Source organism: Carassius auratus, chromosome 32 (assembly GCF_003368295.1).
Source record: "Carassius auratus strain Wakin chromosome 32, ASM336829v1, whole genome shotgun sequence".
NCBI classification, from domain to species: domain Eukaryota; kingdom Metazoa; phylum Chordata; class Actinopteri; order Cypriniformes; family Cyprinidae; genus Carassius; species Carassius auratus.
The window spans coordinates 27578463-27702234 of record NC_039274.1 but is presented as its reverse complement, the minus strand read 5'-3'; the positions used below and the strand labels follow the sequence as shown (position 1 = coordinate 27702234).

Here is a 123772-nt window from a genome sequence, read left to right as displayed (position 1 = left end):
TATATCGAAATCTGCACTAACCAGGGCAGACACAAAGCAATAAGCACTCAAGCATGAGAGTTAAACAGAGTCGACGGCGTTTGCGGTGACTGCTGCATAAACCATTTAAACCATAACACAGAGTTAGCAGCCATGGTAACTACTGTATAGCTGGTTATAACAGCTTTAATGAATAAAACTTAACTCACCGAAAAACATGTGACGCTACAGAGGGTACATCCAGCTTGTAAAACCTGGCGATTGTGTTCTGGGAAGACCAGCCAGCAGCAAAACATAAATACTGGACAGACATACCTCTAGACCAGGCCCATCAGGAAGCATTTATAATGTCCTCGCAGAATGAGCTCTGATGTTGAGGGGGTAATCCTTCCCCTGGCATTTGATAGCGTCCACGATCCAGTGAGAAAGTCTCTGTTTAGAAACAGCACGTCCCTTATTACATCCACCAAGCACACGAACAGCTGGTCCGACTGACGAAAGGCGGCCGAGCAATTCATATACATCCGTAAAACCCTAACAGGGTCCCGGCGCTCTGAGTATCAGCGTCGCGCGAGGCTGACGGCTCAACAGATAAGGCGGGCAGGGAAACAAAACGGTGTATTGAGTGACTTCGAAACGAAACCCGGTCTCGGCCGGAGAGTGACATTACAGTCGCCAGGCCCGAAACCAATGCAATATCGTTCACCAAACACTCACGAAATTCTCCAAGGCACTTCGCTGAGTCTTCAGGGAAGCTCCTTAACCGCAATCGAAGCTAATGGCTCGAACGGTAATAAGAGATAGAGCCCTCAAAACTAGAGCGAAATCCCACGGCGGCACGGAGGGCGGCCATGAAGTACACAATCTACTTGCTCCCCTGAGAAAACTGAATACCAGAGCGTGCTTACCGATCGTTTACCCGTAACCGGGGAACGAAAGCGGCAATAGCGGTCACATACACCTTCAGCGTGGATGGTTTCAAACTCCCGCTATCCAACTGTGTTGTAGAAAGCGCAAAACATCCGACACGGAACAGGTCCCCGGGTCAATATAAATGTTCTCGCACCATTTTGTGAAAACTCACCACTTCTGCGCGTAGCAGCGAATGTTTGATGATGCTCGCGTCTCAGTAAGTGTGTTTAGCACTCGTCAGTGCAGAGTGTCCCGCTCATTAGGGTCCCCGCAGCGGCCACACATGAAGGTTCCACAGCTCGGGGCTGGGGTGCTATATTGTGCCATTCGCCTGAAACAGCAGGTCCTGCTTGAGGGGGATTCGCCATGGGGGAGCCATCAGTAACTCTCTCAGGTCCGCGAACCAGGGCTGATTCGGCCAGTTCGGGGCCACGAGTATAACTGATGCTTTCTCCTCCCTGATTTTGCACAACACAGGCAGAATCTTCACAGGAGGGAACGTGTAAGCCTGGCTTCCGGCCAGCGCGATGTCAGAGCATCTCCCAGCAGGGGGGAGTGAGATAGCAAACGTGTTCTCGCTCGTGGCAAACAATCCACTTCCTCCCTCCCAAATCATTAGATCTGATCTTGGGTGAAGCCAACATCTCCTTAAGGAATCCCGTTCCTCAAAAGCATGCTCACTCCACGGTTCAAAGTACCGGGGATGTGCGACGCTCCTATGGAGATTAAGTGTCGGTCCGCCCACAACAGGAAACTCGCTGCCTGTTTGAATAGAGCTCTGGAGCGCACGCCGCCCTGGCGATTTATGTACGAGACCACAGACGTGTTGTCGGTTTGAATCAGTACATGTTTCCGCTCCAATTTCGACCAAAAGGCTTGCAGGGATATTAGGACACCGCTTCCATTATTCCAAACGGTTTTGTGTCACCTTCTCTGTGACTCCGACCACAGGCCCAGACGGACTGCTCCCCGGCCTAGATCGCGTTCGTAGAGAAAAGAACTCCTGGGCTGAACATATCCGGGCTGTTCCACGGTCTCAGAGTGCTGACGCAACTGTGAATGACCGTAAGTGCTTGTGGACCGAAGACCACGCCCTCGGCGGAACTCGAGTTACAGCCAAAACTGTAGCGGCCGCAATGTAGCAGACCCAGATGGCACACTGAAGAAGCCGCCGCCATCAGTCCCAGAAGCCTCTGAAATTCCCTCAGTGCAAACGACCTGCCCAGTCAGAAACAGCGCAGAGTCGATGAAATGCTCTAGAGAGAGATGGGCTCGCATCGCCATCGAGTCCAAACATATTCCCAGATATGTTACAGTCCGACTCGTAAAAACACGCTCTTCTGCATATTCACACGCAGTCCCAGCGTATCCAAACGGCGAAGCATTGTTTCCACGTGACTGATAGCACATCTCTTGAGTGGGCTAAAATCAGCCAATCGTCCAGATAATTCAACATGCGCATTCCGCTCGATCTGAGGGGAAATTTCGCTCTATCGCTCTCTCTCGAGCAGACTGAGAACTTCCTGTCGCAGAACAGGACGGTTTTGGGGCAAAGTCAGTGACGGGACCACGCCATTGAAGCGGGGAGGTCTGCGTTTGAATTGGAGAGAATATCCGTCGATGAAACGCCCGGGATAGCCCTCTTACCGTCCATGAGATGACACGGCCGACGCGTTAGGTCTACAGCCACTGATGGCTTATTTTAATGAGGGCCCCGCCCCCGCGAGGCTGGAAGCACTGGCGGGATGGCGGGAGGGCGGGCGCGTCGCTAAATGGTGTGACACTCTTGCGCCATCATGAGGCCATTATAATCATGGACTGTGCCTCTGCGCTGTTTGAGACAGGGCGAGTGACACAACGTTGGTATATATGCTTCTTTAGTACAATTTTTACTCACAGAAACATCATTTAAACACATATAGCAATCGTCACCCATAGTGATGTGGGGGACATGATGCATGTTTCTTTGTGGTGTTGGCACTCTCGCTCCTTCGCGAGGCCATTATAATAATAGGTTGTGGCTCTGCACTGTTCTGAGACAGGGCGAGTGACACAGAGATGAGTGTAAGAGGAAGTAAAGCTCTTTAGTTGATTGTAACATGCTTTTATTGTGGAACTCATACAAACAGCATTCAAACATAGCAATCGTCGCCCGAAGAAACATGGGGGACATGATGCATCTGAACATTGAGGGTGACACCGTGTTCATGTGGTGTTGGCACTCTCGCGAGGCCAGTATAATCATGGGTTGTGGCTCTGCACTGATCTGAGACAGGGCGAGTGACACAGAGATGAGTGTAAGAGGCAGTAAAGTTCTTTCGCTGATTGTATACCTGTTTTTATTGTGGAACTCACACAAACAGCATTCAAACAGACATAGCAATCGTCGCCCGAAGAAACATGGGGGACATGATGCATTTGAACATTGAGGGTGACACCGTGTTTATGTGGTGTTGGCACTCTCGCGAGGCCAGTAATCATGGGTTGTGGCTCTGCACTGTTCTGAGACAGGGCGAGTGACACAGAGATGAGTGTAAGAGGAAGTAAAGCTCTTTAGTTGATTGTAACATGCTTTTATTGTGGAACTCACACAAACAGCATTCAAACAGACATAGCAATCGTCGCCCGAAGAAACATGGGGGACATGATGCATCTGAACATTGAGGGTGACACCGTGTTTATGTGGTGTTGGCACTCTCGCGAGGCCAGTAATCATGGGTTGTGGCTCTGCACTGTTCTGAGACAGGGCGAGTGACACAGAGATGAGTGTAAGAGGCAGTAAAGCTCTTTCGCTGATTGTATACCTGCTTTTATTGTGGAACTCATACAAACAGCATTCAAACAGACATAGCAATCGTCGCCCGAGGAAATGGGGGACATGATGCATATGAACATGGCGCTTGGGGGCGGGGCCTCCCGCTCACTCACTCTTTCACCGTCAGGGAGACGGCTCGTATGGCGCGCTGGCTCTCTCGGCGCGGGGTCCTCAACTGACCCTGACGTTACCTTCCAGGCTCTTACCACTGTTGGTTTCGGCAGAAACGAGCGTCCGGTTCAGAGCAGGGTGCCACTGCGGGTTATTTTAGCTGGTTTCAGAGCCTGGCCCGGTGCATAAGAATCTCCCAGAAGAAGACTGGGGTGAGCGACGGGGTATCACATGGCTCATACTTTGGCGCGCTTTCTGCGTCTCCGAGAATAGCTCCATGACGTCACCAAAGAGGCCGGAGGGAGCAACTGGAACGTTAGGAGCGGCCTACGGTCCGCGTCTTTCAGGACAGCTAGGGAAGCCATAGGTGCCTGTAAAGATGACCATGAGCTCCGTGAAACAGCTGAGCAGAGCGCTTAATAGCAATCAGCGCGAGATCAGTTGCCGCGATCCTGATGACGTCAGCGCTACTGTGCCGCCGTTTGCCTGAAACACCTTGAGTATTGCCCTGGTAAAGAGCAGAAGCTGCACTTGCTCTTTCTAGACTGTGGTCCGGACCAAAAGCACAGAGAGACGAGCACAGGTGTGTGGTAACAGTCTCCTAGACGAGGGGGGGGGAGGGTTTCCGTCCCGTCCACGTGCGTGATATGGCCTTCGTAGCAGAGTGGGTGCGCGCCGATTGGGGTGCAGCCCACGATTTCACCACGAGCTCTTGCATGCCTAAATGCCATCTGGTAGCAGCTCGACTGGAGGAGCCACGAGTCTAGTTACCCATCACAGGCTCGTCATGTGCGTTGCAAGCGAGACTCAGCTCCGAGACGACCTTTCCGAAGACCCTGACGAGCTTCTCCTGGAGGTCTCAGGGCCCTCTTGGTCGGGGCGGTCCCACTGAGAGGCCCAAACCTTTTTCGACGTCGAAGCGACATGGAGTCGTTTTCCTCGCCAGCTCCGAAGAGGACGAAGTTCGCGGAAGCTATAGTCCACCACGCCGACGTCAAACTCGTCTTCGGGCGGGGGAGGGCCCACCAGCGGCTCGCTGGCGGCAGTGGGCCTCATTCCCGCCGTCCTCCGAGCCACTCCGGCTCTGAGGGCGCGCACTGGCAGCTCGGTACACTGGGCGCAAGTGTTGTCCGTGTGAGAATCCCAAGCAGGTCACACAGAACTGTTGAAGGTCCGAATCTAGCATTAGCAGCCATCGGATGCGGAGAGGAAAAACAGGGTGAGTAGTCCTCTATTGCAACTTCCACGATGACTTAGATAAGACTTCTAGCGTGAAGAAAGAGATTCTGACGTAATTTTCGCGCCCATGCATTTTATACTGCACGCTTACCCGCCAGTATTTGCATGCTTCGCGTCAATTGGCCAGCTGTCCCCAGCTGGCGTTAGCCAATAAGATTTCAGTGAAAGTGGAGAAGGGAAGAGTTCCCATATACGTCTTAGCTGACGTAATGTTGAGTTACCGCCTCGAGAGGGAACTCAACAAGTGATCAGAAAAGCGATTAGCATGATTCATGAGCAAATATTACTGGCCCGGAATATGCCCTTAATTGGTCAGGTAGGCTAGGTCTAAAAACCAAATGTGCTGATTCAACTATCAATTGACTATTTAATCCATATACATTTTTTTCAGTGCAATTCTTTAAGTTGTAAATTTAATGTCTAGATCGCTGTGAAACTCTCACGCGTGCAGCGCTGTCACGTGACACTTGTTACTTTTCTCAGCGCTGTTAAGGATGCACCGTTCACCGTTGTTTGAGATAACCAGCTATATAGGTTTATGAAGATTGACGGGATGCATTTTCATTTGTGAAGCCATAAGTGAAACTGAAAGCTGCCACTGATCTATGATGGGGAGCCACCAGGCGCCCCCTGGAGAAAGACACGCATTGTCCCAAAATAAATAGATTTGTTGCCCAGGGAGTTCGTTCTTTGGCCATTTGAAGATAAGTCTCGAGGAAGAATAATAAGTTCTGGACAAATTATGTTTAGATTGTTTTGGTGCAGTAAGTTATTGTTCTATGTGATGCTGTCATCTAGTGGTTAAAGGATCAAGTGACTGCAAGGTTACAGGTTTAACTACACATTTATATAAATTCTATCACATTTTTTTGTCAGCCCAGGTTGGTCCAGATCTACATCTCTTGAATCAGCTAAATACGTTTTACTGTATTTTCTTTGCAACTTGTGCAATAAAGCACCGAATGAATGTTTAACGTAATTCAAAGCATTATGCAAAGAGTTCCGATCACTCAAAACAATCCCTTTAACTAAACTTTAAACTAGTGAAGGTATGGTTTTAAGTTGAGTAGTGTTCAGTGCAAGACAAATGTGGAAATGGTGGGAACAATGTCATCTATGCATGCTGAGGTGATGAGGAAAAAACTTCAAGCATCATCAAAGAATTCACATCCTGTGATATAGCCTTCCACAAAAGTCAGTGACCTAGTTAATTATTATATGAAACATTTCTAGCTCTAAAGCAGTTAAATCACACAGACAGCGACAGAAGTGAATCATGTGATGTTTATTGCCATTTATTAGAATAACAAACAATAAAGGGGTCAGCTGGATTTGAGAAAAAAACAACTAACAGAGTTCCATAGAATGTATTGGCATCAGTGTAAAATGATTTTATATGTCATGAAGGAAGATTTTGAGGGCATTGGCCTAATGAACATATTGTGTCAGGAAAGAGGAAAGCTGTCAAATAAAACCTGGTATTAGCAGCAAAATGCCTAAACGTCTCATCAGAAACCTCACAAAACAACTAGAAATTGGCTATAAACTCGACTGTACCTTTACAGCATCCCCGTCACATTCAGCAGAATCAGAATAAAGGATAAAAACACCATAAAAGACATTTAAATACTTTTCATATGTTTTTTAAATGCTTGTGTAATCAGGCAGACAGTATTTACATTGTGTATATTAAACATCTAATTCACAGATGTTTAGATATTTGATTATGAATATGACATGTTTATTATGTGTTCTCTTATAGAAGGATTGTAGTTTTAAGAAAAAAAAAAAATAATTCAAATTATGATTAGATCATTTTATCACCCACAAAGGCGTTGCTAGGTGGTTATATTAATAAATCTAATTAATTAATGATTTTTGGGCCATTTTATCATCTATCCACCAAAAATCTTGAAAGAACTGAAAGTGTTATTTGGCTGCCAGTTGATGATTGAAATGCAGATACCTGAGGTTCATCTAAAACTCGACAGACAAGTCGGTAGCACTTTATTTTACAGTCCTGTTCCTCATGTACATACTATGTACTTATTATAGTAATTACAATAACTATCTAATAACTAGGTACTAACCCTGAACCTACCCCTAAACCTAACCCTACCCCATGTAGTTACCTTGTATTACCAGAACTTTCTTAGATAAATACACTGTAAGTTCACTATAAGTACATGTTAGTACACATACTGTAAAATAAAGTGCAACCGACAAGTCAACACTCCACAGAAGATTAAGTTTGCCATTTCAAAGAGGGTTTTTTTTTCTTTCTTTTTTTTTTCTATAGCACAAAAATGAAACAAAATGAAATGTCTTTTAAAATTTTTAATTGCACTAAATGACAGCAAATAGTAAATCCCTATCAATATTTATATGGCTTTGAACGAGGATTCAGATAAACATACAAAAGGTAAAATAACACATTTGGCTCGCAAAAAATAATATACTGCAAATAATGCAGCAAAGCTAACCCTCTATGGAGAAAAACAAAGAGTCAGACACTTCGTAACTTTGTTAATCCTAAAACAATACAAACAACAGAACACACCCATTCACAATAACTGTCTTTGTGTTTTTACCTTTCAGAGACTCTTTTAAAGCAGCACTTTATGTTTGTTGCACTACAGCAGCAGTCTGCATATCTGAAATGTTATTTAAAAAAGCCATCCTAAGTTACCCAGCTCTCTGTGCGCATGCGTTTGACTGAGGGATCTTCCTGGTACTCGGCCTCTGGTGATGATCGACTACTTTGTCCTGATGATGCGGCAACTGTGTGAGAGTCCAGCCGCTGGTCCTCACGGTCACTGCCCTCATATGAACTACCAGAAGAGCTGAAGCTCTCAGCAGGAGAGCGGCCCACTTCTTGTCTGGAGTTGGGCCGAGGCCTGGGGTGGATGGTGTGGTACAGCGAGGGGCCGGCATGCTCTCTTGGAGGGGAGATGGGCTCTGATTTGATGCTGATGGAGTTGCTGGAAGAGTCCGAGGCCTGAACTTGAGGTTGTATGTTTCTGGAAAGAAACAAGACAACTAAGATGGTTATTAGTACTATGTTATTTACACTACTGTTTAAAGGTCTGGAGTCACTAAGACAACGTTTTGAAAGAAATAAATATAATTTTGTTTAAAAAAAAATAATTTATCAAAGGTGACAGTAATGTGTAACACTGTTCTTTTAAACTTTCTATTTATCAAAGAACTCATCCCAAACTTTATTTATCAATTCCTATTTATCAGTTTCTTTATAATGTTATTATAATAACTTTATATTTATCAGTTTCTATGATAATTATTATTATAACTTTATATTTATATAAGAACTCATCAAAACAATATATATAATTATCATAATTTACACAAAAATGTTAAGCAGCTCAACTAGTTTCAGCATTGAAAATAATAATTGTTGAGCAGGAAATCAGCGTATCAGAATGATTTCTGGAGGATCATGTGACACGGAGGAAGTAGGCTGAAAAGAAAATACAGTTTTACTTCACAGGAATAAATTACATTTGAAAATAAATTCAAATAGAAATCAGGTTTTTTTTTTAATTGTAACAATATTTCACATTTTTTTTTTTTTTATATGTTTTTGATTTAATAAATGCAGCATTGGCAGGCATACTGTAAGAGACATGAGAGAAAACATACAAAAAATACCAATACCAAACTCAACAACCGAAGTGATTGTCTTGAAGTCAACATGAAAACAAAATTTGCATAGTTAAAGACATTATGTTTTACATTTAGTATTATTGGTCTTATTGTGCATGATTCATAAAATGCAGGTTATTCGAAATAATTAAATGTTAGCAAAAATAATAAATGTAACTGTCTCTGAAACAAAACAAAAATTTTGTAAAAATAAAATAATAAATAAATAAAAGTAAAATGGTTTATGAATGCTGGTTTAGGTAGTTGACGAGCTGTGCTAGGTGGGACTTCCCTGAGCTATTTGAACCAACAAAAAAGAGCCTGATCCACTAACCTATTATAGAAAACTGGTATGGATTAGGTAAAGATTACCTTTTACCTTACTTCATCGTAGTTTCGTAAATGTGCTTTTCCAGCTAGTCAAACTTACTCTGACCTAATAAATTGTTTCACTTTTTTTCAAATCAGGTATAAAATCCGTCTGCAGTTTAACACTCTAACACATGGGTGAATGATGGAAATGCATGCCATATTGTGGCATCAGACCTCAATCCCACAGTCTAACCTCTGAGCACTGAAGCCTGGCTGACCATGTTGACTGTGTTTCCATGAAGACCCTGATGCTGATGTGACAGCATCTGGGGAACTGAAGCTGTGTGAAGAACTGGGCTCTGTACTGCTCAGGGCAAAATCTATAAAAAACGAAAGAGTTAAAAAGTACAATAGTCATTCAGTAGTGTCATGAGGTCCAGAATCTATTATTATTAGATGATTTATTATGTATAGGTCAATTATATATACCTGTACTGAATGACGAGGTCATGGCTGAGTATACAAGGCCCTGAGGATGCAGACTGGGGGTTGCCATGGATACCACAGGCGTAGTCAGTGATTGGCTGGACTGAGAGTTCTCTATTTGCTGATGTTTAAATAAACAAAGGACACAGTGGAAACAATAGGGGTTGATTTGTGTGAAGGAATAAGCTGCTTACAGACAACAATAACACTGTATTATTAATTAATTTTTATGTTTTCTCTTCAAAATGATCAGTTTTGACAGTGTAATCAGACTACCATACATCACTTACAAAAGTTGGAGCTGATATTATGGATACGTGCAGCTAATTAGCTAACATAAAAAACACCAAAAAATCTGGGCACTTTAGCCAAACTTAAGATGACTAAATCTCACTATATTAAATGAAAAAAAACAAAACAACACAGAACAGAACAGAACAGAACAGAACAAACAGAGCAAAACAAAATAACACAATAAAATAAACAAAATGAACAGAAAAAGCAGACAAATTAAAACAAACACAACAAAAATAAAACAAAAATAAATGAATGAATGCAAAAAAACAAACAAAAAACAACAACAACAACAAGAGGAATCGAAACAGAACAAAACAAAGCAAATCAAAAACAAGTTTAAAAAAGAACAAACAACAAAACAAAGAAGAACAAAGCAAAAATATAATAATTTATGTACACAGATTTGTCTTAAATGTCTTAATCATATTTGGGACTAGATTTTCTGTTAAATATTGTTTTAACTAAAAACTGAGCAGTGTATAAAGGTTTCAGTGATTTTAATGTTTCCCTGAACCACTAGATGGCCTGTAATTAGCATGTAACTGTTAAACAAAAGGCAGCTGTAACAATACTGATTTTCTTACATTTCTTATGACCTAGTTAATGAGTCATTTTTAAAAAGCTTTTCTGAATTAAATATAATCAAATTCCCCTTACCAAATGTTTCTTTCCTTCCTCTTGCGGCTTGCAAGAAATAGATTTAAGGACAGTTTCAGACATCAATACTTTCTTATTGTCAGGATGTTTCTCTGGCACACTGTAGATATGTTGTTGATGGCACACAAAACAAACTCTCACCAGTGAAGAGACAGTGCGCTTGCACACAGGAGGAATGAGCACTCTGAGATCAGGTTTATGGCCCCCTGTTGATGACGCTTGAGATTTTGCCAAAACAACTCTTCCCATACGGTTTCCTTCTGAACTGCCAACAAATCCATTGGCTGAATGAGGCACAACAAAAGGGATATTATTACAATTTGGGTGAGGTATAGGTTAAAAGTGTGTGCTTACATCAAACGTACAACTTGGTGGGGAGGATCAGTTAAAAAATTTGGGGGCAGTAAGATTTTTTAATGTTCTTTGAAGAAGTCTCTTGTGTTGCATCAAGGCTGCATTTATTTGATCAAAACTACAATAAAAATAATAATAAATAAAATAATATTTTGAAATATTTTTACTATAATATACTAGTAATATATAATATATATTATATAATATTATATAAAAAAAACATTATTTATAACCTGGAGCATTTCATTAACTGACAAATAAGGAACGCAGAAAGGACAAGTGGTGGATAAGGAAATCAATTTTTCATGCATGAGGTCATGACTTCGCGTCCTGACCACATCAATCAACATCCGTGATTAACACGTACTGTAATATACACATACAGGATCTGCCACATTCTCAGCTACTTTCATTTATATGCTCCATATAAGTGCAGTACAGTATAGTTTCAAGTTGATGGCTTCATACCCGTAATACAGTAAATTACAGTAAACTATGTACACATCCAACCTTTTAAAAACATTCGCATGATTTGTGAATGGTTTGTAATTTTATCTTTCATTTAAACAGAATTGCACAGCATGCAGGGAAGTAAATCACATGTTTAATGTGTGTTCTTTAAATAGACTGGCACCTTAATTGAACTTTATCATTACTTTCGGACACATTGTATAAGTTAACCAAAAAAGGAAGTACCTACCCACATAACTGGAGTGCACACCATTTGGAAGAGTGGCGTCTTGCATCCCATCTAAACATATGGATATTAATTAAACAAACAAAACCGTTGTATGACTGTTTAAAGTGATAGTTCACCCCAAAATGAAACTTTGTTATCATTTACTCACCCTTAAATTGTTCCTAACCTGTATGAATTTATTTTTTCTTTTGGATCATTAAACAGGTGAGATGTTGTTCCTGCTTTGGCTTTGCCACCTGAAGTGTCCCTGGATCAATGCCACTTTGCACCCTGATAAGATATGCTGGATGCTTGTCTTTATGTTGCCACACAGCGGGCAGCCTACCTTGTCTCCAAACCACTGGGTGAGGTTCCAGGGGCATGGGATGGTGTCAAAGGTCGCCTTTAACAGAAGCTGAGCCTTGACTGCCGCGTACTCCAGTTAACTGCCCAGGTAATGCGCCTGTTCACAGTCACGTCCCATTGCGTCCAGGCTCCTTGACTGCCATTGGATATGGCCTTTACTCCTGCTCCAGCCTGGTAATTTCATCCACCACCATGGTCTCCTGCTGCCTCTTGGTGGCTTTAGACCAGAGCTGCTGTGGTGCTCCCCACCCTAGGCTAGACTGACCGGTCTGGACTAACCCCATCACCTCTTGATTTCCTAGTCCTTTAGCTCCAGAACAATCTAGCTCTTACTTGTACCCTAGGCTGATGGATTTGATGGGGAGCTCCAGCATATTCCGGCCAAAGAGACTTTCAATCCCAACCAATTTTGAATGTAGCTATTGGCAAGGCTGTCCTTCCTGCTAACCTCCGGAATAGTAATAATTTTACAGACCTTTAGAGGCCACAGCACACGTTGGTTTAATGCATGCTGGTATCACCACACTTTGTGCTTCCCAGGCAGATGGCTTTGCTCAATTCTTGACAAGCCCACTGCAAGTTGTTGCCTGGCTAGCTTCCCCATCTGCATGTCAGATAAATCTGTGGTGTACTGCATTACCAAGCTTCTCAATGGTTCCAACAACGAAGATGGTCCTGACATACAGCACGCCTTTCCTTATCGAGAGACTTCTTGATTTTTCAGCCTTGCTCTTCATTCTTGTCCATTTAAGCAGCTCGTCAAAGCGCTTGAGGAGCCTGGTCATGCACGGAGCCGTCCGAAGGGTGCCTGTTACATCATCCATGTAGCTCCTCAATGGTGGAAGCCTCCCGCCTGATGGTAGCTTGATGCCCCTGACTACTTGCCTGGCTCCTCTGAGGATTACCTCGAAGGCTAAAAAAAATAGGATGGGGGATATGGCACACCCCATGGCAATCCCGCATTCCAGCCATTGCAATCCTGTTGATTAGCCTTCCAGAGTAAAGCACATGTACAGGTTGCTGAAGTATAATGTGATAATGTTCTGCACACAACCTGGGACATAAAATAATTCCATGGCAAATTATAGCAGCTTGTGCAGCACTGAGCCATATGCACTGGCAAGATCTAGCCACACCACATGCAGGTCGCTCTTCTCCCTCTTTGCATGCTGAATTTAATCCCAAATCACAGAAGAATGCTTGATACATAAAGACAAGCCTGGGATTCCGACCTTCTGGTAGCTTGCGTCAATGCATCCATTCCCCATGATAAAGTTGCTCATCCTCCACGTTCAACAAGGCAATGTTTCAGAACTGGTTGATTGTATTGGAGTTCTACTCTTTGGAAATGAACACACCAACAGCTTGTTGCCACTCTGCTGGGACTTTTCATGAGCTACCACAGTATCTTAACCACCTGGGGGCAGCTCTTGTACAGCTTATATGGAAGCCCATTAGTCCCGGGGCTGATGCTGACCATGCCTTCTTGATAACCTCCTCCACCTCTCGTAACTTAGGTGGGCATGTATCAAATGGCTCTGTCGGTAGGGCTAGATGTTGTACATACTCTGGGGAGCCGAGCAGTGTAGCCACTCTTTGCAGCTTGGCAGAGATTTGTTTAAGTTCGTCCCACAGCTCCTTCAGGCCAACTTTTTCCTTGGGTGCCACTTTCCTTTAGTTCCGGCAGAGCTGATTCTCAATCTCCCTTTCTCTCCTTGCTTTCCTTGGGGCTGTGGGCTCCTTCCTACTGACCTCGCCAAACCTCCCTGTGCATTCTTCAAAGGTGATCTTTCCAAGGCTGTTAAGGTTTTTCTTGACACTGCTTTGCAACTCAAGCTCTAACAGTTGACTCCTCTAACAAGCAATCCAATCATTTGCCTTAGGCCACTTGATCTTGTTGAACTAACCTGGTTGCTTCCTCATTGGCTTTGTGGGATGTACTTCTAGTGGACTGATATCCTTGTTTTCACTGGGTACCTTCTCCATCATGCAGTTTCCTTTAACTTCTACAGACATCTCAGTTACACTGGGTCCTGCGGCACTGTGGTTGCAATCCTGGCTTTGGGTCCCAAGTATCTGACCTGCTTGAGCAGAGCAAGTTCGCTGGTCTGTCTGACTTCTACACTTCTACACTTATTGAACACGAAAGAAGATATTTTGAAGAAGACTGTTAACCAAGCAATTGACAGTACCATTGACTTACATAGTATGTAAACATTACACTATAGAAGTCAATGGCTACCAAACAGTTGACACTAGCCATTGACTTTCATAGTATGGGAAACAATACCATGGAAGTCAATGGTTACTGTTAACTTTTTGGTTACCAACATTCTTCTAAATATCTTCTTTTGTGTCCAACAGCTGAAAGAAATTCATACAGGTTTGGAATAAATGGAGTTATGACTGAACCAAAGCAATGGCAATCCCATGATATTTAGATATTTACCATGGAAATAAATGATTAGCATATCAACCACTGTATTTACATGGTATTCCAAGCATCCTCAAAATACAACATGGAATTACTATTGTACACCACAGCATTATTATGTATGTTGTGCAGGAAACCACATCATGATGGTATTGCATTCAAAAGCACATGGTAATGATGAACAATAGATACTGACCCATGACAGCAGTGCTGTTGTTGCTCTGGGGAGTGTTGGAGGATACAGACAGTACATTCGTCCCGCTGAGGGATACTGGGGTGTCCAGAGAGTAGGACAGGATGGTGGGGTTTGTGATGGGCAAAGTCAGCGGTATCGAGTAACTCTGCTGACCCAAAGCAGCCGGCTGATAGAGACAGAGAAGATGATGTGAGAGAGATGTCAAGGGATAAGTTAGATTAAATAGCAGAGGTTGCCTGTTTTGGATGCTTTTAGAGTGTTGCTGCCTACTGTGTGCAGGCGCTAGAGTGTTTGGAGTGGTTGTAATGATGTTGCTATGTAATTTTTAAGGTGGTGTGGTGAGCATTTGAAGAGTCAAAAAGTCAAAAAGTCCTAAACTTTTGAAAAGTAGTGTAGTGTAACAGGGATGCCAAGATGAAAAACATACATTACACTTTTCTTACAATTTTGTGATTTCTCATCATGTTGTCAAACTCTTCATTAATCTTCTGATATTTCTCCTCCGCGTGAGTCGTGAGGACATATGAAGCTTCTGGATCTGGGCTGTCACAACCTCTTTGTTCCTTCTTGTTCAGCACCTGTAGGGAACAGCACAGACGTACAATATGATGGCATTAAAACTCTAACATTCACTATAATATTCAATGTCTATATGCAAAAAAATACAAATATAAGGCTTAGTCTGCTTGAAATGTTGATTATTTTTCTTTGAAAATACATTTTACTTTTATTAATTATAAACCAAAAGCAAAATACAGTATTCAGCTACACTAAATACTACCTTCTATTTTTTTTATAGCATGTAAATAAAGTGGGCATTATTATGTTTCATGTGACCTCATCATATTGCATGTATAATAATTTTTTTTTTAATTCTTTTGGATATTTTCCTACCTATTACTGAACATTACAGTCCTAAAGCAAAAGTGTTAGTGCAGGACAGTAGACTGAGGACCTTCTTGCAGCAGTTTAAGAGCCCTTATGAGAGTGAATGGAAATCAGAAGCTTATCTCATCCTCAGGCGTCTGTAATGCTGTAACTCTGTGCTTTAAAGTTATAACTGGGCCTTACATTACACGTGACTCAGATAGAGGTTGAAAAGTTCAGATAAGAGGTTCTGAATCTCAATTAATCTGATAAACAAATTTAGGTGTTGATATTATGGAAATCAAAACCAAAATGTGATATGCAGTGAAGATTTTTGACTAGATCTATCACACTCAAATCATTATCATTGGCTACAGGAAGTCCAGGTTGAAGAAGTTAATGCACTTTATGACCAATTTCCTGGTCATTCAGTAATCAATGCAGAATGGATTTGCTATGGTCAAACTCCAATAAAAATAAATAAATACAAAAATACAAAATTACACAAAATTCACTTAGAAATTTCAACTAAATCTATTCAGAAATTGTAGAGGAGACGCATACTGTACGAGAAAGCAAAAATAACAAATCCATCATTAATTAAGGGATTTCAAACCAATGCTGTTTCTGGCTAAAAAAAACATGATCCATAATAACGCTTCCACCAGCAAAAAAATCCACTTGTGAGCGAGTGATGTAATGCGCAAGTTCTCCAAAATCTGCTCTGATGAAGAAACAAACTCATCTATATCTTGGAAGGCCTGAGGGTGAGAACATTTTCAGTAAACTGTCATATTTGGGTAAACTTTTCCTATAACGCCGAGGTACAATTAATTGTAACTTAGAGGCAGGTCTAATACTTTTCTCTCTCCTTAGATGACCCTCCTTTTCGATCTTTAAAATAATTTCTATTTGGATACATATTATAAATTATTATCAAATTAAAGTGGCAACTGGGCTCAAAATTCCTGTAGGCAAATCACAACCTCAGTAGTAAGTGTGTAGCACACATAATTTGTTTTTTATTCAGAATGCATTTCTGGTACACATAAGTGATTTGTGATTCATGGAGGCCAATGAGAGCAGCTCTCGCCAAGAGTTCCACGTCCTTGACTGATAGTATCTCAGGTTTCCTCAGTATGAATGTTGGATAAGACTGGATCCTTATTTTTAGCTACAACCAATTAGCACCACTCAAAAACAATCTGTTCACATGACTTCGGCACCAGCATTTAGCTACAGATAGCTGGACATTGAACACACATTCACTATTTCCTTTAAATCTGGCATCTGTACAGAAACTTGCATCACAGGACTGAATTACATTTCAAAATATATTCAAATAGAAAACTATGGAAGCCCTTTTTCTGGCAGGAAATGGAAAAAAAAATTGCAACTCTATAGCTCAAAATTCTGATTCAATTTCTAGTTTAAATTTCGCTTACATTTTTTTTTTCCAGAATTCTGAGTTTAAATCTCGTAATTGTTTTTTTTTTTCACCATGGAATAAATAATAATAAAGGTAATAGAATAACCTTGGCCACTATCACATGTTAATTATAAATAGAGCAAATGTATGTGAAAATGAATATGTAATTTGAGCACATGCCTCACTGAAGACAGTGATCTATAATTACTTCAGCCTGCATGCTTGAAATGTGGCCCAAATGTTTGCTAACTGTATTACAGCATCAGTAAATGCACCCCGCATCTCCAGATGCTACGACATGCATTAGTGTAATCTGTTCAAGGGCGTTCTGTGAGAGATTCAATCAGATATGGGTCATAAGATTCAGAATGGATCAAGATCACTACTGTGGAATGTCACAAGCACATAGCAATTAAGATTTTATTCTGCTTTTGAAATTCCCACGTTGTCAAAAATGTGTAGCCACTTACTTCTACAATGTCTGAGTTGGTTCTGCTCTCGTGAGGCTCGTTGTATTCGGTGTACTTGAGCAAGACCTTGTCCATGTCTGTGCTGGCGTACTGGAAGAGCTTATTGGAGCGGTTAAAGATAATCAGGGCTATTTCACAGTCACACAGAACACTGAGCTCATACGCCTTCTTCATCAGACCAAACTTCCTCTTTGTGAATGTCACCTGGGAAAACGACAGGAGAAATATCAGAAAGCTGTATATGTTATCCTTATGGTCAACGATATCAACTACGGAGTTTCAGTAATATGTTTAACATCTGTTGACTGATGTGGATTTTGTTACAACTGGTTTTGCCTAGATTGAAAAACTATAACTTACGTATAACCTACATTTACTTATTATAAGTGTTAATCTTTATATTATCAATTAAAATGTTGGGGTCAGTAAGTCTTTTTTTTTTTTTTTTTGAAAGAAATTAGTAATTTCATTCTACAAAGACATTTTAAATTGGTCAAAATTGGTTTTCAACATTGATAGTAATAAGAAATGTTTCTTGAGCAGCAAATCAGCACATTAGATTGATTTCTGAAGGATCGTGAGACACTGAAGACTGGAGGAATAAATTACATTTTAAAATTTAATAAAAAATAGAACACAGTTATTTTCAATTGTAATAATACTTTATAGTGTAACCGTTTTTGCTGTATATTTTATCAGATAATACAACTTTGGTGGGCATAAGAAATTTGGGTAGCACTTTATTTTACAGTCCTGTTCCTCATGTACATACTATGTACTACTTATAGTAATTACAATAACTATGTAATAATAACTAGGTACTAACCCTGAACCTACCCCTAAACCTAACCCTACCCCATGTAGTTACCCTGTGTTACCAGAACTTTCGTAGATAAATACACTGTAAGTTCACTATAAGTACATGTTAGTACACATACTGTAAAATAAAGTGCTACCGAAATTTCTTCAAAAACGTAAAGAATTTTTACCAACCCACAAACGTTAAAAGGGTAGTTTATAAAATTACATACAACTCTTTTTTTAATACTCTATCAAGAATGACTATGGTACTATATTGTTTTTATTATTATTATTATTTGTATTTTTTCTGAGTGTATGTTTCTGATGGGACCCAGCTGTTAGGGTTGCCAGATCATCTCATGTTTCCTGCCAATTATCACCCTCCCTGAGGAATCTCAAGCTTGCTGCCACTTCACAGCTGAGAACCACATTCTTACAGCAAACACTGAGAACAAACTCGTTCGATGTTTGTTGTCAATGTCACGGTGTAAAATCACATCTGAGATGCTCAAACACAGCGTTCTATTTAGAGTGTGAGGGGATTATTGATTTTGGATAAGAAAATAATGGTTCATTCAACCAAACTATAATCACGTTATTTACATGTGGATAAAGAGTAATCAGGGTCAAAAAGAATGAAAGCAACAAAAATATAAAAATGTATTTACTATTCTATAGAATTGAAAGACAACAGTATCAAAATGACCATGGTTTTACCATTTTTTTAGGGCATGGTACCATAATAAGACCATTATTCTTTTGACAAACTGCTACCATTTGTTTTTTGAAAACTGAAAAAAAGAAATGTTCATTGATGGTATCCTATGAAAATACCATGGTACTTACTTAAAAATATGGCACATATTTTTAAATAAGTGAAGAATGACAATACCATGTTTTTCTTGATATGTTACTATGGAGGTAATATGTTTTTTACACTTTGGAGTACAATATAAATACCACACTACTGTATATGAATACAGTACTCGCATAGAATTTATAAAATACAATGCAATTACCATCTGATGTACTATATTGTGTACTAAGTAAATTCAAATCAGCATATTAGAATGATTTCTATTATTTTTCAGGATCATGTGACTTTGAAGACGAGTAATGATGCTAAAACTCCAGCTTTGCATCACAGGAATAAATTACATTTTAAAATACATATTTTTTTAATATATATTGTTTTGTGCAGCCTTGGTAAACATAAGAGACTTCTTTCAGAAACATCAAAAACTATGGTAACAGCTAACGTTTTTTTATAAATAAATAAATAAATATATATATATATATATATATATATATATATATATATATATATATATATATATATATATATATATATATATATATATATATATATATATATGTATGTATGTATGTATCATGCTATCACTTAGAATATATCAAGGCTTTCTATAAAATGGCTAATAGTGAATTATTGCACTAAGACTATATAGTAAACTAACCCCATACAGTACAGAGGGATTATTCATGTATATAGGAATCTACAGTATTTCGACATATGCATGTCACGGACTAAAAACCTTCAGTGTAAATCACTGATCAAAAACACTGTGTGTACCAAAAATACTCTCCTGAACAAGAGCGCCCAGACTAGATAGGGTTTGTGGTGCGGGTTGGTATTTTAAATTTAGATCACAGTACAGACTGGACAAATTCAGGCCTGTCCCTGTGGTTTTGCTGTGAGTGATGGCCGTCAGGGGCAGAGAGAGACACTGTACAAGGCCTCAGTCTGACCGGTCTCCTAATGAGAGATGTGGAGCCCAGACCTGCTCTAATTACTGCGACCACAGCACAGGGACTGCAGCGCACTGAGGAACCCAGACAAGAGCTCCTGTGTGCAGACGCACGGAGGAGGGTCAGCCCGGTCCCACCACGACACACCCAGAGTCTGACCGGTACATTCATTAAACACGCTTAAGAGACACGGGGCGCTCCTGAGCGAACATTTGGATATATAAATCATTTGTTAACAGATTTAAATCATGATTGCTAGGAATGAAGGTGTGCGAGGTTCCCTCTGCTCCAATGGTCAAATTAGAGTTTAAGATATCTTTAAAAAAAGCCTCTAAACAGGTACAAGTCATCGTTTTCTGACATAAAACTAATGGTAATGCAACTGGCTGTATCCAGTGATAACAGATGCCATTGATTATGAATCAAAATCATAGGGATTTGAATTTTTCTGAATGCTTTACAATTCCATTTATGTATTTCTTTACTTTTTAAAGGATGCACTATAAATCTAATTGTGGTTCAGTGAAGAAACACTCCAGCGTATTCATTCTCTCTTGTAACATTATAAATGCTTTTACTTTATCATAATTGGTCAATTGAATGCATTCCTGCTGAATAAGAGTTTTAAATTCTTTATAACACACTTTCAAACTGTAGTGTATATATTTAATATATAAATTTTTTCACAAATGACAGATTAAATGCACATGTATCTTTAACCGAAAGCACCGATAGATTTTCCTATTGCAGTTTTAGTTTTGATTCATGTTGCAGACATCTTCATCTCACCTGTCTGTTTCTCTCGTCCATTATGCGGGTAATCTGGATCTTCTTCCGCCCCATTCTCACTTTGCTTCTCTTTGCTAATCAGAATCCTCTTTTCTTTCCAGTGATTATGGTACAGTAGACTATTTTTTGGTTTTACTGCATCGTAAGAAAACACCTCTCTGCATTCTTCACCACACCAGAACCTGCGAGAGATGCAAGGAGACAAACAAAGCTTTTATAGAAATCTCAATTTACACGAATACCACAAACAGCACAGGTGGAAGTCAAAAGTGAGTGAAGACTAAACAAATCGCAAGCAACGTTTCAGTGTCACCTGCAGCATAATCAAACACACATGTAGTCTGATTTGCTGGCTGGTGTAAACAGCATCAGTATTACGCTAAACCCACCGGATTATGGGGGCAGGAAAAGTACTGTAACAGCATTTCTTATTAACATGGATTCAAGCCATCTTGTTTCCAATTAAAACCACATCATACAGCTACTGTTGCACATAATCTACCACAATCCCATGTAAATCTGATATTACGACATGTAATCTGGGCAATCCTGATAGAAAACCATCCATCATCACATCACAGGCTGACATTGCCTTCCAGAGCGGTAATATACATCAAAGACAGAAATAAAATAATTCCATGAAGGTTTTATTTTTGCTTGCATTTACTCCTCACTCAGTAAGCCTCCCAAAAAAATATAAGAACATATCAAAAACATTTCAAAAGATCTAAAAAGTGGCTACAAGTGCCGTTTTTAATAGCAAATCCACCCAAACCTGTTTTTAGAGAATTCCTGCCTGATGTTCCCAGTGAAGGAGCAGATCTTGAGATCTGATGGATGAAGACAAAGGAACAACACCCGTATTCCTGCACTTTCACACCTTCCCGCTCTTCTCCACAGTTACCAGGGCAACCAACAGATGCCTTACTTATGATCTATCAACTCTTGTCTAAGTGAAAAAAGAAGGAGCCAGTGCGAGAAAATAACACTGTGTATTTTAGCAATAATTTTACACTGAGTCTCTTGTATATTTAGGACTGTGCATTAAAATGTACGTTTTGTCTCTCACTTACTTACACTTATGCTTTTGGCAGACACTTTTATCAAAAGCAATATGCAATCTGCAGTCAAGGTATACAATTATTTATAACAGATGTATTCATTCCCTGGAAACCAAACCCATGAGCTTGCCATTCCTTGCACCATACTGTTTGAGCTACGCGAATACTTATATGTTATATATTTACCAGGACTGCATGTTTAAAATTACTTAAAATAATAATAATAATACATTATGTTTGTACAAATTACTTTTTATTTCATTGATGATACTAATGCCATTTTATTGTTAATACCTGTACGTTCCCTAGTGTAAAAGAGAGAGAATGCATGTAGGAATGAAAGAGGGTTTGCATCAGTGGTTAATAAAACACCACTTTTCCTAAAATGCAAACAGCTGCATGTTCAGTTCATTCAGTGCATTCTGTTTCCATATACATCTTGAAAAAAAAAGAAAACATAAAAAAAGTATATGTATATCATCACTGCAATTCAAATCATCACTAATTTGAGGTCCATCCTCACAGAGTCTGTTTAATTAATTTACATTCCCATAAAAGGAGCTGAAAGATGCCCTGCTCCACAGATAAAAACATCACTTACAATGAGTTACTTAAAAACGGAATGAATGTTTCCAGCAGACCAATGCAATTCCATCAGAAACACAACTGGCATTGTCATACAGCACACAGACATGACATAATATTCCCATAGTGCTCTGGAGCTGAGTAAATGTCTGGCCTCTTTACATAAATCATTTTTACAATAATTCACTACACAAAACATGGACACAGCATTAAACCCTGTGGTCTTATATGAAGACAACTGCATCCAACCTACAAGGCCTCGTCTAGTAATTAAGGGTTGTGTGATTGTTTCCATAATAAATGCAGACTGACACAGCTACATCTGGCTTCAGGGGCCTGTTGCATCTTATTTCTTTATTGTTGAACATTTTATTACATATCCATGTTTTTGCTATTCAAAAAAGATCTGCATAAGTTATTATTTCTATTATGATGTAATTTAACTAGACTGTTTTAGGACATTACTGCCAGAAACATTCATTTTTGTAGATATATTCAGACAGATTGCTTTATAAAGCACTGAGCTTCTTGAGTTTTTGGAAATGCAATCAGAGTTTAATTGTAGCCTACTTGTTCTGGACTGGTTTAGTTATAACTCACGACTGCCTGATGAACTCCTGTAAATTTGGAGTCAAATGTTTATAGTAAATTTCATCATTCATCATGCAAATATTTGGGGTTGATTTTTGTTATGCTCAACAAGAAGTCCCGGACGTAAGATCTATACTGACAGACTCCATCCTGCTGTGCTTCTTCATGATATCATAAAGCTCACACTGAGGACTAATGTATGCTAATCTCATGTTGACTCTGAATTAGTTAGACTCAGGAATGTCTAGACCTGAAACCAATTTTTTTTTTTTTTTTTTTTCATTTGATTGCTCAAATCAAAAACAGCATATTTTGTGAGCAGTGGCAAAATGATCAGTTTTCTATCCTCTTTCCACATATTGATAACAACTCTGATCTGTTCCAGAAGAAAGTCTTTAGTCATTGCAATAGCAACTGGAGTAGATATACCAAATATTGACTACATTGTTTGAACAAACAGATAAGATTTCATACAGTCACTCCTAAACATTAGATACAAAAAGAAAAAGTGAACAAAAGCCCAGATAATGGAAAATTCCCCCTGGATGGAAAGAATTCCTAACAAACCTCTAACATTTTACAACAGCAAAAGACGACAGACCCTCAACTCTATGAAGAAGCGACTTCTACGAGAACAGTTCCTTCATAAAAATACTGGCACAAAATTCAGTTTAAGGTCACACGAAAGATCCTTAACAGATCTAGAGAGGATTGCTTTGAGGAATAGGATTAAAAAAGGACTAAGCCAATTCCAATTAGATCAGGAAACCTCATGTGATTCTCCATACCGACAAGGACAAAAATGTCAAAAGACACAACAATATGAGTGGAGTGAACGTGTGAATGGAACTGCGCTTAAAAGAGTCAGATGCAGAACAAATTCCAAATTCTAATTGGATTCTAAATCTCAGTTAACTGGTCATTATCACAAAATAAAGCCCGTTTATCACCTTAAAGACAGTTGCTTTGTGATTGTGATCAGCTGACTGTACATTATCATGCTTATTAGATGGTCATTTATCAAATAGACATAAAATACTGTTTTGGATATAAATTATTTTATAACATGAGAAGAAATACACCACCAAAAACTAAGAAATAGGTATCAACGGTCATTATGGAGAAAGATTTAACTGCAGAATGGCATGACTGACCAATCAAAGTCAAGTAGGCTACTGCAAAAAGCCATGTAATAATAGAGGAAAATCCCACTGTCGCTCTGCAAATTTTGCAGGCAAATTTCAACAGAATTGATTTCAATAGAAATCTGTCCAACTGAAAGTTTATCATCTTTGATAATCAAAATGAATGAAACGACTAATGAAAATAATTTCTTCATGCCTGGCTTGAATATAAATCTACACCCTTATCTCATTTAGTTTACAGTGTATCATGAATATGCAAATTAGTCCCCACCTCCACTCAGTCACACCAGCTCTGAATACGGCTCCACTTTCACAAAGTAAAGCCTACACAGTGGCAAGTGATATACATGGCTGAAACAGAAACTGAATCCACAGAGGAAGAGTCACAAGTCCTACAAGTCCATGTATCAGAATGCTAATGCATTTTATGTATCACTCTCTACAGCGCTGGACACGTAACGGTAACTGATATCATTAGCCTCTGACTTGACTACATTATCAAACAGCTAACAATGTGTTACTAATGTTACACTAACCATGCTCACGTTCTCCATCTCAGACAGCTACCTTCTAAAAATCAACATCCTTAGATGGAAACGCTTAGCTAATGATATGAATAGCCCTGGCCCACAAGTTAATGAGATTGATTTACATTCTTCTGACAACAGGGAACCGGAGTTGTTTCAAACTGGATTTATGAGCATTTCTTTGTCAGTTTTTAGTTGAAAATGCTCAGCATTGTTGTTGTTGACTGATGAATTATTACATGGGTTGTCTTTAAGCATATTACAAACATCAGCTAGGCGTGCAAACAATGTTAAAACTTGATTTTCACCACTTACAGAATTTTTATTAGAAGATGCTACTACAAATATAATGCATAAACTGTTCCCTAAAGTTCTAAAACTTAGCGAGATATAATTGAACAATAACACAGTATGCCATGTGGCTCACAACATAAATGTATCCTGTATTATACTGTATTTTAAGCACTGGACACCAGCTCACGAGTAATAGAGCCTGGAGTAGCTGGCAGGCCAATCCCAGAAGCACAGCGCCAAGCCTCAAGTCCTCTGGTTTGGCCACGATCACTGAATCCTAACAGTCAGTTTAATAAAGCGCACTCATGCTCCTTCCTCAAATCTAATGTAACAGTTTGATTTGGCAAAGCGCAGACGTTTCTATTTACACTTCACAAAAGCAAGCTTCACGGGACTGCAGGAAGCCAGATTGGGGAGCTAATATTTAGAGACAATTATATTTGATTTCTGTATTTAAGGAGTATAATTTCTGAAAGATGGTCAATCTTTTTAGTTTCAAACATGTGGAGCGGCGGTCAGGCAGAAGGCAGCCAGAGGTTTATGGCTCTGTTGTTGAATCTGACCCCATGTGAGCATGCAGTGATTTATTCTCAAGTAAAGGCAATTAAAAAATTGTAACACATGCATATGTTACAGTAGGTCAGACATGCCGCTGATTAAATGTAATGCATTAAGTATAAAAGTTTAAAAGGGCCAGTATAACTATAAAGTCTAACTAGATTACAAATTCTGTGTCAATCTAGGTAAACTGACAATGTGAAGTAGTTGAATGCATCCTTCAAAGTGCACTTGAAAGAGAATCAATGACATTGTCAAAACTGACTTGATGCATAGACTTTTAACATTTGGAAGCAGAACACAGCTTTATAGTCTAAATGTTTGAATAAAATTTGCTTGTGATACATTTGTGTACTAAATAAACAATGTTAACACATTTGTTTAATAAACAGTTAAATTCCTAAAGTTAAGATTTATTACAGCATGCAGTACAGTGCTCCCCGAAAAGGATCTACATTTAATTCGCACCTGAAATCAATCTATAACAATATATAAAGTGGAATCAGTCAGTGGTATTTTGCAAAAATATTCAATTGATGTGATTTTTAGTGTTCAGACAGGTGTATTTGATTACTCTTTATGCCTTCAAAAATATTAAATAATAAATGCACATAAATGCCATTTGATATTTTCTTATCTAATGCAATGACATCATACATTAAGTTTTACTTAAGAGTCAATTTTGGGGCAATTAGTGCAAAGCATAAAATGCTGCAAAATGACAACATAGCCCATACACTCTTTGTATAATGTCGCTTGCTTAATGTCGACTCAGCCTGGCACGGCACGGCTCGACTCGACTCGACTTGGTTTGGTCTCTGTCAATTCTTTGTTATCAGTTAGGAACCTAGGTGTGCTATTTGATCACAATCTTTCCTTAGAAAGCCACGTTTCTAGCATTTGTAAAACTGCATTTTTCCATCTCAAAAATATATCTAAATTACGGCCTATGCTCTCAATGTCAAATGCCAAAATGTTAATCCATGCATTTATGACCTCATGGTTAGATTATTGTAATGCTTTATTGGGTGGTTGTTCTGCACGCTTGGTAAACAAACTACAGCTAGTCCAAAATGCAGCAGCAAGAGTTCTTACTAGAACCAGGAAGTATGACCATATTAGCCCGGTCCTGTCCACACTGCACTGGCTGCCTATCAAACAACGTTTAGATTTTAAAATATTGCTTATTACCGTATTTTCCGGACTATAAGTCACACTTTTTTTCATAGTTTGGCTGGTCCTGCGACTTATAGTCTGGTGCAACTAATTAATCAAAATTAATTTGACATGAACCTAGAGAAATGAACCAAGAGAAAACATTACCGTCTACAACCGCGAGAGGGCGCTCTATGCTGCTCAGTTCTCCTGTAGTCTGCACTGAAAACACAGAGCGCCCTGTAGGCTGTAGACGGTAATGTTTTCTCTTGGTTCTTGGTTCTAAATAAATGCGACTTATAGTTCGGTGCGACTTCTATGTTTTTTTCCTCATCATGACGTATTTTTGGACTGATGCGACTTATACTCAGGTGCGACTTAGAGTCCGAAAAATACGGTACTTATAAAGACCTGAATGGTTTAGCACCTCAGTATTTGAATGAGCTCCTTTTACATTATAATCCTCTACGTCCACTACGTTCTCAAAACTCAGACAATTTGATAATACCTAGAATATCAAAATCAACTGCGGGCGGCAGATCCTTTTCCTATATGGCGCCTAAACTCTGGAATAAACTACCTAACATTGTTCGGGAGGCAGACACGCTCTTGCAGTTTAAATCTAGATTAAAGACCCATCTTTTTAACCTGGCTTACACATAGTTTACACATAGCATAGAACACTTCCCATACCACCCGATGTACTTTCTACATCATTAGATGAATGGCATCTACGCTAATATTAGTCTGTTTCTCTCTTATTCCGAGGTCACCGTGGCCACCAGATCCAGTCTGTGTCCAGATCAGAGGGTCACTGCAGTCACCTGGATCCAGTACGTATCCAGACCAGATGGTGGATCAGCACCTAGAAAGGACCTCTACTGCCCTGAAAGACAGCGGAGACCAGGACAACTAGAGCCCCAGATACAGATCCCCTGTAAAGACCTTGTCTCAGATGACCACCAGGACAAGACCACAGGAAACAGATGATTCTTCTGCACAATCTGACTTTGCTGCAGCCTGGAATTGAACTACTGGTTCCGTCTGGTCAGAGGAGAACTGGCCCCCCGACTGAGCCTGGTTTCTCCCAAGGTTTTTTTCTCCATTCTGTCACCGATGGAGTTTCGGTTCCTTGCCGCTGTCACCTCTGGCTTGCTTCGTTGGGGTCACTTCATCTACAGCGATATCGTTGACTTGATTGCAAATAAATGCACAGACACTATTTAAACTGAACAGAGATGACATCACTGAATTCAAAGATGAACTGCCTTTAACTATCATTTTGCATTATTGACACACTGTTTTCCTAATGAATGTTGTTCAGTTGCTTTGACGCAATGTATTTTGTTTAAAGCACTATATAAATAAAGGTGACTTGACTTGACTTTAGAGTGGGCGGGATTATTCATCTTTCGTTATTTTTCATTCGATGCCGATCCATCAAGCTCTCGCTGGATCCGCTCCTCTGCTATTGATGAGAGGAACCTCTGCACCTCCTCAACAGACAACAAAACAGCCATTTTTTTTGGCTGTGCTGACTTAAATATAGGTGTTCTGATGTGTTTGTGTCGCAAGTTCAGTGACGCAAGTAGTGACGATTCTCTCCGGCCAATCAGTGATAAGCAGAGTTTACATGTCATGTTTTGTTAACGGTACGGTTCACCTGGAACCCCAACATTTTTGGTTATTTTGCAAGATCTTTGTTGTGTATATATATATATATATATATATATATATATATATATATATATATATATATATATATATATATATATATATAAGCTATAGTTTGGTTGTTCTAATCTGATTTGAAAAAAAAATTTAAAAAACTTGGAACCTCAACTGAACTGGTACTAAAAAAGTGAACCATACCGAACAGTACCACGCAGTGGAAAAGCGCCATAGTGAGTTACATATTCCTTGTGATTGTACAATGTAATTTGTTTTATTTTTGTACTCTATTATATCACAAGCCGATAAATAGCTATTGCAAATAACATATTTAAGCAAATGTAAAGAAAAATTCTATATATATATATATATATATAGGCCTATATATATGTATGTATATATATATATATATATATATATATATATATATATATATATATATATATATATATATACACACACACACACACACAAACGTGTTGAAGATATAGATAATGTCAAGAATAAAGCTCCAACACAAGATTAAACAGCAACTGAATAAACCAATTTCATGAACCAAAGTGGCAGCAACTTTCTACTTTCATCACGCCTAACATCACTTACAGATGCGTTCAATAACAAAAGCGCGTGAACGCCGGGCGTCACACAATTGCGCGTAACTTCATTTAAATGGGAATAAATCAGCGACTTAAATTGTTGTGAAATTACGTTACTGAATGTGACTGATCGGTGGTTTTAACCCACATTGCTGTATCAGAGAGCAGCTGAGCTCTTACCTTCAGCCGGGCGCGTTCAGAGTTGGAGAAAGACAAAAGGAGCGCAAACCGAGCGGATGGATTCAAGCATTAGGATTGATGTGTTATCCCGAGTCATTCTTGCTCTCGTGCACGCGCTGCTGGATGATCCAGAGCTCCCAGCTCCTCCCTCCTACATCAGTGTCCTTCAGAGACCTTCCAGCCCACCTCACAAACAGACATACACTGATTGATTCGGGCTCCTGTGTCACCAAATAACATGCCACTTTACACGCCTGATGCACTACAGCATCTATCTGAGCAGAAACAAATAATTAAATTAATAATTAAAAAATCAATTAATAAAATTCGCACACACCCATTTAAATAATAATAATACATAAAAATAAACCATATACAGTATGTGTGTGTGTGTGTGTGTGTTAAAGGTTTTGAGCTTTTGAATAGTAAAATTATTAAAGGAAATGACCTCACAGTAATCTATGAATCTACTCTACTGTAGATAAACTAAATGTCATCTTTAGAAATGTTAGTGAGAAGATGAAGAGCGGGCAGGAGATACAGTACATCTGTTGGCCTGTCACGGGGAATATATAGTGTCAGAGACAGGAAAATATATGAATATGTTTCATTCAGGGTGATTTATGAAATAAATGAATGTTATAGTTTCAGTGAAGTCGGTGACGGTGCTGTATGGGATCTTTTTTGTAGGCTGAAGAACAAAAATCTAATTAATTGACTGGGAATCAAACAAGCCACACACACCCATACATTTCCGAATTACTAAGGAAATATGTACTACAGCCTGCCTTGACATTAGATTTTTGGCATGCTTTGTCAAATTTGTTTTTTTTTTATATTTCAAAACTGTCTTATTTCTTCTCGCAGTTGAGAAATAACATAAAAATACATAGAAAACAAATTACATTTAAATTTTCACTGGCACAACCAATTAGACGTGACTATATTTGCAGATCATTAGAGTGACTAATTAAACAACGTCCAAATTAAATGCATATAGACAGAAAATTATTTTGAAATAAATTATCACATAAAGTCGAAGCAAAGGTTGTTTGAACATTTTCAGCAAGCACAGCATGAATTGATTGCAAGCGCAAAATACAGTCAATAAACTGTTAAAAGATCTTATTTCAATTCTCAGATACAGCGAACAGACATTTAATTAAACTCTCTGTTGTCTGAGTATTTCCAGATGAAATACATAAAAATATCACAAGTAATATTGTTCCAAAGAGTCTTAAAGTAGTTAAAGTGTCTCCAAATTCTGTCAAATGAAAGCCATACTACAGTATGCCAGCTCTGACCTGCTTCATCTAGTATTATTTTATTACTATTATTATTTTGTGATTAGCATGTCAATCAGCTCACTAAAATAAAAAATAAAAACAACTAAAAAACGCAAAACGATGTTGTGATTCTGTGTATTTTATGATGCATTAGATGCAGCTTCACATTGTAAAAAAGTTACATTTAATTCAAAATGACTCCATATGAATTAAATTTCACGTAAGCACACATTTGTAATAACAACAAAATATGTTTTAAACATCATTATTGCCAAACATTCAGCTCAGTTATCCAGTTGTAAGTGCTAATGAAACTATAAGAACATTGTAACGTGTAAAGAGTTGAGCTGAACTTGTTCTAGAAGACCTGGCTGTAACAGTAACATCAACACATTAACCCGAAGTTGTTCTCTTGCTCACGTCTGATTGAAGTGAGAGAATAGTCTAAATACTGAAAGCTGAACAATGATGGTTTGCTGTAGTTATGGCACACTGACTGACAGATGTAGTGTGGCATCAGTCAATCTCCACAATGTGACTCGGTCTCACACAAAAAATTAAAAACAATCCCTTGAAGCTGCCTTCGATGAGAACCATCAGCTGCATGTTTTTCACATTTACTGAATACGAAAGTCATAACATACGATCAACACAAGTGATTTTCTTTTAGCTAATGAGTGCTGGTCAATTCCAACAGCACACACACTTGTTAATGAGCCTCAGATCCAATATACACACATTTATCTTTAAAAAGCCACTTTTAACGTAATGTATCATGGTTAAAAACAACAGAGGGCTACAAACTCGTAAATAGTCCTTTTTAGTTTTTCATTTCATTTTCATTAAAGGGATCTCAAAAAAACAATTCCATTTTCCTTTCAAATGGAAACAAAAATATTAATCTCTCTCCTAAAACTCTTCAGTTTAAGTTGGCAATCATTGAAGCACAGAACAAATGTTTTTGAATAACGACCTGAACCTTTTAGGTTACAGTAAACCGTAATAAACCCAACTCAAACAATATTATTTATTGTTTGTACAGGCTATAGACTGAAAAACATTGTTTCATTTCTTTTGTCACATTCTTTTGCTAAATGTAAAGTCTTTTCCTTAAAAGATGCTACACACAGAAGAAGGACAAACTTTAATGGCTGTCGTGAAGAGAGGTATCAGTTCTTCAGGAAGTCTCTTGCGATGTTCTCCAGGTCTTTCGTGAAGATGAAAGCACCAGGAGCTGTGATGTGAGGTTAGCGTATGGGAGACGTCAGCCCTGCAGGTTAAACGTCCTCAGACAATGGCTAGAACAGCAGTACGCTACAAAACTCACAGTGGTTCTGTGCAAAAAAATACAAAGAGCAAAGAAAATCAGCTTATAATAATATGTCCTGAAATCTTGTGCAGAAAACATGCAAACCTTTCTCCTTGTTACAGTAGGACGGTTCTATATTTGGTCCAGGTTTTGTGTTACAAGTTTACGTCCAACCATTTTTATGCAAATTTTGAGGTTGAGCTTAATATCTACAGGAAAATACTTGATATGACCATACATTTTCAAAATACATTTGCATAAAAGATAATGCAATAAATTGATGTGTATTGACTGAAGTTTAACATCACTCAGAATGTGTTAAGATGATGGCAGCCTCTTTAAAAAAAGAAGAAAAAAAAAAAAAGAAATTATACATATATACACACATGTCCGCCTTACCAAAACCAAATAACGGAGCATCGAAAAGACAGTGGTCAAAGAAACCTAAAGTACATTTTTGGTATGGTTAGCTGAAAGGAAACTATCGCACAAGGAAAAAGCTTTCATACCGGAGAACAAAATATATGTGCAGATGAATGTGTGCGTATATAAGGGAGGTCATGGTACTCCCACAACATGCAAGCTTTCACAAGGCTGGTCGATGAAGTGCTATTGAAACAGTGAGGGCTTCCTGTTATACCTTCACAAAACACACACACATACACAAACACACACACACACGGCCCGAGATTGAAAATGAAGAGCTTTACGGGAGTAAAAGAGAAAAATGGAAAAGAATTCCCTTAAACAGATCGCCTCCCTCTCTTTCTGTCGCTCACACCGCTCTTCTCCAAACATCAGCCGAACACTCGGGGTAAGAGGTAATTGGCGAGTGGATTAGATCTCTTAATGCACGTGAAGTAGCTGAGAGCAGCAGTGGAGCAGGATGATTGGGTTATGCTGCTGGATGCTGATACCAAAACCACAGCGTTGCATTACAGATGGAACATGACGGGCAACGGAGCAAGCACTGATCATTTCAACCAATCAAATGAACAGGAAGATGAGGAGATAGAGGAAGTGACAGGGGTCAGAAAAACCAGTGTGAGAGAGAAAGAGAGAGAATGAGAAGAGGAAGAAAGGAAGGAGTTTTTCAGAATGTAGGAAAACTGAGATGTGTGGAAGTGAGGATGCTTTTTGTACATGAATATGCACATAACGGTCAATCCCAGAATGCACATGCATTTAAAGGGGACATGTAGTACACTACCGCAGTAAGATGCTTATAATGTTTTAAAAGAAGTCTCTTATTGCTCACCTAGGGTGCATTTATTTGATTAAAAATACAGTAAAAATAGCAATATGAAATATTATTACAATTTTAAATAAGCCGTTTTCTCTGAGTATATTTTAATACAATTTATTCCTGTGATGCAAAGCTGAATTTTCATCATCACTACTCCAGTCTCCAGTGTCACATGATCCGTAAGAGCTGAAAACAGCTGTGCTGCTTAATATTTTTGTAGAATCTATAATTTATTTTTTTCAGAATTCTTCTAATAGAGAGTTCAAAGGAACTACATTTATTTGATTTTTTTTAAATTTTAAATAAAGATATATTATTCATTAAACATCATAAATGTCAGTACTGTCATTTTTTATAAATTGAATGGATCCTTGCTACATAAAGGTATTAATTTAATTTAATTTTATTTCATTTATGCATTTAGCAGATGCTTTTATCCAAAGCGAGTGCGTTCAGGCTATCAAATTCACATATCTTGTGTTCCCAGGGAATCGAACCCCCAACCTTGCTCTAGCTTGCTTGCTAGCGCAGTGCTCTACCAGTTGAGCTACAGGAACACTAATTAGAAAACTAAAAATCTTACTGAGATCTAACTTTTGAATGGTAGTGTATGATATAAATATGGTTTTCTTTGATCTCTGCTTGAGATGGATAATTGGATTGAAAAGGTTGTTCACAAAGCACGCATATTTGTGTCTAAAAATCCGAGACGCAGCACTCAGGAATGGTTTTAACAAAGCACAGTGCAGGATGCCTCCTCTGCCATGTTACCGTGCAATAAAACAGTTTTCATGCTAACTTGCTACTGTAAACAAAAACACACAATGCTTGCCCCGCCTCCAGGATCTTCTGATTGGTCCACTGCTTTGAAACAGATTGATAAAGTGGTGCTGCGTGTAAAAGTTGGAGTTCTTTTAACTTGACATGGTAAAAAAAACACAGCGAGATGGTGCAAAAGATCCGTCTAGCGTGTTAGAGAAACAATAGAAAAGTAGCGCATTGAAATTGAAAACAGTGTTCTGTGTGAACGGCCCCCAAGGTTGGAAGAAGATGGAAAATGGTCAATTAAAAAAACAGCTGTTTATTTATTAATTTTTTGTTGAATAATATAAGTCGATAAAAAATAAATAAAATGAGGTGTCTGATATAAACATTTTAAATACAGAGTGACCAAGAGGTAACAAAAGGGAATTTAGTTTCCGTACCTCTTGTGCACTCCTGCGAGTGCGGTCTCTCTGAGAGGAAACGGTTTAGGGTAGACGACGGTGAACATGGGCTGACTGCAGCGGTGACAATGACCCAGAGGCCACTGGACTACATCTAGCAGACTCTTGGGCAACAGGAATGGTGTCAGGAACTTCACATCTGCACACAAGACGGGAGAACGTGAGAAGATTTAGGCTGGTGAAGGTGAAGGAACCTGATGCTTTGTCGGTTTGTTTGCGACTCTTACCCTTACTGGTCCTGTTGTAGGCTGCATGTAGTACTCTGCACGCCAGCTCTTCCAGAGGCAACACATGGTCAGTGTCAGAGCCGATGGCCTTCACTTCAGAGGGCAGAGGAACAGTCACATCTCCCAGAGTCAGACTGAGCTGCTTCACGTCAGAGATCTGCACAGCTAGACCACATCTGTGCATGCAGACACATTAATAACATCACGTGAACAGGTTGAAAAAGCCAGGAAACAACCACATCAACCACCATGAAAAGCTATATATACACACTGGCAAATCAGCAACTGTCATACTTTTTGTAATTGATTTATAATGCCGGATAGTCTTGCATTTTATCCACCCAGAATCTGTTTGGGATCGGAGAATTGCTCTCAGGAAAATATGCAGGCAAAGCAGCAGAACATTTTAAAAGTTAACAAGTCCAGTTGAAAAAAAAAAAATCAATGTTGTTTACTTTGAGAAATGGATGGAAAGTCTGACCAAAGACTCACTCTACACACATTTTCCATGAGTTTGTGTGGCACCGTTTGTCCAGACGCTCACAGGAATCTCAATGATTGCTGCATGCTGATTCATTATTATGTTAAATCAACTATTTCAGATTGAAATGCCCATACTGACACATTATGTATTTGTGTGTGTATAAATATATATATATATAATTTAATTAGATCAACTCTAATTGTCTTTTATTGAATCAATTTGATTCTTTATTTCTGGGCTATATATGATCTGAGAAAAATAACAATAACATTTTAAATTTTGCAATTTAAACTTTGAAATGGGGGAAAAGGAACTGACATTTTTCATTAGAAAAAACATATGAAAACATCACCAAACACTATATAAAAGGCACAGATTTATTTTGACTGGTTTATGTGAATATTGTTTAAGGTTCACTTAAATAATATTCTGTAATTGTTACTAAATGACAAATAAAAACAATGTTAAATTGATCATTTGCTTGTGTTGTTTCAACATTAACTTTCAACCATTAGCATTTCCACATAAAGATTCAAAAGAAAATAAATGTATGATCACACATCTTAAAATGCTAGATGTGATTTATCATGATGAATTAGAGAAATATTTTTAAAACAAAAGTGTGGAGAAAACTCACTCACCCACTGCAGCCGATGACTTTGTTATAAAGATACGACGGGAGCCCCTTCAGATGAGCGTTGTTGTCCACAAAGACAAACTGCAGCTCCATGGAGCGCCCCAGATCTGACAAAAACGTACAACCTCAGTATATTGGCAACAACATCAAATAATTCACCTGGTCCTCGTGCAATATATTCCAAGTCATCTAAAGTGATATAATAGATGTGCACAAGGAACAGAATACTTCCCTCAACTGTAGCTCTCAATATTAATAACTTCTGGTTTGTTCCTCACAAAAAAAAACATCATATGGTTTCACAGAACTCGTATGGACTACATTTGGGCTGAGCATAACTAGACAACTGATTAATTATGATGCTTACATTCCCTTTCAAAAGTCTGGGATCAGTAGCATTTTTATGCTCTCCAAGGCTGCATTTATTTAATGAAAAATACACTAAAAACGGTAATGTAGTTAAATATTATTAGATTTTAAAATATCTTTTTTTATAATCAATATATTTAAAAAATTTAATTTATTACTGCGATGCAAAGCTGTATTTTCAGCATCATTCCTCCAGTCTTCAGTGTCACATGATCCTTCAGAAGTCAGTCTAATACGCTGATTTGCTCAAGAAACATTTCTTATTATTACCAGTTTTGAATGTTTTTTTCAGGATTCTTTGACGAATAGAAAGAACATATTTATTTATAACATAATAGATGTCTTTCAACAATGAATTTGTGTAGAATAAAAATATTAATTTATATCAAAACAAACAAAAATCTTACTGACCCCCAAATGTCGTCCTTCTGTATAATTGTGAATGTAATGTAATCTTGATCGTATCTTCTCACCCAGGGGCAGTGATGTCAGGCAGTTGGCAGCCATGGAGAGCTCGTTGAGGTCGGGCAGCAGACAGAGCTGGCGAGGAAGGCAGTGCAGCTGGTTGCGGTCTGCCGTCAGGCACTGCAGGGACAGACACCGGTGCAGACGCTCCGGAAGAGTCCTCAGGAGGTTCATGGACACGTCCAGAGTCTCCAGCTCTCCGAGATCTCCCAGCTCTACCAATACAAGCACATATACATCTCTGTTAAAGTTTCAATCAGGTGAAAGCAGGATATTATAACACTAGAGACTCTTGTTATGCCCTCTGCTGGCAAAAACAGGAGCATATACACCATAAGACATTAAAAAGAAACCATATTTGTATTAATGCATTGCAATGCATTTCACTAGTTAAAATACTCTTGAAACTGTTGGAACAATTGGAATAATTCACATATGATAAAGTTAAGCCGCGAACAGTCTCGGCTTCAGATGAAACACTGCCTAATTAAATTGGGAAAAAGCAATAAAAAGACTGATGTAAAACAATGTGTGTGTTTTGAAGCGAAGCATTTAAAGAGAGGGTCAAAGAAGCTTAATCATTTTCCCACAGTCTCTTTATAAAGTTTTACTCCTTAGAAGCATTTAAGTGTCACATTGAACACAAAAATCAAAGTTTCTCTGCTAAATGAAGTTAATTACTGCAGTGTGTACCAAGGTTTAGAAGTCTCCTTATACTATTTGAAATTGTTTGATGCGGTTAAAGCTGCTTAATTACACATGGATGAAAAAAAAAAGTTACAGAAGGCAGGAAGGCAGCACTGTATTTATACTCCGCTCTCAATTTTCACAATCTACTGCAAATAATTCAGTTCGAATCACACCGAGTTCCTTCAACGTTTGGAATATTTCAGGTTAAATAAGTTCATAAATGCATGTACATCTAAATCATGTTCTATTTTAATTGATGCATGCAGCATGCATTTATTTGCAGTGAACTATTATTTTTATTGATCTTAAGCATGTAAAAGCAATAAAACCAAATATAACAGCAATTCATTCTTTATTATCAGACTTTCCTGTGCACATCAGAATTGAGAATCACTATTTTGAGTAGCAGCAATGCAACCATTCTCAGTTTTTTTAGAGTCATGCTGATAAATGTTCGCGCATAACCTTGCGGGAGAAATTTCAGTTGATTGTTGGCCAATCGAAGATGTCGTAATGAGCGCAGCTGACCAATCTCCGGACAGATGACTTGAAGAGCGTTGTCACTCAGGTCCAGTGACTGCAGCTTCACAAGGTTGCCAATTGCTGGAAAAACACCATAATGCATCATGTAATGCATAAAGTACCTGGCATCCAAATATTGCTATATACAATGTGATCATGAGATAAAATTACCTTGAGGAATTATCGCAATATTGTTTGAGTGCAGATATCTACATGAAACGAAAGAAAGATGGCAGGAGTATGTGTCATAACCTTGTTTTTCATCAGATGTCATACAAATGTAGCACAAATTAATAGATTTTACAAAACTCAGATTTGGCCCATTTACATCACACAGCTATTAATTATGGGTGGGTAAGAAAACGTCCCAAAGATTGATGGACCTCTACTGGACAACAGTAATATTACAGTAGAACAGAACCGATAACTAACACAACACTGTTAGAAGACCAAAAATTCAGTATAACAATGACTAATACTCACAGTTCGATCAGGTTGGGAAGTTTCTGAGCCAGACTGTCTGGCTGACAGGAGGAAAACAGTATGAGGATGCAAAATATTTTCATAATATTTCAATACAGGGCTAAGTCAGATATGAAAACCAGCATCACTGGGACTAAGATCTTACAAGTGCAGTGAGGGAGTTTCTCTTCATGAAGAGACGCTCCAGGAACTGCATCCCTTCATCTCTGAGGAGCTCCACGGGGAAACTGTTGAGGTTTCTGTAGTTCAGGAAAAGATTCTTGTGTCGCTCTTGCTTGGCCATAAAAATGGCTTCATGGAGTTCAGACGCCATGTGCTGCGAGAACCGTCTTTGGCTGAGAGAGTTTGCCCTCTTTCAGCTTCTACTTTTCCATCCTGAAAGAATTTTTTTTAGACATTTTTTTTTTTCATTGATATATAAATACATGTATTTATTAAGAATTACGACAAAATATACAGAGTAACTGATATAAAAATATAAAGGACAAAATGAAAAAATAATATAATAAAAACAATAAAAAACAAAGGCGAGATGTATTGTACAGAATGACAGCAACACTTGAACTTAACGTTACTCATGAACTCATGTTTACTACCAGCATTAAAGAATTATTTAATGTCAGATGCTAAATAAAGATGATGCTGTAATGTCATTCAGTCTGATAAACAAATGACGAGCGTACATGTAAATTAAGTCTCTAACGTTACACACATCTAATCATCGACTAACATCAGCTCCTCGGCAGCTCAAAGTGTTCCTTTTTAGAATGAGCGAGCAATAAAGCAGACTTACGCAATAAAAAAAACACGATGATGGATGTCATGAATGAATGGGCAGCTTACACAGCATCCCTGTCGTGGATGAAATGTGAATAATTCCCTGTTGAAAACCACTGCGGTTATTTATGAGTTGTTTGTGTACCGAACTGCTCTTCCGTCTGCAAACAAACGCGTCACTGGATACAGACAGAGAGCATCATGGGTAATGTAGTTTTTTTTTATTTCAACAAAAGAAAAAAAAAATCGGAACCGTCTCATTTCACTGTTCTATAACTAATAAATAATCTAATCTAACGTTAATATGATATAATATAATTTCAATTTACGTTTTATTTATCTTTTTAAAAATAAATAAAAATATGCTTTTGAACACATTTGATGCTTTCAGAAGTCCACTGAAAAAATACTTGAAACAACACATTAAATGACTCATAATTCATTGTGTTTATCTGTTAAAAGCTACTGCTGCTATATTGAAAAATGAACTAATAATGCATGATTTAATTTTGCTCATGCATGACGTCACTTACAATACCGCACATATAGCAGTCCTTCCTGATATGCATAAACACCGTACAAAATGCCTTGAACCATGTTCATTTTATGAATTTATTATGAAGGTGAAAATATGCATTTAATTCAAATGTAATTATAATATGTATTAACATGCTCTCTTATGCATTAACTATAAAGCTAAAATTGAGTTTACAGTACTGCTTCACGATTAATAATCCGAACCTACTACTTAATATGCAAATCGAATCACAAAATGATTTATCTGTACTTATTATCAATAATATCTTATTTATATTTATTTTCTCTTCACAATATGCCATCATAATTCCATTATGATAATCCCTCCATCTTCCTTTCGTTTTTATTTTTTTCCTTTTTCAAATGTACACAAAAGAAAACCACACAAATAAAGTTAATAAGTGCCTTTTTTAATCAGAACAGCCAGGTTTGAACAGACTTGGACCACAAAACGTTCTCCATTCTCCCCTCCCATTTTGGATCTGCAACCCTCTTTAGACACGAACACATACATATCGAACACGTCTCAACTGAACAACCAAACATTGCGCTCCCCAGCATCAAGGAGTGAAAGGAAATAGCTTGAGACATGACACAATCCTTCTTCACGTTCTAGATGGCGCCATCAGATCTCTAAACACCCCCAATGCTCCCCTCTCAACCCTCAAGTAACTCTCAGAGCAACACCACGCGTCTGGACTTCAGAACGAGCATCTGGTGAGATGATGGAGAGCAGCAGTTTTCAGCAGCAGGGTACAGTGAGCGCAGAGGAACAGGTCACTTCCTGTCCTTCTGACGGCCACTCAAAACCTTCAGCCCTGAGAAGATCTAGCCCATAGTCAACAGATCTGTAATCGAGAAATCAGCCATTGGTCGCGTGTTGCGGCTCTGTAAGCGGAGACAGTCAGAGGAGAGCATTAGGATGGTGTCTCGCACAATCACTGATTAACAAAAACTACGAAAAACGCAGAAAAAAAAGACCAACATAACATTGGTGGCACTGTATGATCATTGCTTGATATTTTTTCCCCCTAAAAACTCACATTTCCCTTATAAAGTCATTCGAAAAAATTCAGGATATTTACAAGAATATCTTGCATCTGGATACTATTTCAGTTTAATCGGCTCAATATCTGCATGAACAATATTTCATCAAACTGCTGTGAATGAAATATGTAAATACCAGCTAACATTTCTTCAACTATATATCACATCTGCTTAGTTTTATTTAAATTGCACTGAAATGGTTCCTTCCACATGGTGTTTTTTTAATAATTAAAAAAATATATATTGATATAAACCAGGAAAAAAACTTATGATTATGTAAATTGGATGCACCTGACAACAGCCGAAACTCAAGTAAATTGATTCATATCCAAAGTGTTTTTGATTCGATTAACATTTGGTTTTTCTGATGCAAGTTTAACACACCAATGAATGTGTAATGAAAAGATAAAACAGAACAATGCCAACCGTGAAATTCAGAAACATGAAAGGGAGAGGAGAGCAGAACCAGTATATACTGGAAAAAATTAAAAAATAATCCATTCTAACTAATCCATCTTTGCCCACGAGTTAAAAGATGGGTAAATTAAACATCAACAACATTCCAGCACATTTGAAGTCAACTGTCAGACCTTTTTGATCTCAGAAAATAAATAATAAACAAAATCTAGGCAAGATCCGATAGGAAGGAAAGCAGCTAGTCATACAAAAATGTCTGTAACTCGGTAATTTCTCCACTCCGAGATTGTGGTTTGTAGCATTTATGTGAGGTTTCACCCAGATACAGAGAGCAGTAATATTGTCCTTTTCATGAAAAAAGGTCAGATGTACTTTATATATAGGTACATAAAAAAAGAGTGAGGTAGATAAAATGTCTGAAAAAAAAGTCCCCATGGAAAAAAGCATATAAAAATATCTAAAATGTAATCAGGGGTTGGGTGTGGTGGTGGGGGATATAGACAAAAAAGGATATAGACAAAATAAATAATAAGTAATAACTTAAATAATAAGGCCAGGGTGAAAAAAAAAAAAAAGTCCCAAAAACTGGCACTCATAGTCAAACCTTTATCTCAAATCCATATAAGTGTTCTATGTTACAAACACAGCTTCTGCATAGAGATATGCCCAATCGTATCTGTAGAATCGTTTATAAGGCTCTGCTCGGAAGGAAGGAAACGCAGAGTTTTGAAGATCAGGGCCTTCGAAGGGCGGCAGGATCTGTCACAAATAAGGCTGAACGATCAATCCAAAGTATGAGACGAGTCGATCTTTAAGCACTGAAATCAATTCAAAGTTTGCCACATTTTCAGTCTTTGTTTTGTTGATTAAAGAGGAATGAACAGCGAGACAAGAACACATCGGGGTCTGAGATCGAATCCTTTAGGAGGCTGACCTGAGAGTATTTGTTGCGCATTAATGTGAAGAGAGACACAGTGGGTGCCGCCGTTAATGGCATGAAGACACAAGGTAGTGTGTTCATCTGCCATTCTTTAGCTTTTAAAGAGAGATATGCTATCAAAACAGAAGGAATTAAACATCTTTTTAACTCTTAGAATGAACATTTTTTGTCTCGTTTTGCAGAACTATAAGCATCATAAAATGGACTCTAGTGGAAAGGCAAAGGATTACACCTGAAAAACTTTTTACATATATATATATATATATATATATATATATATATATATATTACAACCACAAAAGAAAAACAATAATAAAATAGCAGCTTTTTTTTAGCACAGACATGTAGATGATCAATCTGAACTGTCAAAAAGGTACAAAAGTGACCGACGAACGATGCACATGCTCTGTGGTCCGACGTACGACTGAACCACCAAGAGAAAGAATTGCTCAAAAAAAAAAAAGCCACTACTTAAAACCTCTTGAGCTTCTTTTTTTATCCAAAGTTTCTTTGCAATGTAATATCTGCTGCATCTGTTGCTCGACTCGTGCCTTATTTCGTCATAAATACGTCAAACCCTAAGCAAGACGAAAGAAAAGTGGGACTCTTGATGAATTTAAATGAATCTTGGTGATTTTAAATGAATAATTCCATCCAAAAATGAAAATCTGCATTATTCCTTTAAGTTAGTTTGGATCACCAGGGAAATAAAAAACTGGTCACATGTATTTAGAGGAATATGGATGCACGGAGAACTAAATGACAATTTGGCAACATTAATAAAAAGAAAAGAAAAGACAGACAGACATCTGGCAGATTAAAGAATTTCTTCTTCACTACGTTGCACGGCCTGATGATTTGCAGAAAACGCAAGGATTTCCATCCCCAGGTCAGGGGAACAAACTTCTAAGAAAAGCAAAAGAAAAACCTTACACATCTTTCTCTAATTTAAACGCACGTCTTTGGAAACAAAGACAAGAGCAAGTGCTTCGCTGTTGGATTGGCTTCGAGATATGCAGAGCGTGTCGTAATAATGCCACCGTACCACTACTGGCTCTGATAGACCTTCAAACCAGTTTTGGAAGTTTAGAAAAGTAACAAAACGTAACAAAAAACAGTCAGCCTATCGAGTGCGAGAGTGAAGGTCATGGTTTTTCAGTCAGTCATCCAGTCTAAGGAAATAACAAATGAGTTCATGTCAATCAATTCAACGATCCAATCGAAATGCACAAAAAACAAAGAAATCCAAACTTTGTTCGTTGAGGTATGACTGAAAAGATTGATTGCCTGGACTCTCAGTTTGTACCATTTCATCTCTCCTTGTCTCTTTATTTTAATATTTCTTCTCAGGAGACCACACAGTGGCTTGACAGACAGGGACATGTCCTGAAACGGGACTGGGCCGCCGATCAGCAAGCCGACGACTGGGGCAGAGGCAAGGCACGCTCGTTCTTACGTCCCCCGTTCATGTGAGCGTAAGGCTGGGTCTCGTCAAATGGGCTCTGGAGAACCATTGAGGGCCCGTTTGCCGCAGACGTGGGGAGCGGGTGCTTGTCCGTGGAGCTGGGGGAGGAAGGCGGTGAGGACGGGCCGGCTGGGGTGGAGGAGCCTTGGGACGCAGGGGCGCACTGTTGAGGGGAGGCCAGAGAGGGCGCGAGGGGCTGCAGGCTGGAGGACGGCTCCAGAGGAACGTTCTCCATGGTTCCCACATTCTCCATGTCCAGCTCTTCGGTGTCCGGGGGTTTGTTCTCCTCGCTGTAGAAGAAGCTTGTCTCCTTGAAACCCTCTTCCAGGTCGTCCTTGATGCTGCTGATGATCTCCAGGAAGGACGGCCGCATTTTGGGGTTGTATTGCCAGCACATGCGCATCAGTTCAAACCTGAAAGAGCACAAGAGCACACAAAGAGAAGTTCAGCGACACGACCCTTGAGAAACATCAAATCTAGTTGTTGTCCAGTCCACATGAATGAATGATATTTGGCCATTTTAAGATTATGTGTGTCTGATAAAACGAAGAGTTAAAAGTCAGTTACAAAGTTTCTGACAACAGATAAATATGACAAAAAAGACACACACACACACACACACACACACACGTATTAATAGTATTGTATTAATAGTGTTAAATTATTATATTCTGTATATATATATATTTATTAAATTTGTTCAATTTATTATAAAATACATTTCTAATATGTAATTATCATAATCAACATAACATACATAATGCAATAATTAAAGTATTTATTACATACAACAAATTAATAATCTTAATTCTGGATTGCATCAGTTAAATTTGTAAATCTTTATTTAATTATTATTATTATTTTTTAAATATATATGTCCTTTTATTATGAATTTTATGTATTTATTAAAATATTAATAACAAAATATATTACTTCATAAAAAAAATTATACTGTGCACTCTTTATAATACACATTATCAATAATTTAACTTTTTGGTTGGTGTCATTAAAAAAAAAAGTCCTTTTCATTTTAAATAATTTAAGTCACTCCACACACACACACACACACACACACACTCACAATTAACCATTTTGTTTATTAATTTTAAAGTTATAAATAGTACTGTATATATCTATACTTTATCAAAATAGCATTACAATCTTCATGTGTAGACTACTTGATATAAAAAACTATCAATAAATCTATCTTATTGATTTGCATTGTTAAAAGACGAAGTCTTGAAATGAAAAATGTACAAATTATTTATAAATACTTCATCATTTAATCATAGTCACTCTATATATTGAATATTGTGCTATTTAACATTATAGTCACATATACTGAAACTATAAGATCTAATTTCTCCTAAGATCTTGTTCAAACCTCCTACGCCTACTTGCCGTAGCTCTGAACAACAGGTGGCAGTGTGACCAATCCGTAACACAAACATGCATGCTATCAGGGGTTACGTCCCAAACACAGCTGCAGTGAGCTCATGGTGAATGCTGTGACCTCTTTACTGCACAGCAAACACACAACTGTGATGAAATCAAACTGCAGAGCTGGAGAGAGTTGTAAAGGAGGCCAGAGAGCGCCAGTGAGGGGGAAAATAAATAAATAAATAAATAAATAAAAGCGTATGATCTAACTGACACTAGAGCATTCCAGTTCACCGTTTTAATTATACACAAACACGCTAAGAATACCAGAGGAGTCTGCTGAAATAAATACTGGGATGCCTGTGCCAGCTCACACACTAGTCGAGTAACACACACCATTAGTCTTACAAACACCAGCGCCGGCTACACACCCACACACAGCTAGCGCAAACATCAGCTGACAGTCACAAAAACCCGAGCACCACATACATAAACATTCACACCAGCAAATCCAAGTGTGGTATTTTCACCGTGTCTCTCTCTCTCTCTCTCACACACACACACACACACACACACACACACACACTGAGGCTTTTGGCTCTCCAGCTGTGAGACAGAGAGACTGGACTCACTGCCCTCTGAGCCTCCAGCTTGTTTTTCCTGCATGGCACTAGATGACGTTTCCATTGATGGGGAGGTTCAGGCTGATTTTAGCACCTCCAGTGTTAAAAGTGCGATATGAACTTGACTTAACCTTTGGAAGAACAAAATATGGATTTTTGGAAAAATATGGATCACGATGTTGAAAAATTTAGTTCAATATGCAAGTGAGAAGTTCTAAGTAATTTTATTCATGTTAATTATAAACATTTTGATTTTTTATTTATTTAGGTATTTTAGAAATTGTAATATGATTATATTACAGCTATAACTAAAAATATACTCAAGAAAAGTTGAGTAATTATTATTAAGTATTACCTTTTTATCTTTATTTTTCAAAGAAACATTTCATATAAATAAATATTTCTGAATAATGAACATTATTGATGAATATCATCAAGCTTTCTTAAGGTATGCAAACTTTCTTTTTAACCTTGATCCTTTCCATGTGTTAATTTCTTTTTTGATTCTCATCATGAAAACAAAAAATTTAAATCATAGATGACAGACTTTGATTTGGCGTGCAAAACAATTTCATTAACAATCTCTGGACAGTTAAATATTAACTCAAAATAGCATTAATACTAGCAACAGTCCTGTGCAACAAAGCAGGTTCTTTAATTTTTATAAAAAGTTATAAAGTATTTCAAGATCCACTTTAATTTGCCACTTCTAATTGGTAAGCTACGGAAGTTCTAAGTTATGTTTTTCCCCCTTCTTGTTGTCTCTGTCACAACTTTTTTCTCGTTATAATGACTTCATTATCTCATGATCTCAACATAACGAGTGCAGGTTTCTGTTTTTAATGACTTCATTATCTCGTGATCTCGACATAACAAGAGTAGTTTTCTTGTTATAATGACTTCATTATCTCGTGATCTCGACATAACAAGAGTAGTTTTCTGGTTATAATGACTTCATTATCTCGTAATCTCGACATAACGAGAGTAGTTTTCTCGTTATAATGACTTCATTATCTCGTAATCTCGACATAACGAGAGTAGTTTTCTAGTTATAATGACTTCATTATCTCGTAATCTTGACATAACGAGAGTAGTTTTCTAGTTATAATGACTTCATTATCTCGTGATCTCGACATAACGAGAGTAGTTTTCTAGTTATAATGACTTCATTATCTCATAATCTCGACATAAAGAGAGTAGTTTTCTAGTTATAATGACTTCATTATCTCGTAATCTCGACATAACGAGAGTAGTTTTCTAGTTATAATGACTTCATTATCTCGTAATCTTGACATAACGAGAGTAGTTTTCTCATTATAATGACTTCATTATCTCGTGATCTTGACATAACGAGAGTAGTTTTTCTCGTTATAATGACTTCATTATCTCGTAATCTTGACATAACAAGAGTAGTTTTCTCGTTATAATGACTTCATTATCTCGTGATCTTGACATAACGAGAGTAGTTTTTCTCGTTATAATGACTTCATTATCTCGTAATCTTGACATAACAAGAGTAGTTTTCTCGTTATAATGACTTCATTATCTCGTGATCTTGACATAACGAGAGTAGTTTTTCTCGTTATAATGACATCATTATCTCGTAATCTTGACATAACAACAGTAGTTTTCTCATTATAATGACTTCATTATCTCGTGATCTCGACATAACAAGAGTAGTTTTCTCGTTATAATGACTTCATTATCTTGTGATCTCGACATAACGAGAGTAGTTTTCTCGTTATAATGACTTCATTATCTCGTAATCTCGACATAACGAGAGTAGTTTTCTCGTTATAATGACTTCATTATCTCGTGATCTCGACATAACAAGAGTAGTTTTCTGGTTATAATGACTTCATTATCTCGTAATCTTGACATAACGAGAGTAGTTTTCTAGTTATAATGACTTCATTATCTCGTGATCTCGACATAACAAGAGTAGTTTTTCTCGTTATAATGACTTCATTATCTCGTAATCTTGACATAACGAGAGTAGTTTTCTCATTATAATGACTTCATTATCTCGTGATCTCGACATAACAAGAGTAGTTTTTTGTTATATTGACTTCATTATCTCGTAATCTCGACATAACGAGTAGTTTTCTAGTTATAATGACTTCATTATCTCATAATCTCGACATAAAGAGAGTAGTTTTCTAGTTATAATGACTTCATTATCTCATAATCTCGACATAAAGAGAGTAGTTTTCTCGTTATAATGACTTCATTATCTCGTGATCTCGACATAACGAGAGTAGTTTTCTAGTTATAATGACTTCATTATCTCATAATCTCGACATAAAGAGAGTAGTTTTCTCGTTATAATGACTTCATTATCTCGTAATCTCGACATAACGAGAGTAGTTTTCTCGTTATAATGACTTCATTATCTCGTGATCTTGACATAACGAGAGTAGTTTTCTCGTTATAATGACTTCATTATCTCGTAATCTTGACATAACAAGAGTAGTTTTCTCGTTATAATGACTTCATTATCTCGTGATCTCGACATAACAAGAGTAGTTTTTCGTTATATTGACTTCATTATCTCGTAATCTCGACATAACGAGTAGTTTTCTCGTTATAATGACTTCATTATCTCGTGATCTCGACATAACGAGAGTAGTTTTCTCGTTATATTGACTGCATTACCTTTTGATCTCGACATAACGAGAGTTGTTTTCGCTTTATAACAACATAATTTTCTCGTGATCTGGACATAACTAAAGTTGTTTTCTCGTGATCTCGACATAACAAAAGTAGTTCTACAAAACAACTCTGGTTATGTCGATATCACGAGAAAATTAAGTCGTTATAACAAGAAAACAACTCTGGTTATGTCGAGATCACGAGAAAATTAAGTTGTGATGAGAAAACAACTGTTTGTGTCAATATCACGAGAAAATTAAAGTCGTGATAATGAGAAAACAAGAAGGGGAAAAAATAATAATGCATGGCTTCCTTGGTAAGTTGCACATAATTTCCGGTTTTAATCAAACAGCTGGACTTCCGTTAGAGGTTGAATTTGGGTGACCGTTGGCACTGTTAAGCCCCTTTCACACTGCACATCAGACCCGCAATATTCCCGTAACATTGCCTGGTCGCCTTCTGTGTGAAAGCAACCACGTCCCGGAATTGATTACCGAATTGAACCCGGGTCGGGGACCTAGTAACATTGCGGTAATCGATCCGGAACGAGCGCTGTGTGAACAAAAGCCAGATCTAATTCCGTATCGAAGTGATGACGTGTATTATTGCGCGACTCTTTTACCAGCCGGAAAGGTAAAAAATCTTGAAGGAAGGTCAACATTCGCGACGAAAACATATGTGCAAACTGTAATGAAGCAGAGATCAGTTAGTTCTTCACTTTCCGCGCTGATGCCGAGATCGTTTGCTTGCTTCAGTTAAAGTATAACGTGCCAAGCGTTGTCGACTCGTACATTACACGTCACGCGCTGATGTCATGTGTCGTTACGGGATCTTCAAGGGTTGTGCGAGAAAGCACGCACATATACCGGGTCATCACTGGCAGTGTGAAAGTGCCAAATCTAGCGACCAGGGAACAATTACAGGAACACTTTACCCCTGTATTTGCCGGAATGGCAGTATGAAAGGGGCTATAGTCTCTGCAGTCATGCACTGGCTCATTAAAACACAAGACAGAAGCAGCCGCAGTAATAAAGCAGCAAGTACCAGCCCAAATCCCTCCCACATGCCCTCCTCCACTCCTGTTCTGGCTGCCTTAAAGACCACTTCATCCTTCCCAGCACTTCTCTAAAAAAGAAGTGGTAAAAGGTGCCAAATGGTGACTAACCACAACAAAGACCCTGAACCAGACATCCTTGCAATGAAAAAAAGGCACAGGCCAATGCAAACCATTGTGCAATTCCCGTCAATGGACAGTGGACTAAGAAAACACAAACTACCATTTGTCCTGAAACAAAACATCATTGTTCATTTGTTTCACCAATAAGTTAAGAAAAAAAATGGCTTCCTTTTTTTATTGATTTTGTAAAAAAAATCTAATTATTATATAATTAAAAATGTTTTTTGTAAATAAATTATATAATTAAAAAAATCTATATTTTATTTATTTATTTTCTATATGGAACTAATTTTCTGTTTCATCCAACTAAGCTGAAAAGTGATAAACAGTCATTTAATAGATGAAAAACAAGCTGTGGCTGAAAAAATTATTAAAATAAAAATAAAATATGGTTTACACATACAGCCATTAAAGGTGCTGTAGGGAACTTTTGTAAAAAAAATATTTTTTACATATTTATTAAACCTGTCATTATGTCCTGACAGTAGAATATGAGACAGATAATCTGTGAAAAACAAAATCAAGCTCCTCTAGCTCCTCCCAGTGCTCCTATTGCCATTTGCAGAAACTCCATCGCTCCTGGTAAGAAATCAACCAATCAGAGCTGCGGTCCGTAACTTTGTTTGTGTTCAAAATGTAGAAAAATGTATATAATAAGCAAGTACACCATGAATCCATTTTCCAAACCATGTTTTTGGCTTGTCCTGAATCACTAGGGTGCACCTATAATAAGTGTTTATATTCGGACTATTTTAGATTGCTTCGGGGGCACCGCGGCGGAGTAACCCAGTACCTTTGTGATTCTTCATAGACATAAACAGAGAGAATTAATTCCGGCTACGATGTTCTTCCGCAATATATATAGCACTTTATACAATACAGATAGTGTCAAAACAGCTTTACATTGTTAAACTGAAAAAAAAAGTTTGCTGATAACGCAAAAAGGACAATAGAAAATAGTCAGTTTTTCTGTTAAAGTCGGTTCACTGTTGTTTCAGTGATGTCATCATCCAGCACAGTCTTTGTACCCCTTTCATCTCAAGACGCACACACCCACCTCTCTCCCTCCTGGTATAATGATATTATTAAAAATGTGGAATACCTGTAGTGCATTGAGTGCTTGGATGTCACTGCCAGCTCTCACACTTCAGATAAAACACAGACCTGAAGTCAGACACAACCTAACTCAAACCGCGCCAAAGAAAACCCATAGCTTGGAGACTCTAACAAATAAACAAATTATACTTAAATTTAGACCCAGCCCGCAGAGGTAGAGGGTTAGACTCGGTAGATTTAAAATCCAAAACAAATAATGGCCAAAGTCAAAAACGTTTTGGGTAAATACCATTAATTCTCAAGCGAATCCAGATTTTTAATGTCTATCCTTGTTTTCAGCTTTTTGATATTACCACCTGAATTATACAGTAGGTGGCAGACTTTCTACTTTTTAAAAGGCAAAGTCCACCCAAAAATGTAAATTCTGTCATCATTTATTCACCATCATGTCCTTCCAAACATAACATGAATATTCATATAAAGAACTTTCAAAATATCCACATCAAGATGTTGCACCAGGTTTGTTTGTGAACCAATGAAACCAATCCTGCACAGATGGCACGCAAAAGTAACATTGAATTTTGGTATGTAACACACTAAAGTATCATAAAGCTTCACAAGACTTTTCTATGGACCATTTTAATGTTTTTTTTTGTGTCATTTTCGGAGCCTGACAGCTCTGGACACGATTTACTTTCACTGGATGGAAAACAACAGTTTGGAAATTTTTCTAAACACTGCACTTGGAACAACAAAGTGAGTGAAAGGTGTGAATAAGATGACTTACAGCATGTCAGGGCAGTTGTCAGGTTTGTCTAGCAGTCCTCCCTCCATAACAAATCGCAGTACCTGCTCATTGGACATGCCCTGATAGGGTTGCTCGGCCAGGGTGGCGATTTCCCACAACACCACCCCAAAAGACCTGTAAGACAACAGATGAGAAACGCTTGAATAAATCGACATTGATAGCGACCAAAGTGTCTACAAGATGACGATCTTCTGTTTCAATTCTGAGTGAGTTCAGTTGAAAGCTCCCCACTCGCAAAAGAACTGCTCCCTGAAGAGTTTTTTTCAAGATATATCAATATTTTCACTGACAATGAGTGATGTGTGTACCTAAAACTTTCAAATGGGAGCAAGTTGTCATAATGAGTCAGCAGCTCAGACAAATTATACAATATAACGTGCCGTGGTCTTTTGATAATAAAGCTATTAAGCACATAACAGAAATACCTTCAAGTAATGCTTTTTCTTTCGGGTCTTACTTGTATTATTTTCCTGCGGATACAGTAAGTGTTGTACATCTAAATAAGATACAAAAGAGCTTCAAAGCCGGCATAAAAATAATCAAAGGCTCTGTTCCAAAACCTAATGAGCTGCTTTGTGTTTTATTACTGCCTACATAGATTTAAAAACGCTTTACATTAGACAGCAGCTCAGTGCTACACACTGGACATTAATCAACGGAATTTATAAAGTATTTGATAAAATTATACATTTAATTGTACTGAACTTGCGCAATTCACTTTCTCACTGAGCGTCACTATATATTCTGGGGTCACCTTTTACACGAAGCATAAATGTGATGTGCTAAAAAAGAACAAGATTTCACACCAGGCTTATTAAACATTCACAACTAATTGCAATATAACATTAACATGTCGCTAGCTAACGACTATATTTTTGTCCACTCAAATATTGAGTAAGGTTATTTGGATTTTTTTGTTATCCATACTATTAATATTTAATATGCATTTACAGCAATATAATTTCCTTTAAAAAAAATCATCAATGCATAGTCCAAACCGCTTATCCTACATAGCGTTAAGGGGATGTTGGAGCTCCAAAACGAAGTAAAACGAAATAAAATCACAAAATAAAAGGCAAAGCAAAATTGCAATGCATGTGCACAAAAGAAACATGACGCTGCTAAATAAATATAAATATTTTAAATATATAAAAAGGTATATAATTTTGAGTCAATATGTGCAGTACTTACATCCTCTGCACTTTAACCAGTGACATGAATTTGGATGGTCTGTTTGTCTGACAAATAGAAGAACGTTCAAGAAATGTGTCTGAAATTATTCATTTACATCCGTTTGGTGCCACAAATTGCACACTTAGACTTTAATAAACAGACATGATATTCTGATTCTGATCTAAACAGCCTTTGAATTTTTTATTTGTAAATTTGTAATTATTGGCAAAACACTAATTCTATATCTGATCCTTTTGTAAAGTTAACCAGACATTCCATATAATCGAGGCCTGACGGTGACCCTGGACAGAAAGATGAACTGTTAGGGCAGACTCTCCGGACACCTGGAAGGAAACTTGAGCGCATTGTAATTAAGTTCAATCCTCTTCCTGAACAGGGAGTACTTGATTCTGATCCTTAACAAAAGATTTAAGCGCAAACCTCCCAGCGAGCTCAAAAAGCTACTTATTACGACACGGGAGGACGAATGGACTAAAGATTCCTTGAGACTCTGGAATGCCGCTCATATCAGCCGCAGCTGTTGCCGTTTCCGGAAAAGTGCGGTCTAGACTCCCCAAGGCTTTCATTGAAATGAGACTAGCATGAGGGCCGATGAGGCTTGATTGCCAGCTTCTTCTGAAATATATGGAAAGATGTTTCTCCTCATTGCTTACCGCATTAACGTATGCACCATGTAATGGAAAATGTGTGTTGAGCTGTGGGAGTGTGTTTTTCATTTCTCATTCAGCTAGTGGAGAAACTGAAGTGATCACTAAAGTGGCGGTCTTTGCTCAAATGCAGATGTCGTTCTACAGCTACAAAGTCTAGACTGATGTACCCTGATACACGGTTCACTATACATCTCCGTTAATATCTCTATGACTGTAACTGATTCTCTATTGAACACATGAAAGCTTACCAGACATCAGACATGGTGGTGAAAACTCCATCTTTGAGAGACTCTGGAGACATCCAGCGCACAGGCAGCAGTCCCTTGCCTCCTTTTCTGTAGTAATCAGTCTCATAAATGTCCCGTGTCATGCCAAAGTCTACAGATTTGAGGATAAATGAGGTGAAGTTACTAAATGTCTACAGCTTTACTTAAGATTTAGCCAAACAAAATAAAGAACATATACTAGCAATTCATTACTTGTTAATTATGGAATTAAAATTGGGGATGCACAGACACTAAACACTAAAAAGTCAAAGTGAATATAAGCACAATTAATGGAATATAATGCAAAATAAATATTATTGAAAGTATGAAAGATGCATAATGTTTGCCATAATTTACTACAAACCCTTTAATTTATTGCTACAGTAACACAATGGTTAAATTAACCCAAATCTTAAAGTCGCAATGCAGCAACAGAGATTTTCTTCTGTATTAACAACAGATCCAGGAGCTTGCAGTCGATTGCAATAGCAATCAATAGAAGCGGTTTAAGCAGAAAAATGACTGAAGTATTGTTTATCCAGAAGATCCGGTTATGAGATTTTGATTAAAAATTGCACGAACTACATGCATGTATGAATCATTCACAATCAGATGAATAACATTCATTTACAAAGAAATTTCCAATTCATTCAGCATTTTTTATTAATATTATTATTATACATAAAAACTAGACACTAACTAATAGTGTTGATATAGCACACTCCTTCATTTTAGTATCTAATTTTGTTACGAAACAATGAGCAACAGTGCACAATATGCAATTTGTCAATGCAATCTTTTTACATTTAATAACTATCAATATTTACTGTGAAATGTTACCAATTGATGATAATTTACGACTAAAATAGGTTAAAACCCTATTATCGCAAAATTGATTGTTTAAAGCACCGATAAAAAAAAAATAATACACCTGAAAAAACTAGATTAACAAAAAGTTGGATAACTAGTCCCTATTTTAAAGCATTTCACATATCAAATACAAGCCAATAAAAGTGAATACATTTCATCACATACCACCAATTTTGACAGCAAAATCCTCCGCCACCATGCAATTCCTTGCTGCCAAGTCTCTGTGAACAAATTTGTTGGCGTTGAGGTAAGCCATGCCGTCCGCGATCTCTCCAGCCATCTGAATCATCTTCTTCAATGGTGGCAAAGGCAAGCTGGAGATGTTCTGAGGACGCAAGAGTAAGAGGAGAATGATACTGCAGCCCTACTCCAAAACCCAGCGAGTCTTGTGCATTTCATGCTGAGGCTTTGCATCACGTGAACGGAAATCAGTTTGGAGCTGAGTTTAACATTTAAAAAACCCACTTACAAGGATGCATTTTTCATTTAGAATACGGACTATGCAGTACACATCAAGACATCACACTAGGTTTTATAGTTCAAGAATTGGAGGAGCTTATAGTTTAGAGACAGTGTTTTAGAACTGCTCTTAAGACTCAGAAAATAGCAGTGAATGTAAACGCAGATGACTAATTCTGATGAATGGAAATTGCTCAATTATGACTCAAAATTCAACTACACTACTAAACAGGTGGCAATTCTTAGCTTTCAGGAATTTAGAATAGCAGTAACACAATCAGTGACATGAAGATGTATCGTGCATAACTTTATTCACCTTAGCGGATCGAAGTGAGCGCAAGTAACTCTTCAGATCTCCTCGTGTCATCAGCTCCATGATCACCAGGGTGGGCTGACCCTGCGAAACTACGCCCAGCAGACGCACCTAAACCAATAGCAAACCACATCAGAGGAAGCCACCAGCTAAAAGTCGACATTAGTTTACACCAATGCTGCCAATCTTTAAAGCATCAGGTGAGATCTGTCATGCATTCTCCGACTAACCACATGGTGACAGTTGAACTCCTTCATCACAGAAGCTTCATTGAGGAACTCGATGCGCTCGTGCAAGCTAGCCGATTCGTTGACCGTTTTAATAGCCACCCTGGTTTCCGGCTCATCTTTCACAACACCTTTGGCGATGCCCTCATACACCATACCAAAGGATCCTTGTCCAAGCTCTCGGCACATTGTGATTTTCTCTCGCTCCACTTCCCATTCATCCGGCACATACACTGTAAACAAATACAAGAGGTACAATTATTCATGAAAAAGGATGTTGAGTCGATATTGCCCTTGAATGAATACTCACTCTCTGCTGCGCTGAAGTACTCTGGGTTAACAGACGTGTAAAGGTTTCCAAGCCTGTCGCTGTTTCTGTGGATTCCAGATAGCATTTGTTAATCATAAACAGCACTAAGATATTTAATAGAGAACAAGCATGAAGTATTTCAAGGTAAGTCCCTGCTTTTAATTTTTTTTATTATGGTTTCTTGAGTGTCTCAGAAAGGTGTTTTGTCTACAGAGGCCTATATGGAGTGTAGGTGTGTTAAAACTGGTACCGTCTCTTGTTCAGATAGGTGAAAGCCACTCCAGCGATGATGGCAAAAATCAGGAAAATCGGGATGATCATGAAGTACAGGTAGTGCTCATAACCTGATTCTTGAGCGTATAAGAAGAGAAACTTTGAAACTCAATAATCTATAACTCTCACTTTTTAAAAGTTGAAAGGGATGAAATTCAGAGTAAACTTACGATCAACTTGAATCACATAGAAAGTTATCGGGTCTGTCCATGACCCGTTTCCAGCCAGAGACGTAGCCCGTACACGGGCAGAATAGTTCCCAGGTCCCAAGTTGGAGAGTTTCACCCCTTTGTGCTCCCTGTAGTGTTGACGGGACACACACTCATGCTTCTCAGGCTGGTGTAGAAAAAGAAATACAAACACATACTTGTAAATGTAATGCTATGGTAAAATGTCAGCAATGTGGTATAACTACCCTGAAATTGTGAATGAAGAAAAAAAAAGTCCGGTCACACTTTATTTTAGGGTCCAATTCTCACTGTTAACTAACCATTAACTATGACTTTTGCCTCAATTAACTCCTTATTTGCTGCTTATTAATAGTTTGTAAGGTAGTTGTTAAGTTTAGGGTATTGGGTAGGATTATGGATATCATGCATTATATGTACTTTATAAGCCTTAATAAACATCCAATATGTTAATAATATACATGCTAATAAGCAACTAGTTATTAGTGTGAATTGGACCCTATACTAAAGTGTTACCAAAAGTCCTGTTGGATTAAAAAGAAGGACAATTTTAAGGAAAAAGAAAAGAAAGCATTATTAAAAAAATATTTAAATAATAACAAACAATGAATAAATAAAGGTAATTTTTTCCCCTGAAAGTCTTGACTGTTACACCACTTGAAATTTTTGAACCAATGAATCAAACTTAAAAAAAAAACTTATTATGACACGAGTGAATACAACGGTCACCTCTGTTCCGAGACGATACTGTATCTCATACAGCAGGATCAGGCCGTTGGGTTTCTGCGGTTCAGGCCACTTCAGAAACACTGAACCCTCCAGACCTTCCCAAGTCACAGGACCAGGAATGTCATCTGCTCTGTCTACAAGAAAAAAGAAATCAGATTTGTCAATGACGTATTTGAAAACAGTGCCTCACCTTCGATTGCATGTTGATGTCCTGCTCTTACCTGCCGCTTTGGTGCGGGAAAAGATAAACGCGGCTGCGCTGCAGTGCCAAACCTCTTTGTTGCAGGCGTGCACGTCGATGCGGTAAACGGTGAAGGGCTGCAGTCCACTGATGTCAGCGCTACGCTCCTTCACCTTCTTCTCTATAAAGGAAAATTCCTGTCTAGGCAACTCGTCATGAGAGAAGTTACCCTCTGTCAGGTTCCAGTTTCCCGCCAACAGAGTGTGGATGGAAGTAGCGTTGGCCACACCAAACAGATCCCGCCGTCGCCTGTCGGGAGGTCTGGAACCAAAGAGAAGAGTAACACTGCAACTTTAAGCTCAACTTCTGGACGTGCAGAAACTGAAACTCTTTATTTAAAACATTTACAGAAATATTCATTTAAAAATTATAATAATAAAGGATTTTTTAGTATCAGCACTACTGACCTCTGATAATACTGAACACAGATATTAACTGTGACTTGCCCTAGTTTGTAAAATTAGCTTTTTTTTTCAATGAAAGTTGAATGTATAAGTTAAAGCACTATTACATTTTGTAGCTAGAATTTTGAAACTGTGTCTGTTTAAACATTAATTCCAGTGCAATTCCTTTCACCAAAGTCTTCCATTGTAAACGCATTAATATGCACGTAACCTGAAAAAATAAGTAAAGAATAGGTATTTTATTATTATTTATCTGCCTAGATTGTATGAAACAATCATTTTCATTTCTAAAACATATACAGAGGAGAGGAAAGAAAACAGTTAACTTGTAAAATACATGGTATATAAAATCCATTTTCGTTTATACATAATCATCACTTAGAATCAATATTGGTCGGCATCATTTCTCAGGATCTCTTCTAATATTATACATGTCTTTTCCGGGCAACTGTGTATGACAACTTTAGTTTTAAATGCAGTTTATTTTCTGTGCTAATCGACAGCAGTTCAGACACATGAAGGGAGCTTTTTTTCCTTAATATTGGGGAGACCATTTTTAACCCCATTTATGAACGTGTGAGGTAACAACCACATGGCTGTTCTCCCATGAGAACAAGTTACTCTCGTACTTGCCAAAGCAATCACGGATCCTGTCCTCAGATGATCTGGCATTGACTCCATCCCCTTGAATCCATCCACACACACACACACACCACAGCTGGTCTCTATTCCTCGGCCTGCTAACACTCACACGCTGGAGCATTTTGTCCCTCAACTCCCTACAAGCTGCAAGTCCTTCCTCTGCCTGCTAAACACACATCCTTCCACCACAGATGGGTTGAGTTTGCCTGAGAGCATGTGGCCAGAGAGACGTGATATGAAGCTATGCATCGCTCTGTATATGACTGGATATGCTGGCCCAAACACAACCTTGTCTAATCGCTGGCTAAGTTAAGAATGGAGTACAAACCTATTGCATGCTACAATACAGATGAACTTTTTCAAAGAGATCAGTATTTTTATATACATTATTTTTAATCAGCAAGGATGCATTAAATATACAAAAAGCTACTTTTATTTTTTACAAAAGATTTCCATTTCAAATAAAGGCCAAAAATAATAATTTTAGCATTGATAATATTAAGAAAGCAGCAAATGTGCATATTAAAATGATTTCTGAAAGACACTGAAGACTGGAGTGATGATGCTGAAAATTCAGCATTGCATCGCAAGAATAAATTACATTTTAAAATATATTCAAAAAGATTAATGTATTTTTAAGACATTTTATTTCTAACACTTATAAGAACAGCATCCAATTTAAATCCTTTTTTTTTTTTTTTTTTTTGGTAAAACTATTAATACCCTTACTGTCAATATTGATTAATTTAATGCATTGTTGATGTATATAAAAAGAAAAATTTTTTTTTTTTTTTTTAAAAAGCCACATGATTTTTCAGTGTCTTTCAGAAAGTTTCAAATGAAATCACTAAAACTAAATTATTACCAAACCCCTTTTTAGTAAAAATGTCACTAAAAACAGCACAAGTCATATGCTAGCAAGCCATTCTGGACATTTCCATTCTCTAAACCAGTGACTTTCCCTCTTCTTTTCGGTGCCTTCTGTTCCCACATCTCTTTTTCATTCTCTCTCAATCTTCTTCCGTGCAGAGCGGCATTCATTGATCTGTGTGCTCTCCGGCTGGAGGGGAACTTCCCTTTATTTCATTGGTATTCCAGATGGCATTACTGTGCATTTCCTGGCAGCCGAGCGGTTTGAGGGGGGAACGGCAACTGAATGGATATGATTTCCTCTCCTTCTCGTTCCCCCTTCCTCCCGCTCTCTCCAAATCCTGAACTTCGGGGGAACTCTAGGCACTTCCCTCAATATCTCGGTTTTCAATAAAAACTGATTGTGCTGGCCCGGGTACAGACATAGGCTACTTCTCAGCTGTCTGACATAGTTCTTGCCCCGCTGCTTTCCTCGTAAGCCAAGCAATGACAAACATGCGGAGGAAAAAAACGGAGCAGACACAGCAGGGTAATCTAGTCCCAAATAACGCATACAGATGCTGTTTTGATGTCCTGCATTGCCTGAATCTTGAATTCACCGATGCATTGATTTCAATAGAAGCCCGCTCAGGTATACAGCGATTTTGGCGCTGTCGGCGGGACACATGATGATGGATGATAATAGGATACAGATGCCGGTCCTCATTTTAGCACAGAACACTTAATGTGTTACACCTTTGAGATCAGAGAGAAAATTTAACATCTCCTGTGCTATTTGGATCCAGAACCAAGAGCCCGTACCACATGATTACTAACAGCAGGGGCAGAGGGAAACAATCACTGAGGGAACGCTGAAAAGGTTCCAAAACAACCTCTCGGACAAGAAACGAAAGAACCATTACAAATGCTACCATCCAGAGACATCAAGGGTCCCTTTCAATCTTCATCTTTGAGATCATGAAAGGTTAACATGGATTTATTGATAACTGAAGCTTTTAATTTGAAGTTAAATGGATGTTTTGTACTGGCTGATGCATCAAAACATGGATAGGAACGAGGGCTTCAACTCTGATATTCATTTTGAAGTTGTTGCCAATTTAATTTAATACTCTAGGTCATGCTTATGTCATTCCAAACCTGCAGGCTGGGATTTTTATGTGTAGTACAAAAGTAGACTCTTTACTGAGCCTTTTTCTGTACGATGACAATTTATAGTAAAAGTATCATGAAAGTCATCTTTTATGGCCAGTAAAAATTTTTATTTAAATGTTTTATTTTTTATTATTTTTTATTTTACTTTGTTTGACCAAGGACACTTTAAACTGATTGAACCGATATTGGATAGCGCTGATAATGATAACTGAGTATTTGCAGATATATATTATTTTTTAATCAGTAATACAAACAAACATTGAAAAAAAAGAAAAAGGAATAAATTTAAAATTAGTTAGAAATAATGACTTGAATTTTTATAAATAAATCTAAAAATATATTAAATAATTCAAAAAATAAAAAAAATAAAGTATTATTGAATAAAAAATATGAATTTGATTATGATAAATAATTTGATTTGATTCGATTTCTCTTTCCTTTTTGTATATCCTTTATATTTTTCATAAAAAATAAAATCAATATAGTGTGTGATGAAAAAGAATATTGTAATAACAGATATTTTATTGTAATAATATTTCACAACATTAATGTTTTACTGTATATTTGATCAAATATTTGCTGATTTTTCGAAAAGATAAATAAAAATAAATCTAAAAATTCTTACGACCACAAACGGTAATGTAAAAAAAAAAAAAAGAAGACAATTTGTTATGATCTTTTTGGAGAGAGTAATAATCATATTCCTAATAAAACTCTTAAGTTTACCTGGGGGTGAATATGGCATTATGGAGGAAGTTCTCAAAGGCTTTGCGGTAGTAGATGTCCTCCTCGATTCGCTTCAGATCCTCCTCTGTTTTAGGACATTTACAACAGGGGGCTTTGTCCCGCCCCCCTGTTTCAGGATTGGTGGGTTTGGTGTCCTCGATTTCTGTCAAACCCCCAGCTGAAATCCTGACTGGGATCTTCAGTTCTGTCAAGAAACAACATAAACATGGTTACACTTTTCCTGTAGTGACCTTTAGTGACCAAATCTGGTATTATTTCAATATGCTCAAAATGTAAATTCGGAAAGTGCTGCAGAAAAGCAAGAAAGCAAGCAAATTATATTTAAGTATGAGTAATGGGAGGCTTTGAGAGCAGCTCTAATATTATTCAGACAGAGTTGAATGGCTTGAATATGCTGCACATTATTTGATTATGGCAAAGCTCTTTGCATTCTGACATTGAATACTAAGAGTATTCAAACAGAATTGAATCTAGTTCCACTACACACTGGATGCTTCAGATGTTTGCAATAATATGCTTAACCGTTTCATGGATGAATGTGTGAATTGCTGTTGGGCAAATGGTGCTCAGTTTAAGGGTGTAATGTAGACCAGACCTTTGGAGCAGTAGTTGTGATGGTAGAGCTCACGGTCCTCGCCCTGCTGCTTCCAGCGGAGCAGGTAGTAGGTGTGGTTTCCATTGGGGGACACAGGCGGAGACCACCGCACCACCAGCTTTGATGAAGAATTAGAGTATGCACGAATGTCTACAGGCATTGAGGGTGCTGGAGTAGAAGAAGAAAAAAAGTTCTTCTTTAAGCAACCACAAATGTTTACTTCAGAGTAATTCCCTTTGGAGAAACCTGTGGAAAACCATGAATCATCCCTTCTGGGGTTTAAGACTACAACCACCGAGTTACTTGTCTAGATTTGAATCCACCCTACATGGAATAAATTGACACTGCTAAAAATCCTATTCTTAATCAGCAACTAAAATTATTGAAATTTTCTTAAAACACTGTCTAAACTCCATAATGTGGACGCTAGGGATGTGGATGGTTTGATTTTCTTTAAAGGGTTAGTTCACCCAAAAATTGACCCGGAAGAGAAGACAATGCTGAATAAAGTCGTTATTTTTGGACCAAAATGTATTTTCGATGCTTCAACAAATTCTAACTGACCCTCTGATGTCACATGGACTACTTTGAAGATGTTTTTATTACCTTTCTGGACATGGACAGTATACCGTACATACATTTTCAGTATGTATTATTGTGAAATATTTAAATACATTTAAATAACAGTTTTTAATAGTAATATATTTTAAAATGTAATTTTTTCCTGTGATGCAAAGCTGAATTTTCAGCATCATTACTCCAGACTTCAATGTCACATGATCCTCCAGAAATCATTCTTATATGCTGAATTGCTACAATAGAAATATTTTGTTTGTTGTTTGTTGTGGTGCGTAATATTTTTGTGGAAACCTTTTTTTAACAGCGTAAAAGTCTTTACTGTCCCTTTCGATCAATTTGATATGCTTATTAAAAGTTTTTTTTTTTTCTTTCTCTATTTTAATGAACAAAAGAATAAGTGCACAGACTAGGAAACATGCAAAAAACGACTTCAATTAAATTCATGGCGGACCTGAACCTAGTTCCTTACCTGATGGTTTAGTCCGAATGTACACCACTTCACTTTTCGCCCCAAGACGCTGTCTGTCCTTGTCCCTGTCCCTGTCCTCCACAACTAGCGTGACAGCTTTGACAAATATAGCATACTGAGTCCAGGGCTTCAGCATGGACAGTGTAACACCTGGGTTCTGGGTTTGGTCCTCCTGTAAGTCAACGTCAACCATGTTCCAGCTGTCCGATCCACAACCGTCCTGACCATCAAACTCTGTCAAGTTCTGGAAAGGCCTATGAGAGACCATAAAGGCTATTTACAAAAGCTGCTTGAACATTTTAATGGTACCGAGAAAGGCTGCTCAAAAGACAGACAAAAAAAGATTGAATAAAAAGCAACACTTACGCTTCTTTGTAGTATACAATAAAACTGACAAGGTCTCTGGAATTGGGTGGTCGAAAACCACCCCACGTCAACTTAATTCTATTACTACTGGTGGTATTCGATATGAACTTAAGGATTTCACTCTCACCTAAAAAAAAAAAACGCATTTACAAAAATTAAAATGAAACATTAATATGTACATACAGTCTATACTTATTTTTAATTGTATCAATTGAGAACAAATATTTACAGCTTGCACGGTCTCCATTGTTGCGGAAATCTCCTTCCAAAAACTTCTCCTTAATTCCGGTTTTCTCCCACATTCTGCGGATCTCGGACATGCAGAGTTTGGGATTCAAGCGGAAATACAGTTTTCCAGCACTTATGGTGAGATTGTGCTGGGACCAGTCCCACAAAAGCTGGAGATGCTGGTTATCCAAGGCAGCAAAAGCATACATGCTGAAAACAACATAATAACAATGAATAAGTGACCAAAAAGACTAAACAAAAAAAACAGATAAAATATAATTCAACAGTAGTCTGCCTACACACTGCAGTTTGTTAAATACGAATGCATTTAAATCCAGGATTGAATCCACTAAACTAATGTTGTGTGTGGCTGAAACTTAATGACTGATATAGCAAATCACAGCAACACTTCTTATTCATCATCAAAATATTACCAACTGGAGGCGTATAAGCATCTGACAGAGATGACAAGTAGGGTTATTTTAGTTAACTAAAAGCAAACAAAAAAAAATCATTATTTCAAATAAAATAAACTTTAACTGAAATAATTTCTCATTTCCGTTGTTTAACTTAAAGTACTAAAACATAACATAACTTAACATAACTTAAAGTACTAAAACAAAAACATATAAATAAAATTAACATTAGAACACAGAAATAAAAAAACTATTTTAATAATAAAAAATAAAGGATAAGATATGAGAAAATAAGAATATAAGAAAAAAAATCTCATTAAAAAAATTATAAATAAATATTACATTCCATGACCTTAATTCTCGCCGAGCTTTAAAATATTTTAATATGCTGTAAATTGCTTTGTGCAAGTTCACTCTCTTTACACACACACACAGATTTCTTTGTGTTGGTTCAATCATTATATATATATATATATATAAAAATGTACATATATATATATATATATATATGTATGATTGAACCAACACAAAGAAATTTGATTTTAGAACTGATCATTCAAAAAAATCTAAAATATTATCATCTGAAACAATATAAAATTCTATTATTTATAGAACCTGAAAAAAATATTTTTGAACTCTTCCTTTAGTTTTTCTTAAGCATTAATTTACATGACTTTTACAGGCCTAGAAATCACAACTTCCAAAATTGCCTGATATTTTAATGTTTCGGGAACCCTGTCTTTTAATCAGTATTCATTCTCAGGACCAATTACCTTTTGAGCATAGTCAGTACACACACCTTCATCTCTGCATTAGCTAGTATTGTATGAAAGCTAAAGGCAGGCAGTTAGAGTGGAGATGCAAAAAAAAAGATTGAATACCACAATCCTCTCAAAGCTGCAAAAATGGCATATTATTCTACAATTATTAGAAGTGACAAATCTAATCCCAGAGTTCTCTTTAGAACAGTTAATTATCGTATTAAACCTCCAGGTAACATTAACTGTTCCACGACTAAGCAGTGTAATGAGTTTCTCAATTACTTTTCATCTAAAATCGAGAAAATCTATAATTGCCGGTGATCTTGCTTCTGAATTTGTTGAGTAGCATCTTCCAAATCTCTCTGAATATGGTTTCTCAAGTTTCAATGTTGTTGATTCTGATTTTGTTTCTCAACTTGTTTTCTACTTGTTCAACTACTTGTATACTGGATACTTTATCTACTACTGTATTGAAAAACTGTTTTTCTGTTATTGTACCCCACATCACCACTACTGTCAATGTCTCACAATCTGTGAAGGGATTGTTTCTCCTGCTTTAAAAGTGGCTGCAGTTACACCGGTATCTAAAAAGCCTGGGAGGGATATTGCTGAGAAGTCCAATTATCGGACAAATTCTTGAGCGGGTGGTTGTTAGCCAACTCCAAACTCATCTTTATACGAATAGCCTACTAGAGACTTTTCAATCTGGGTTTAGGTCTGGACATAGCACGGAGACTGCTTTAGTTAGTGTCTTGAATGACCTCGTTATAGCTGATTCTTGGGCTTGTGGCATTTTAGTTCTGTTAGATCTTAGTGTTGCATTCGATACAATATGTCATAGCATATTAGTGGACAGACTACATAGATGGATTGGTCTATCTGGAAATGTGTTGAATTGGTTTAAATCATATCTTTCAGAGCGATCTCAATTTGTTTAACTGGGTACTAATAGATCTCAGACTAGGCCTTTGTGTTAGGGTGTTCCTCAGGGGTCAGTTTTGGGACCTGTTCTATTTAGTATTTACATGCTCCCTCTTGGACAGATTATTCAAAAGTATGACCTGGGGAATCGTTATATGAATGATACACAGATTTATATTAGCACTCAATAATTATAGTTCAGTAATTTGAAACTTTCAGTTGATAATACCTAAATATTTCTTATGCTCAGGTCTGTAATTTGGGTGTGATTTTTTTAATGCTCAGATGCTCATCTCTCTTCAAAAACATAACTAAAGTTGCTTTCTTCCATCTTCATAACATTGCTCGCATTAGACCCTTTCTTTCTAGGCCTGATGCTGAGAGGCTAATTTTTGCCTTCATCACATATCGGCTCGATTATTGCAATTCTCTCTTCGGGGGCTTACCAGCAAGTTCTGTTAAGAGACTACAGTATATTTAAAACTCAGGGTTTTGACTTATACATCCTCACGCCATATTATTACCCCAGTGCTCCAGCAACTTCATTGGCTCCTGGGTCAATAATGCATTGATTTTAAAACTCTGATTTTAATATATAAAGCAGTACATGGGATGGCTCCAGATTACATTTGTGACTTGGTAACTCTTTCCACACCTTCTCGCTCTCTCCACTCTGCTTCCTTGTATCAGCCTCATAGTAAATTAAAAACCATGGTGGGGAGGGCTTTTCCCTATAAAGTGCCTTATTTATGGAATGCATTACCAGTGTTTATTAGGAATGCTGCTTCCCTTGGATTGTTTTAAGAAACTTCTTAAGACATACCTTTTTACTGAAGCTTTTAATTTATGACTATTACAATGATTTTATTTTTGATATGTGTAGTCTTGGTTGACTTGTTCTTTTTTGTTTGTATATGTTGTAGCGCTTTGAGTATTAAGAAAGGCGTATTACAAATAAAATCTATTATTATTATTATTATTGTGACGTACACAAAATGTAAATTTACAGAAATTTGAGTGAATTCAGATGTTCAGTGCAACTGTCACTTTCATAAATACCTGAACTCTGTGGTTATGAAGCTGCAGTACATTTGTGCCATTACTATATATATACGCTGATGATTCACTGGGAGTGACGTAAATTATCATGAAAGATAAACAGCTTCAGTAAAAGCTGCGTTTGGAATGTAAGCACTTCACATGCATTAAGAGCAAGTGTTTCTCTTAAACCTACAGCACACTGAAAGCGTTAGTCTGATGCATGTCTTGTCACTTTACACCCACACCTACATTTAATGGCTTAAAGATAGTCTGTATAAAACAAATGTTCTACTTGTTGTATTTATCAGACAGGTATATAACAGCCTTGACGTTTGTTTGGTGATTCATGTTTAAGGGAATGTTAACGGAATGGACTTATAAATGTGGAATATGTAGATGGAGGGTTTGTTTGTTTATATTTGTCTCCAAAAGCATTCCCTGAGCTCACTTTAGTCTTTCGTAACATGGCACAGAGAGGCCTGTTTTGATCTGTCCTGAAAATGGGATAACAGTAAACAAACAGGGATTTAATTAAATAACACATTTCCTCTATGACGCACAGGACCCATTCCGTTTAAGGAAAAGTTTGACGTTGATTCTGTACTTTCTCTGATTCACACACCCTTATAACCAACAACAGGCATGTGATCAATTAAGATTATTATCTTTTAATCCTGTTTTCCACATTCAAATATCATAAAAATAATAATACACTACAAAAAAAAAAAAAAAAAAAGAAGTGTATTGAAGGGCTTTAAATAATATGTTGTAAAATTAAAAATAGTTATACATTAACATCACTGATATACAGTAATGGTAATAACTGAAGTGTATTGATTAATACAATTATTTAAATTACAAATTAAAAAACAATATTTTTGTTATTGTTATATATTAATAATATATATAACCACATAAATCTAATTACAATAACAACTGAAGTACACTGATGAACTAAAAATTACGAAAAAAAAGAATATATATATATATATATATATATATATATATATAATTTTTGCTGTTGACATTATATAGTAACATTATATAATAACATTATAAAATAATAATAATAATTGTTATTTACATAAAAATATATTGCTCAAAAAAATAAAGGGAAGACTTAACAACACAATGTAACTCACAAGTGTTCCCTTTATTTTTTTGAGCAGTTTATAACAAAAACATTATAATAAAAATAGAATGATAATAGCAATCATTATTGTTGTTATAAATTAATTTTGTTGTTATATTCATATGATATAAAATATATAACAATATATTATTATTATTATTATTATTATTATTATTATTATAACAGTTATTACAACAATTATTATTATTATTATTATTATTGTTATTATTATTATTATTATTATTTACAAATTCAGATATAAACTCAATATACTCAATTTACTTCTCAGGTCAGAACATATGGAAATCTAACATGGAAAATTCACATATTTTAACAAATATTATTGAAAATCAACTCTTAATACAGATTCCATGGGTTAAATTCTGAATTTGAATACGGAATTTATTAAGCATCATATATCACCTGATTGGCTTTGATTTTGAGAAGCTTTGTGTTAAACGTGGCCAGACAAACTGTTAAGACATGGTGCAAAGAGTCAAATTCAAATCTTACTCCTCCCATAGTTCCTCTCCATGGATGTGTCTCAGGCTCTTGAGGAAGGAGAGAGAGCTCAGGGCGTGTGATGAACGGATCTTAATGTATCCTGTCACTGTCTTGATGAGTCCCAGGAAGTTCTCCAACTCTGATGCTATGTTAGCTAGAGAGATGGAGGTAAAGAGAGTGTGTCAGTGAGAAGGTGTGAACCAATCGCTCCAGTGCTGATTGAGGAGCTACTGTGCTGCAGGTACTCACTGCCGCGGCGGATGTTGATGTGCAGGTTCCCTTTGATAACAGTGCAGCCCTTGAGGGACTGAGCCGCGTCCACCGAGTCGATGACCTTTTCATCACAGATCTTGTCACACAGGCCATCACAGGCAGTGCAGAACATGCTGCTACACACACAGGGATAAAAGGAAGATCAGGATGTGACGCCACAAAAACCAACAAAGAAGAACCAATTATCTCACTTTCACCTTATCATGTGACCTTCAGCTTGGTGAAAGCTAGAGTATGAGTGCAACTTTGTGTTTTTTTTTTTTTTTGCTCTTTATAACAAAGGAACATGATTGGTTTGGTCGGAGTTCATCAGAAGTGTGTTTTGTGAGTTTTCATAGGGTTAGTCTGATTGCTTTGCAGTTAAGGATCTGAACACTTTTGTCAGATTTCTGTGAATTAAAAAATAGAGTACTACGGCCTTATAAGTAAAGTAAAGGCCATTATCATTAAATATATCTCATTTTATTTTAAACTCTGAGTGGGTTTACTTGTAAAGTATTCAGAGAGCTGTGAAATAGACGAGTAATATAGTTTAACGCAAGGGATAGAGGATGTGTTGAACTGTGCAAACTGACAGGATTTTCACAAGAAATTCTGTGGAGGTAGATGCCAAAAAGTCTATTTGTCAGATAACACACAACTTTAAAATACAAAGTGAAACCAATGAAATAAATAATGAAAAACTGTAAAATATTGAATTTCAAACAAATAAAACAATAGCACTATTACGAAAAAATAAAAACATGACAGGATATAAGTACCGTATTTTTCGGACTATAAGTCGCACCTGAGTATAAGTCACATCAGTCCAAAAATACATCATGATGAGCAAAAAAACATAAGTTGCACTGGACTAAGTCGCATTTATTTAGAACCAAGAGAAAACATTACCGTCTACAGCTGCGAGAGGGCGCTCTAAGTCGCAGGACCAGCCAAACTATGAAAACAAGTACGACTTACAGTCCGGAAAATACGGTATAATAAGAAAATAAGAGAAGGGTCTGGCTCCAGACTTGCACTCTCAGACACTTGTGCTTCTGCTAGCATCGTCACTTGCAGTCTTTATTTTTATTTATTTTCTTCTATTTGTTGATAACTTTTTGTTTGAATCTCTCAACATTTTACAACAGTAGCCAGGTGGTGAAGACAAGAAAAAAGAAACTAAATTACAATGTCACTTGCAATCGCTACTTGCACTCTCCGCTATCTGTGACGTCACTTGCTATCGACACAAATCGTGCGTGTTGCCAATGGAGACAAGACGCTGTGGTCGTGATTAAATGATTAAAACTAAATTAGTAGGCCTACTACTATACAAAAAGTCTTTCGTTAAGCGTTTTCCTCCTGTAGAAAAAACAAACACTTAATATGGCATAATGTATTAAGATACATTAAGTTCAATTAAAAGACCAAATTCGATATATAGTTATTATTTACTGTACTACAAGGCATGCAGATGGCTGTGAACACAATGCGCAAACTTAGTCCTCCCATACAACAAAACGCTTAATGTGGCCTAATAACAGACTAAGATGATAAAGACAATTCAGTAGGCCTAGCCGATATGTCTTGTTGTTGACTCAATGTATATACAGACCAGCAAATATGAACGTGTATTATGAAATGCATTAAGTGATTTTAAAAGGATCAGCTCCGTACAGGCAAGCAGAAGAGTACAGAACGCAGTGTGTTAAATTACACATTAAACGTTTTCCTCCTATAGAAAATCATTATAAATAAAACACAATGTAGCTTAATGGACAAAGACAGTGATAGTAATAAACGAATTGTAGACAGTTTATTCTATATGGAAAAATGCTTAAATGGAAAAATGCTTAACGTGAAAGTTTATGTGTTGCGTTTATTCTGGGCTCATGTGCTGCCTGTACATATTAGTTATGTATTTTAATAAAGTATGAGTATGGCCTTTATCATCTTAGTCCATTATGCCACATTTTGAGGAAAATTCTATATACGTACATATTCATTAAAATAGTGAACTGTATATTTAATTTGATATTTTAATAGCATCTTAATACATTGAGCCATGTGAAGTGTTTATGTTTTTCGACGCTTAGCGAAAGACTTTGCGCAAGCATTCATATTCTGGTGTTCTGGCCACGGATTTGCCGGTGTTGCCTTTTTCTTGCAGGACCCTACGTTATAGTAGTAGGCCTACTAATTTAGTTTTAATCGTTTAATCACCACCCTGTGATTGTCTTGTCTCCATTGCTCACACACACACACTTCTATGGCCCTACACCAACCCTACACCTAACCCTCACAGGAAACTTCGTGCATTTTTACTTTTTCAAAAAAACTCATTCTGTATGGTTTAAGCGCGTGCACACACACACACACACACACAGTGGGGAAAATATTTATGCAAATCAATCTCTAACAGATGTTACATAATTTAACAAACTAAAATAGATGAAAATGCAACTGAACAAAAAAAAAATATTATCTAAAAACAGGAATAAAAACAAACAAATGTACATCGAATCTTCACTGTTTTATCCACAAATTTTCACTAAAGCCTGGTTTCACAGACAGGGTTTAGATTAAACCAGGATTAGGCCATAGTTCAATTAGGACCTTTAAGTACTTTTTATAAATGTGCCTTAGAAATAAACATTACTGGTTTGCATCTTGAGACAAAATAATGGCACTGACATATTTTAAGATCAATCAGTTTAAGTATCTTTCAGTTTAAAATAGTCCAGACATGCATTTAGCCTGGGATTAGGTTTAAGCCTTGTCTGTGAAACCAGGGATTTAAATATTACCATTCATGAAACACACAATAAAAAAAAAAAAAAGAAGTTTAATAGTTTGTACCTCTGGTTCTCATCACGTGTGAATCCGGGTGGACAGTCAGACATACACTCTCCTCCGTGGATCACGAAACGGTCGTAATCAGGCAGGTGGACTTTGGAGCAGAGGTCCTTGGTGATGCAGCGCCAGCCCTCAAACTTGTACGTGTCGGATGGACAGTCCTCCACGCAGCGGCCCTCGTGATAGTAGTGCTGGCAGGCGGCACAGGCCCTGTCGTTGTCCGGCACAGTGCAGCTGCCCAAACACTGGGGGTGGCAGCACTCGCCTGAGTTTGTACACGCTCGCTGTCCACACCACTTCGGACAAACTGGAGGGAAAACACAGGAGGGGGAATGCTGACGTGAAACATTTTCATGGTTTGTTTCAAGAAAACTATGCTAAACCAAAAACTGTTTCAGTGTATTTCAGCAGAAAAATATTTAAATGGAAACATCCTTAGGCTAAAGAGTTTCACCAAGGAAGAAATGGGTTCACGGATAGTTGTAATATTTGACCCTGGACCACAAAACTTTCTGGAAATCAAGATTTATACATCCCATGAAAGCTGAATAAATGAGCTTTCCATTGATATATGGTTTGTTAGGATCTGACAATATTTGTTTGAGATACAACTATTTGAAAATCTGGAATCTGAGGGTGCAAAAACATCAAAATACTGAGAAAATTCTTAGCAATGCATATACCTAATCAAAAATTAGGTTTTGATATATTTACAGTAGAAAATTTACAAAATATCTTCATTGAACATGATCTTTACTTAATAACCTAATGACTTTTGGCATAAAATAAAAATGGATAATTTTGACCCATACAAAGTTTTTTTTTTTGGCTATTGCTAAAAATATCTGTTTTTGTGGTCCAGGGTCACATTTCTGAAGGATTTGCTTTTGTTTGCATTACTGCTTATAAGTGATTTTTCACAAAGAAATGTCTGAATATTTGCCCACAAATAATAATAATAATAATAAATAAAATAAAAATACCCCTTTTCTTGCTTTCTTTTAAGGATTATTGTTCATAATTTAATATTTAATTTAAAATACGTTTTTAGGACTGTTAAGCAATGTAACTTTAAAAAAAATTAGAAATAAATTTTAAATTAATCGTAATGTGTAACAAATGCTATAACAAAGTAAAGAACACAATAAAAAAATTATGTAATATACCATTTTAAATATGACATTTATTTTGATATATATTATTTTATTATAAAATTTGTAACATCAAAAATGGTAGCATTTAAAATGGAATATTATGAATACGACAGGACAGCATTATACTACAAATACTACAACAATGGAAAAAATAAAATAAACAATTAGCCTTTCGCCGGCCCCTCCCCCAGAACGGCTATTGTCCAATCACACATCATAGCAACCGTTACTATGTGAGCAGCTCCCACAAACATTGATTCCAAGCAAGATGGTGAAGTGGTGCGCCCACAGCGTTTGTAAATCGGACACTAGATACCCCGAGAGATTGTCTGGAGGAGTTGTGTTCTTTCCATTCCCAAAGCCGAAAACACAACGTGAGCGGTGGCTACAATGGATAAAACAGTGTGGATGGCCCCACTCCCAGTTAAATGTGTCGAACATTACAGATAATAAAATAAAATGGATATCTGAATGCCTTATATTTTATTTTATGCATTTCATTTTATTATTTTATCTGTTATGCACCTTTTAAGCCAAAGCAATTCTCTATTTGTGAATTCTGTTCATTAACAATGGAAATAAAACATTCTGATCCTGATTCTCAAAACAACAGAGAAATGTTAGTTAGCTTTGAATGGCTTTGACACACATGTAGGTTTAGCTAGCTAAAATACCCTTGTATTTGAACAAAATCGCTACTCGCAATAGACAATAATAGACCATAACATATGAGAGAGAATGACCGGCATGACTGGTCCACAAGGCGGTGCTGGTTGCATTTGAGGTACAGGTCATGGGGTTTCTCAGATTTCGCTTGAGACCGGTAAACATTAGCCTTGATAGTAGTCGTGTCTCCTTAATTGCGTATTTTAATATTTTGACTGTATCCCTCCACTGCATACTGTAACCCCTTTTGCCTCAATCTGGATGATATCGCGGAGGTATTGCTCCAAAAAAGGTCACTGACACGCACTGGTATACCTCTTCCCGACATGGCAATATGTCGCGCTGGTCGTGTTTGACCATTTGTTTGTCGGAGGTAGCAACAGTTACTAAGGGGGGTGGGGCTCGGCGAAAGGCTTATTATATAATATACAATTTTAAATAATATGAATTATATAAATATTAGAGGTCGACCGATTTCTCGGTTTAGCCGATTAATCGGCACCGATAGTTGATTGCTGGAACAATCGGTTATCGGGAAAAATCTATGGCAATAGTTTTCCGCGTTTCGTCCTTGCTGGAGTGAATAAATAAACTGTTTTAGAGCGCTGCTCAAGTTGAACGCGATGCGCCCGGAGTGTGTTTGATACCGTTGAGTCCTCCTAGACTCAGCGCTGCTCTTTTATTATATAATCACTTGAGTGTTCAATAACCGGAGCAGTTCAAGTGTGGGAGTATACATTGCAGGGATAATTGTAGGGCCCTATGATTTCCGCGATGCAGAAAACGCGGACGGAATCGCAATTTAATTTTGAGCCAGACCGCTTTAGTTTTTCTATTGCGTGACTGCAATAAAAAAATAAGAGAACTTTGAGGGGGGGTGGGGGTGGGGTGTAAAATGATACACAGGTGATGGGATCTGCTTTTCATACTGCTTTCAGATCCTCCTTGCAAGACTAATTTTTTAACTAGTTTACAACAATCAGGAAGTAAAATGCAGGCTCAAATAAATTTAGTTAATTTCCTGTGAGGTTAACAGCCAAGCTTAAGCCCAAGCAGTTTAAGCCCAAGCAGCTCTGGGTCAGGTGATAACACGTCCTTGCCCCATTACTGTCTATCTCCTCTCGACCTCCGCAGCGTCTTTCCAGCTTCAAGAAACGTTAATGCAAACAGCCCCAAGAATACAAAGGTTCACAAAGGCGGTGATGTATAGGAACATACTTCACCACAGTCAAAGGATTCCTTTATGTATACACTTTCTTCTGCCAAAAAACTACTTAAACTATCAAAACTTATGACCTAATCACCATTAAATGCCCTGGGCTGGTGGGAAAGACTAATTAACTCGAGGCAGAAAGTCTCATTAAAAACTATAGACAACAAATTATGCCAATAAAATAATGTAATGTGACAAACATATATTGTATATGCAATAGACTTAATTGTTCATTTTGAGAAATAATTATGCTACTTATTAATTTAAGTGTTTCACATGGAAATCACATCATTTATGCAGCAAACAAGTAAACGATTATTTCTTCTAAATAAACTAAAACAAAAACAAAAATAAATAAATAATCCAACAACATATATCGTAACAATGCCCTTGAAAACTAAGGGGGAAATATTTTAACCCCCATCAAAAAAAAAAAAAAAAAATTTATATATATATATATATATATATATATATATATATATATATATATATATATATATAAAGAAAAAAATAAATAAAATAATAATAATAAATTAATTAAAATAAATGCCAATGAAGAATAATTGTGGCGTGAAATATTGCAAATAGGGCTGGGACAATGCGTCGAGGTCATCGATGACGTCGACGCAAAAAATATGTAGACGCAAAATATGCGCATCGATTCGTCGATCTGTTTTTATTTTCAGTAAAAAACAGGTCGTGTTTTTTCAGCAAGCTTGTTTCAGTAAGCTATGTGTTTTCAAGGCTTCAAGGTTTTAATGCCCTTGAAAACTAAGGGGGAAATATTTTAACCCCGTCAAAACATAAAAAAATATAAATAATAAAAAAAAAAATAATAATAAAATAAATTAAAATAAATAATTTAAATAAAATAAATGCCAATGAAGAATAACTGTGGAGTGAAATATTGCAAATAGGGCTGGGACAACGTCGACGCAAAATATGTGCATCGATTCGTCGACCTGTTTTTATTTTCAGTAAAAAACAGGTCGTGTTTTTTTCAGTAAGCTAGACCCTATGTGTTCAGTAAGCTTGTTTCAGTAAGCTATGTGTTTTCAAGGCTTCAAGGTTTTATTGAATGCTATCTCTATATCTCTTATATATCTCTATAAGTGCAAAGTGATGCATTCTTAGTCAGTCTTTTATATTGTAATTTTAAGAGCAATAAACATATATTGCAATGTTAAGGAAATCGAATCGGTCTGGAAAAAATAATAGTTAGATTAATTGATGCATCGAAAAAATAATCGATAGATTAATCGTTTAAAAAATAATCGTTTATCCCAGCCCTAATTGCAAACCTTCAGAATAAAAAAAGATTAAAAAAAACAAAACAAATAATTAATAAATAAATAGACAAACAAACAATCAAAAGGGGGAAAATTCAACATAAATGTTAATAAATGCCACTGAAAACAATTTTTGGAGTGAATTATTGTCACCCTTCTAAATAATCTATAATAAACTAAAATTAAATAAATAGTAACATAAGTTAATAAATGCTCCCTCAAAAATAAAATAAATAAATAAATACATTGGGGGAAAAAAATATAGATAGATAAAATTATTGCCACCCTTTCACATAAACTAAATCAAATATGTTAATTATATGCCCCTGAAAAATAGTTAAATGGTTCAACTATTGCCACTGAATGAAAAAGGTGAATTTGTGATCTTCCAGACACAGAAACAGATAAAAAAAAAACATTTGAGTTTTCCTGTGGTCAGCTTAGGGCTGTGCAAAAAAAGGGATTTTCATGCACATCTCATCAGTAAAGACGCTCCTGTAATTAGAAGTATATCTCCAGCACTTGCGTTCAGATCATGGTTGCCAGGTTTTCACACAAATCCTGCCCAGTTCCTTCTCAAAACTAGTCCAAACTAACCCAATCGCGTTTCCAGGAGGTTCCCCGATAAAAATTGCTTTCCGGGGTAAGTTTTATGGCATGGTTGCCTTGGTAAAATTCGCATTTTAGGGGCTAAATATCACGTTATTGGTATTGTCGCTTCGACCCGCCGACATGAAAAACAACCACAGACTTGGCAACATTGGTTGGCATTTACTACACAGAGCAGTAATTCACTGACAATCTACACAAAATCGATTTTAAAATCGGTGGCGATTCTTTGTCGATTTTGAAAGCGATTTTGTGTTAGTTGTCAGTAGACTACAGCTCTGTGTAGTAACTGCCGCTCCACCTGAACCAGTGTTGCCAAGTCTGAGGTTGTTTTTCATGTCCGCAGTTCGAAGCAACCCCAATACCAATAACGTGATATTTAGCCCCTAAAATGTGAATTTTACCAAGACAGCCATGCCAAAAAAAAAAAACTTATATTTTAACCCCGTGGAGCACTTTTTTTTTTTATCTGGGAACCTCCTGGAATCGCGATTAGTTTTGGACTAGTTTTGAGAAGCAACAGGGCAGGATATGTTATGAAAACCTGGCAACCCTGATCTGAACACATGTGCTGGAGATAATGCTTCTAATAAAAGGAGCGTCTTTACTGATGAGATGTGCATGAAAATCTCATTCGATTTTTTGCACAGCCCTAGGTCAGCTCTTTTATATATGGCATATACAGTGCATGCGTTAAGTGTGAAATCCAGCCCCACTATACAAACAAATCCAGTCCGTGTCTTCTATCTGACCGAGACTACGCATAATTCGACCAGAGTCCTCTGCTATCATTCTAAATAAGAGCGCATTGTAACAGGGGAGAGGAAAAACTGATTCAGGTCAGAGCACCAGCAAGAAAAACACCAGCTTTAGCACAAGAATGTCCTACATTTAGATCAGAGAAACTCAGCTGCCCGATCTTTCCTTACTACAACCTGGAAGACCACGGGTAGACGAATCACATATCTCAAAAAAGCCACAGAAAGACTATTTATTTTAATTTTATCTTTCCACAGCGGCAAAAGACTGACGGTTTTTAGGGAGGGTCTTCGGATAAACTTTCAAAGAGGGTCGAGCAAGGCCAAGGGGAGAAGAAAAGTTGGATGCAATAACACACTCAAGGTGTAGTTTACATGCAACAGTCGTCCTGGAGGACGCTGGTGTAAAAAAAAAAAAAAGAAACCTTCTGATAAGAGTTAAATGATAACGCTTTTGTGGAAACGCACGTTAAACATTGTCTGCAGTTTAATGTGTATCTGACAGAGTTATTCTTGATCACAAGCAGCGTTCAAAGAGCAAATTCTTGACAAGAGAGTCGGCCGTTCACATTTAAACAACCAAATTTAAGTTAAAGGAACAGTTCACCTAAAATATAAAAATTCTGTCATTATCTACTCACCCTCATGTTGTTCCAAACCTGTACGATTTTCTTTCTTCTGTTTAACACAACATTTATTCTGAAGAATGTTGGTAATAAAAACAGTTGCCGTAAAAATACTACGAAGGTCAATGGCTACCGTCAATTTGAGGGTAAGTAAATGATTACAGAATTGTAATTATTGGTTGAACTACTACTTTAAAACATTAAAAACACGCAGAAAACTGAGGTCTGAATCCATCTGTTTTGCTTGCAGTTACCACAAAGCACCATTTCAGCTATCATCAGGTCATAATGAAGTCAACCCAGCTCATTTTGGCTGACTGAGGTAGCCCATCTTCAGCTAAAGGACACTAACGGTGGAGTATTCACAAGGCCACCATGCTGGAATCTCAGTTAATCTAAACATGGAAAAAAACAAACCATGACCAGACACCCTTGACTGAGCGCCTTTGTCAGGGACGTTAAAGAGGACAGCTCTATATGCATCCTTTAAAACAACACGTTCAGGCTCTGAAATATTTTTTTTAAAATAGGATAGTTGGTGCTTTTTGGATGTGCATAATTATTAAAAGATAATTTACACTTTATTTTATAAAGCGCATGTTGTTTTCTCAAGGGCACAATTCATGATAATTCATGGATCTGCTCTTTTAGTTACTTTAGCCAACAGCTTTTCAGTTGCTAATGCAGTTCTTTATCAGTTTCTAGTTCTTTATACTATTATACATAAAGACTGTGTGAAATAGTTTGACTAAACCAATTTTTTTCCTGTACTGAATTAATCACTATCATAGTTTTCTATTTTTTATTTATTTTAAACTGTATTTTACTCCTGTGATGCAAAGCTGATTTTTCAGCATCATAACTCCAGTCTTCTTCAGTGTCACGTAATCCTTCAGAAATCATTGAGAACATTTGTGCTGCTTTCATATTTAAGTGAAAACCAAAACACTTTTTTTTTTAGGATTCTTTGATGAAAATAATTTATTTGAAGCAGAAATCGTTTGTACTATAATAAATGTATCAAGTTGCATAATGAATACAACAACAGTGATTCCAAAAAAACAAAGTAAAGAAAAGAAGCAGCTAACTGCAATTTGAGCATGGTTTTTGATATACTTAATCTGAATCTCAGAAGCGTGTTCATTCACATAGTTTCTGTGCATCCAGCTGCAGGGACGTTTAGCGAGCCGGAGTGATTCCTAACATGCTGGTCAACAAAGTTGATTTGCAGTTGTGGAAAGAGCCAGCTGTGCAGTTTTCCATGTCAACAACACACGCTGTTTTGTATATATTCACAGGAAAAGTGGAAAATATGACTAAACAGATCTGAATAAATATTTTTAGAACATTTCAAAACATGTAAAAAAATATATATTAAGAAATAAATACAGGTTGTAAAATTGTTGTATTTGCTAAAATATTATCAAATTCAATTAAATACTGAATAAAATACAGTACAATGAATAGCAAAATGGGTAAAAAAGCAGCCAGTGTTTAGATTTATGTTGACATATATACGTTTTTTGTTTTTTTTTGCTAGTCCTGCTAAAGCCATCTGCACTGCATTCACCACATAAACGCAGACATCTGTCAAACCCAAGACATCTTGCTGTCCGGCCAAACCATAATCTACATCAGAGGTCTCCAAATTTGGTCCTGGAGGGCCGCTGTCCTGCAGAGTTTAGCTCCAACTTGCCTCAACGCACCTGCCTGGAAGCTTATAGTCAGACCTTGATTGGGTGGTTCAGGTGTGCTTTAATTTGGAGCCCCCTGATCTACACTGTTTTGTTGCAAAAGACATTGAGTGGATAGTTCAGACAAAAATGAAATGTAATAATTTGCTAACCCTCGTGCCATTCCAAACCTTGGTAAAATATAACTGATCCCAATAAATATTTGTAGAACTTAAAAATAATAAAAAATAAAACAATTATAGTTAAAAAAATTATTTGTTGAATAAATATGTGGCACAATAAAAAAAAAAAATTACAAAAATAAAGTAAATTAAAACAAAATTCAATTAAACGGCCAAATATTAGTGTATTCCATAAATAAATAAATACGGGTGACAAGATGTGTATTAAGCAAAAATAAATGAATTTTCATAGTCATGAAAATATATATCTATATATAGGGGTGTGACGGTTAGTATATAACCGTGAGACCGGCTCATAGGATCATAAGATGCGCAATATATTGGGAGACATGGTTTTTACCACTTAATAAAGTTTTGTTAATCGTCAGACATGATATTTACCACTTCATTAAATTTTGCTTTGTAGAAAACCTTTCTTAAAAACGAATTTCGTTTTTTTCGTTCGATTTTTTGTGGCTCGCATCAGCAAAGCATTGCATCGTCCATAGACCACAAAACAATCAGCGGATTGCGGGCGGGTGCGGCTTTGAAATTTGCTCAAAAAACTTTAGCGCGGATGACGAGTTTTGTGACAGATCTCCTTAATAAACGGAGGTCTGAAACCTCTGCCCCTTTACCGATCAGAGCGCGCACTGACACGGAGTTAACCCGCTATCTCCAAGAACAACCAATTGACTCTACGGCAGATCACGGTTGATATATCGGCTGATATGACTTTTTTGGCTTTAAACTATAAACTTGGGATTTCAAATGATATTGCGCTTTATGCATTTGCCCACTGTCATATTCATGTCATTTCACTGTGTGCTGTATGTAAATGATGATTACCCTGGCTTTATTTGAAAAATATGATTCCCAATGCACACAACTTTACTGAATACTGAGTCCCCCTGCTGGTAACAGTGTTTACTTTTCTTTTATTTGTGAAAATACATGATTCTTTTACAAATTTATTTTTTTTATCCATTGTCAAATGATTTTCAAATTTCTCAAATATAAAATTAAAAATAATCATATCAGCTTTATATCGGCCCCTCTATTTTCCAAGATATCGGCATCAGCTGTCAAAAGACACATATCGGTCGACCACTATTTCTACCTAACATTTTTTGCATCTCACAAACAAAAAAGCCGTTTATAAAAGTTTAATTGACATGTGAAAGATTGCTCCATATCAGCGGTGGAGGGACAATGCCGAACCCTGTTACATTAGGCCAGCTCTCAAAGAAGACCACTCAGATATCCGCCCCGGCCCTTCCCTGCATTCCCCATCATGGCGCTGACAGTCCAGACACAGAAAGGATGCCTCAGGCGTTTTTATTTTTAGTCACCTCAGCCTCTCTTCCTTATTAATTCAGGAAACTCTCCAAGTTCATCTCAGGTCTTTTCATCACTGCTGATCTTGGCTGCCACAAACCAGCATGTCTGAGAAAACCAGGTTGCATGCGCTGGCACAGTGCGTTCCCTCTCGCTCTCCAATAGAGTGAGAGCCTGCGCGACGACAGCAGCAGATAACGCGCAGAAGAATAATGTGCAACATCCACCCTGAAATATTCCTTTGTTCCCCAGTGGGTCGGAGAACAATAGAAGCGTACGGCTCCCAAGTCTCAAGAATTATTACGTCTCAAAGACATCTAATCTAATACCTCAAGGTCACATGTAGTCTAAAATGCGGTAGTGATGAAAATTTATGGAGGATGAAATTATGCTCCTTCCTGGAGAACATCACTGATGTGTGCATGTGCAGTTTTATTGCATGAGCTGACTTTGAGATGCGGGATTTAGCATAAACCAGAGCTCTGCTCAAACAAAACTACTGAGATACTGAGATCAGTAAGGTCAGAAACGTACCCTTCACAGGCATGCAAATGCACAGCCAGTGCTTTGCGTGCATGCCCTCGTTGAACCTAAAATGTGTTTGCGCATCAATGTGGCCAACCTTGGTACTTAAGAGGGCAAAAGTGTTCCCCTTCAAACATTTGTTCCATTTAACCAAATGTGTAACTAGATATAAAACTGTTGCTTCACCATGGCAGCTGGCCAGAAGTAGTAAACTAAACACAGAAGATGAAAAGCTTCTTCATTTATCAAGATGAATATCTATTAATTCACTAGAATCATTTGAGTTGCATGCGCCTAATGGTAGCTGTTCATGTGTTATTTCACAGCTACTGCTTCCAATGCATCAGCTGCAAAGTATTACCTTTAAATTCAATTAGGATAACCAATTAAAATAACTGTTTGCTATTGTAATATACTGTAAATCTTCATTTTTTCTGTGATCCATCATAAGCTTAACACATCATATTCCAAAGTGACTTACATAATGCAATTAATGTCATGTGCAAAACACACACATCTGGATTTGTGGCGAATGAGAGAGGCACTCAAGTTTATTTTTAGTTCTCACAAGCTGGTATTTCAGTTTTGCTTTAAATGAATTTGTTTGGGCTTGATGTTTATCCTGGAATAATTGGTTTTATAATTAATGCCACTATAATTATTTTATACTTATATATTTTTAATTCTTGTTCTGAATATTGCTCAATTTGAAGGATTTTTGTAAAGTTATGAAACTAAAAGATTTTTTTTCTTAGTATTTATAACATTTGTAAATGTTTTGTTTTATTTACCAGTATTTCATATTATCAATGTTATAATAAAATGTGACTTATACATTGATGCAACTCATCAGCATTTATCCTCTTTGAACGCAATGTTGACCTGGTGTGACTAGAATAGTCAGGTACGACTTATTTTATGGAAAATATGGTGTATATATTAGGGCTGCATAATATTGGGAAAAATTGCAATATTTAATTTTTCTGCAAAATATATTGCGATATCGACACCATCGTGTCAATTGATTAATATGCACGAGGGAGAGTGAACAAGACTTTTTGTTGTTTGAAGTTGTTTGAGGACGGTGAGCGTACGGCCGGGGCGCTCGCTCTCTCTCTCTCTCTCTCTCGCTCCCTCCCTCTCTCTCTCTCTCTCTCGCTCTCGCGAGAGCTACCTGACAGAGTTTCACTATCATATCAGATGGCAAACATCACCCGCAACACGCTTGGGCTTGATCAAAACAAGATCCGTCAGCCTCACACTATAGAATCAGAGAGGATGTATTAAACTTACCAAAAGCCATTGTAAATACATTTAATGTGTTAGAAAACATTACTTTTGAACTTCATTAATTCATTAAAAACATTAAAGAGTTTCCACAAAAAAAAAAAAAAAAAAAAAAAAGCAGCAGCACAGCCTTTCAACATTGAGAATAAAAGTTTCTTATACAGCAAATCATGGTATTAGAATGACTTCTGAAGGATCATGTGACACTGAAGACTGGAGGAATGATGCTGAAAATTCAGCTTTGATCACAGAAATAAATTATATTTTAAAATATATTCAAATAGAAAACAGTTATTTTAAATTCAAATACTATTTCACAATATCACTGTTTTTATTATATATTTTATTTAAAAATAAATAAATAATGTTTTCACACAGTTAAAGTCAATGGGGTCCAATATTGTTGGACCACAGTGGCTTGCAAATTTCTTATAAAAAAATTGTTATGGTTATTCCAATGTGACGTGAATGCAGTAAAATGATCAGATGACATTATAACAGAATAGCAATAAATAGGGACGGCTGAAGCTGGACAAACAAATAAACTACACAAACGACTTGAAATCGAAATCAATTCGACTATAGTAGGAGAAACCGTCCAGAGCTCTCGCCTGTCAGGAGTCGCTGACTAACGCTGACATTTTCCCTAACGTCCTTATTAGGCTCCCGCTCAAATCTGGCGAAACCAGTTAACAGCCGTTTTACCTGAGAATACGAGAGTGTCTCAGACCTGTCTGCTCTCACATAATAGGCCCCGTAAAACCATTTTAATAAGCTTGAAACCTTCACATTTACTGTACTCAATCCCAGCTTGCAGATCCGGAGGGCTGAACGGTTATTACAAATCAGAGAGTTGGCTAGGTAACAGTCTACCATAACATTGGCTAACAATTTCCAGATTTCTAGACCTAAATACATGAAGTGTTCAGGGGCCATTTTTTCCCCACGAGCCTTGCAAAAGAGCGGCTGTTTTTGACTTGCTCTGGGGGCCTTTTCATGAATAGTATTCATTAAGATTGACTCAAATAGCGCTAATAACAGAGTCCTCATCCAGACAGCCTGAAGGTACTAATGTCGATGGTTTGACGCCTGTGATCCACCCCAAACTAACGGAAAAAAAAAAGAACGCAAACATTGTGACCTTTTAAAATCCTCGAAAGAAACTTTCGCAAAGTGCTGTACGTATAATAAAACAGGACTCAAAGCGGGGCCGCAGCCCAACGGCACTGTTCTCATAAATCAATGACAGCATCTGAATGACAGGAATAAGAAACTCTTTTTAAAAAAGTTTATTCCCGTCACAGGTCTGCGGTTTGAATCTGGAAGGACTGGTGGGTGTCTTTTAGCCTCGTTAAACAGGGCTCAGCACACTCATGGGCGTTTGAGGTCCTGTGATGTTTCGGATATGCCCGGCTAGCTGGCAGCGGAGAGCTGGCTTGGCTTGTAGAGTCACCTCTGCTTTGCTTTCCCCTGTCTTCATGCTCTACAGAGGCCAAAGGTGCTGGCAGTACAGGCCATCCTGTGGTGACAGGTTTTTTTACTCGCCTAAGCTTCTAGAACTGTTATTTGGTGAAGGGTCTTTGCTGCCTCTCCTAGTAATTATCTGCGACTTGTTTTAAATACAAGACATTAATATCTGTTATGCAATTGCCATTCAGCCCACAATATGTTTGGCGTATGCGACAAGCTTTTTCCTCTTAATCTTCGAATCTGCATCTAAGGCTACTTTAATCCGGATACATTTGAAAGCGGTGTTTTCATTTTAAAACGCTCTCCGTCTACATTAGCGTTTTTAAGCGTTTTCCAAAAGTGTCTCATCCACACAAAAACGTCAGAAAATGTTAAATTGGCTTTCTGCGCACGTGTAAAGCCTCAAAAAAGCTCACTTAAGATGATACTCACAGAACAGATATGAGACCTTTTCATGCTGTTTTCCTGACCGGAAATTTTATTTATTTTATATACGAAAAGAACTCACCATTCACTGACACGCGTCCAGGTTGCACACACTCACGCTCAACTCACTAAAAGATATTAATTTAGAGATATAATTATCATTTATTATTTTGGATACTGCCCGGAGGAATTTCATATTCTATAGTTTTTTTAATCAATTTTGCAACGTGTATTTGATATTCTTTTTTTTGCAACTGAAATTATTATACATATTTTTTTCTTATATCGCCCACCACTAGCATCTACCATTTTGCAGTAATTCCACCAAAATAAAAAGCTGAAGTACTAACAATATCACTTTGACATGCTACATGAGAAAAGCGCTAAGATTGGTGCTCTACTGTAAGGCTAGTTTTCACGTCAAACACAGGGTCAGTAGACGGTGGGGCCCTCGGAAAGGGGCACTACACTAAAACATGAAATCCCATCCAGTTGTGTCGTCAGTGAAAGGTGAGAGATCAGGGCTCTGCTCCAGACGCTGGGAGACTGGAGGGTGTCAAGACCCTGGAGGAACAAACCAAAAGAAGCCGGACTACACCCTATTACAGTCACACCACTAACAGAACTGTCCTGAGAGGACTGACCAATCCATTTCAGCTTTATATACTGTAGCACATAACTCATTTAAACAATTAAAAACGTATATTTAGGCTTACAGAGTTCAACCTTCCTGTGCTAATATTTCTCTAGCACCTATTTCCAGTAACACCAATAAAAAGTGTAAACTTGCTTGATGGAAAAGTTGGATCGGATGATGTGGAAAAGACTCAGTGGCACTCCAGCCCACAGCGAATACTCTCTAAATAAACTTGAGCTATATCCATCTTATATTGAGCTGGTCATTCCCTGAAACACTAGCAGATGTGGATGTAACATTCAGTAAGTGACACACTATTTCAAGCAAGTTCTTATTATAGCCTAAAGCATGGGCATATTTGACCATGACAGCCTACCAATAAGAAATCAATTGTGTAGCATTTGTAAATGGAGCTGGACTAGGGAGTGAGGGACTGTTTTCTAACTAGAGAGAAAAAGCAGGGGTTAAATTTCTATTATTATTTATATATAAAAAGAAACAATAATAATAATAATAATAAATAAACATAAGACTATTTAAAATTATGATGATAGAACTTTATCAACGATAAATCACAAACCACAAGACATGAAAATAATAAACAGAGGCTCAAACGGGATTGAGGTTTTCGGTATAAATAGTGCAACGATAAATCTGGATACTGATTCATGATGTAATGAACAACGCCAGTGGGCTTAACCCATCAAGCCAAGCCCTAGTCTTTCCACTTGGTCATTTGAAGCACCAGCAGAATCAGATGTACTAGATTATAGTCTTATTCGGTATTTCCACTTGATGGCAATCAGGTAGTGACCCACTTCCCCAGCTTGTTTAGCAGCAGCAGCAGCGATGGGAGTTTAGTAGGTGCCAAACGTGGCAGGCGTGTGGAGGACGGGAATAATAATGAGGGATGGAGCGGCAGTCAGTAAACAGCAGCAGGCTTGGGCAGGGCTGAATCATAGGGATTGATCCCTGTACCAGACAGGTGTCCTGTTCCTGCACTCACTGAGTAAGGCAGTCTGCTTTGGGCCTGGAGGATTAGCTTGGCCGGGTAGACTATGAAGGAGTGAAATGATGTCTGCGGAGGGAGGGGTGGTCAGCGGGGGTTGAATAAAGTAGACAAGACAATGCTTGCTCTATTCCAACAAGTTTCGAGAGCAGCGGTGTGGGGCTGGCCCTCTGCTCTGCCTCGTTAAGTGATAGCTAATGGACAAAGACATGCAGAACAGACTCTTACTGTACTTCACCAGACAGCAAGACAGGATAGAACACATTAGATAGCGAGATGATGAGTGTGTAATGCTATGAGTAAACGAGAAGGACGGAATTGCCTCGGCTGTTACAGCAGAAAAAGGATTACAAGGATCTTAAAAAGGTTAGTTCACCCAAAAATTGAAAATGAGCCCGTAAAATACTCACCCTCAAGTCATCCTAGGTTTATGTGACTTTCTTCTTTCAGAAAAAAAATCCAGTCAAAGTTATATATAAAAATTGTCTTTGATCTTTCAAGCTCTTTAATGGCACTCGGCGGGTGCTACAGTGCTTCAGTCCAAGAGAAGTTAAATAAAAAGCACCCATCCTTAATAAAAATAACAAAAGTACAAAGTAGAACAAAATGATTGAGCAATTTTATTCATGTTAAAACTAATAGTACGGAGAAAGGAAGGAATGACTCTACTCCACGCTCCACTCTACCTTATCTGTGGGGTATCACAGCTCAGACACAGGAACCAGAGTTGAATTCAGCTGAGCTAGTCATTCTTGTGTTGGGATTATACCATCACCTTTCTGAACCGTCCCAGAAGTGGCTCTCCAAGGCGTTTATACAGCGATCTGTCATGCCACATCAAAGATTGTCAAAATGGCATTTATTATTTGAATTTACTGAGAAAAAACCCCAAGTGCATTCTTATATAAACTGTATGGTACACATGCGTACCGAACCGAAAGACCCACACTGAAAAGGTTTGGTTCGAATATGTCTACTGTTACACTCTCTCTCGCACACCTGCACGGTGTAAACCAAACAGTTCTGCTATGACAAGAACAAATAGTCTCTCTCTTGCTCCACCCATGAACGATAATATACGATTAAAATACACGATATGACGATTTGAAAAATTACCATATCTTGTTAAAAAATTTTCGGACTATAAGTCGCACCTGAGTATAAGTCACATCAGTCCAAGAATACGTCATGATGAGGAAAAAAACATACATAAGTTGCACTGGACTATAAGTCACATTTATTTAGAACCAAGAGAAAACATTACCATCTACAGCCACGAGAGGGCGCTCTATGTCTTCAGTGTAGACTACAGGAGCACTGAGCAGCATAGAGCGCCCTCTCGCGGCTGTAGATCTTTCCTATTGGTTAATTTCTCTTGGTTCATTTCTCTCGGTTCATGTCAAATTAATTTTGATAAATAAGTCGCACCTGACTATAAGTCGCAGGACCAGCCAAACTATGAAAAAAGGTGCGACTTATAGTCCAGAAAATACGGTAGCTGAAAAACTAATAACATTTTTTTATATGAAAATATTTTATATTTACGCAAAATTTATATTCTAAATGAAATACTATTTAATATGAAATTAAATTTTTATACAATTGCCCAAACATATTTGATTTGCATTAAACCAAACCTTAATCAAAAGCCTGTAACTCAAAAAAATAAAAAATAAAAATAAAAAAAATAAAAGTACATTTAAACCCAGCCTTAAACCTCCTGATACCCAATGCATTGACTAGACAGTAGTACGGGCTCTCAAGATGTGACGGAGAAATGCCCTGATGTCTGAGGCTTGATACTAAGCAGACCCAGCAGGTGTGAACATGGTGCTTTAATTTCCCAGAGGATTGATTTGTTTTCGTCCTCAGCATGTCTCCAGCCGTTCATTGGGGACTGCGATGTTTGCAAGACTTCTGGGGATTTGTCAAAGCACCGGCGTGCTGACGTCCCACAACTATACCTCTCTCTGTTTAAAGTTTCCTCTCTCACCCCTATGCTAAAACACATGCTGGCAAAGCAACATTTGACAGCGTTCAAATTTCCTACAACAACCATCCCCAACCTAAAGTCACAGACAAAGAAAAGCGCACGGTAGTGTCAGCAGTCCTATACAAGCCAAGCTTATCTGATCAACAAATAAGCTTTTCACACTGACTTCCAAGAAAGGAAACAACCAAAAACTCGGTGACTACTTGTTGGGACATGACTACAAAGCATCGACGGACTTCTGGGACAACAAAGCCGCCGTCGTTTCATTCATGTTTCAGAGTGAATAAATCTAGGAGCTCCTGGGACCCACCGGCAACACATTCAAATGCATTCCTAGGCTTTATACCGTCATGCCTTTGTTGATTCTGTTGAGAGACATGCTTGAGGGAAAACAGAACACCTTACACTGCCAGAAAAAAGAAGGCGTTCCGAGATTAAATGACTAACCTTTCCGAGACAAAAAGGGAATAGAAGGATCTCTCTATCAGTTTTGGACTTTCTCCCAGAGGTGAACAGTACAGCACAAAGAACAGAAGAAATCTAAGGTGTTCTATTATATTTCAGCTACAGTAACCAGATTACGGTCACCAGCCTCTAGTATTTGATACCTACATCTCTGATAACTGTGGGAACTCACCTGTGCAACACTTTCTACTCACTGCATTATATCAATGGACCCAGTTTCCGACAGACTTTGAACTCTCCTGCAACAAAACATAGCTCATAAACGTCAGCTTGGTCAATAATAATCTAAAAGTCTTGGTCAAATCTTAAAGGAATATTCCAGGATTAGTTCAAATTGAGTTGTTGATTTCCAAAAAAACATTTTGACTTGACACCCTTTTCTTTTTAAAGAAAAAAGTGTTGTTAACAGGTTATAGTGTTTAATTTGCATTAATTGTAGTTTCAATAGAAGATGTAAGACTTAAAAATATTGGTGGCAATATTTTAATATGGGAGAAAACAAGATAACTGTGTGTAGTCTTGACTAATTAAAAATTTCAATGCCTTGACGATGCAACGTCTAAAACATCCCAATACTTATAAAAGATTATAAGAACAATTAAATAATTTTACACATTTTGCAGATTAATGTAAATGTTTTTTTAATAAAAATCTCTGCATTAAGTTTTCCAAAAATGCCTAGAAAACTATTTTACAGCTTAAACACAAAGGATTTAACAGAAATGTTTATGTAAACACTTTATTGTATAATAATTTTGCCATTTCTGCTTTTAAATCCTTAAAAAATTACAGTAAAAATAATAAAGACAATTTTACAGATCAAATAATAGCAAAGTCTTAACATAAAAGTTCTTATAAGTGTAAGTGCTATAAAATGATAATCTTCCCATTTCTGCTTTTAAATCCTCAAAAATGACTGAATTTTTAACAGTTTTAACAGAGGAATTTATGTGCTTTTACAAAACTATAATATTTTGACTTTAAAATTCTACAAAAATTACCATTAAAACAATGACAATTCTGCTTCTCAAATAAAGATTTTTGCTAATGATAAATATTATGATAATTTTACAGCTCAAATAATACATTATCCAAAAGCAGGCAATAACCTTTACATTTTTTATATTGCCGACTGCTGCAGAAATAATAAAGCAGGCCTAACAGGCACTGACTGAATCAGTCTCTTTCACACGAGTCCCTATCTTTATCACTCAAGGGGAATTGGCAGAATAGACACAGTAATGTGAGCGTGAGCTGATAAGATATCAAACTGAGTAAAAACTAAAGGCCAGCAGCCAGTGCAATACTTCAGTGACCTCAGCTTCCAAATATGAACAAAGCCCATAGTCAAAACCATGATTAACTATTGCTTAGGACAAGCGTAGCGGATTCTTCATTTACTGTAACACGGCTATCTTTTTTAAGCCAGACAAATTTGACAAATGCAAGGTGCAAGACAAAATAACAGCCCATGATATAAATATATTTTTAATGTTAATAATTAGGCCATTTTCAACCATTTTCGAATATCCATGCTATTATGGAGAATTAAAAAATGCTAAAAAAGCAACAAATAAGTATACACAAATTAATAATAAAAAATTATGAATGACAACAGTTATTGGACTACATATACATACATACATACATACATACATATATATTAGGGATGCACCGATACCGATACCGGTATCTGGTATCGGCCTCGATACCACATTTTCTAAAGTACTCGTACTCGTTAAAAGTCCCCCGATACCGGGGACCGATACCACGGTCTGAGAAATGTCTATGTTTGAGCGGCGTGTAAGGGGTTAATCAAAGGCGCCGAGTGCCCGTCCCCAGGCCCCGCCCCGGCTGCAGCTCAGAGCGGGGAGAAGGCGAGGCGAGACAACATGTCAGCCGTGTGAAACTATTTCAAAGTGAATGAAGACGACAAAACAAAGGCGGACTGCAAATTGTGCTCAGCGGAATTGTCCAGAGGTGGCTCAAAAGGTAGCGCATTTAACACAAGTAATTTAATCAAGCACCTAAAATCCCAACATGACAATGAGTACAAAGAGTTTACCCACGCTTCTAAACCAACACAACCCACGCTGCAGCAAACTCTTGCAAGACGAGAGAAAATGTATATATAAATTACTATTTATATATAAACTAACAATGAGGCAATAATAATTGGCTAAAATAAAACATCAAAACCAAGAAATTACATGATTTTATTGAACAACACCGTTAAAATACATACTGTTTACAAAGCTCCTGTGTAAATACGCGCTAGATGGATATATTTGACCATTTCGGCTCACAGCTTTTTGTCGCGTTCCTCCATTCATCAGGGCTGCGACTCTGCAGTTGTTATGTGCGTCTCGTGTTAATAAAAGCAAAACATTCTGACTGACTACTAATGTTAGTTAATGTCATACCATTGGTAGGTGAACGCATGGACTCAAAAGTGATATCAACAAGATTTTTTTTTTTTGTAAACGCTGCACGCCGGAAATCCGGCACGGTGCCGGAGAAAGTCCACAACAACAGACAAATTCGGAAATGGCTATTGTGTTTTATTTTTGTGTTTGATGAATCCTCAGTGAATCCTACAGTGCTGAGACTGCAGAAAAGCTACTTTTCTTAAAAAAAAATCCTGCCACTCACTTTTTCTAAATAGGCTCCATTAAGTGAGTCGTCTTAGACTTTATGTTAATACCTACCTCAGTTGCACTATCTGCCGCAGTTCTATGTTGGTGGATGTTGTTAGTTGATTCAAATATTGTGCACTAAATAGCAAAGATGTTTATTAATGCCCCTTGTGTTGTCCAAAGCAGCAGAGTTTACAACAAACTGAAAAAAATACTTGAGTTGCACGGTCACCGTTTAATTTTTTTTTTATAATTATTTATTCTGTAATATTTTGCATACAACATGCTTTTCATTTTAAATAAATGTTCTTAATTCCAAACTAGTCCCTTGTTTTTTTGTTACATTTATATGACTAAAGCTGTTACCTGTAAATTGAAATCATGTTTTTTTTATTAAGTACTCTGTATCGGTGAGTACTGAAATGCAAGTACTCGTACTCCAAAAAAGTGGTATCGGTGCATCCCTAATATATGCACACACACACTATATTATATTATATTATATTATATTATATTATATTATATATATATATATATATATATATATATATATATATATATATATATATATATATATATATATATATATATACACACACACACACACACACACACAAAAATCTAATATATAATATAAAATAACACTGAAGCACATTTAATTTATTACCTTTTCTACATGCATATGCTCAACATGCGCGTGGTTTGCACATCAGATCCAGTTAGCTTTAAAAAGTGATATCTGGCCTCAATTAGAGCCATAGCAGAGCAAGTGTAGAGCAGCAACAGCTGGAAAATTAAAAACTTTTATTGACTAATAAAGCTATTAATGTTCTCATCATGAATATCCTGGAATTTTTTTGTCTCTGAGCTATCTGGGAATGCTAGAGCTCTGTTCAATAGCCTGTGGCTCATCTGAAAATCTTCCTATTGCACACAGAATGACTCAGTGAGGAGTGGATCACCGGGGTGAGCATTAGGAATGGATGTCGTCATCCCTCAAAAGCTGTTTGTAAAAACACACGCAACACCACCCGTTGCTGTCATTAATATTCTCATTTTTGGCACGCGGACAGATCGGAGCAGTGGGACACACTGACGTGGTATCCACGACACAAACTACAGTTGAAGCACATGCTGTCACCACAGGGACAGATGCAACAGGGTGAGCAGACGGAGCACTTCCTGTTACACTAAATGCCACACTGATGACCAAACATGGGGCTTTTGAGGATCATTTGAAGTTTACTGTCTGAATGCATTTGCTAAAAGGCAGAAAACATTTCACAAGACAGACAGACAGACAGAGTTCTTTCTGGTCATCAAATCTGATTGGCTGAGAGCCTTTTCCAGCAGTGTGATATTCTAGTGATAACAGAACTCCAACCGCTTCACTATTTCTATCACTCTGTTGCAGTTTTTCTCACAGCGAGTGTCATGGCAGATGCCCAAATCCACTACAGGCGAGAATGTACTTGTTTAGACTTCAAATATGCGGTTTGTTAATAAAGATAACGCTAAAAAGATAATAAAGACAAAAAGTTACTAAACCTTTTATACTCCACTTTTTTAAACTAAATTTCAATACCGTGATAATTCCGCATACCGTGATAAAAGCATAGGCAAATTATTGCAACATGAAAATTTGATACCGCCATATCCGTAGTATAAAATAAAACCAAAAAGTTTTCATGTACTGAAAACTTGATATTTAAACTTATTTAAAACTGATTAAACTGCTCCATTTAAAAACAGGTGATGGTGATTTAGCCTGAACCAGATTTACAGACTAGGTTCGCATGATCATATCGTTAGATATATCGCCCAGCCCTACTCAACCACATCCACTAACCCATGCAGCATAGATCTGACAAACTGCATTATTCGTTTGCATGTCATTGCCACAGTCTGTAATACAGCAGACTATTGACTTCTGTGGCCTTTTTTAACCTTATTGATCAAAATTGGAAACATTTCTGTTCAGCTTGGCATTAGCTCAAGTTCCACTGTTTCAAAATAAAACCTGATAATGCCACGAGCAAGAAAAGCACACTGGATAACACAAACACATTTCTCAAAAAACCTCAAATGGCATTTTGATTTGATAAAGGGTATGAACTCCCAAAAGACCGACTGTGCTGAAGAACAGGAACGTGGATATTACCTACACGCTAAACGCAGACTAAAACTGCCATAGAGAAAACAACAAAAAAGATTGCTCCCCATAAAGAGAAATCACGTGCAGTGACTGTAACTTTACGTTTGATCCCCTTTTCTTCTTCTATATATGTGCGTGTCTGTAATATATATATATATTTATTACATATCTTATTTTATATATTAAAGATATATTTTGTTCTTATTTTCCCGTATATACTTTTTTTTCCATCATTCCATAACATGCAATATTAGCTGGGAATTATACAGTTATTATTAAACAGGAACTCCAGATATTCATAGATAAATTTGCTGGAGAAATTAAGGCAAAGCATTACTGACTGGCAATCAGTTTTGACTCCGACTGCAGTGACAAGCTGGAACTCCACGTCTGACCCCCTTTTCATTCATAAAATGGCTGTTACGCTACAGTTGCTGAAGTCAAATATATGGACAGAGCGGAGGGGGGAGCAAACACAGAATGATCCCGCAGTCGTTTAGGGGATGTTCTTTTCTGGGAATACGGCATTATAAAACCCTAGAATGCCTAAATCTCATATCCCTTTAAAAATCTTTTCAAGGCCTCTCCATCTTATTCAACAATGATGCTTTGATAACAGCATGGGCCTTATGTTACACCTCTCATTTCAGGAAGGACAAAACCTGTAAAATGGTACCAAATCAGCTCCACATTTTACAAGGCCTACAGGAAACAGATGTGCCAGTGGGATACGAAAACCAGAAAGCCTTTTCAGATCGAAGAAAGAAAATTATGCAACTACGACAGAAGACACATGAATCATGCAATTTCTGCGCCACTATGGGGTGGTTTCTAGGGTGTTGCTATGATGACGATAAAGTGTTATGAGTGGTTGCTAGGCTGTTTAGGGTGGTTTCTTGGGTAAAATAAATAAATAAAAAGAAAATAATTTTGAATTTAAATGTGTAATTATTAGAGATGTTCCGATACCCTTTTTCTCTTCCCGATACCGATTCCGATACCTGGGCTCAGGGTATCGGCCGATACCGAGTACTGATCCGATACCTGGGTGTATATCTGTATATACAGCTGTATATACTACTAGCCCTGTGTAAATTGCTAGAATTTTTTTATGGTGTGCTTCAGACAGATCCCTCAATAAAACATGAACAAATACATGGTGAACTACTGTATTTATTACAGTATTTTTATTATCTAACATGAATTTGACAGTATTATTTATTTTCTTATGCAAAAAAGAACTTCAAATGCAGCCAAAAATCTAACACCGCAAACTAAAAAAGGTATTTAAGTTTTACAATATAACTGTATAAAAAAACTGCAACAAATAAGTCTAGGAATATAAAAAAAGATCTATTAATCAGATAATCTCTAACAATTAAAAAACAAGTAAAAAACAAGCAACCATCTAGGCATAATTATTATTATTATAGAGATGTATTATTATTACTGTAGGCTACAACAGTAGCTTTATATATTGTCAATTTACTCATGTAAACCAAACATTTATTTTAATGGGCTGCCATGAAGATCTTTGAGTGTCTGTGTTTATGATATGACAGTATTCTCAAATGAAACGGTAAATTCTCATGAAGTGACGGTTTATGCGTTCGTGTCCTCATGACACACAGCAGAGACTACAAAACAGCGAGCTCTCGCGCATCTGTGCCAGTCACCCACAGAGATGTAGATTTTGCGGGAGTAATATTTAAATAGTATTTTGCAGTTTAATATTCACAGACACTAGTATATATTCGGCTACTGTCTGGAGCCCTGCGTTTTGACTTACACGGAAGCGACTGAACGCAGTTGCCGGTACTGAATATACTCGAGAGTCTGTAACTACCGGTACTACAGAGACATACTGCTAACCACTGATCTATAATATAGAAGCGGCTTCACTGTCTTTTGGCAGTTTAGAATGTTCAGTCATATATAGATCAGGGCTGCTAACGCGTTTTCATTTCTTCTTCGCTGCTCTAAACAGGGGTTGCTTGTGGCAACACAGCACAACTTCCTGTGTTTTCAATGCATTTTGAGCAGCGAAGAAGAACCGTGCAGCGGTTAGGCAAAGCTTGCGGTCATAACTAGGTCTTTTTTAAGAAAATGGTATCGGATCGGTATATGGGTTCATGTACTCGCCGATGCCAGAATTTGTTGTGGTATCGGAGATATTTCCGATACTAGTATCGGAATCGGAACAACTCTAGTAATTATTGAATATGTATATTCATACTTTCTCATTTTAGGCAAATATATATATATATATATATATATATATATATATATATATATATATATATATATATATATATATATATATATATATATTACAATACTAATAAAAATAAAGAATACTATTTTAATATATGTAATTAATTTCTTTCATAAATTTATGATCATATACATTTTCAATTTTTTTAATTCAATACAATATTTAAGTATACATTTAAAATCAGAAACCTAATATAATAAATGCACATATTTTGAAATATTGTCTCAAAGTAGAACATACCTAAATCTTTAATGTGAGTTTATAGGATGTCTTTGCTCGAGATCAAAAAAACAAATAATCTAAATTGATGATTTTACAAATACACGTTATCAAAAAAAAAATGTGCAAAAAAATATTACAATGTAATAATTTAAATATATACATACATTTTTTAAAATATAATATTCACATAAAAATACTATAACATTTAATAAAAAATAGGCTAAATAATTTCAAACATGCATTCTCATGCAGTTTCATATTTTATATATTTTTTTACACATTTCTTTATTATGTATTTAATGTAAATATAACACTTCTAATACACACACACACACACATATATATAATTTTTCTATTATTATTATTTTTTATCAAATGTTTTGTTTTCTTTTAGAAGGAAATTTGTAATACTACCAAGGAATTATACAATTAATGTAATTAACCAGGAACTCCGAGACACTCATAAACTTGTTATAGCTGGACAATAATGGACAACACATTAAAAACTGATTTGCAATTTTCATGTCATAGGCCTATTCCTTACGCTACTAGTACTAATATGAAGAAAAGCCAAGGGAACCGTATGCATTGCACACCAGCGGGTCATCCTTCCTGTTGACCCTGCACGTTTAAGATGACGCTTTTAACTAAAGCTTCCACAAACTTCCCATGACTTTCGGTTGTGTTTGAGCATGCCTGAGGAGTTATGAGAGTTTCGCTATGTGTACAGAGCACAGACTCACAAATTCACACACATGGGCGCTTTCATGCAGCAGTATAAATATTTTAGCTGCTAATTATGGTGAGGGGGCACAGACATGAGGCCACATAACACTTGTATGTGTGTGTGTGTGTGTGTGTGTGTGTATGTGTGTGTGTGTGAGATTTGATGGTGAGGCGAGGCTACCGAGAAGGCCGGCAGAACAGGACCAACACAAAAAGCTTTTTCAAAAGACCGGAAAACGAGTGGAGTTCCAGGGTCTTTGTGGGAAATCCATGCTGATGCCGCACAGCTCGGCCTGTGTGCTGAGAAACTAGGCCACAGCAGCAAGGTGAGGGGCTTCTGGGTAGAGGAATGGAAGGAGACGGCAAAGCACCCAAATAACCTCTACCCTCCACCCACTCTCTGGCAAACCCAAGACTACACACTCCTAGCAAATTCCTCAGGGCGACTACAAACAGCTCATACCTGTATGAGGCCAGTGAGCGGACACAGGAGACGTCCCAGTAAAAGACAAGCCTGTGTTAGGAGCATCCAACAGAACTGGGAGGGGAGAGGAGGGCCGTAATGTGTTAGGAATGTGATTTTGAGATCTTTATGAGGACAAAAAGGCCATGTCGAGACACACTGGAGAGACACACGTCTGTCCTGGTCGCCATTCATGCCTTTCACTTCTTCAACTATAAAAGAAACAAACTTTAAACTGTTAAACTGCAAAAACTTTTGTTTTGTTTCCTCACCAAATCCAAAAAAAAAGACACTTCCATCTGGAACTTGATGAGAGTTCACTTCGGAAGCTATTATTTATAAATCCATTGCACACAAAAAGATTTAGTTTACATATTATTTTTGCATATAATGTTTTTAATCTGTATGCATTTTTTTTCTGGCTAATAAGTGATAAATGGATGATTTTAGCAACCTACACTACTCGAAAAAAATAATTAAAATACAGGAAAACTAAAATAATAAAGTGAATTATTAGGCATGAAAAAATTATCTACGATATCAAATATGGACAAAAATTCTTTTAAATTAGAAAAAAGTGCTTACAATCACATTAAAAGGATTTCTCAGATGCTGAATGCTGGCATTATTTTCCAACAAAAATAATTAAATTAAAATAAAATAAAAAATAAAAATTATATATTAATAAAAGTAAGTGAATGAATGAATGAATGAATGAATGAATGAATAAAGTTAACTAATCAGCCAGTAACCAATACAGTGCTGATATTTATTTGTGCATACCTACAAAAATAATACAATTACTAAAACTCAATATTAAAAATAGTAAATAAGTCTTCATTAAACTGAATAATGCAATTTTAAATTTTATTTTCACACCATTATGTTGAAATATTTGTATCAACACGATTTCAGCAACAGGCTTCCCTGAAGTCTAGATATCAGAGCAGCTGAGCTGTTGAGAATGTTTTATTTATTTGTTTGTTTATTTTTCATTTATTTAAAATGGCTTTTTTCTAAACCTATATTACTTTAATATCTAAGGATTGTTTGGATGCTGAATATTGGCATTATTTTACAATTAAATTAATTCCAATTAAATTAAATAAAGAAAATAATTAAAAAAATACATAAAAATAAATTACAGGCATCAGTCAATAACCAATATGATGCTGTTATACACATCAATATATTTTGCATTATAAAGCAAATTAAGATAAATACAAAAAAATATTTTTAACACAAACCAGTATTTAAAAATATTAAACAAGTCTACATGTAAAATGTGTTTTATTTTCATATCATTAAACTGTATATTTTATCAGTAACGGACATCCCTGCACTCTAGAAATCAGCAAGAGCCATAAAAAAAAAATATATATATATATATAGACACACACACACACACACCTTGAAACACACCTATCAAAACCTGAGGACAACCAGTACAAACCCAGATGATGGCAGTAAGTCACAGGTGTAAGTAGAAAGCAGAAAATAAACCCTGTTCTCCTGAAATACTTCAAAGGGATCTTCACTTAAATCTAAGTGTTTCCCTGAGGCATCCCGAGCCTCAGACAGGGGTTTTAATAAAGAGCATGAGAGCTTCATGATGGTAATTACAGAATGGGCAAGAGCTATAAATCCAACTTAAAGTGCTATGCAAGGTTTTATCCAGGAGGAGAACAGGAAGAAACTATCAGCACAGGATAGGAAGCGAGAAGGATTCATCTTTACTACCTTCAGAAGGAGAGGAAGGCACATTGCAATGTACTGAAACAAACGTACTGTAAATGACACACAGCCAAGAGTACATTCTGTTCGTTTTTAAGTAGCAAAACCAAAGAATGTGCAAGATGGCTGCAGGGAAGAAATATGAGGTGCTAAAAACAGACAACATGCTATTTTTTAATAGGCATTATTCTCATGGGAAAGCAGCCCGGAGCAGGGTACAGTGGACAGGTGCTTTCTGTGGGACTTATAGCATCCGCTGTCGGAAAACATGAGGCACACAATGGGTTTCTGGGATTATAATATAAGACTCATATAGCTTCTTCAAGGGCATCAAGTACAAACTCTTACATGTTAAAACTGTGCCAGAATATGAGTAACTCCTACAAGATTCTGTCAAGCGGTTCTTTATTTAAGGACATATAACATGAGTTCAGTGAATAAAGACCATCATCTGTCACTCAGCTGATGGATCCGGTTACACAAACACAAGTCAATTCCAGGAATTCCTCAAATGAGGTCCCAGTGGGGAACACTGCGCTAGGAGCCTCTTGTACTATCATAACACAAATGAAATACTCTACAAATGTAGTTTACTGAGAATTTGGGCTGAAGGTCAAATGATTAGATATGACATACAGCAATATTATTCATAAAAGAAACTGGATCCAAAACCAAAAGAGGTTACTACTTACAAGATTGCGTACATGGATGTTCATTTTTTTTTTTTTCATTCTGAAACTACCTTGTAATACAATCAGTAACTCAATCAGTAACTTAATGTTCCATGAAGATATTTTGTACATTTCCTACCGTAAATATATCAAAACTTTTTTTGCATCCACTAATTTCAGGTTTTCAAATAGCTGCATCTTCTCAGCCAAATTTTGTCCTGTCCTAACGAACCATACATCAATGAAAAGCTCATTTATTCAACTTCTAGGTGACGTTTTATTCTCAATTTCCACAAATTTTAACTTAAGACTGGTTTTGTGGTCCAGGGCCACATTTAGTTTTTCTAGTTAGATATATTATATTATTTTGTTTTGCTACTTCTTTTTAATTCCTTGGATTTAAATTGCAATTTTGCATCCTGTTTGCTACCCTAATTCACATTAAAATTCAGATTCAAGAATGAGAATTTCATCTTACTTTCTGGCCATACAGAACATCTTTTTTCTCAGTTTGGGCATCTGAACAAAAGTAGATGTTTTATATACTGTGCATTTAAACCAGCTCCTATGAAGTGATCTTTTAAACAGAGATATACAAAACAAAGCAATACACTCAGAAGCCTGATGTGTAATTGAAAGTCTCAGGGAATTTACTTGGATGTACTAAAAACCCACTGATACCACACTAGAATCTCTGACCATTCCCAAGAACGTGTTTACAAAACGGAGCAGCATCAGCTCTAGGGCAGCACAGGGTTTATACTCTTTCCCTTGTGCTTCATCCTTAATAGCTCAATTTTCCATTTCCATCCAAGTAAAATTCACAACAGCAACAAGATGAACCGTCCTCCAATCCATCTCTGTAATGTTTGTAATTCTCAATAACTTTTTTTTTTTCCAGCCACAGCTGCAAACTCAAATGTGTTTACTGGAAGAGGTCATCTATGAGTGAGTTTCACCGGTCATCTGTCTGGTGTGGGCACAGCACTACGGCCCCCACTAAATCCCCCGAGTTTGTTTACTCTTGCATCGAGCAGTCCAGTAAAACATTGTGCTCGGTTTCGTCACTCAACGGCCGAGTGCTAACCATGCCGTCCCACGTACCACCTCCTCACCATCTGAAAGAGGGGACTTCCAGCTCCACGCATACAGATTTACTCCTTTACACTTTCAACCTACCACTTAAGACATTTTAACATGAAATATGTTCGCAAACATTCACTTTACATAATGTGATGTTTTTCCAAAGCAACAGGATATTTAACAAGATAAAAGGCAACGGGCTAGAAAATAAAAGGTTTAGCAATGTCTACAGAAATGAAAGTCAGTTTAGAGATAGATTAAGTAATTACATTTTCATTAAATCAATGCAACAAGATAAGCAAAGGCAACAAATAGGGTCATTTTTTATTTTATTTTATGTAGACCTAAAGGAATAGTTCTTTAAAAAACGAAAAACTACTCAAAACTTTCTCACCCTCCGGCCATACAAGAAATAGATGGGTTTATTTCTTAATCAGAACAGATTTGGAGAGCATTGCATCACTTGCTCACCAGAGTATCTGCAGTGAATGGGTGCCGTCAGAATGAGAGACCAAATAGCTGATAAAAACATCACAATAATCCACAAGCAATCCAAACCATCAATCATTATGTTGTGAAGTGAAAATCTGCTTGTTTGTAAGAAACAAATCCATCATTAAGGCATTTTAACTTTAAACCGTTGATTCTATCCAAAATACCAGTCCATAAACCACAATAATGCTTCCTCCAATGAAAAAGTAAATCCAACTGTTGTCCTCTCACATCAAAATTTCACTGTTAAACAGTGCTTGATTGTATTATTCTCAAACTATAATTGTAGCTCTCTACATTTACCTTTATGATGACTCTAATTTATTTTATAGTCTCAAGCATTCATGCAAAATAAAATTAAGTAGATGTACTATAATAAAACCATGGTTTATTTGGGTTGTGATGTCCACATGTTGTTTGTTGAAGAAATTATAGAGGCGGTGTCATCTATAAAAAAAAAAAAAAAGGTTGCCAAAAATGATTGAGTGAAATAAAAGATTAAGTTAAGTTTATTTGCATTAAATGTTTGGCCAACAGCCTAAACAAGGATTTGATTGTCCTATAAGTGTAACAGCAGCAATTACCAGGCCTTTGGCTCCCTTTGCCAGCATTTGTAATAACATTTTATGTACATAAATTGTTTATTTTGTATTAGCCAACATTATTTATTTTAACAGTGTTATTAACCAATCATTATTACCTCAATGTTTTTCTATAATGCGTTTTAAGTCAAGGCTATTGATGGCTTAGGGCTTTTTTTATAGCAACAACAAACTACAGAATACAAATATTACTACAGTATATTAATACTTTAATACTAAATGAATACTACAACTAATCTTTGGTCTTTATTCAATTAATCTATTAATATGTTAAATGAAAATAAAAGGAGGCAGTGGTGTCTGGTATCAATTTTAAATTTATTGTAAAAATACAGTGAGGAAAATCACAGTAGCCGAGGCGAGCTGAATGCCATTATCAAGTACGCTGCTGTTTGCAGACTTACGTCGTCCCGTCGAACTCACAAAGTCCGAACTACCGAGGATGCAAGTCAGAAATTTGCACTTTGTACAGACTATTAGACAATTTGCCTAATCTGTATGGTACTTTAGACCGCAGTGGAAATATAGAATGCAACAGGTCTTGGGGGAAAAAGTTCCTGCGAAAAAAAGGTTTCTGGTACAATTGTTCTGGGTCATTTCGGTGGAAACGCGGCTTATGAGAAAAATCATATGATTTTGGGTGAACTTGAGTGATATTTAAGTTTAAGGAAAGGTGAAAATGTACCCCATTTCACATTCCCTCTCTGAATATTCACTAACTATCTAATACAAACACCTAGTTGCCATCTCAAATGTCTATGAAAGAACATCAGATGCGAAGCAATAAAAAACAAGCATTGAATTGTTCGGCCAGACATGAATAATCAGACCTTGGTTGCGGTGGTCAATGAACAAATGTAAATGCAAACACAAATCTAGACTCCCACAAGGTGAAAACAATGGAGAGCAAAAACAATAGCACATAAGTCGTGATTTATTGCTGCATGCAGTACACGCTGTTATGCCGAGCCTCTGTGATATCTAGCCACGTCAGAGCGACCAGGATTTCTTCCATGCCAGAGAACAGTCTGGGAACTTTAGCACCTGCTCAGAAGCAGCTGTGAGAGCTGCAGAGGAAGAAGTTAGAGGAAGAGAGCACACAGAGCATCATCTGGGCCGTATATATTCAGCTACAGCTGCACGTGGCCTGTGTTTGTTCAACACGACTAGAGCTGCAACTAACAATTATTTTTTCTGTTGACTAATCTAACGATTATTTTTTCGATTAGTCGACAACTCTAACGATTATTTTTATTACAATAAATATAAATATAAATTAATCTACTGAAAGAAAATGAATTTTGGAGCAAACTTTTTCCTTTAATGGTTACATTAACAGTTCTTTTAGTGGTTTGGGGAAAAAAATATTTGGAAAATAAAACTGAGAAGAAAAAAAAAAAAACTCAACTCACTATGTATTTGTTTTACTTAAAATAAGCTTAATAAAAAAAAAGCCATTTTGAAATTCCCAAAAAATAAATAATTTTTATTTTTATCTCAATGGGAATTTTTTTTCTATCTCCCTGTAAAATATCACAACCATCAGCCAACCATGGCATATAGATGACTTCGACCTAAAAGGTTAAAAGGAAAGTCATTTCAGATATGGAGCTAGACGGAAGTGGACTTTGTTTAATGTAAATAGGGGTCAATGCTGTTTTCATGCTGACTTCAACAGGGGCATAAAAAGTCCCTTCTTGTCTTCATTGGTTTAATTGATGCCCTGAGGGCACAAGGTTAAGAGACTAGAGTTTCAAACCGGTTGTAGAGATGAAAGAGAGACTAGCACGCAACAGTGAACTCGGTAACTTTCCATCAACTGTGTCCACAACTCAGTCGAGTGAGCGGAGAGGTGCTGAGCTATTAAACAAAGACACACTCAGTAAACACACTCATGATCTGGATAGACAACAATACTGAGTGAGGGGTCAGCGAGGGTGCTGCTTACCTCCACAGGTGAAAAAAGGAGTTCTTCCACATCTTCAGGTACTGATAGAGGATGTGTGGTATTTAGCATTTTTCAAATATCGGCATCAGCCGATAAGCTTTTGCCCACTGTCATATTCATGTCATTTTCTCTGTGTTTTACATGTAAAATGAGTGTTACCCTTGCTTTATTTGAAAAATATGATTCCCAATGCAAACAAACTTACCAGAATATTGAGTGCACTGTTGGTTAAAGTGTTTACTTCCTTTTTAATTATATTTATTAAATATTTATTTATGAAAAATACTTTGTTATCTAAAGTATTTATTTTACACATTTATTTTTAAATCCATTGACAAATTATAAAAAAATTCTTAAATATTAATATTTAATATTAATTTTCTAGATAACGGCATCGGCTGTCAAAAAAAAAATTGTATCGTCAACCACTTATTATTATATTTGCTGTCATTTTAGAATATTTTAAAAGATTGATTAAATTGGTAGTTTTAATTAATTTCATTTTGATGATAAATTTGTATCAGCGTCAACACACAAAAAAAAATATATATATTTTAACCTCTGATTCTTTGCAGCCTGATCTGAAGTGAAAACAAATGTACTTTCACAGCACAGGACACGGCGTCTTCTCGACATGATGTTAACCACATAAACAAGCTACAGTGTCAAGGGCAGGTCAAGTTTTTTGCTGCCGGCCAATGTAGAACATAGGCGGGCAATATGCAAACGTATTACCCCATGACAAGTTGTATTTGAATTATTGCTAACTCGTTTAGGCTGTTTAGAGTGGATTCTTTCTTTTGGGAGACAATAACTTTATTTATCATGCACTTTCGACTTTACAACTTTGCAGATGGTTTACATTCACACACAGCTACATTACACACTGCATGAAAGGACATATGTGAAGTCGCGTAATGGGGCACTTTAAAAATCAATACTCGTTCATCAAAACAAGAATCATTTAAAATTGTGAAATCAATAGTCACCGCATCCCTAGTAGGCACTAAAAAAATACAAGGAGAAAATCAACAAGAAGTAAAAAAAATATATATATATATATAATTTAAATCTTAAAACCAATACTCAATGAATAATTAGCATTTGGTGTCCCTATGTAAGCTGTGCTATTTGCCCTTGCTAGTTCGTTTCATATGGAACAGTCTTTAATAAGTGTTAAGGTACATCGTGTGCTCTACTCAGCTATATATAACCCGTACTAAGTCCACATTATCTGATGATGAAACCGTGAAACACTTCATACTTATCCTCTTTTAATCTCTGACATTATTGGAGCAAGACAGCAGCCATATCTGCTCAGATATCCGTCTTAGCGTCATGATTACTTGCTTTGATGTGGGGAATATCTCGACTCAGACATTAGGCCATTTACCTGGCAGGGAGCAGCTCCTCCACCCTCTCACCTACTTCCCAAGTCAGTTTCTTAATTACATAATGCCTTAATTGCCAGGTTGTGCTTCCTATGCATAACAGAGACTTGGGAAAGCTGTAAGAAAACCGTAATGGAAGATGGAAGCGATTAAAGAAACAGAAATGAAATTTGCATATAAAACTGATAATTCCAACTGTAAAATCTGACTGGATGAGCTACATTTGATAGCAGATTTACAAGTGAATGCTTTATTAATGCCCCAAATCTACAAGAGCACAAGTTTATGTTAAAAATCGATATTGCTTGGTGGAAGAATATGTTATGATTATCATATTGCTATCACTCACAAATGGGATTTCAAAAACGATGAGGAGAAAACAACATGGAAAAACAGAAATACAATGAAACGGTTATTTTTCAGCTAACCAAAAAAAAAAAAAATCAGCATGACCAGTGTCTGATTCCCCAAATGACTCCTTATGAGAAGATTCATTATGAAAATAAATAAATTCAACTGGCATAGTCAAAATCCCAAACAAAGGACACAGGAGTTGGTTCTTTAGTGAATCAAAAACATATAGCAAAACCAATGTAACCGAATTAGCAAACAAATGACTCCTTATTGGAAGGTTTGCTAGTGATTAAAAAATAAAAACAGCATGAATGCCAGATGCACCGATCGATCGGCCAGGTATCGGTATCGGCCGATTTTTTGCATGATCGGCCCTGATCGGCGATCTACATGCGGCTGTGAGCACGAGTGCATACAAACTAGGGCTGGGTAAAAAATATTGATATCTTGATATTAACCGATTCTCTTTTTTATGGAATATCGATTCTTAAATCCCAAGAATCGATTAGTCAACTCTGATTTCAGTAAATGGACGGAACATTGAAGGGCACTTCCCATCCAATAAATTGCAATAAGCATTGTGCTTTGGTACTTTTAATATGAAACAAAGTCTCAGGTTTCAATTTATGTCCATTGTATTGCAGTATTCAAACAATAAATGCCGTTTTGGCGCGGTTTAATCTAGGGGTGTGCACAGATAGTCGAACATTCGAATATTCGTTCTGCTCTAATTATTGGAAAAATAAAAATGATATTCGAATTTCGCAAAAAAAAAAAGTTCAGCAAAGGATAAATGGATTTGCAGCACAAAAAAATCACTTTCAGTAAATTTATTTCAAAATGGCAATCCATCCATGATCAGCTGTTCCTTCATCTTGGCTTGACCGCGTCGCTTCCATTATGAGCGTGCATACCGCGTAACTACATTGGAAATAACAAACTTAAGCGAGCAAAAGACGCAATATGTGAACGGCCCCTAAGAACTGCGGTCTTCTACAGTACTTCAAATATGCCGTGGAGAATCACAGAAAGTGACCGAATTCAAGAACATTGTTGCGGCATCTCTCAAGCAACGAATAAACACCGTTAACTTGGAGAATGCAGTGAAAACTCTTCTTCTCACGTCTGCCCTAGACCCTCGGCCCAAAGATCTCAGGTTTCTCGATGAAAACATGAGAGAAGTAAGAAAAAAAATATTTTTTGAATTTTGATTATCAGAACATTTTCCTTGATGCGAGTTGGTGCGGATGCAGCCGCTGCCTCCAGCGATGAAGAGGATGCAATGCCCACTCATCGGAAAAGGCTGAGACAGTTCTTCAGCAATGATTACAGAGAGTCCAGCTGAGACAAGTGGGAACAGTTCTTGCTGGAGCCATGTATTCCACCAGATGAGGATCCCATTCAGTAGTGAAACGAAAACACGAAGCGCTTCACAAAACTTAATCGCTTAGCACACCGTTATTTGTAAAAGTCCTGACAACGTCTGTGCCATCAGAGCACGTTTGTTCACTTTTTTTATTTATTTTTTCTGTTTTTTAATCTGTACTTTTGTTTGTTTGCACGCATTGTTAAAGGTTTTCAGCTACAAAACATGATGTGTAATGTTCTAGAACTAGCTTCACCTCAACATAAATATGAGTCATGACTTTAAAATATCTAAGATCTTTTATAACTAAAATCTATTCCGATTTGAAGCTTGTGACTTTTAAACGCGCACATCAACCGGATAACTTTATTTAGCATTCATGTAAACACTACAATAAGATTAATCAATCGTAATTAATTCAGTCCGACTGAACCAAAAATGTGCATGTAAACGTAGCCACTCATTTCTAATCTCTGACTACATTGACCACAAATTGTTACTTCATTATGTTGTACTCAAGCCTTGTGAGACTTAAATCCATGTAGCATGACTGGTTATTCAATTTTTTAAAACAATGTTTTAATGTGTTTTTCCCCAATATTTCACCCTAAAATGATTAAAAGGATCAATAATGGAACTTAGAGGAGTTCTATCCTACTGCTGCTGCTGCAGCCGTCCTTTAATAAAATGTGGTATACCTAAAAAACAAAAACAAAAAAACTGTGGTAAAAGTCACTGTTTGTACAATCATTATTGCTTTATTTAAACATGGTCTAATGAATCTCCATTAGAGACGGTCAAAAACAAGTTATTCAGATTCAGAGTTGGTTTCTTTTAGCGGCTTACATACAATTACAGCACAGAAATATCCGGCGACCTTTAATGAGTGACAAGCTGTTAATCATTCGTTATAGCTTACGGACAAGTACGGCTGGGTGTTCCAGAAGAGACAGACAGGAAGACAGCTCGACAGGGCGCTCCCAGCTACCTGTGGCCATTAGGGACAGCGCTGACAAGCGGAATGAGGCCCTGAATTGAATCTAACTGTCTGCTCCAAGACGCCAAACATATCAGCGTCAAGACCCACAAAAGATGAACACCTTACAGACAAGAATAAGCACAAAATAACAGAACACAAATATTTTGACATGCCTCATCAACCGTGGCAACATAATTCCATCTGAAATCACCCAAAGAAAGGAGGATTCATCTATTAAAGCAGCAGCTTTTAAGGCAATTTAACTGGTGCTGGAATCACACTCTGACTGTGGGTAATCTACAACCCAGCCAGCGTATGAAACAGGAAGAAGCATCACGCTAGTGTTTCTATGAATGAGACACTGAGTGTGTGGGATGAATCACTGCTCCCCTGTAAATCTGCAGGAAACTCTCTCCACGCAAGGCCTCATCTCCCCTTCATATGCTTCAGTCGCACAAGAGGAACAAACAGACGGATGCAAATGATCTCTGTTTGCTCCTCTTCCTGCACTTGTTCATGTGGTGGAGAGGATGTACTAATCTGATCCACCCAATTATGCTGTAGTAAAAAGAAAAGTTCACTTCCAAGCATCTATAAAATTCTAGTCTTTAGAAATGGCTCCGTCCCTTTATTTGTTTTAGGTTTTTTTTTTTATGATGAATATTCTATTTATCTTGCAATTCCACTATATTTTGGCAAAAATGCTGTGTTTAAAAGCATTTTAAAAGCACAAAAATTGTGCAATAGGCTTTTATTAAGCACTAGCAGCCACTATCCTAAACAAAAGGCATGCGACAAACAAAAGGAAAGATAAGTCTTCCCTGAAGCTATTGTCTATGCCCAAAGGTTAGTTCATTCCTAACGTGTTTGGGCAAAATCCTAGAATCTTACTGGTTAAACAAGCCAAGCCAAAATCACACACCACCAGACTGCCCTCACAAAGCACCCCCAGCTATCACCACAGAAAACACACCCCTGCCCCCTTGATTTTCACACACATTCTTGCTGATTGATTGAGTGAGCCAGTGGTCCCTGCAACGGCTGAGAGCTATGGTTTTCCCCTTTATCCTCTTTATACAGTGGTGACTAAAGCCAGCTGGAATTCCTGCCTAATTATATGCCACTTAAAGGGACAGATTACTCTCTTCCCATTCGCTCCTTCAAAGCCACACACACACAGTCCGATAACGGATGTTTCGCCAATTGGCATGCCTGAGCTGACACTGCAAGAATCCGATTAAGAGAGTTGGCCTACATGAAGTGTGCACTTAAATCACGAAAAGGACTCAATATAAGATTGTACATACCATGCCTCATGTGTAGGCCTCTCTGTGTGACAGCACAGCTTTTATGACAATTTTTGATCGAATACGGATATGTAAATTAAGGTTTTATGTTGTTAATTTTTATTGCATTGTTTTAGTGTAATGTGTGCATGACGCCGTTTTGTATATGTGTGAATGACACTGTGTGTTCTCGCTATATCAGTATCTACCTCAGCTTGCAGAAATGCTGTTTATGACGAACTTCATTTATCACTTATTTAACCACTTGTAAAGTTATTGGTATATTATAAAAGGTAAGAACCCAATTTTAAACTCTCAAAATGAATTGAACTAGCCTGAATAAAAAAAGACATTGGCTGAACGTTACTGTGGAGAAATCAGCATGATCAGCAAAAAAACAGCATTATAGATTAGGGCTGCACGATGTGTCGTTTAAGCATCGATATCTCGATGTACGAATCCACGATAGTCACACCGCAGGATGTGCGATGTATGCTGTCGTAGTTGATCCGTTATTCATTAACTGTACGGGCCAGCTGCTCCCCGGCCCTTGACGAATGTGATTCACGGAGAGCACGAGAGAGAGAGAGAGAGAGCGCGTGCACGAGAGAGACCGAGGCCGCGAGAGAGAGCGAGAGAGCGCGCGCACGAGAGAGACCGAGAGCACGCGAGAGACCGAGAGAGCGCGCGCACGAGAGAGAGCGCGCACGAGACAGACCGAGAGCGCGAGAGAGCGCGAGCGCGAGAGAGAGAGAGAGAGAGAGAGAGAGAGAGAGAGAGAGCGAGCACGCGCATATTAATCAGTTGATACGATGGTGTCGATGTTTAAATCATTTAAAATGAGAATGTAAGTGTGCTCACCCCATTTTTGTTTTTAAGAAAAAATTAGATTAGATTTCATATCGCAATATATATCGCAGAAAAATAAAATATCGCAATGTCATTTTTTCCCAATATCATGCAGCCCTATTATAGATGTATGTAATGATTCACTAAACTGAAGATGCGGTAAAATTCACGATACAGATTACACAATACAATTTTCTAACAATTTATTGTTTTACAAAATGAGATTTATGAGAAGACAAATTATAAATGAAAAGGTGTCCTTATTTCTCAGACAAGATGCTGCATATTTCTTTTGAATTTAATGTAGCTTTGAGATTTGTGATGAGAATTGATATGATCTGGGGGTATTTTTTTATTTGTATAAATTTTCTAGATCTAAATGTATTGATTTTATAATGTTCATAAATATATAAATACATAAATGCATTAAAAAAAGTTGAAATATTTATCTAAAATACATTTATTTGTCAAACGATTAACAGTCAGCTGGACACTATCATGCAGCGATTCTACAGAACTCAACAGTCATCCAACTTAAGGCTATTCAAATCTAAAACAAACTGTTATCATCACACAAAGTTTAACAAACGTGACCTTGATAACGGGAAGACATTCAACACGATACTGTCAAAGGCAGACTGTGTCTTTGACTGTGACTCCAGCATTGAGCCGCTCTGGCGGAGACACAATACTCCGGTGAAAGAGTTATACTGTCCGCCGAGGTTAATGAAGTATGTGGGAGAGGAAGAACACAAAGAGGAAGTCACACTATTGTGCTGCCTGGCCAGGCAGAAACCCAGCCTTTACATATGGGCAGATAAATGGACGTTAATTCAAACGAGGCCCCCACTCTCAGGCCGGCCGTTTTGAGAGAGTCCTCCAAGCATTTGTCGGGGCCTGAATGTTTCTGGCCGTGGAGTGGGGCGGATGAGATCACTCAGAGGCAGCTCATTAAGTGATGAGTGCTTTTCTTCCTGCGGGGCACCGCAGCTCGCTCTTCGGCTAGATAACACAGACTGCGCACCTAACTTAATCAGCCAGATTGGTAGTAGTTAAATGTCTACATTTTAAATCAAAACAAACTTGTATGCCTTAGGTTCTTTACACTGGCCATTTGTCAGAAAGCACTGCTAAACATGTTAGTTTTTTATGTAGTGTTTGCTAAGGGCAAGAGTCACTTTTAGTGCTACTTATAGTGTCAGAGATTTATACAAATCTATTGGTTCCAAAAAAAACTTAAACTTATTTTTTTTACATGATTTCTCTTTCTCTCGCTCTCTCTCTCTCTCTCTCTATATATATATATATATATATATATATATATATATATATATGTATATATATATATATATATATATATATATATATATATATATATATATATATATATATATATATATAGAGAGAGAGAGAGAGAGAGAGAGAGAGAGAGAGAGAGAGTAATTAGGGCTGTGCAATTAAAAAAAAAATCTTCGATTTCTTTGATCAATTTTGCGATTTAGATTTTAATCACAATTTTTTATTTCATATGTGTGCGTGTATATATATATTTATATTAGGGGTGTAACGATACGCGTATTCGTATTGAACCGTTCGGTACGAGGCTTTCGGTACGGTACGCGGTACGCTTTATGTACCGAACGGTCCGTTGGACTAATTAATTATATTTGGAAAATAAATAAAAAATTGTGAAATATAATGATATTCATTCATCAAGGTACCCCAATAACCCAAACGACGTAACAGGCAACGCCCCTGACACCCCCGAAGAAGAAAAAAAAAACACCAACTTATATATGTTTATGTTAGGCTACTCAGTCAGGCGCTCGCTCACTCAGTACGCGCTGAAGGCTCGTTGCAAAATGGCCAATGCGTTTAACAGACCAGAAATAGAAGATCCTCCAATAACCAACAGGTCTGGTGTATGGGTGCACTTTACCAATCGATCGGGGCATCCAAACAAACACGGAAATCAAAATGGACTAGAACTGTACTGTGTCGGAATTTCCTGAGCAGTACGATACAATTAACAGGCCTGCACGTTATTAGATGGAAGAACTGTTATAAATAGAACGTATGCACGGGCAGTTTTGAAAACTCCACCTACTTTGCTCTTGGCATAGTGCAGCGCAAATCGCTTTGTATCTGAAGGGCAACGCTGAGCCCAGGGTCCAGCGCAGCGCATACCGCATCCTGTGTGAAAGACCCTTTAGCCATTTTGCAACGAGCCTTCAGCACGTCCTGAGTAAGTGAGCGCCTTACTCTGTAGTGGAAAACGCAGGTTTTAAGAAGATGCGTAATTGAGCCCCGTTACAATATTCCTTCACGAGCCCATTTCAGCCAGACCGTAATTCCTGCTTTGTTCCAAAAAACATAAGCCCTATAGAGAACCAATTGAGTAAAAACACACTCAATATAAAGAGTTATAGAGTTCCATATAAAAAGTTACTTCTTTGTATTTGTTCATAACTACTACAACAATATAACATTTTCATTTTTTTTTTATAAGGAGCTGTTTTTGTTTCATACAGTATGCTGCTAAGAAAACACCATAGAAGATGGGTAAAGAATAGCTCCATGAGTTCAATGTAAAAATTAAAAAAAAAAATACTTTGTTAGTTTTAATAATTAAAACATTTTTAAAAAATCAAGGAAATTTATCCGCCAATTTTTTCTTTTTGCTGTATCTAAAACGTACCGAACCGTACCGAACCGAACCGTGACACCAGTGAATCGTATCGAACAGAACCGTGAATTTTGTGAACCGTTACACCCCTAATATAATATATATATATACACACACACACACAAAGTTTTACATTTTCAATATATATTTATCTTAACAGATAAATTTTTTTACAGCAAATAATTCCTTAGATTTCTACTGAACAATAACTTGAAACTCTACAGTTCTATATATTCAACAGTTTTAATAAAAAAAATAATGACACTGGTGCAAAACTTTACCCACTTCATTTTAAACCTCTCAGAAGACCTTAGCATCTGCATAACAACTACCTATCACCCCAACTTAGCATTGTGACAGTGAGTTCTGCAGAATTTGTTATTTTATTTTAAAGATATAGGAGAAAACATATCACAATTTAATATGCAAACCAGCACTTTATGGCTTGGATGCTATTAGCGCAGACTTTTTGACTTAACGTTTGCATGATAAAGAAAAAAGGGAAAACCAATAACGCACCAAATTAAAAACTGCCTAATGCCTTGTGGTATTCAGAGCAAGGAAGAAATCTCCAAACCTGAGTCATAAGACATTGTAATCTATTTGGTTAAAGCGCTTGACATTTCAGTGACATTTTCGCTTGGTCTCCACCCAATGGTGGTCAGCAGAGAGATGAAAGAAAGCATTCACCTGTCACCTGTGAAAGACCACTCCAAAATCTCTCTACTTCATCAAATCCTGCAGCAGACGTCCAAATTTAATTCTACCACTGTCCCAAAGCACAACATGGCAAACCAGACCTTATTTGCAACTTCAAAAGGACACAAAAGACACATTCCAGAGCTGCCATTCTGGTCTGGACATTTTTTCCACAAATGGTTCATACGATCGTATCTAACTTTTAACCTGTAAAACAATCAAACCAGCTTTACAACCCTCTTAGCTTGTAAATGCACTTACAACATACAGCAGGTAGAGATCCAAAACTTAAGGATTATTTAGATATGCTTTATTTTTGATGTCTTTTATCTGATCCAGCTAATTTTGCACTGCAAAAGCAAACACCTAATCAAAACGCATCATCACTGACGCATCTGTTACTGCGATAAATATCCAATACGTGTGACATTTACAGCATTGAGGTCAGTGATATGATCAAACTGTAGCTAACAAGGTATAGAAAAGGTCATGTTTGGTTTAGCTGGTTCCTGCTAAGTAATCACATGTTTGTGAAGAGCTTTGCATTGACATCTTTTCCCGGATCTCTTCCTGATGAGTACCTTTTAAAGTCTATTCAATCATTATGTATTCACCTTCATGCCATTCAAAAGCTGTAAAACTTACCTTTTTTGTGGAAAACAAAAGGAAACTCTCAAGACTGTGACCAAGTTTTCTGAAGCCAATTTTGTAGGAAACAGACTACAATTTATTTTGATAATCAATCACAGTAAACAATTCACAAAGTCAGCCAATTGAATCTTTTCTGAACCAATTATATAGAATACTTTTTATATGGTGAAATGTAATAATTGTGACTGTTTGAGTTTTATATATATTCTGATGATGAACCTGAATATATTATAGCTATATGGTTTGTAGGTATTTGTATGAAAAACAGTAGTCTAAATACATTTAGTAAAAATTGTGGACAAATGGTCCGTGTGGCACAGCTCAAATGAGTAGCGCTGTTTTGTGCTTTTGGTACATAAACATTGTATCGAACATTTATCTAACTCTCTATAGTTTTATAGAGGAAAATTATATCAGTTCATCACCCAGCCCTAGCTTTTTCCTATTTTAATATATATATTTTTTTAAATGATACCTGTAATGCAAAGCAGAATTTTCAGGAAATATTAATCAATTGACACGATGGTGTCGATGTTTAAATCATTTAAAATGAAATTTAAGTGTGCTCACCCAATTTTTGTTTGTAAGAAAAAATTAGATTAGATTTCATATCGCAATATATATAGCAGAAAAATAAAATATCGCAATGCCATTTTTTTCCAATATCGTGCAGCCCTACTAGTACCTGTAAATATTAAGCCGGAATTTACTGCTCATTAGAGAACCTGCTTTACTAACAAAATGCGCAGACAATCGCATTTGAATAATCGTGCAGCAACCATTTATGAATTACCAGATCTGCTACATACTCAACAACTCAACTGAACTCTTAAGTAGTCTATCTGATGTGGGCTCTTTCCTGTGTGCAGACATTTGCAGTAAGCTCTATCTACTCTAAATGTAGCTGAAATGCAAAGTACAAGGCTGGTGAACAACAAGTCCTGACTGGGTAATTAAAGAGCTGAGAAGAAAAAAGGCAAGGCAGACTGACTGGAAACCACTACCAGCCCTTGAAGAAACATCTGTGTTGAAGGAAAACAAGGTAATTATATGGAAAGAGGGAGGAACTGCTAAAGTATTTTCCCTTTAGAGAGAGGCGCTTTGTCTGCCACTGCAGCATCCTTCTGTCCAAAAAGACCACAATAGTGGAAGACCACAACTAGACCTCTCAATACACACGTTCTGCACGTATTTCACATTCATACAAGCTTTCGGGATCATTTATTTACCTCGTTTTACTCATCTTGGTGAAAAATTTTACATCTCTTTAACAAAATTACTTGTTTGTTTTTGTTTTTTTTATCCGGTTCACTATTGTTGACAGGATCTCAACATTTCAACACATCCGGACATAAACTTTCCTGTAGACGAGGCCATTATCTTCAAAGTCTAGCGCAATCCCCCTGCAACGACCAGACTCCATTTTTCATTGTGAACTTGAGGCAAAGGAAAAACCAAACATACACAAACACGCCCTACAGCAAACTTGCTTTTTCTTCTTTACTGTAATGCATGATATGCCAAGATATGAAGCCTACAGACAGAGAATGAATGCTGGATGACCCTGCTCTACTTAACCGACAACAACTAGAGAAAAGATTTGTGATGACAGATGCCTGGATTTAAGGATATCACTGACAGACAGACAAATATGCAATTCAAAAGAAACTGGTGAAGATATGCACTATTTGATTTGTGCACAAAACATATTCTACATAAAAACAGGTATTGAGGTATTGAGAAATGCAGAAATTCAGAACTTAAAGGGGGGGTGAAATGCTATTTCATGCATACTGAGTTTTTTACACTGTTAAAGAGTTGGATTCCCATGCTAAACATGGACAAAGTTTCAAAAATTAAGTTGTACGTTTGAAGGAGTATTTTTATTCCAAAAAACCTCTTCCGGTTTGTCACAAGTTTCGGAAAGTTTTTTTTCCGAGTATGGCTCTGTGTGACGTTAAATGGAGCGGAATTTCCTTATATGGGTCCTCAGGCACTTCTGCCGGAAGAGGACGCGCTCCTGTATAGCAGAGCACTGAGAGGCTGAGCACAGACTCACTGATCAGAGCGAGAGCGTCGCGAAAAGTCACAAAAGAAGTGTGTTTTTGGTTGCCAGGGCAAGACAACCCTGCACAGATTACCAAAAGAGAAACAGCATTAAGGGACCAGTGGATGGAGTTTATTTTTACAGAGCATCAACGGAGTTGTGCAAGTGTTTTTGTTTGTTCCCTGCATTTCGAAGATGCTTGTTTTACAAACAAGGCCCAGTTTGACGCCGGATTTGCACATAGTTTATTTCTTAAGGATAATGCAGTCCCAACGAAAAAGGGTCACGATCGTGTGTTGGAACCGCATGCGGTGAGTAAAACTACTTCAAATATCTCTGTGTTGTTAACTTAGCTATCGGCACGTAAGCACATCAAGTAAACAACATGCGATGTTGTCATCAAACTGCACTTACCACATGTACAGCTTAAAAAAAAAAAAAAAAAAAAAAAGGACGACATAAAGTGGAACTTAGTCATTTTCCAAAACCGCTAAGCAAATATATACAGTTTCAATACATACCACATAGAGACGCCTTTGCTGATGCTGCTCTTGTTAAATTTCAGCCTCTGGACCTGTGTCACAGCTTCCAAACGCTCTCAACGCAAAAGCCTACTGGCGCTCGTGATTCTTTAGCTCCGCCCACACGTCACTCCTCTAGGCGTTCGTGTTTTTCCGGGAAAAATCGGTACAGACTATCTTTCTCTCATAAATATAATAAAAATAAAGACTTCTTGGAGTTATGAAGGATGCAGTACTACTCTATAGGTACTCAAGATTAACAGGATATTGAGTGAAAACGAGCATTTCACCCCCCTTTAACATAAGTTGCATTCTCAGGATTACCACAAGAGGTGCCATAGAGACCATTAGTGATTTCACATAGAGAAGCTGTTACTACACAGAGCCATTGTTAACTGAGAAGATGCGCAAATAAATGCTGAAAACGAACGTGGATTTGCACATCTTCTCAGTTAACAACGGCTCTGTGTAGTAACAGCGGCTCGATGTGAATCACGCACCTGATGGAATTTACCGCTGACTAGAGAACCGGCTTTACTTACGAGATGTGCATAACGATCGGCCGATCGTGATCGGAGCACCCCTAGTTGTTTTTACAACAAAACTCAATGATTCAATGCTTCACGAAACTTGGGCAAACAGCATCGCATAGCTTTAAGGTTGGAACTATAGTCTCAACCTATGGTAAGAAGCATATTTTCTTGTCTTTACAACATGGATGTAAATATTGGATAGCAAAAATAGCAAAGTATCCACCACCTGGTAAGTTCATTAATGACAGTTCGAAATCATTGAAACAATGTGGCTTGAACGATAGAAGTTATTACAGTTTTGGGAAACTAGCTAGCTCTCCATAAATGCATCCAACTATGGTAATTAATCGGTGAGTTATGTAGTTGTATGGGAAACGCACCTCAGACAACACTTTGAAAAGATCCACAAATCATCTCAAATCGTTTTAATAGTCTAAATAGCAAACACACACACACACACACACAAACAAGATCAGATGTTTGGAAAACCAGGTCCAAATTGCAGTTGAGACCTGAAAGGTCCAAAATTCACCCACTTTTTCCTCGCAAACCAACCTACTCTTGATGTCCTCACTACAGCATCCAACATTAACGCATCAGATTTTGACAACACTGTCTGAAAAAGTGATCTCAACAACTCCAAAACCTGGCAAACAAACCAAGCAAACACTAAAAGACACCCAATAACTCACCTTTCTGGCAATGGTTGGAGGTCCAGCATCTGTAGTTGTCGTTGTCGTTGAAGTTTGTCTTGATGCACAGAGGGTTGTCCTCCATGATTCCCGGGCAAACATCTCCACACTCCTTGGACTGCTTATTTCCAGCAATGAAATTGTTAAATTCAGCATGCATAATGAGAGACCAGTCCACAGAATCCAGGTAGCAGAGCTCAGGATTCTTCTCGATTCGTATCGCACCCCGCGTGATGTTCCGCAGGTTGTAAAGGCCGATGTCCTTTAGGCTGGTTAACTCAAATATAACCAGGGCGTAGTTGTAGAACAAGTTACGGCCCCGGATCACGGCGAGATTTGGAAAGAGGGTGCTGAGGCTGTCCAGCCCAGATACACGGAAGAGGAGAAGGTAATCCGTAATCATGGTCAGTTTGGGGAAACTGAGGGTGCGGAAGACCTCCTGGTTATTATTGTTTTTGCTTCCAATGAGAAGGATCTGCAGGTATCCCTCAACCACTGTACAGTTCTCCAGCCGCTTGAAATTACTGATGTCATTGCCAATGTCAATGCCTGGACCACAGACTGGAAGGAAGAAAAGAGAAATCACCAGATGATAATCAAACGCAGATTGTAATATTCGACAGTCACAGGCAGCAAAAAAGATTGACCTTGAAAATTTGAATGAATAGTTTTGATTCATGGAAACGTAACAATCTTGAGATAAAAATAAACTGTAGGTGACTCTTTTCTGTTATGAATCTTAGTATTTAATATTTAATTTCAGTTTAATTTCATGTCAGACTGTACAAGTTTCCCTCATATATGCATCAAATTAGTTGTACTTGTGTCTTTTTACTCATCTATGTGTCTTTCCAAACCTGTATGCTGTATGGCTTTCATTCCACAGTGGAACACATTAGAAGATATTTTGAATGTCTCAGTGTGTCATACAATGAAATTCAGTGGGGTCCAATGTTGTTTGTGTTCAAAAGACGATATTTTCAGTGTCTCGTGCATAACATTTTTGGACCATATAACAAAATGCAATGGGTTTCAATGTGGTTTGGACCCCTACATTCTTCAAAATTATTTAGGAAAAACATGAATGTGGGTTTGAACAACTTGACAAGTATACTAAAACAAAACACAAATCCAATTATTTAGACGAATAAAATGAACACGTTGACCATTTACTGACTGTCAACCCAAGCAGACACATAAAAAGTCTCAACCAGCCGCAGTTTTTTTTTCTGCCAGTGACACAGTGCCACGAAATCTTTTATAAGGCAGATTATTGTATTTTTATGACAGGTATCCTGAGACGGCCATCTCTGCTTTCACTTCCCACCCATTAGGTTGTTTATTTCTCACAGCGCGATTTGCCCACAAGCTAATCACAAAGAAAGATCCTTAAACATTTAGGCCGATCTGAAAAATGAATCCCGGATAATTACAAAGCTCTTGAATTATAGATCCTAAATGAAACTTTAAAAGATAGCATTATTTAAAAGTTTATAACCCTTTTAATCTTAGAAAACACTCTCAGAGGGAAAAGCCTTGCTCCTTCCTCTTGATGGTAATCTTTTCTTTTAAAGCAACTGATTTTAACAAATATGCATTGGTGCGTTAAATCCATTATGCTAGAGTAGAATAGAATTAAACAATGACAAAAACATGCATCTTTCACCGCCCTGCAGACAGACAACACAGAGCCTGTCTGTGGACTCTTAACATTTTCACACTGCTGAGTAAACATTGCTATCTTTATTGCTTTGATGGCACTCCAAATCTCATGTTTACATTTGATAACCCAATTCCAGCCTGCCATTGCGAACTCTCGTAGGTAGCAGAGTGGAGGTATTTCAAAATTAGGTCATAACTGATGTCATTGTTTAGAAATAAAGCAGAAAAAAAAACCAAGCTAGTCAACCCTAACACTTCAGATTCTACCAAACAAAAAAAACAAAACAAAAAAACAGATTGCAACAGAAAGCTTTCTCATGAAAACGGAACCACAAAACAAGACAACCTCATATTTCACTGTGATGGTTGCCTCAACTCATCATTTCAATGTTGAAATCAAATGTTTGCAAGCATCTTGAATGCATAAAAAATATAAAAATACATCTCTATTGTTTAAATTCTTATGTTAAAAATGTGTTTTAACGCACTTGAAAAACTATTTAAATTCAAATATTAAACTTTAAAAAAATATCAGGTGAATTTAAAATATTAATTACAAATTTGGCTTTATAAAAAAATATTACTGGGGTTTCTTCATATTTATCTTTCTAAAGCGTAAGCATTTTATGAATATTTTTTTACTTTGGAAACAATTTGGCTAATACATTTTCATAAGGACCACTTTTGGGTCTTTTGTAAAATCCCTTTGACTAAAAAGGTTTTTTTCTGGCATAATCTTCCAAAAAGTGACAATTTTTAGAACCAAAATAACATCACAAACATTAATACTAACGATTCATTTGATGAATTATGTGATGTATTGGAACTCTAAAGCATTCCATGCTGTTAGATAAAATTACATATTTCTATTAAAATGTAATTTTAAACCGACAAGAGAATGTAAGCTAACACTCAAAAATAATCACTCTATAATGATAATACACACAAACACTCAAACTGCTTTAAATCAACCAAAAGAGGCAGATCAACAAATAAGCCAGTGATCTTAAGATAAGTCAACCAGTTAACCCGAGTCACATTTATACCCCACTGGGAATCTTTAACCATCCTATGCTAAGAGAGATAGGTTATACTTAGGATTTCCATTGAGAGCCTCCTCGGCCTCGCTGCCCTGCAACCGCTGGGGTTAACAGTAAAACCCAATTACACAGACTTCACAAACTCCTCACTCTTCCAATCAACAGAACCCAGTCTGTTTTGCTAGAGGGGGTGTTTTTACATGTTCTATTTTAAAAACACACATTTTTCCTCTCTCTGTTGATGAATCAGGGGGTCTTATTTGCAGTTTACTTGGAAACATGGAGATTTTGTGGTGGCCAAACATGAAGGAAAGCAAAAATTGCCTTTTTTTTTCTCTTTTTGAGAACTTACCGGGTTATTGATTTTAAAGAGGCAGAATAAAATAAACACTGAATATCTTACATGTTTTTTCACATATGCATGGGCCAGTTTTGGGAATGTTAAAGAACACAGGGCAGTTTTGCATAGAAAAACAAAAGGCAAATTGCATTGCCCATGTGGGCTGAACTAATATTAATTAGAACTCATTGCATGCCGTGGTTAATATTCCAAAGAATCCATGCAAACCTAACACAGCACCAACAACATGCGACACAACAACAAGTACAAGTAAAGTAAACAAGCATGGCCCGTCGTACCGTGCATGTCAGTGAAATTCCAACATGTGTTGTCATCACAGCGTCCCAACATATCCTACTAACCTAACAGCGACCGGCCCGCCCCTGATAGCCATCTCGCTTACTGTAATCACACTTATCAATACGATCTGTCAGTTAACCAAAAGAAAACAAATAATAACCTTTCCAGCCTTCAGTTTCAAAGTGAAACAGATTTAACAAATCTATGATGGACTCTACTTTAAATTAGAGCTGTGAGGCTACTGAAGACTAATTCTCTGGTCTCAAGGAATGAGTCTAAACCAGAACCTAAAAATACACTTGAGTTTTAAACTCTCATGTCCAGTGAGCACTTTGTGTGAACTAATAATGATTAATGTTTCAAGGACCAGCAGACAGGTTTGAAAAGAGATAAACAACACTAATGTTTTAAATATCTAGTCTAGCCTTTTAAAAATCCCATTGGTTTGTAACTTAAAATAACTAGATTCTGTCACCAAAATCCCCCATGCTGCTAATATGGTGGGAACTCAAATTAAATTCAATATATCTGCTAGATGTGTACCTACAGGTGCACATAATATGGCACTTGTGTACAACCAGACTAGATACCAAAAGTAGTATTATTCAAAAGATACAGTGGTAAAATACCTATGAAATTACTATTAGAAATGGCAGCGTTTGCATGACCAAACTTGACTTTGTTGTGTTCTTTGGCTTTGCATAGCCTAAACACTCAACAGACACTCCTGTTACACAATGTGTGTGTGTTGTCGTTTCCTTTCTTTTAAGAAATCTATAAAGGGAATGAAAGCATGAAAAGCGTGCAATTAAAAGATAAGTAAAAACAGTTGGTCTGGACATTGAGCCAGTTTACTTTCCACACGATCGCAAATGAAAGATTAAAACTACTCTGAAAGAAAAAATGAAAGTGAAGGTTTCTTAAACCAGCAACACTTCTGATAATCCAAAAGTATCCATATCATTAGAATAACTTACTTTCTCCATGACAAAGTGTAGAGAGGACCAGGACCAGACCACAAAGCAAGGTCCAATATCGCCTCTGTCTGCTAGACCTCATTCCTGTACAAAAAAACAAGGCAGGCAAAAATAAAGTAATTAAAAGTGTAACAAAACAGGGGAGAAAGCTCAACCCTTCAAAAAAAATGGATGATGATGCTTGACTCTTGAAGTCTTCTCAGCTCAAAAATATCATCAAAGTTGGTTATGGAGGGGGTAAAAAACAAAAGATAGATACACAGCAGCAGGAAATAATCAAACAAAGCCAATCCCGTCCATCTTCATTGTGTTTTTGCTGGGATAAATGACCCTCCAGACACCCCAGCGAGATTCTCCAGCAGCCCCAGCCCGCTCTGACCTCACCATGAGGCGGATTCACACGCACTGAACCTCGCGCTGCTTAAACGTGTTTCAAATTATTTTTAGCAGGGTTTCCTCGTCGATATATGTGAAAATAACCCAGAAAAACACGTAACTGCTAAATAATCTGCAGTTCCGTGCTCCATGTCGTGGGGAAATCTTGAAAAACACGTTGTTGTAGGGCTCCTCGCAGGCTGGTTTTAGCTGAAACCCGCTTAGATCTGCTGGCTAAAACAATCTGGACAAGTGAGCCTATGTGTGCGTGATCTCCATCAGCAGCAAGAAGCCTAGCACTTCTCATCCAGCGTCCTTAAAGGCCTAAAAAGCGATGGAGAATCTCAAAAAGATGCCAAATAATTTCCGTCCAGGCTTTAAAATGGTCTCTCTCTGCCTCCCACCATCTTCAGTCTGAGATTACAGAGACCTTGATTTTTCCCTTCGAGACGCGGCCAATGGTGGACTCAGATGATGTGTGAAGGATCGGATCTGCGTTAATTTAGGAGATGTGAAGGATGTGGAGCAGATCATGTAGTCTCTCTCCGTTGAATTGACGCTGTAAACAAGGCTCGATCTCGCTCACACACATAGTAGTCTAACGTTACGTTGGTATGAGGGGAAAAACCGAACTGGATTCCACACACACGGGGGGGAAATAGGGATTGGGATCTGATTTTGGTGGTTGCCAGGACTGGTGAAAACACTTGAGTGCTGCTGGCTGTGTCTCAGTAGGACATGTAGAGCTTCATAACAGCGCGCGACACTCTTGTCAAGTGAAATATTTATTCACGCTATTTATTATTTATTGCAATTATAGTCACATTCGGCTTCGAAACTTTTATTTTTTTTTCACTAAGAAGTTTCTAGCTAAAATTTCACAAATAATTAGCCTACAAAGAAATGGCAGATATCACATTGGATTAAATAAAGAATTTTGACAATTTTCAAAAACTATTATCTTGTAATTTAATAATCATTGTTTTATTTACAACTGTGAAAAATATTTTTTAAGCATACGACCAATTAAATAAAATAAAATAAAAATTACAATCACAATTTCATACAATCTTTGGTTACATTCTTACAAAAATGGCATTCTTATCATAAGAAAAAATATATATTTATTGTAAAAATATATCATTTTCGTAGCCTATATATTTATAATATTATATATTTGTTTGTTTGATTATTAATTTATTTAAACTGCATTCACATATAATAATTAAAATATCATAATGTATGTTTCTACAAGATAACAAACTATTTAAAAAATATATATTTATATTTATTTATTTAATATTCACACAGAATAGCTTATCAAATTTTCATGTATTTTTCCTGCAATTTTTACAATAGTCTTAAACACACAGTAAACAGATTTTTTTTTTTTTTTTTTTTTTTTTTTTTTTGTCAGGCTTCTGTTGGGAATCAGATGCAGCACTTGTAATTTAGTCTCACTGTAATTTTGCCTCACAAAGCACACACTGTTCTGCTGGTGGGAAACACTCATGCAATATGATGTCATAATATGACATCACTGGTTTCATCCAGAATTAGTGCAAACTCATATAGCATGATTTTGCATGACCAAATATATTATATAAAATAGTAATATTATGATGTAAATTCTATATATATACAAAAGTTAGATAAAAAATGCTATAATACAATTGTTTCTCTCTTAATCATCAGATAAATGTTGCTTTATTTAAATAAACTATAAGTTACATTGGTCATTATCTCCTTTAAAGAGCTCTTGGTTTTCTGGCTTTGGTTGAGGTTGTATGTGCTCATGTCATTCCTCATCATTGAGTCATTGCACAAATAACAGCCGGCGTGGGTTACTTACTGAAAGCAATATTAACTCCAAACCAAAAGTAAAGGCTTTGGGCAACTAGAGAAATGATATACATTTAACACTTGAGTTAAAACTTCATAATGAATAGTTCCATTAAGCTGTTTTCTTTGAGACACGGCAACATATGAGACTTTAAACGAATGACACATCCTCTGCTCATGCTCTACATGTCTAGACAAGAGCGAACAAAGTTTTAGGAAAGTTTTTTGTTCGTTTTTTGGCCTGGTATAGAAGCCTTTATTACCTCATTGAATGAAACTGCTATTACTTTTCATAAAACAATATGTTTTGATATTAAATAATAAATGAATCAGGTTCTAGACAAGATAATTAAAGTCACTAAATTTTGCATGATCCGAATTTTGTGCT

The 123772-nt window shown here is 37.1% G+C and overlaps 3 protein-coding genes across 6 annotated transcripts; all 3 read right to left on the bottom strand.

Moving 5' to 3' along the window:
* Positions 1 to 6325: 6325 nt before the first annotated feature.
* LOC113051991 (myocyte-specific enhancer factor 2A-like) lies at positions 6326 to 29183 on the bottom strand. 2 transcript variants are annotated; one of them, XM_026216209.1, is made up of 11 exons: positions 28987 to 29183; positions 20624 to 20805; positions 17267 to 17470; positions 14944 to 15078; positions 14501 to 14666; positions 11526 to 11576; positions 10613 to 10755; positions 10472 to 10498; positions 9521 to 9638; positions 9285 to 9411; positions 6326 to 8076 (listed from the first exon to the last, which is right to left on the bottom strand). In XM_026216209.1, exons 2-11 carry the CDS (start codon positions 20675 to 20677, stop codon positions 7737 to 7739), a joined length of 1365 nt encoding a protein of 454 aa, XP_026071994.1. In that variant the 5' UTR covers positions 20678 to 20805; positions 28987 to 29183; the 3' UTR covers positions 6326 to 7736. The 2 variants fall into 2 exon arrangements, with proteins under 2 accessions (XP_026071994.1, XP_026071995.1); XM_026216210.1 differs by lacking the exon at positions 10472 to 10498 and having other exon boundaries at positions 28987 to 29182.
* A 1214-nt stretch (positions 29184 to 30397) lies between these two features.
* LOC113051990 (leucine-rich repeat-containing protein 28-like) lies at positions 30398 to 38870 on the bottom strand. 3 transcript variants are annotated; one of them, XM_026216205.1, is made up of 10 exons: positions 38724 to 38870; positions 38076 to 38305; positions 37931 to 37971; positions 37619 to 37656; positions 37391 to 37528; positions 36244 to 36450; positions 35406 to 35508; positions 34281 to 34456; positions 34033 to 34192; positions 30398 to 31606 (listed from the first exon to the last, which is right to left on the bottom strand). In XM_026216205.1, exons 2-10 carry the CDS (start codon positions 38241 to 38243, stop codon positions 31537 to 31539), a joined length of 1101 nt encoding a protein of 366 aa, XP_026071990.1. In that variant the 5' UTR covers positions 38244 to 38305; positions 38724 to 38870; the 3' UTR covers positions 30398 to 31536. The 3 variants fall into 3 exon arrangements, with proteins under 3 accessions (XP_026071990.1, XP_026071991.1, XP_026071992.1); XM_026216206.1 differs by having other exon boundaries at positions 38774 to 38863; XM_026216207.1 differs by lacking the exon at positions 38724 to 38870 and having other exon boundaries at positions 37931 to 37967; positions 38076 to 38215.
* A 763-nt stretch (positions 38871 to 39633) lies between these two features.
* On the bottom strand, positions 39634 to 122231 carry LOC113051989 (insulin-like growth factor 1 receptor). The gene is made up of 21 exons (XM_026216204.1): positions 121168 to 122231; positions 116849 to 117409; positions 70471 to 70774; positions 67606 to 67745; positions 67366 to 67510; positions 62583 to 62791; positions 62354 to 62480; positions 61988 to 62241; positions 60940 to 61107; positions 60324 to 60528; positions 56510 to 56790; positions 56289 to 56422; positions 55542 to 55707; positions 55349 to 55448; positions 55099 to 55163; positions 54792 to 55021; positions 54565 to 54672; positions 53955 to 54114; positions 52902 to 53031; positions 50789 to 50923; positions 39634 to 43526 (listed from the first exon to the last, which is right to left on the bottom strand). The coding sequence occupies exons 1-21, from the start codon at positions 121247 to 121249 to the stop codon at positions 43058 to 43060; spliced, it is 4173 nt and encodes a 1390-aa protein (XP_026071989.1). The 5' UTR covers positions 121250 to 122231; the 3' UTR covers positions 39634 to 43057.
* Between the last annotated feature and the right edge of the window lie 1541 nt (positions 122232 to 123772).

Coding starts and splice junctions, on each gene's coding strand:
- LOC113051991 (XM_026216209.1), bottom strand. CDS start 20,677: ATGGGGCGGAAGAAGATCCAGATTACCCGCATAATGGACGAGAGAAAC. Junction 15,079..17,266: donor CCAACTCAGACATTGTAGAA/GTAAGTGGCTAC, acceptor TGTTCCCTACAG/GTGCTGAACAAGAAGGAACA. Junction 9,412..9,520: donor GACCTCGTCATTCAGTACAG/GTATATATAATT, acceptor CGTTTTTTATAG/ATTTTGCCCTGAGCAGTACA.
- LOC113051990 (XM_026216205.1), bottom strand. CDS start 38,243: ATGGCGTCTGAACTCCATGAAGCCATTTTTATGGCCAAGCAAGAGCGA. Junction 36,451..37,390: donor ACTGAAATTTCTCCCGCAAG/GTTATGCGCGAA, acceptor TTGTATTGGTAG/AGCTGGGAGATCTCGGAGAG. Junction 31,607..34,032: donor CTCGCAGGAGTGCACAAGAG/GTACGGAAACTA, acceptor TTTTTTGCACAG/AACCACTGTGAGTTTTGTAG.
- LOC113051989 (XM_026216204.1), bottom strand. CDS start 121,249: ATGAGGTCTAGCAGACAGAGGCGATATTGGACCTTGCTTTGTGGTCTG. Junction 55,708..56,288: donor AGTATCGTCTCGGAACAGAG/GTGACCGTTGTA, acceptor TTTCTACACCAG/CCTGAGAAGCATGAGTGTGT. Junction 53,032..53,954: donor TTTTGCTGTCAAAATTGGTG/GTATGTGATGAA, acceptor TCAAATCTGTAG/ACTTTGGCATGACACGGGAC.